Raw genomic sequence first — 127677 nt, 5'->3', positions numbered from 1 at the left:
GCAGGAGGAGATATCACTGTGGATGAGCTGTTATGGATGAAGAAATCGGACCCACACTTGAGTTTTTGTATTTGTTGTTGTCTTGATTTTTATTATTTTTTTCTAAGTCTTTTGTTTTGAGAGGCTGAACTATGATGTTGTAAACAAATTTACCTTTTTGTGTATTTGGTAGCCACTACCAAGATATTTCAAAAAAAGAAAAAGAAAATGAACAACTTATATGATACGATTATGCCCAAATCTAAAGTCTAAAAGGTGCTAACTGGTGCCAAATATAACCGTGCTGGAGCTGCCAATAGAAGTTCTTGCAGTGCAAGTAACAAGGTTTTCCAATGGTGGTGTAGCATTATGGATTTCCGTGCACCACATAGGGGCTAATGGGAGAGGGTTGTGGCAGTTTATGGAGGCTTGGGCTTCCACTTGTCGGACGGGCATTGTGCCAACGGTACCCGTGCCGGTGCATGACCGGACAATAATAAAGTATCCTGGAGGCGATGAGATTGCGAAAGACTTCATAAAGAAATTGGCTCCCGATTTGCTAGCTTAAGGTACATACAAGTCAATAGATTTTGTGGGGATGTTGAAGACATTTGGAGGAATTAGGTTATATATTGTAATAAATAAATAACCTTAAGAGTCAAAAGTTGTAACTCACAAATAAGACATGCATGCATATCATATCGAGTAGAACTAGGATATTTTTATTTAATGGAGTTAATATCAAAACTTATCAAATTGACTTTAAACGACAGATTTAAAATCAATTGATCACACTTTCATGGTTCATTCTTTGGTTAGAATTTCACTGTTATTTATAGAAACCCTTAAAATCAGTTCTGAGTTGAAATATAGTAATTAACGTGGATAAGAGAAGATTTTCCAGTACGCACCTGATTATTAGGAGTTTATAATTGTCAGGCCGAAAGGAAAAAGCACTTTTAAAATGATGTTTAAACAAATTTATACAAGGATTAGTCCAACAAAGTTGCTAGCATCTTTACTGTAGTCATTAATAATGGGATTATCCACAACAGTATCAAAATCCAAAGGAGCCAATTGAACAGAACAACACCTCAAGAAATTTATTAGATCATTACATCATACGGAACATCAAACAATGTTTAGCATGTATGCTAATTATAAGTCGAAAGAACTAATTGTGTTATATCCCTTCCACAACATACTGTAAAATGGCATGCATCAAACATGTTGACAATGTCGTAAATTAAAATATCAGAACACTACTCCATGCAGTTAAAGATTTTGAATCAGAGCACGTGATACAAGATAAATTTCATTTGTAGAGTATGTCGGTTCAAACAATACTACTAATTTTGAAATAGTAGAGATTTTTAAAATTGAACAATGTAATCTCCTAATTGCTTAAATGAAAAATAAATCCCAGTAGAGTGATTTGATGCCCGCGATCGTGAAGAGAACTGTCGAAGCTCAGACAAGGTGTACCTCTTGGGAGCGAAATAATAATGAAGAATGGGAAGAAGTGATATCTCTTCGATGGGGATGATAGTACTAGAATTCAGAAAGGGATCGAGAGAATGGTGGTGCTACTGGGTGAGGCTGCATCTCTAACAGAGAAGATTAGAGTAGAGTGGGAATGTGGGATCGATATCAGGAGAATTGGAATGCTGCGAGTTATTTGATTGATCAAAGAAAGTGCGACTAAATCATGAGCGTGGGCAACTTCTAATATGGGCCTATTAAGGCCCAAAAATTGGGGTTAGAAATCCATTGAAATTGTATGGCCCAAAAATAAAAATAAAAATACAAAAAGGAGACTAAATTATATCGTGTTGTTTAAATAGGGCTGGCAACGAGCCGGCTCGGTCCAAGCTAGATCAAGCTCATGGCTCGCTCGTTATAGCAACGAGCGAGCCGAGCTATCTCGTGTAAGCTCGTGGGCCAAAAGCCCAAATATATTAGATAATATATGATAAAGCCTACAATCATAAATTAAGTTTGCAACTTAATTCACACATACCAAAATATAATATCCCCACATTCATACAAACATAGTTCACAAAATAAATTCATGCATGCATACCAAATTCACACAAATTTATACAAATTCACATATTAATACCTCGACCGAGCTGGCTCGCCAACTCGCGAACGAGCTAGGCCCCAACTCAAACTTGTTAATTTTACACCGATCTAGTGGCGAGCTGACTTGTTAACAGCTCGGTCCACTAACTAACGAGTTGTTAACGAACAAGTCAGATGCGAGCCACCATCGATCCATGAGCGACTATTTTTTTTTCCACCCCTACGTTTAAATCCGTAAAACTAAACAAAAGAAATATTGAAAATGATGATATGACTTAAAGACATTGCTCCAAACATGGTAAGTTCAAAGTTTGAAAATATAACAAAATGGAATGAGAAATAAATAAGGGGGTACATAAGGACACATAACGTGTTAATTGTGAATGAATTGTTTTTTTTATTTTTTAAATTGCTTGCTAGTGACTGTCAAATTTATAAAATGTAAATTTGTTTATAACAGCTTCTCAAAACTAAGAACAACGTACACTAGAAGAAAAATAAAAAAAAACATAATTGTAACCGATTTTTCTCTCCTTAAAGTGCATCCACAATGATGTCTATTCCCGTATCTTCGTTGCTTGCAACCATTGAGGTATTATTTTATTCATGAAAATGTACTTGTTTTGTTGTTTCCTAATTACCCATAATACCCCCATAAATCTTGTAGTCCAAACTGTTTTCTTCTCCCGCATACCTGAACAGTTGGAGCATGATCTTTCCCACGTCATTTCTGTTGTGTCTGCTCTCTCTTGTAAAACAAACATAAACATACTATAATGATGGATACGCAAAACTCAATTTTAAAATTACGTTGATTCGAAATATAGTTTACTGTTCTTTCAAAAATTATCAGGGGGGTGTGTGTATTTAATTATATTATGCAATCGGATTTAGTGTTATCAATAGTAACAGTAGCCAAGGAAACCAAAAGTTGTTGCCATTGTAGTCTATACAAAAGATTTCCATACATTCACCACTTTTGTTAACCCGGGTCGCCCCTAGTTCACCCGCCATTCGGCTACGTCCGGATTGGATTTTAACCAAAAAAGGAAAATTCAGAATCAGAATCAGAATCAGTAGGAATCGGGTGAATCAGATCAGAAACTCGGGTTTTTCTGTCATAAGCTTGTTTTTTATTAAAAAAAAAAAGGAAAATTTAAAAAAAAAAATTTCAAATATTTTTTTGTTGACAAATGATTACATAAAATAATCTACTAATACAATATAGTATAGACATTACAATTACAAACACACTCTTGTACTGCCAGAAACTATGTCGAACTAGCTAGATCACTAGGTCACCATTCGTATTATAATACAAATGGAGTATTTTGAATTGTGTATTAACTAATGACAAATTAATAATAAACAAAATTGGTAGAAAAGGGACCAATCAGGAGACAATAAGCCAGCTGCCTCATCAATGACATCAGAGATGTCCCTACCATCCGACTCTCCTAAACCAAGAGAAGGGACCCCGTCTAAAACCATATGGGAGCTGGCTCTGTCCTGAGAGTCCATGCCCGATATCACTATCAAGGTGACAATATGCGTCAGAGGAGAAATATCAAAGGGCATAAACAATAATGATTTAAAATATGGATTATCTAAACGAGACTTTCACAGATATGAAGTCAAAGCAATAATTCAATTTTAAAATTAACCTCGTTCAAAATATAGTTTACTGTTCTTTCAAAAATTATTAGAAATATATATTAATTATATTATGCAGTTAATTGAAACATAATATTATTGCTAACAGATTGGACAAGTTCTTCTACGTAGTACTGCACCAACTTTCCTATGTGTCGTACATGTTTGACTAGTAAATGATAAACTCCCAGCAAAGCAACATATATATTTGATGTTACATACGAGACAACGAGCTGAGATTGAATTAAGATGTCTACTTCTTTGACCCCATCCCATCATCTCCCATTTATTTAGTGGCCCACGTATGCTAACTGCTCCCCTTTATTGCTTCTAGCAATGTTTCAAAAAAAGTATGCTAACTGCTAAGATAAAATCTTTAGCTCCTGACCAATTCACAGAGAACATTTCAAATATGGACTAATTAGCCAACAGCTTCACTTATTTTATTTCCAAAATGTGAGGAATATTTCATGCACACCCGCTACTATAAATAACCAGACAAGCTTTGGACATTGTAAAACCAAATAGCAATTTGCAACTTGCCTACACAAATCAGAAGCTTGAAAGAAATGGCTTACTGTACACTTTTTCTCTTCACTTTGCTTGCCTTGGCCAGCTCTCAAGCATTCGCTTCTGACCCTAGCCCACTTCAAGATTTCTGTGTTGCTGACAATAGCTCTAAAGTATTTGTGAACGGTGTAGTTTGCAAGGACTCTGCTGACGTGAAACCAGAAGACTTCTTCTTCTCAGGCCTCGACAAGGCTGGCGACACAAGTAAGAATCTCGTCGGGTCAAACGTCACCCTGGTCAATGTGCAAAGACTTGCCGGACTCAATACACTGGGAATTTCCATTGCTCGTCTCGACTATGCACCCAACGGCGGTCTCAACCCACCACACACCCACCCCAGAGCAACTGAAGTGCTCACCGTCATTGAGGGCACCCTGTATGTCGGATTTGTGACGTCATTCCCTAACTTCAAGCTCTTCTCCAAGGTGTTGAACAAGGGTGATGTGTTTGTTTTTCCTGAGGGACTCATCCACTTCCAGTTCAACATTGGAAATGTCCCTGCTGTTGCATTTGCCGGTCTGAGTAGCCAAAATCCCGGCTTGATCACTGTCGCAAATGCAGTTTTTGGGTCAACCCCACCTATTTCAGATGATGTGCTATCCAAGGCATTCCAACTTGACAAGAAAACTGTTGACTGGCTCCAGGCTCAGTTCTCCAATAACAACTAATCAGCTAAAGATTTGTCATATCGTGATATGTAATCAATTGTTTAGAATTTATTGTTTGATTTGATATTGTCAATAATAAAACCCAGCCACTTTGGGCATGTTTGCATGAGTTAATGCTTACTGGTGTTGCCACTTTATTGAAATGATCACACTTGCATGGTTCATTCTTTGGTTTGAATTTCACTGTTATTTATAGAAACCCTTAAAATCAGTTACATACGGAACATCAAACCGTGTATAGAATGCATGCTAGTTAAAAGTCGAAAGAACTAATTTCGTAATATCCCTTCCACAACATACTGTAAAAAGGTGTGCATCAAATATGTTGACATTGTCGTAAATTAAAATTTCAGAACACTACTCCGGTTAAAGATTTTGCATCACAGCACATTATATATCATGTGCTCTGATGCAAAAATGAGAAAATGTAATCTCCTATGTCGGTTCCAGCAATACTACTAATTTTTAAATAGTAGAGATGTTTAAAATTGAACAATGTAATCTCCTGATTGCTTAAATGAAAAATAAATCCCAGTAGAGTTATTTGATGCCCGCGATCGTGAAGAGAACTGTGGAAGCTCAGACAAGGTGTGCCTCTTAGGAGCGAAAGAATAATGGAAAGAAGTCATCTCTCTTTGAAGGGGATGACAGTACTAGAATTTAGAAAGGGATCGAGAGAACGGTGGTGCTACCAGGTGAGGCTTCCTCTCTAACAGGGAAGATTAGAGTAGAGTGGGAATGTGGGATCGAGATCAAGAGAAATGGGATGCAGCGAGTTATTTGATTGATCAAAGAAAGTGCGAGTAAATAATGAACGCGGGCAACTTCTAATATGGGCCTACTAAGGCCCAAAAATTAGGTTATAAATCCATCGAAATTGTGAGGCCCAAAAAAATAAAAAATAAAAAAGAAAAAAAACAGGAGACTAAATTATATCGTGTCGTATAAATTGGGCTGGCAATGAGCCAGCTCGGTCCAAGCTAGGCCAAGCTCATGGCTTGCTCGTTTTGACAACGAGCGAGCCGAGCCAGCTCGTGAAAGCTTGTGGGCATAAAGTCCAAATGTATTAGATAATGTATTGTACAGTTAACTACCATAGATTAAGTTTGTAAATAAATTCTTGCTACCAAAATATAATATCCCCACATTCATGCAAGCATAGTTCACAAAATAAATTCATGCATACCAAATTCACACAAATTCATACCTTCATCGAGCTGGCTCGCCAACTTGCGAACGAGCTAGGCCCCAGCTCAAACTCGTCAGTTCCTTTATTTCCATAGAGCCCAGGTGCCTGCCGCCCATGCTGTGCAGTCTATCTTGTTTAGTTAGCCCATTGCGTCCCTTTTGCTATATGTTAAGCAAAGAGTGGTCCCTGAGAGCGGTGGAAGGTTCAATGCCCCTTTTAGAGCCGTCCGAAAATTATTGGCATAACTACGCTACTAAAATAGATCTTGATGTGTTTCTTTCTGACTGATGTTGCGAAAACAACATCCTCCATCCACTATACATCCCCTTTTGGTCAACACTTCTTGCGTTAGGATTTTATTCCAAAAAAGGAGCCACATGAATATCCTGATTTTCATTGGAACCCTCTGCTTCCATATGGTTTAGTTGTATGCTGAGTAGTATGCACCTCCGTTATGGATGAATTTGTATGCTGAGGAGCACAAGTAGGTTCCATTTGCCGTCCAATTCCAAGTTACCGTGTTATTGGTCGGGTCTTTGCAACGAGAGGTTTTGAATATCAAAGTTAATTACGACATACCTTTTACAAAGAAAGAAGCCTACAGGATATTGTCAATTTCATTAATTGGTCTATAAGTTTCTACTTTTTATTAATAACATCAATAGCATGTCTACTTGTGTACAAAAGAAAAAAAGTTATCCGCTAATTAATGAGAGAACATAATCAAAGTTAGAGGCCTGAAAAGGCCCAAAGCCTATTATTAGGGGAGGTACATATTAATCAAATATATGTTAATACGGATAAACAATGGCTATTTTTTTTTAATCCAAAAGCAACCATTTTCATTACGTAATGAGAGAGAGTATGCCTAAAAAAATAGAGAAAAGGTTTCTGTCCACTGGGTTTTGTCCACCATTTGTCCACAACCTTATCCACTCCCGTCTAACTATCTTTTAACGGAAATTCAAATTATAAAATCACGACAGATCGCCTCTCATCTCTCCTCTCTCTGTCCTCTCGCCTCTCATCTCTCCTCTCTCTCACCTCTCTACCGACGGCCGCAACGGCAACGAGAGTGGATAAGAAAGAGATGATCAGATCTCACCTCTCGCCTCTCATCTCTCCTCTCTCTCACCTCTCTACCGACGGCCGCAATGGCAACGAGAGTGGATAAGAAAGAGATGATCAGATCGGATCGGAAGAATAATCTGGATCGGCCGCGACGGCAACGAAATCGTAATTGTTGTTTTTTTGTATTTACCTTCTCTGATTCATTTTTCCTTTGCAATGTCGATTTTAATTGAGATTACTGACTCGATCTCATTTTTATACATGATCGCAATGGAACCTTCAATCGTGGAGCGCGATCGAATAGAAGTTGTTTTTGTTGAAGAGCACGGTAAAATTCAAATCTAGTAAGTTATTTCTGTTGAATTTGTTGTTTTCGTTGTATGCAGTAACAAATCTAGCATTTCAAATGAAATCTGGAGGAAAGAGATGATAGAGAGGCGATATGGAGTATTGATCTGCTAATTTTACTGTATTGCCCCGTTAATTTTACAGTATTCATCTTTTCATTTTACAGTATTCATCTTGTGGAAATCTGGAGGAAATAGATGATAGAGAAGCAATATGGAGTATTAATATGTTAATTTTACAGTATTGCCTTGTTAATTTTACAGTATTCATGTTGTCATTTTACAGTATTCATCTTGTGGAAATATGAAAGAAATAGATGATTTGTTAATTTTACAGTATTTATCTTATAATTTTACAGTATTCATCTTGTAATTTTACAGATTCATCTTCTGAAAATCTAGAGGAAAGAGATGGTAGAGATGCTTCTTACTCATCCGAACAATGAACACAAGAGGTTTTTAATGTAAAAGTTATTTGTCCATAGTTTTTTTGTTGCTATTATGCTATTCTGAATGTTGCGGTGAATATTTTTATCTTGTGTTGAACAGATGTTGTTTGTGGTGAACATATGTTGTTTTGTGGTGAACAGATTTTTTGTGTGATGATGGATGTATGTATAGATTTAGCAATTTTAGAGTATACATGGTATTATTTTTTGGTTTATATTTTGCAATTTTACAGTATACATGATTCTTTGTAAGTTGTAGTTTAAACTGAAATGTAGCATTTGTTACATTTTATCTTACAGTATAGATGGTATTATTTTATGGTTTAGTTTTAGAAATTTTACAGTATACAAGATTCAATTGAAAATTTACAGTATTATGTGAAAATTTTACAGTATACAAGATTCAATTGAAAATTTACAGTATTATTTGAAAATTTTACAGTATACAAGATTCAATTTTACAGTATATATTTTACAGTATGCAAGATTCAATTGAAAATTCTACTGTATACAAGATTTAATTTTTACAATATACAAGATTCAATTGAAAATTCTACTGTATACAAGATTTAATTTTACAGTTTTGCTGATTCAATTTTACAGTATACAAGATTCAATTGTAAATTTTACTGTGTAGAAGATTCAATTTTACAATATTCAAGATTCAATTGAAAATTTTACTGTATACAAGATTCAATTTTACAGTATACAAGATTCAACCCAGTGCGGACGCTAATAATTAAATCTAACTGCCAATAACCGTTAATAACCGCTAATAACTAACTCTAACTGTCAATAACTTCCTATAACTGTAATTTCCGAAAGTACAGTTTGAAACTACATTTATTTTGTCCTGTTGTGCAAGTTGCAATCTTTTTCTAACTATCATGGGACCACTTCAAATAGTTGCTGGATTGTTTTGTGATTAACTGATATATTTTATGTGATATATTGTATAATTATACAGCATGTAGAAGTAATTTTACAGTATTCATGCAAGTCTAAGCTGTGGACAAATGGTGGACAAAAGACTGTGGACAATTAGACGCTTCCAAAAAAATAACAAAATAAATTGCAAATAGGGGTGTAAATGGGTTGCATTAATTGAATCCTCATTTTTCTATGTTTTTGATTCAATCCGTAATAGTCGGGTTATATATACTTTCAATCAATAATTAATAACCGTACTTCAAATTCATAGAATCCTCATTTTCAGGTGCTCAGATCTTCCTATTTTAATAGGTTTCATTGACAAAAATATTTATAAGTACAGCTAATTAATTACATCTAATAACAAAAATATTAATAACAACGTACATAAAATTATTAATTAGAATATTAAAGTAATAATATTCATGCAATAATTAATATTCTATACAATCCAACACAATATATATTATTACTAGAAATAAGAAAATTGTTCATTCAATAATACTATAATAAAATAATAAATAAACAACTCATTTTAAGTAGAGTAAACATAAACATATTTCAATGATCGATAAGCATAATTCAATTTTAAAATTAAGCTCATTCAAAATATAATTTCAAAAATTTTGTGGTATATACACATTTAATTTTGATTATATTATGCAGTTAATTGGATCGGATTTTAACTGATGTGCTTAATGGGGAACTAATCAAAAGATAGAATTGTTGCTAACAGATTGACAAGTTCTTCTACGTAGTACTGCACCAACTCTTCTACGTCGCACATTTTTGACTAGTAAATGGTAAACTCCTAGCAAAGCAACATATAATTAATATATGTGATGTTTACATACGAAAGAGCGGGATCATTAATTGAAAACACTTTGTTAATTAGATTACATAGCTGAGATTGAATTAAGCTGTCTACATCTTTGACCTCATCCCATCATCTCCCAATAATTTAATTAATGGCCCAAGTATGCTAACGGCTAAGATAAAAAAATCTTTAGCTCCTGACCAATTCACAGAGAACATTTCAAATATGGACTAATTAGCCAACAGCTTCACTTATTTTATTTCCAAATTGTGAGGAACATTTCATACGCACCCGCTACTATAAATAACCACACAAGCTTTGGACATTGTATAACCAAATAGCAATTTGCAACTTGCCTACACAAACCACAACCTTGAAAGAAATGGCTTACTGTACACTTTTTCTCTTCACTTTGCTTGCCTTGGCCAGCTCTCAAGCATTCGCTTCTGACCCTAGCCCACTTCAAGATTTCTGTGTTGCTGACAATAGATCTAAAGTATTTGTGAACGGTTTAGTTTGCAAGGACTCTGCTGACGTGAAACCAGAAGACTTCTTCTTCTCAGGCCTCGACAAGGCTGGCGACACAAGTAAGAATCTCGTCGGGTCAAACGTCACCCTGGTCAATGTGCAAAGACTTGCCGGACTCAATACACTGGGAATTTCCATTGCTCGTCTCGACTATGCACCCAACGGCGGTCTCAACCCACCACACACCCACCCCAGAGCAACTGAAGTGCTCACCGTCATTGAGGGCACCCTGTATGTCGGATTTGTGACGTCATTCCCTAACTTCAAGCTCTTCTCCAAGGTGCTGAACAAGGGTGATGTGTTTGTTTTTCCTGAGGGACTCATCCACTTCCAGTTCAACATTGGAAATGTCCCTGCTGTTGCATTTGCCGGTCTGAGTAGCCAAAATCCCGGCTTGATCACTGTCGCAAATGCAGTTTTTGGGTCAAACCCACCTATTTCAGATGATGTGCTATCCAAGGCATTCCAACTTGACAAGAAAACTGTTGACTGGCTCCAGGCTCAGTTCTCCAATAGCAACTAATCAAACGTGTCTCCAACATGATATGTAACAATTTGTTTACAATTCAAATTTAGTGTGTAATCTTTTATTGTCAATAATAAAACCCTGCCTTCTAGGCATGCTTGCACTAGTCAATACAAGTTTCGATAAATCATATATATCTTATAATTAATATTTATCGTCTTTGCCTCAAGAGTGAGGCGACTTGCTCGAGAGGTAAACCTTCAAAATAAAGGAAGTCTTCCAAGCTCCAGCACGTCTGATCACCTTCTTTGTGAAGGTGGAGTGAGAAGTCTACAATTACCATTGTGAATACTAGGTCTAGCGAGACGTAGAAAATTGGTACACTATCATCAGTGTCAATCAGTACCAATAAGGTAAAAATCTTTATGTTGTCATTCTTTGGTTAGAATTTCATGGTTATTCACTCAAGCTCTAGAAATGCAGTTTTCATTTAATATAATAGTAATGAAAGTGGATAGGAGAATTTGTCCAGTTACATACCAGAAAGTTGGGAATTCATTATTGCCATGCTCAATGATGCATTTTCCTGTGCCAATTTATACAACAAGCATCAGGCATGAGCGAGAAGAAAAGGGTTTGGACCACAAAATTTATGAGGGTAGTATGGGCAATTTGGAAGCAACGAAACGAGTACATTTTCTGGAATAAGAGAATGCCCCTTCGGTTGCTAGCGAGGAAAATGCAGGAGGAGATATCACTGTGGATGAGCTGTTATGGATGAAGAAATCGGACCCACACTTGAGTTTTTGTATTTGTTGTTGTCTTGATTTTTATTATTTTTTTCTAAGTCTTTTGTTTTGAGAGGCTCAACTATGATGTTGTAAACAAATTTACCTTTTTGTATATTTGGTAGCCACTACCAAGAAATTTCAAAAAAAGAAAAAGAAAATGAACAACATATATGATACGATTATGCCCAAATCTAAAGTCCAAAAGGTGCTAACTGGTGCCAAATATAACCGTGCTGGAGCTGCCAAGAGAAGTTCTTGCAGTGCAAGTAACAAGGCTTTCCAATAGTGGTGTAGCATTAGGGATTTCCGTGCACCACATAGGGGCTAATGGGAGAGGGTTCTGGCAGTTTATGGAGGCTTGGGCTTCCACTTGTCAGACGGGCATTGTGCCAACGGTACCTGTGCCGGTGCATGACCGGACAATAATAAAGTATCCTGGAGGCGATGAGATTGCGAAAGACTTCATAAAGAAATTGGCTCCTGATTTGCTTAAGGTACATACAAGTCAATAGATTTTGTGGGGATGTTGAAGACATTTGGAGGAATTAGGTTATATATTGTAATAAATAAATAACCTTAAGAGTCAAAATTTGTAACTCACAAATAAGACATGCATGCATATCATATCGAGTAGAACTAGGATATTTTTATTTAATGGAGTTAATATCAAAACTTATCAAATTGACTTTAAACGACAGATTTAAAATCAATTGATCACACTTGCATGGTTCATTCTCTAGTTAGAATTTCACTGTTATTTATAGAAACCCTTAAAATCATAGTTCAAAAAATCAGAATCGGAATCGGAATCGGATTTTTGACCGCCGAGTTAGAATCGGATGAATCGGCCGGAATCGGAAGAATCAGATCGGTAACTCGGGTTTTTTTGGCAGAAGCCTTGTTTTGTAGCCACATGCATAATATAAAGAGATTCACATGCAAGAAAAAACAAAAGAAACACTAGTCATGCCGCTGAGGGTATGTCACTAAATTAATACATGTATGAGGGTCTTTCACTAAAAAAAATATATATATACATATTAAGTTCTAAATAATAAAAACATGAAGGGCCAGATTTCAAAAATGCCACAAATCAGACCCTTCGGACTTCCTTCTCCTCCTGCGCGATTTTGCTTCTCCTCAGTCCTCACACGATTTTCTCTCCTCTGGCGCCTTTCAAGCTCAAATGGCCTGCACGATTTTCTCTCCTCTGGCACGATTTTCTCCTCCGCCTTGAATTGGCATAGGTTAGTGAAATTGAAAATATTTTTGCTTTCAATCGGCTTGAATCGGTGTAAATCGGACGGAAAATTGGAAAATCGGCCGATTCCGTCACTGTTCATCCGATTTTTTGGAATAAATCGCACGAACTTGAGAATCGGTCAAAAATCAGCCCGGTCCCGTCCGATTCCGAGTTGAATCGGCTGATTTGACTCGGAATCCGCCGATTTTTCGAACTATTCTTAAAATCAGTTCTCAGTTGAAATATAGTAATTAAAGTGGATAAGAGAAGATTTTCCAGTACGCACCTGATTATTCGGAGTTTATAATTGTCAGGCCGATAGGAAAAAGCACTTTTAAAATGATGTTCAAACAAATTTATACAAGGATTAGTCCAACAAAGTTGCTAGCATCTTTACTCTAGTCATTAATAATGGGACTATCCACAACAGTATCAAAATCCAAAGGAGCCAATTGAACAGAACAACACCTCAAGAAATTTATTAGATCATTACATCATACGGAACATCAAACAATGTTTAGCATGCATGCTAATTATAAGTCGAAAGAACTAATTGTGTTATATCCCTTCCACAACATACTGTAAAATGGCATGCATCAAACATGTTGACATTGTCGTAAATTAAAATATCAGTACACTACTCCATGCAGTTAAAGATTTTGAATCAGAGCACGTGATACAAGATAAATTTCATTTGTAGAGTATGTCGGTTCAAACAATACTACTAATTTTGAAATAGTAGAAATTTTTAAAATTGAACAATGTAATCTCCTAATTGCTTAAATGAAAAATAAATCCCAGTAGAGTGATTTGATACCCGCTATCGTGAAGAGAACTGTCGAAGCCCAGACAAGGTGTGCCTCTTGGGAGCGAAATAATAAAGAAGAACGGGAACAAGTGATATCACTTCGATGGGGATGAGAGTACTAGAATTCAGAAAGGGATCGAGAGAACGGTGGTGCTACCGGGTGAGGCTGCATCTCTAACAGAGAAGATTAGAGTGGGAATGTGGGATCGATATCAGGAGAAATGGAATGCTGCGAGTTATTTGATTGATCAAAGAAAGTGCGAGTAAATCATGAGCGTGGGCAACTTCTAATATGGGCCTATTAAGGCCCAAAAATTGGGGTTACAAATCCATTGAAATTGTATGGCCCAAAAATAAAAATAAAAATACAAAAAGGAGACTAAATTATATCGTGTTGTTTAAATAGGACTGGCAACGAGCCGGCTCGGTCCAAGCTAGATCAAGGTCATGGCTCGCTCGTTATAGCAACGAGCGAGCCGAGCTATCTCGTGATAGCTCGTGGGCCAAAAGTCCAAATGTATTAGATAATATATCATAAAACCTATAATCATAAATTAAGTTTGCAACTTAATTCACACATACCAAAATATAATATCCCCACATTCATACAAACATAGTTCACAAAATAAATTCATGCATGCATACCAAATTCACATATTCATAGCTCGACCGAGCTGGCTCGCCAACTCGCGAACGAGCTAGGCCCCAACTCAAACTTGTTAATTTTACACCGATCTAGTGGTGAGCTGACTTGTTAACAGTTCTGTCCACTAACTAACGAGTTGTTAACGAACAAGTCAGATGCGAGCCACCATTGATCCATGAGCGACTATTTTTTTTTGGGGAGTGCTATACTGAGGGCTTTGTTTCTGATTTTGAGAGCTAATTGACTTTTTTTTTCCTAAATACCGATTTTACCCTTTCAATTTCTCTCACTCATTTAATGAAAAACCGAATAAGAAAATAACTTTAAAGGAAAATTGCTTTTCTCCTATGAGAAACAAATCTGTATCCTCCCAGTATCTGAGAAGTTTACTTTTTTCTGTTTTTCATTTTTTTGACAAATCCATATAGCCTTTCATTTTTCATTTTTCTGTTTTTCTTTTTATTCTCTCATTTTTGTGTTTTTTTCTCTTCCTCTATCTCACAAGATGTATACTGTCAAATTGTATTTTGTTTTCAAATTAACGTGTTTTTTTTGTAATCTAATAATATGTTAATTTTATTTATGTTGGCTTAAACTCTTGTAATTTTATACTTATGATGATAAATTAATGAAATTTAAACAAAATCTCAACCATCGTTCTCCCTGATGACCTGTTAGTACATATATACAAATCAAATTAACATTTAAGCAAAAAAAATAGTTTTGTATACCCTGATGACCTGTTAGTACATATATACAAATCAAATTAACATTTAAAAAAAAAAATTAGTTTTGTATATAAACGAAGATTCCAACTAAGTATATACTAAGATGAAGTTATTATTTGGTGAGGCAGGTACGGATCCAAAAATTTTCAATACATATATATTCTAAGATAAAGTTTGGATATTCAATTACTTCAATACGTTCACTGCTAGTTTCTCAGCAAAATATATAAGAAAACATTCTTTGGATGTCAAATATAAAAATAATCAAACCAAGATAAAAAACATTCCTAGCTATGCCAAATGGGAGAAACAGATTTGTTTCAGTAATTTTCCTTTAAAGTTATTTCCTTATTAGGTTTTTAATTAAATGAGTGAGAGAAATTGAAAAGGTAAAATTGGCATTTAAGAAAAAAAATGTCAGTTAGCTCTCAAAATCACAAACGTAGCCCTCAATATAGCACTCCCTTTTTTTTTTTCCAGCCCTACGTTTAAATCCGTAAAACTAAACATGATATGACTTAAAGACATTGCTCCAAACATGGTAAGTTCAAACTTTGAAAATATAACAAAATGGAATGAGAAATAAATAAGGGGGTACATAAGGACACATAACGTGTTAATTGTGAATGAATTTTTTTTTTTTTTTTAAATTGCTTGCTAGTGACTGTCAAATTTACAAAATGTAAATTTGTTTATAACAGCTTCTCAAAACTAAGAACAACAGTAGAAGAAAAATAAAAAAACATAATTGTAACCGATTTTTCTCTCCTTAAAGTGCATCCACAATGATGTCTATTCCCGTATCTTCGTTGCTAACAACCATTGACGTATTATTTTATTCATGAAAATGTACTTGTTTTGTTGTTTCCTAATTACCCATAATACCCCCATAAATCTTGTAGTCCAAACTGTTTTCTTCTCCCGCATACCTGAACAGTTGGAGCATGATCTTTCCCACGTCATTTCTGTTGTGTCTGCTCTCTCTTGTAAAATAAACATAAACATACTATAATGATGGATACGCAAAACTCAATTTTAAAATTACGTTGATTCAAAATATAGTTTACTGTTCTTTCAAAAATTATCAGGCGGGTGTGTGTATTTAATTATATTATGCAATCGGATTTAGTGTTATCAATAGTAACAGTAGCCAAGGAAACCAAAAGTTGTTGCCATTGTAGTCTATACAAAAGATTTCCATACATTCACCACTTTTGTTAACCCGGGTCGCCCCTAGTTCACCCGCCATTCGGCTACGTCCGGATTGGATTTTAACCAAAAAAGGAAAATTCAGAATCAGAATCAGAATCAGTAGGAATCGGGTGAATCAGATCAGAAACTCGGGTTTTTCTGTCATAAGCTTGTTTTGTATTAAAAAAAAAGGAAAATTAAAAAAAAAATTCAAATATTTTTTTGTTGACAAATGATTACATAAAATAATCTACTAATACAATATAGTATAGACATTACAATTACAAACACACTCTTGTACTGCCAGAAACTATGTCGAACTAGCTAGATCACTAGGTCACCATTCGTATTATAATACAAATGGAGTATTTTGAATTGTGTATTAACTAATGACAAATTAATAATAAACAAAATTGGTAGAAAAGGGACCAATCAGGAGACAATAAGCCAGCTGCCTCATCAATGACATCAGAGATGTCCCTACCATCCGACTCTCCTAAACCAAGAGAAGGGACCCCGTCTAAAACCATATGGGAGCTGGCTCTGTCCTGAGAGTCCATGCCCGATATCACTATCAAGGTGACAATATGCGTCAGAGGAGAAATATCAAAGGGCATAAACAATAATGATTTAAAATATGGATTATCTAAACGAGACTTTCACAGATATGAAGTCAAAGCAATAATTCAATTTTAAAATTAACCTCGTTCAAAATATAGTTTACTGTTCTTTCAAAAATTATTAGATATATATATTAATTATATTATGCAGTTAATTGAAACATAATATTATTGCTAACAGATTGGACAAGTTCTTCTACGTAGTACTGCACCAACTTTCCTATGTGTCGTACATGTTTGACTAGTAAATGGTAAACTCCCAGCAAAGCAACATATATATTTGATGTTACATACGAGACAACGAGCGGGATCATTAATTACAAACACTCTGTTAATTGGATTACATGGCTGAGATTGAATTAAGATGTCTACATCTTTGACCCCATCCCATCATCTCCCATTTATTTAGTGGGCCACGTATGCTAACTGCCCCCCTTTATTGCTTCTAGCAATGTTTCAAAAAAAGTATGCTAACTGCTAAGATAAAATCTTTAGCTCCTGACCAATTCACAGAGAACATTTCAAATATGGACTAATTAGCCAACAGCTTCACTTATTTTATTTCCAAAATGTGAGGAATATTTCATGCACACCCGCTACTATAAATAACCAGACAAGCTTTGGACATTGTAAAACCAAATAGCAATTTGCAACTTGCCTACACAAATCAGAAGCTTGAAAGAAATGGCTTACTGTACACTTTTTCTCTTCACTTTGCTTGCCTTGGCCAGCTCTCAAGCATTCGCTTCTGACCCTAGCCCACTTCAAGATTTCTGTGTTGCTGACAATAGCTCTAAAGTATTTGTGAACGGTGTAGTTTGCAAGGACTCTGCTGACGTGAAACCAGAAGACTTCTTCTTCTCAGGCCTCGACAAGGCTGGCGACACAACTAAGAATCTCGTCGGGTCAAACGTCACCCTGGTCAATGTGCAAAGACTTGCCGGACTCAATACACTGGGAATTTCCATTGCTCGTCTCGACTATGCACCCAACGGCGGTCTCAACCCACCACACACCCACCCCAGAGCAACTGAAGTGCTCACCGTCATTGAGGGCACCCTGTATGTCGGATTTGTGACGTCATTCCCTAACTTCAAGCTCTTCTCCAAGGTGTTGAACAAGGGTGATGTGTTTGTTTTTCCTGAGGGACTCATCCACTTCCAGTTCAACATTGGAAATGTCCCTGCTGTTGCATTTGCCGGTCTGAGTAGCCAAAATCCCGGCTTGATCACTGTCGCAAATGCAGTTTTTGGGTCAACCCCACCTATTTCAGATGATGTGCTATCCAAGGCATTCCAACTTGACAAGAAAACTGTTGACTGGCTCCAGGCTCAGTTCTCCAATAACAACTAATCAGCTAAAGATTCGTCATATCGTGATATGTAATAAATTGTTTAGAATTTATTGTATGATTTCATATTTTCAGTAATAAAATCCAGCCACTTTGGGCATGTTTGCATGAGTTAATACTTACTGGTGTTGCCTCTTTATTGAAGTGATCACACTTGCATGGTTCATTCTTTGGTTAGAATTTCACTGTTATTTATAGAAACCGTTAAAATCAGTTACATACGGAACATCAAACCGTGTATAGAATGCATGCTAATTAAAAGTCGAAAGAACTAATTTCGTAATATCCCTTCCACAACATACTGTAAAACGGTGTGCATCAAATATGTTGACATTGTCGTAAATTAAAATTTCAGAACACTACTCCGGTTAAAGATTTTGCATCACAGCACATGATATATCATGTGCTCTGATGCAAAATGAAAAAAATGTAATCTCCTATGTCGGTTCCAACAATACTACTAATTTTGAAATAGTAGAGATGTTTAAAATTGAACAATGTAATCTCCTAATTGCTTAAATGAAAAATAAATCCCAGTAGAGTTATTTGATGCCCGCGATCGTGAAGAGAACTGTGGAAGCTCAGACAAGGTGTGCCTCTTAGGTGCGTAAGAATAATGGAAAGAAGTCATCTCTCTTTGACGGGGATGACAGTACTAGAATTTAGAAAGGGATCGAGAGAACGGTGGTGCTAGCTACCAGGTGAGGCTTCCTCTCTAACAGGGAAGATTAGAGTAGAGTGGGAATGTGGGATCGAGATCAAGAGAAATGGGATGCAGCGAGTTATTTGATTGATCAAAGAAAGTGCGAGTAAATAATGAACGCGGGCAACTTCTAATATGGGCCTACTAAGGCCCAAAAATTAGGTTATAAATCCATCGAAATTGTGAGGCCCAAAAAAATAAAAAATAAAAAGAAAAAAAACAGGAGACTAAATTATATCGTGTCGTTTAAATTGGGCTGGCAACGAGCCAGCTCGGTCCAAGCTAGGCCAAGCTCATGGCTTGCTCGTTTTGACAACGAGCGAGCCGAGCCAGCTCGTGAAAGCTTGTGGGCCTAAAGTCCAAATGTATTAGATAATGTATTGTAAAGTTAACTACCATAGATTAAGTTTGTAAATAAATTCGTGCTACCAAAATATAATATCCCCACATTCATGCAAGCATAGTTCACAAAATAAATTCATGCATACCAAATTCACACAAATTCATACCTTCATCGAGCTGGCTCGCCAACTTGCGAACGAGCTAGGCCCCAGCTCAAACTCGTCAGTTCCTTTATTTCCATAGAGCCCAGGTGCCTGCCGCCCATGCTGTGCAGTCTATCTTGTTTAGTTAGCCCATTGCGTCCCTTTTGCTATATGTTAAGCAAAGAGTGGTCCCTGAGAGCGGTGGAAGGTTCAATGCCCCTTTTAGAGCCGTCCGAAAATTATTGGCATAACTACGCTACCAAAATAGATCTTGATGTGTTTCTTTCTGACTGATGTTGCGAAAACAACATCCTCCATCCACTATACATCCCCTTTTGGTCAACACTTCTTGCGTTAGGATTTTATTCCAAAAAAGGAGCCACATGAATATCCTGATTTTCATTGGAACCCTCTGCTTCCATATGGTTTAGTTGTATGCTGAGTAGTATGCACCTCCGTTATGGATGAATTTGTATGCTGAGGAGCACAAGTAGGTTCCATTTGCAGTCCAATTCCAAGTTACCGTGTTATTGGTCGGGTCTTTGCAACGAGAGGTTTTGAATATCAAAGTTAATTACGACATACCTTTTACAAAGAAAGAAGCCTACAGGATATTGTCAATTTCATTAATTGGTCTATAAGTTTCTACTTTTTATTAATAACATCAATAGCATGTCTACTTGTGTACAAAAGAAAAAAAGTTATCCGCTAATGAGAGAACATAATCAAAGTTAGAGGCCTGAAAAGGCCCAAAGCCTATTATTAGGGGAGGTACATATTAATCAAATATATGTTAATACGGATAAACAATGGCTATTTTTTTTTAATCCAAAAGCAACCATTTTCATTACATAATGAGAGAGAGTATGCCTAAAAAAAAATAACAAAATAAATTGCAAATAGGGGTGTAAATGGGTTGCATTAATTGAATCCTCATTTTTCTATGTTTTTGATTCAATCCGTAATAGTCGGGTTATATATACTTTCAATCAATAATTAATAACCGTACTTCAAATTCATAGAATCCTCATTTTCAGGTGCTCAGATCTTCCTATTTTAATAGGTTTCATTGACAAAAATATTTATAAGTACAGCTAATTAATTACATCTAATAACAAAAATATTAATAACAACGTACATAAAATTATTAATTAGAATATTAAAGTAATAATATTCATGCAATAATTAATATTCTATACAATCCAACACTATATATATTATTACTAGAAATAAGAAAATTGTTCATTCAATAATACTATAATAAAATAATAAATAAACAACTCATTTTAAGTAGAGTAAACATAAACATATTTCAATGATCGATAAGCATAATTCAATTTTAAAATTAAGCTCATTCAAAATATAATTTCAAAAATTTTGTGGTATATACACATTTAATTTTAATTATATTATGCAGTTAATTGGATCGGATTTTAACTGATGTGCTTAATGGGGAACTAATCAAAAGATAGAATTGTTGCTAACAGATTGACAAGTTCTTCTACGTAGTACTGCACCAACTCTTCTACGTCGCACATTTTTGACTAGTAAATGGTAAACTCCTAGCAAAGCAACATATAATTAATATATGTGATGTTTACATACGAAAGAGCGGGATCATTAATTGAAAACACTTTGTTAATTAGATTACATAGCTGAGATTGAATTAAGCTGTCTACATCTTTGACCTCATCCCATCATCTCCCAATAATTTAATTAATGGCCCAAGTATGCTAACGGCTAAGATAAAAAAATCTTTAGCTCCTGACCAATTCACAGAGAACATTTCAAATATGGACTAATTAGCCAACAGCTTCACTTATTTTATTTCCAAATTGTGAGGAACATTTCAAGCACCCGCTACTATAAATAACCACACAAGCTTTGGACATTGTATAACCAAATAGCAATTTGCAACTTGCCTACACAAACCACAACCTTGAAAGAAATGGCTTACTGTACACTTTTTCTCTTCACTTTGCTTGCCTTGGCCAGCTCTCAAGCATTCGCTTCTGACCCTAGCCCACTTCAAGATTTCTGTGTTGCTGACAATAGCTCTAAAGTATTTGTGAACGGTTTAGTTTGCAAGGACTCTGCTGACGTGAAACCAGAAGACTTCTTCTTCTCAGGCCTCGACAAGGCTGGCGACACAAGTAAGAATCTCGTCGGGTCAAACGTCACCCTGGTCAATGTGCAAAGACTTGCCGGACTCAATACACTGGGAATTTCCATTGCTCGTCTCGACTATGCACCCAACGGCGGTCTCAACCCACCACACACCCACCCCAGAGCAACTGAAGTGCTCACCGTCATTGAGGGCACCCTGTATGTCGGATTTGTGACGTCATTCCCTAACTTCGAGCTCTTCGCCAAGGTGCTGAACAAGGGTGATGTGTTTGTTTTTCCTGAGGGACTCATCCACTTCCAGTTCAACATTGGAAATGTCCCTGCTGTTGCATTTGCGGGTCTGAGTAGCCAAAATCCCGGCTTGGTCACTGTCGCAAATGCAGTTTTTGGGTCAAACCCACCTATTTCAGATGATGTGCTATCCAAGGCATTCCAACTTGACAAGAAAACTGTTGACTGGCTCCAGGCTCAGTTCTCCAATAACAACTAATCAGCTAAAGATTCGTCATATCGTGATATGTAATAAATTGTTTAGAATTTATTGTATGATTTCATATTTTCAGTAATAAAACCCAGCCACTTTGGGCATGTTTGCATGAGTTAATACTTACTGGTGTTGCCTCTTTATTGAAGTGATCACACTTGCATGGTTCATTCTTTGGTTAGAATTTCACTGTTATTTATAGAAACCCTTAAAATCAGTTCTCAGTTGAAATATAGTAATTAAAGTGGATAAGAGAAGATTTTCCAGTACGCACCTGATTATTAGGAGTTTATAATTGTCAGGCCGAAAGGAAAAAGCACTTTGAAAATGATGTTCAAACATATTTATACAAGGATTAGTCATTAATTATGGGACTATCGACAAGAGTATCAAAATCCAAAGGGGCCAATTGAACAAAACAACACCTCAAGAAATTTATTAGATCATTACATACGGAACATCAAACAATGTTTAGCATGCATGTCAGATACCCGCCTGTTAGATCAATGGTTCCAGGGAACTTAAAAAGGAATTCAAAAGGTACATTATTCTAAAAATCAATCATTACAATGGTGCTTAATAAGGTAGTCGACAATGGGCCAAAATTGGCTAATATTCTAAAAATCGATCATTACAATTTGAAAATCAAGAATTAGAACTGTGGTCGATCGCACACAACGGTACAACTCTGATTAATTAATTGGCCTGCTTTTCCCATTCTCTTTAATATCAAGGTCTAAACCATCAGTTTGTTTCAAATGTGAGCTGCCTGGTCAAGGTGATTTTGGTTTTTCAACTGTTATTGGCTTAAAGAGGAAGAAACACGAAACAGTAGGAGATTCATCAGGATCGTCAGAGAGGCCTTTATCAAGAGGCACTTTACATGGAAGCACGAATGTGAATGTGGACCCCACATTCTCTCTGCTATTTACTGTTATATTCCCCTCCATTAGCTCCACCTGTTTGATAATTTTCCATACTATTAGAATTTAGAATTCAGATTGTCATTTGGGAATAATTCAACCAGAAAAAATTGATATTACATTCTTTCCGTGTCAAATTCAACAATAACAGTAAGCTATTATTGCAAATTGTATTATCTACTTATTTTTTTTTTTTCTTTTTCTTTTTTTTTTTGTGGGGGTGGGTGTTCGATAAATTAAATTGGTTAAAAAAATTTGATTGGTTGCTTACTAATTGTTTGCAAATGGCAAGTCCCGGTCCCAGTCCCGTACCATCATATTTCCATGCATGATCGGCACTTGCTTGCATGTATGGTTTAAACAGAGTTGGGATGGCATTTTCTGTGCATACGCATAAACACAATACTCAGTCATTTTATTTTAAGAGAGGAAAAGTATATAATAAAAGGGGTAAATCCAAACCTGGAATTCCATTTCCAGTGTCATACACTTCGTATTGTAGCCACACAATTTCTTCACCTATATTCTCAATTTCTTTTCCGACTTTGGAAGAACAGGATGTGTCAGCACAACTTGACTGCATTACTGTTTCATTTGCAGTGCATGTATGAAGAGAGTTTGGTTTAGGCACCACTCGAAGATTTATACCAACTGTGCCTTTATGCGTGAACTTGACTGCATTACTGAAAGGTAAAATTCAGGAATTTAAAAATGACACATCATCTAACTCACCTAAATCAGCGATTCCCTAAATTAACAATACCCGATGAAATTGTTTCAGACTACATCTTCAACCCCTAGCGAAGTAGAGATGGCATTAGGTGCTTGAATCTATTGTTTTTTTTAACATCAGTAAAGACAATTCTCATTTGAAGTTTGTTACATGCTAGTTGTGGATATTTCTTCACAGAAGTTTTGAGAAGCTTCATGAAAACATTCGGTAGAAAACTAAGATTATTTAGATTATATTTGTGCATAAGATGATATTCTTACATAGTCTCCTCCTTTTTGTAATTTAACAACCCAAAAAAAAAAAAAAAGCAATCCTTACTGCAAACTACCTAGTACCCAGTACCCTTGAAAATTTTACAAATTGTTTAATGATTTATTTGAGGTCTGATTAGGATTATGGTGTGAATCTGAATAATGTATTTATACCAGTACTAATGGTTATTACTATGCTTTATTCTTTTCTTGTCAGAACAAGTTTGCATTCTGGTACCCAATGTGAACTCCTTGAGGTTTGAGTATCATTTGAAGAAAATATCAAAAAATTAGTTGAATTTAGTACGGTAAGATTTTCCGCATAAATATTATTTTTTTAATTTTATCTTCATCATATATATTATTTTTTGGAAAAATAAACTAATCCTTCTGACCTTATGGGTGACTATTTTGTTGAATAACTAGTTAAGTGCCCGTGCGTTGCAATGGGATTAAAATATTGTTTTGATTACTTTCTTTCTTTAGAAGTGATTAATTTTTATTTGATTTTTTCATAATGTATTAATCAATAATGAGAGCAAACAAGAGTCTTAGTGTTTAACTCTAAAAATATGCCAAAACAATTACACATTTTTAAAAGAATTATCATGATTTTTTTTTTGTAGTAGAAAGGAGATTGAAATGAATTAGACAACACAAGAAATTGCTAAAAAATGGAGGCAGCTGATTGATTCAGCAAATCGAGAAGAAATGAGCAGCCAAATAATAAAAAAGGAGACCCTAAATACATTTGTCTCGGTAATAATAGAAACTAATTCAATCTTTATTTTGTAACCACTGGGTTTTAATTTCTTCGCTTGCGTTATGAACCAATCAGAGAAAGAGCAAGTTTTATAAAAATAATTTCTTCAACTTTCCTTTTATAAAAATTATCTTCTTCTTTTTTTCTTTCCAATTTGTTAGCTATGAAACTTTTTCATTTATAAGGACACAAGATGTGTCTATATTACAACTTTTAATTATATTAAGTATAATTATGATACTTTTAGTTAAATTTATCTCTGGAATATCATTTAGATAAGTTCTTGTGATAGCAATCTTTTATCAAAACAGAATGACAGTAATTAAGTCATTTTCACACCCTCTTTTTCAAAATTATAAAAAAAGAGTACATAGTTTATATCTTAATCTGCCTTGAAGAAAACCATCTGCATGTTTTTTTCATCAGTTGACGAATTTATGAACATTAAAAATGCCTGAAATTGCAATTATTTGTAAAAAGAAAAAAATACAAGCAGCATATGTACATCATAAACCACTACAATCTGCTAGATATTGCTAGATACTTGTTACTGTGTGCTTGTGTTATTATTTTCCCGGCTGTTAATCAATTGAGGTGTCATTGACAGATTTCCCAGCACTCAGTAGATTTCCTTCTATCTCTAGTTCATCCTACATGGAAAAAAAATTAATACTCAGTAGATAACTAGATATGCATGAATAAAATGTCACACTTCGACTGGGTCAAACATTGAATCTGTACCAATGGTACTGAGACAGTGGGTCCAACTAACTCATTTCACTGAGATTGTTAAACTTGCACAATCATTTCATGCACAACAAAATGGAAACCCTAGAGGCGCCGTCGTTGTGAAATAATTTCTATGCGGCTTTTCTCTGCTCTCTCTCTCGCAGCGTATTGAAAAAGGAGATCGATGCTTCGAAAAAAGAAAAGAGGCGTATTCGCATTGGGAAGAAGCGAGTACAGAGGAAACACGTTTTTATATTTGTTTAAGTGAAATAATTTCTATGCGGCTTTTCATGTAGCGAGTATGTTTCGAACTAAATTTAGACTTCTACCCATTTGGCCGGTCACAGAAGGGTATTTCTGCTGTAGTGCTATAACACAATATATATTTACTAGAAATAAGAAAATTATTTATTCAATATTACTATTATAAAATAATAAATATACAACTCATTTTAAGTAAAGTATAACATTTTTTTTTTAAAAAGAAAGAGGAATCCCACCTGTTTATTTACGAAACAATATAGGTCATACAAAAAGTCAATTATTCTGAATTAGTGGAACAACAACCAACTAAGATCAGCAACCACAAAACAAAGTAGTATATCAGAAAATGTAATCAAACTAACATCACTAAAAACATCAAAATCCCTAATATCAATCAATAAGAGCAATAACATTAGAAGAGCTAGGTATCAACTAAAGACCAATCAGGAGACAATAAACCAGCTGCCTCATCAATGACATCAGAGATGTTCCTATCATCCGACTCTCCTAAACTAAGAGAAGGGACTTCATCTAAAACCATATGGGAGCTGGCTCTGTCCTAAGGGTCCATGCCCGATATCACTATCAAGGTATCTATCTATGTGAGAGGATAAATATCAAAGGGCATAATCAATAATGATTTAAAATATGGATTATCTAAACAAGACTTACACAGATATGAAGTCAAAGCAATAATTCAATTTTAAAATTAACCTCGTTCAAAATATTGTTTACTGTTCTTTCAAAAATTATTAGATATATATATTAATTATATTATGCAGTTAATTGAAACATAATATTATTGCTAACAGATTGGACAAGTTCTTCTACGTAGTACTGCACCAACTTTCCTATGTGTCGTACATGTTTGACTAGTAAATGGTAAACTCCCAGCAAAGCAACATATATATTTGATGTTACATACGAGACAACGAGCGGGATCATTAATTACAAACACTCTGTTAATTGGATTACATGGCTGAGATTGAATTAAGATGTCTACATCTTTGACCCCATCCCATCATCTCCCATTTATTTAGTGGCCCACGTATGCTAACTGCTCCCCTTGATTGCTTCTACCAATGTTTCAAAAAAAGTATGCTAACTGCTAAGATAAAATCTTTAGCTCCTGACCAATTCACAGAGAACATTTCAAATATGGACTAATTAGCCAACAGCTTCACTTATTTTATTTCCAAATTGTGAGGAACATTTCATACGCACCCGCTACTATAAATAACCACACAAGCTTTGGACATTGTATAACCAAATAGCAATTTGCAACTTGCCTACACAAACCACAACCTTGAAAGAAATGGCTTACTGTACACTTTTTCTCTTCACTTTGCTTGCCTTGGCCAGCTCTCAAGCATTCGCTTCTGACCCTAGCCCACTTCAAGATTTCTGTGTTGCTGACAATAGCTCTAAAGTATTTGTGAACGGTTTAGTTTGCAAGGACTCTGCTGACGTGAAACCAGAAGACTTCTTCTTCTCAGGCCTCGACAAGGCTGGCGACACAAGTAAGAATCTCGTCGGGTCAAACGTCACCCTGGTCAATGTGCAAAGACTTGCCGGACTCAATACACTGGGAATTTCCATTGCTCGTCTCGACTATGCACCCAACGGCGGTCTCAACCCACCACACACCCACCCCAGAGCAACTGAAGTGCTCACCGTCATTGAGGGCACCCTGTATGTCGGATTTGTGACGTCATTCCCTAACTTCAAGCTCTTCTCCAAGGTGCTGAACAAGGGTGATGTGTTTGTTTTTCCTGAGGGACTCATCCACTTCCAGTTCAACATTGGAAATGTCCCTGCTGTTGCATTTGCCGGTCTGAGTAGCCAAAATCCCGGCTTGATCACTGTCGCAAATGCAGTTTTTGGGTCAAACCCACCTATTTCAGATGATGTGCTATCCAAGGCATTCCAACTTGACAAGAAAACTGTTGACTGGCTCCAGGCTCAGTTCTCCAATAACAACTAATCAGCTAAAGATTCGTCATATCGTGATATGTAATAAATTGTTTAGAATTTATTGTATGATTTCATATTTTCAGTAATAAAACCCAGCCACTTTGGGCATGTTTGCATGAGTTAATACTTACTGGTGTTGCCTCTTTATTGAAGTGATCACACTTGCATGGTTCATTCTTTGGTTAGAATTTCACTGTTATTTATAGAAACCGTTAAAATCAGTTACATACGGAACATCAAACCGTGTATAGAATGCATGCTAATTAAAAGTCGAAAGAACTAATTTCGTAATATCCCTTCCACAACATACTGTAAAACGGTGTGCATCAAATATGTTGACATTGTCGTAAATTAAAATTTCAGAACACTACTCCGGTTAAAGATTTTGCATCACAGCACATGATATATCATGTGCTCTGATGCAAAATGAAAAAAATGTAATCTCCTATGTCGGTTCCAACAATACTACTAATTTTGAAATAGTAGAGATGTTTAAAATTGAACAATGTAATCTCCTAATTGCTTAAATGAAAAATAAATCCCAGTAGAGTTATTTGATGCCCGCGATCGTGAAGAGAACTGTGGAAGCTCAGACAAGGTGTGCCTCTTAGGTGCGTAAGAATAATGGAAAGAAGTCATCTCTCTTTGACGGGGATGACAGTACTAGAATTTAGAAAGGGATCGAGAGAACGGTGGTGCTAGCTACCAGGTGAGGCTTCCTCTCTAACAGGGAAGATTAGAGTAGAGTGGGAATGTGGGATCGAGATCAAGAGAAATGGGATGCAGCGAGTTATTTGATTGATCAAAGAAAGTGCGAGTAAATAATGAACGCGGGCAACTTCTAATATGGGCCTACTAAGGCCCAAAAATTAGGTTATAAATCCATCGAAATTGTGAGGCCCAAAAAAATAAAAAATAAAAAGAAAAAAAACAGGAGACTAAATTATATCGTGTCGTTTAAATTGGGCTGGCAACGAGCCAGCTCGGTCCAAGCTAGGCCAAGCTCATGGCTTGCTCGTTTTGACAACGAGCGAGCCGAGCCAGCTCGTGAAAGCTTGTGGGCCTAAAGTCCAAATGTATTAGATAATGTATTGTAAAGTTAACTACCATAGATTAAGTTTGTAAATAAATTCGTGCTACCAAAATATAATATCCCCACATTCATGCAAGCATAGTTCACAAAATAAATTCATGCATACCAAATTCACACAAATTCATACCTTCATCGAGCTGGCTCGCCAACTTGCGAACGAGCTAGGCCCCAGCTCAAACTCGTCAGTTCCTTTATTTCCATAGAGCCCAGGTGCCTGCCGCCCATGCTGTGCAGTCTATCTTGTTTAGTTAGCCCATTGCGTCCCTTTTGCTATATGTTAAGCAAAGAGTGGTCCCTGAGAGCGGTGGAAGGTTCAATGCCCCTTTTAGAGCCGTCCGAAAATTATTGGCATAACTACGCTACCAAAATAGATCTTGATGTGTTTCTTTCTGACTGATGTTGCGAAAACAACATCCTCCATCCACTATACATCCCCTTTTGGTCAACACTTCTTGCGTTAGGATTTTATTCCAAAAAAGGAGCCACATGAATATCCTGATTTTCATTGGAACCCTCTGCTTCCATATGGTTTAGTTGTATGCTGAGTAGTATGCACCTCCGTTATGGATGAATTTGTATGCTGAGGAGCACAAGTAGGTTCCATTTGCAGTCCAATTCCAAGTTACCGTGTTATTGGTCGGGTCTTTGCAACGAGAGGTTTTGAATATCAAAGTTAATTACGACATACCTTTTACAAAGAAAGAAGCCTACAGGATATTGTCAATTTCATTAATTGGTCTATAAGTTTCTACTTTTTATTAATAACATCAATAGCATGTCTACTTGTGTACAAAAGAAAAAAAGTTATCCGCTAATGAGAGAACATAATCAAAGTTAGAGGCCTGAAAAGGCCCAAAGCCTATTATTAGGGGAGGTACATATTAATCAAATATATGTTAATACGGATAAACAATGGCTATTTTTTTTTAATCCAAAAGCAACCATTTTCATTACATAATGAGAGAGAGTATGCCTAAAAAAATAGAGAAAAGGTTTCTGTCCACTGGGTTTTGTCCACCATTTGTCCACAACCTTATCCACTCCCGTCTAACTATCTTTTAACGGAAATTCAAATTATAAAATCACGACAGATCGCCTCTCATCTCTCCTCTCTCTCACCTCTCTACCGACGGCCGCAACGGCAACGAGAGTGGATAAGAAAGAGATGATCAGATCTCACCTCTCGCCTCTCATCTCTCTGTCCTCTCGCCTCTCATCTCTCCTCTCTCTCACCTCTGTACCGACGGCCGCAATGGCAACGAGAGTGGATAAGAAAGAGATGATCGGATCGGATCGGAAGAATAATCTGGATCGGCCGCGACGGCAACGAAATCGTAATTGTTGTTTTTTTGTATTTACCTTCTCTGATTCATTTTTCCTTTGCAATGTCGATTTTAATTGAGATTACTGACTCGATCTCATTTTTTATACATGATCGCAATGGAACCTTCAATCGTGGAGCGCGATCGAATAGAAGTTGTTTTTGTTGAAGAGCACGGTAAAATTCAAATCTAGTAAGTTATTTCTGTTGAATTTGTTGTTTTCGTTGTATGCAGTAACAAATCTAGCATTTCAAATGAAATCTGGAGGAAAGAGATGATAGAGAGGCGATATGGAGTATTGATCTGCTAATTTTACTGTATTGCCCCGTTAATTTTACAGTATTCATCTTTTCATTTTACAGTATTCATCTTGTGGAAATCTGGAGGAAATAGATGATAGAGAAGCAATATGGAGTATTAATATGTTAATTTTACAGTATTGCCTTATTAATTTTACAGTATTCATGTTGTCATTTTACAGTATTCATCTTGTGGAAATATGAAAGAAATAGATGATTTGTTAATTTTACAGTATTTATCTTATAATTTTACAGTATTCATCTTATAATTTTACAGATTCATCTTCTGAAAATCTAGAGGAAAGAGATGGTAGAGATGCTTCTTACTCATCCGAACAATTAACACAAGAGGTTTTTAATGTAAAAGTTATTTGTCCATAGTTTTTTTGTTGCTATTATGCTATTCTGAATGTTGCGGTGAATATTTTTATCTTGTGTTGAACAGATGTTGTTTGTGGTGAACATATGTTGTTTTGTGGTGAACAGATTTTTTGTGTGATGATGAATGTATGTATAGATTTAGCAATTTTAGAGTATACATGGTATTATTTTATGGTTTATATTTTGCAATTTTACAGTATACATGATTCTTTGTAAGTTGTAGTTTAAACTGAAATGTAGCATTTGTTACATTTTATCTTACAGTATAGATGGTATTATTTTATGGTTTAGTTTTAGAAATTTTACAGTATACAAGATTCAATTGAAAATTTACAGTATTATGTGAAAATTTTACAGTATACAAGATTCAATTCAAAATTTACAGTATTATTTGAAAATTTTACAGTAGACAAGATTCAATTTTACAGTATATATTTTACAGTATGCAAGATTCAATTGAAAATTCTACTGTATACAAGATTTAATTTTTACAATATACAAGATTCAATTGAAAATTCTACTGTATACAAGATTTAATTTTACAGTTTTGCTGATTCAATTTTACAGTATACAAGATTCAATTGTAAATTTTACTGTGTAGAAGATTCAATTTTACAATATACAAGATTCAATTGAAAATTTTACTGTATACAAGATTTAATTTTACAGTATACAAGATTCAATTTTACAGTATACAAGATTCAACCCAGTGCGGACGCTAATAATTAACTCTAACTGCCAATAACCGTTAATAACTGCTAATAACTAACTCTAACTGTCAATAACTTCCTATAACTGTAATTTCCGAAAGTACGGTTTGAAACTACATTTATTTTGTCCTGTTGTGCAAGTTGCAATCTTTTTCTAACTATCATGGGACCACTTCAAATAGTTGCTGGATTGTTTTGTGATTAACTGATATATTTTATGTGATATATTGTATAATTATACAGCATGTAGAAGTAATTTTACAGTATTCATGCAAGTCTAAGCTGTGGACAAATGGTGGACAAAAGACTGTGGACAATTAGACGCTTCCAAAAAAATAACAAAATAAATTGCAAATAGGGGTGTAAATGGGTTGCATTAATTGAATCCTCATTTTTCTATGTTTTTGATTCAATCCGTAATAGTCGGGTTATATATACTTTCAATCAATAATTAATAACCGTACTTCAAATTCATAGAATCCTCATTTTCAGGTGCTCAGATCTTCCTATTTTAATAGGTTTCATTGACAAAAATATTTATAAGTACAGCTAATTAATTACATCTAATAACAAAAATATTAATAACAACGTACATAAAATTATTAATTAGAATATTAAAGTAATAATATTCATGCAATAATTAATATTCTATACAATCCAACACAATATATATTATTACTAGAAATAAGAAAATTGTTCATTCAATAATACTATAATAAAATAATAAATAAACAACTCATTTTAAGTAGAGTAAACATAAACATATTTCAATGATCGATAAGCATAATTCAATTTTAAAATTAAGCTCATTCAAAATATAATTTCAAAAATTTTGTGGTATATACACATTTAATTTTGATTATATTATGCAGTTAATTGGATCGGATTTTAACTGATGTGCTTAATGGGGAACTAATCAAAAGATAGAATTGTTGCTAACAGATTGACAAGTTCTTCTACGTAGTACTGCACCAACTCTTCTACGTCGCACATTTTTGACTAGTAAATGGTAAACTCCTAGCAAAGCAACATATAATTAATATATGTGATGTTTACATACGAAAGAGCGGGATCATTAATTGAAAACACTTTGTTAATTAGATTACATAGCTGAGATTGAATTAAGCTGTCTACATCTTTGACCTCATCCCATCATCTCCCAATAATTTAATTAATGGCCCAAGTATGCTAACGGCTAAGATAAAAAAATCTTTAGCTCCTGACCAATTCACAGAGAACATTTCAAATATGGACTAATTAGCCAACAGCTTCACTTATTTTATTTCCAAATTGTGAGGAACATTTCAAGCACCCGCTACTATAAATAACCACACAAGCTTTGGACATTGTATAACCAAATAGCAATTTGCAACTTGCCTACACAAACCACAACCTTGAAAGAAATGGCTTACTGTACACTTTTTCTCTTCACTTTGCTTGCCTTGGCCAGCTCTCAAGCATTCGCTTCTGACCCTAGCCCACTTCAAGATTTCTGTGTTGCTGACAATAGCTCTAAAGTATTTGTGAACGGTTTAGTTTGCAAGGACTCTGCTGACGTGAAACCAGAAGACTTCTTCTTCTCAGGCCTCGACAAGGCTGGCGACACAAGTAAGAATCTCGTCGGGTCAAACGTCACCCTGGTCAATGTGCAAAGACTTGCCGGACTCAATACACTGGGAATTTCCATTGCTCGTCTCGACTATGCACCCAACGGCGGTCTCAACCCACCACACACCCACCCCAGAGCAACTGAAGTGCTCACCGTCATTGAGGGCACCCTGTATGTCGGATTTGTGACGTCATTCCCTAACTTCGAGCTCTTCGCCAAGGTGCTGAACAAGGGTGATGTGTTTGTTTTTCCTGAGGGACTCATCCACTTCCAGTTCAACATTGGAAATGTCCCTGCTGTTGCATTTGCGGGTCTGAGTAGCCAAAATCCCGGCTTGGTCACTGTCGCAAATGCAGTTTTTGGGTCAAACCCACCTATTTCAGATGATGTGCTATCCAAGGCATTCCAACTTGACAAGAAAACTGTTGACTGGCTCCAGGCTCAGTTCTCCAATAACAACTAATCAGCTAAAGATTCGTCATATCGTGATATGTAATAAATTGTTTAGAATTTATTGTATGATTTCATATTTTCAGTAATAAAACCCAGCCACTTTGGGCATGTTTGCATGAGTTAATACTTACTGGTGTTGCCTCTTTATTGAAGTGATCACACTTGCATGGTTCATTCTTTGGTTAGAATTTCACTGTTATTTATAGAAACCCTTAAAATCAGTTCTCAGTTGAAATATAGTAATTAAAGTGGATAAGAGAAGATTTTCCAGTACGCACCTGATTATTAGGAGTTTATAATTGTCAGGCCGAAAGGAAAAAGCACTTTGAAAATGATGTTCAAACATATTTATACAAGGATTAGTCATTAATTATGGGACTATCGACAAGAGTATCAAAATCCAAAGGGGCCAATTGAACAAAACAACACCTCAAGAAATTTATTAGATCATTACATACGGAACATCAAACAATGTTTAGCATGCATGTCAGATACCCGCCTGTTAGATCAATGGTTCCAGGGAACTTAAAAAGGAATTCAAAAGGTACATTATTCTAAAAATCAATCATTACAATGGTGCTTAATAAGGTAGTCGACAATGGGCCAAAATTGGCTAATATTCTAAAAATCGATCATTACAATTTGAAAATCAAGAATTAGAACTGTGGTCGATCGCACACAACAGTACAACTCTGATTAATTAATTGGCCTGCTTTTCCCATTCTCTTTAATATCAAGGTCTAAACCATCAGTTTGTTTCAAATGTGAGCTGCCTGGTCAAGGTGATTTTGGTTTTTCAACTGTTATTGGCTTAAAGAGGAAGAAACACGAAACAGTAGGAGATTCATCAGGATCGTCAGAGAGGCCTTTATCAAGAGGCACTTTACATGGAAGCACGAATGTGAATGTGGACCCCACATTCTCTCTGCTATTTACTGTTATATTCCCCTCCATTAGCTCCACCTGTTTGATAATTTTCCATACTATTAGAATTTAGAATTCAGATTGTCATTTGGGAATAATTCAACCAGAAAAAATTGATATTACATTCTTTCCGTGTCAAATTCAACAATAACAGTAAGCTATTATTGCAAATTGTATTATCTACTTTTTTTTTTTTTTTCTTTTTCTTTTTTTTTTTGTGGGGGTGGGTGTTCGATAAATTAAATTGGTTAAAAAAATTTGATTGGTTGCTTACTAATTGTTTGCAAATGGCAAGTCCCGGTCCCAGTCCCGTACCATCATATTTCCATGCATGATCGGCACTTGCTTGCATGTATGGTTTAAACAGAGTTGGGATGGCATTTTCTGTGCATACGCATAAACACAATACTCAGTCATTTTATTTTAAGAGAGGAAAAGTATATAATAAAAGGGGTAAATCCAAACCTGGAATTCCATTTCCAGTGTCATACACTTCGTATTGTAGCCACACAATTTCTTCACCTATATTCTCAATTTCTTTTCCGACTTTGGAAGAACAGGATGTGTCAGCACAACTTGACTGCATTACTGTTTCATTTGCAGTGCATGTATGAAGAGAGTTTGGTTTAGGCACCACTCGAAGATTTATACCAACTGTGCCTTTATGCGTGAACTTGACTGCATTACTGAAAGGTAAAATTCAGGAATTTAAAAATGACACATCATCTAACTCACCTAAATCAGCGATTCCCTAAATTAACAATACCCGATGAAATTGTTTCAGACTACATCTTCAACCCCTAGCGAAGTAGAGATGGCATTAGGTGCTTGAATCTATTGTTTTTTTTAACATCAGTAAAGACAATTCTCATTTGAAGTTTGTTACATGCTAGTTGTGGATATTTCTTCACAGAAGTTTTGAGAAGCTTCATGAAAACATTCGGTAGAAAACTAAGATTATTTAGATTATATTTGTGCATAAGATGATATTCTTACATAGTCTCCTCCTTTTTGTAATTTAACAACCCAAAAAAAAAAAAAAAGCAATCCTTACTGCAAACTACCTAGTACCCAGTACCCTTGAAAATTTTACAAATTGTTTAATGATTTATTTGAGGTCTGATTAGGATTATGGTGTGAATCTGAATAATGTATTTATACCAGTACTAATGGTTATTACTATGCTTTATTCTTTTCTTGTCAGAACAAGTTTGCATTCTGGTACCCAATGTGAACTCCTTGAGGTTTGAGTATCATTTGAAGAAAATATCAAAAAATTAGTTGAATTTAGTACGGTAAGATTTTCCGCATAAATATTATTTTTTTAATTTTATCTTCATCATATATATTATTTTTTGGAAAAATAAACTAATCCTTCTGACCTTATGGGTGACTATTTTGTTGAATAACTAGTTAAGTGCCCGTGCGTTGCAATGGGATTAAAATATTGTTTTGATTACTTTCTTTCTTTAGAAGTGATTAATTTTTATTTGATTTTTTCATAATGTATTAATCAATAATGAGAGCAAACAAGAGTCTTAGTGTTTAACTCTAAAAATATGCCAAAACAATTACACATTTTTAAAAGAATTATCATGATTTTTTTTTTGTAGTAGAAAGGAGATTGAAATGAATTAGACAACACAAGAAATTGCTAAAAAATGGAGGCAGCTGATTGATTCAGCAAATCGAGAAGAAATGAGCAGCCAAATAATAAAAAAGGAGACCCTAAATACATTTGTCTCGGTAATAATAGAAACTAATTCAATCTTTATTTTGTAACCACTGGGTTTTAATTTCTTCGCTTGCGTTATGAACCAATCAGAGAAAGAGCAAGTTTTATAAAAATAATTTCTTCAACTTTCCTTTTATAAAAATTATCTTCTTCTTTTTTTCTTTCCAATTTGTTAGCTATGAAACTTTTTCATTTATAAGGACACAAGATGTGTCTATATTACAACTTTTAATTATATTAAGTATAATTATGATACTTTTAGTTAAATTTATCTCTGGAATATCATTTAGATAAGTTCTTGTGATAGCAATCTTTTATCAAAACAGAATGACAGTAATTAAGTCATTTTCACACCCTCTTTTTCAAAATTATAAAAAAAGAGTACATAGTTTATATCTTAATCTGCCTTGAAGAAAACCATCTGCATGTTTTTTTCATCAGTTGACGAATTTATGAACATTAAAAATGCCTGAAATTGCAATTATTTGTAAAAAGAAAAAAATACAAGCAGCATATGTACATCATAAACCACTACAATCTGCTAGATATTGCTAGATACTTGTTACTGTGTGCTTGTGTTATTATTTTCCCGGCTGTTAATCAATTGAGGTGTCATTGACAGATTTCCCAGCACTCAGTAGATTTCCTTCTATCTCTAGTTCATCCTACATGGAAAAAAAATTAATACTCAGTAGATAACTAGATATGCATGAATAAAATGTCACACTTCGACTGGGTCAAACATTGAATCTGTACCAATGGTACTGAGACAGTGGGTCCAACTAACTCATTTCACTGAGATTGTTAAACTTGCACAATCATTTCATGCACAACAAAATGGAAACCCTAGAGGCGCCGTCGTTGTGAAATAATTTCTATGCGGCTTTTCTCTGCTCTCTCTCTCGCAGCGTATTGAAAAAGGAGATCGATGCTTCGAAAAAAGAAAAGAGGCGTATTCGCATTGGGAAGAAGCGAGTACAGAGGAAACACGTTTTTATATTTGTTTAAGTGAAATAATTTCTATGCGGCTTTTCATGTAGCGAGTATGTTTCGAACTAAATTTAGACTTCTACCCATTTGGCCGGTCACAGAAGGGTATTTCTGCTGTAGTGCTATAACACAATATATATTTACTAGAAATAAGAAAATTATTTATTCAATATTACTATTATAAAATAATAAATATACAACTCATTTTAAGTAAAGTATAACATTTTTTTTTTAAAAAGAAAGAGGAATCCCACCTGTTTATTTACGAAACAATATAGGTCATACAAAAAGTCAATTATTCTGAATTAGTGGAACAACAACCAACTAAGATCAGCAACCACAAAACAAAGTAGTATATCAGAAAATGTAATCAAACTAACATCACTAAAAACATCAAAATCCCTAATATCAATCAATAAGAGCAATAACATTAGAAGAGCTAGGTATCAACTAAAGACCAATCAGGAGACAATAAACCAGCTGCCTCATCAATGACATCAGAGATGTTCCTATCATCCGACTCTCCTAAACTAAGAGAAGGGACTTCATCTAAAACCATATGGGAGCTGGCTCTGTCCTAAGGGTCCATGCCCGATATCACTATCAAGGTATCTATCTATGTGAGAGGATAAATATCAAAGGGCATAATCAATAATGATTTAAAATATGGATTATCTAAACAAGACTTACACAGATATGAAGTCAAAGCAATAATTCAATTTTAAAATTAACCTCGTTCAAAATATTGTTTACTGTTCTTTCAAAAATTATTAGATATATATATTAATTATATTATGCAGTTAATTGAAACATAATATTATTGCTAACAGATTGGACAAGTTCTTCTACGTAGTACTGCACCAACTTTCCTATGTGTCGTACATGTTTGACTAGTAAATGGTAAACTCCCAGCAAAGCAACATATATATTTGATGTTACATACGAGACAACGAGCGGGATCATTAATTACAAACACTCTGTTAATTGGATTACATGGCTGAGATTGAATTAAGATGTCTACATCTTTGACCCCATCCCATCATCTCCCATTTATTTAGTGGCCCACGTATGCTAACTGCTCCCCTTGATTGCTTCTACCAATGTTTCAAAAAAAGTATGCTAACTGCTAAGATAAAATCTTTAGCTCCTGACCAATTCACAGAGAACATTTCAAATATGGACTAATTAGCCAACAGCTTCACTTATTTTATTTCCAAATTGTGAGGAACATTTCATACGCACCCGCTACTATAAATAACCACACAAGCTTTGGACATTGTATAACCAAATAGCAATTTGCAACTTGCCTACACAAACCACAACCTTGAAAGAAATGGCTTACTGTACACTTTTTCTCTTCACTTTGCTTGCCTTGGCCAGCTCTCAAGCATTCGCTTCTGACCCTAGCCCACTTCAAGATTTCTGTGTTGCTGACAATAGCTCTAAAGTATTTGTGAACGGTTTAGTTTGCAAGGACTCTGCTGACGTGAAACCAGAAGACTTCTTCTTCTCAGGCCTCGACAAGGCTGGCGACACAAGTAAGAATCTCGTCGGGTCAAACGTCACCCTGGTCAATGTGCAAAGACTTGCCGGACTCAATACACTGGGAATTTCCATTGCTCGTCTCGACTATGCACCCAACGGCGGTCTCAACCCACCACACACCCACCCCAGAGCAACTGAAGTGCTCACCGTCATTGAGGGCACCCTGTATGTCGGATTTGTGACGTCATTCCCTAACTTCAAGCTCTTCTCCAAGGTGCTGAACAAGGGTGATGTGTTTGTTTTTCCTGAGGGACTCATCCACTTCCAGTTCAACATTGGAAATGTCCCTGCTGTTGCATTTGCCGGTCTGAGTAGCCAAAATCCCGGCTTGATCACTGTCGCAAATGCAGTTTTTGGGTCAAACCCACCTATTTCAGATGATGTGCTATCCAAGGCATTCCAACTTGACAAGAAAACTGTTGACTGGCTCCAGGCTCAGTTCTCCAATAACAACTAATCAGCTAAAGATTCGTCATATCGTGATATGTAATAAATTGTTTAGAATTTATTGTATGATTTCATATTTTCAGTAATAAAACCCAGCCACTTTGGGCATGTTTGCATGAGTTAATACTTACTGGTGTTGCCTCTTTATTGAAGTGATCACACTTGCATGGTTCATTCTTTGGTTAGAATTTCACTGTTATTTATAGAAACCGTTAAAATCAGTTACATACGGAACATCAAACCGTGTATAGAATGCATGCTAATTAAAAGTCGAAAGAACTAATTTCGTAATATCCCTTCCACAACATACTGTAAAACGGTGTGCATCAAATATGTTGACATTGTCGTAAATTAAAATTTCAGAACACTACTCCGGTTAAAGATTTTGCATCACAGCACATGATATATCATGTGCTCTGATGCAAAATGAAAAAAATGTAATCTCCTATGTCGGTTCCAACAATACTACTAATTTTGAAATAGTAGAGATGTTTAAAATTGAACAATGTAATCTCCTAATTGCTTAAATGAAAAATAAATCCCAGTAGAGTTATTTGATGCCCGCGATCGTGAAGAGAACTGTGGAAGCTCAGACAAGGTGTGCCTCTTAGGTGCGTAAGAATAATGGAAAGAAGTCATCTCTCTTTGACGGGGATGACAGTACTAGAATTTAGAAAGGGATCGAGAGAACGGTGGTGCTAGCTACCAGGTGAGGCTTCCTCTCTAACAGGGAAGATTAGAGTAGAGTGGGAATGTGGGATCGAGATCAAGAGAAATGGGATGCAGCGAGTTATTTGATTGATCAAAGAAAGTGCGAGTAAATAATGAACGCGGGCAACTTCTAATATGGGCCTACTAAGGCCCAAAAATTAGGTTATAAATCCATCGAAATTGTGAGGCCCAAAAAAATAAAAAATAAAAAGAAAAAAAACAGGAGACTAAATTATATCGTGTCGTTTAAATTGGGCTGGCAACGAGCCAGCTCGGTCCAAGCTAGGCCAAGCTCATGGCTTGCTCGTTTTGACAACGAGCGAGCCGAGCCAGCTCGTGAAAGCTTGTGGGCCTAAAGTCCAAATGTATTAGATAATGTATTGTAAAGTTAACTACCATAGATTAAGTTTGTAAATAAATTCGTGCTACCAAAATATAATATCCCCACATTCATGCAAGCATAGTTCACAAAATAAATTCATGCATACCAAATTCACACAAATTCACACAAATTCACAAATTCGTACCTTCATCGAGCTGGCTCGCCAACTTGCGAACGAGCTAGGCCCCAGCTCAAACTCGTCAGTTCCTTTATTTCCATAGAGCCCAGGTGCCTGCCGCCCATGCTGTGCAGTCTATCTTGTTTAGTTAGCCCATTGCGTCCCTTTTGCCATATGTTAAGCAAAGAGTGGTCCCTGAGAGCGGTGGAAGGTTCAATTCCCCTTTTAGAGCCGTCCGAAAATTATTGGCATAACTACGCTACCAAAATAGATCTTGATGTGTTTCTTTCTGACTGATGTTGCGAAAACAACATCCTCCATCCACTATACATCCCCTTTTGGTCAACACTTGTTGCGTTAGGATTTTATTTCAAAAAAGGAGCCACATGAATATCCTGATTTTCATTCGAACCCTCTGCTTCCATATGGTTTAGTTGTATGCTGAGTAGTATACACCTCCGTTATGGATGAATTTAATTGTATGCTGACGAGCACAAGTAGCTAGGTTCCATTTGCCGTCCAATTCCAAGTTACCGTGTTATTGGTCGGGTCTTTGCAACGAGAGGTTTTGAATATCGAAGTTAATTACGACATACCTTTTACAAAGAAAGAAGCCTACAGGATATTGTCAATTTCATTAATTGGTCTATAATATAAGTTTCTAGTTTTTATTAATAACGTCAATAGCATGTCTACTTGTGTACAAAAGAAAAAATGTTATCCGCTAATGAGAGAACAGAATCAAAGTTAGAGGCCTGAAAAGGCCCAAAGCCTATTATTAGGGGAGGTACATATTAATTAATCAAATATATGTTAGTACGGATAAACAATGGCTATTTTTTTTTAATCCAAAAGCAACCATTTTCATTACGTAATGAGAGAGTATGTCTAAAAAAATAACAGAATAAATTGCAAATAGGGGTGTAAATGGGTTGCATTGAATCCTCATTTTTCTATGTTTTTGATTCAATCCGTAATAGTCGGGTTATATATACTTTCAATCAATAATTAATAACCGTACTTCAAATTCATAGAATCCTCATTTTCAGGTGCTCGGATCTTCCTATTTTATAAGGTTTCATTGACAAAAATATTTATAAGTACAGCTAATTAATTACATCTAATAACAAAAGTATTAATAACAACGTACATAAAATTATTAATTAGAATATTAAAGTAATAATAGTCATGCAATAATTAATATTCTATACAATCCAACACAATATATATTATTACTAGAAATAAGAAAATTGTTCATTCAATAATACTATAATAAAATTGTCATACCCCAAATCAGGAATTCTGGATTAAGATGTGATCAACCTCGCCTCGTGCTTAATTAATCATTAAGCACGCAAGGCTAACCATAAATAATAAATCAAACAGCAGCGGAAGCAAAAATAATATAAATATCAAGCATCAGTCACATAGCAAATAAATAAACATACACATACATAACATAAAATTCGATCCATCTCGGAATCCAAATAACACCATCTATAGAAGGGGATACATGATCTATCGAGCTTGTATATATAACACAGGAAATACGAGACTCATAAACCTAATCAAAAGTCTAACTCTAGCTAATCAAACGGTGTGGCCATCGGGGACAACTCCTGACAACTCCTGCTGCGGATCGCCAGATGCTGTACCTAAAACCCACGAAACAACTTGTGGGTGAGCGACGAATCGCCCAGTATGTGACCCAGAATTATCCCCTCAGGGATCCTCTATGGTCAAAGCACTTTTATTTATAATATGAATACAATTTAAAAATATGCACCTGTGTGAACCTATATTAATATCTAATAGAATTTATAATACTTTTGAACGATGCCATGATGCGATTATTCTATTATGCCAACATGCGGAATAACCCAAAATAAAATCAAGGTAAAATATCAGATATAAATCAAGTCGGCATCCAGTACTCCTTGCACTGTGTGCCCAAATACAATAATAATAATAATAATAATAATAATATGGATAAAGTAAATCACCCCGTGCTGTGCCAATAGGATCACAAGATCCAGCAATATAATCCAAGGACTGTGATCAGAGTGCAATGATACACGTTGCCTAGTGACATCGAGCATTGCTCCACAAGATAATAGCACACTAGCCGATGGTTATATCAAAATTCGGTGTGTCATCTCACCTAGACGATTCATAAGCCAAACATATCCAATAGGAGAAATCATACAATGCAAGTCGTAAAAATATCATCACCAGGGCCACAGAACTCGAGATCGGAACTGTGCCCTCACCCGCCACCCGCCACACCAACACCCGCCATGGAACTCGAGATCGGAACCATGCGGTAGCGTAAAACAGACCTACACAGAACTCGAGATCGGAACTGTGCAGTCTCAAGTAATAAAAATGCCACCACGGAACTCGAGATCGGAACCGTGGTGGGGTAACCCGTTCTAGGCATGTAGCTCCTAATGTAGGCGTGGGAAACATCCCGAATCGTCCATGCCACAGAACTCGAGATCGGACCTGCTCACGTCAAATAGCAAAATGATCGAAAAATGATATAATCAAAGTTTATACATATAATATAGTCCTAAAGCCATCCAAGGATCAAGTGACCCTCAGCTCAGTGGCTGTCGGGCCGTCCCATGCCAAGTGACACCAAGACGGAACGAAGTCACTCGGCTCTGCTCAACTCTCACCAATGCATGCGTATGCAGGTAATATAATAATAATATATTGTCTCCACGAGAAGAAGACAAACTAGTATCCTAATATTCTAATAATATAAATATAGTATTATTTAATTACTCTACTCCTACAATACAGTAAATTCAGGTTTTTCGGGGCTTATGCAATTCTACCTATAGTGCAGAAAAGGATAAACATGCTCTAAAGTTTTAATGCAACTACTTAAAAATAAAGTGCGGATGTCAGGTCAGATGGATCGACTGGTAAGAGTACGCCCACGAAAAGAATAATTCAGATATCCCACACCTGAGGGGGCTGGAGTCTCTGTCGCTAAAAATCAGCGTGCTCCGCGTATGCTCCGAACTGCGGGTCAATCGGATCGGCCCACGGGTCAGACTCGTACGTAGTTGACTGATCTGTGATCACGTAATTTAAACTAATTAAAATCTACGCAGATTTTATTCTAACCCTCATCCCAGTTAATGTGCAAGTTAAATTCTCGATTATTTTAATTTTATAAAAATTACCGATTCAGTCAGTTTGACTGAACTGGTTAATCAGATATTAATTATTTACTTTGATCTAAATTAATCTAATTTAATTCTAAAATAATTTATATTTTTAATAATTTAATTTGAAGATAAATTGCTTGTAAAAATTCTAATGTCGAAATATTCACAAAAATAATCACTTGTTAGTTAAGGTAATTTTAAACGTGTCTTACCTATTAATACATCATAATTACTTATCTATTTGATTTATTTTTGCTTAACCCCTAATCATTTTAAATCGGTCGAAATACGGTTTCAAAAGTTTAGTTATTATCAAAAGTTCCTAATGCTATTTATTTTTATAAACATGCATAAATTACGTAATTATTACTAAACCAATAAGTGTTAAAATATACTTTTAGTTATATTATAATTTAGATACGTAAATTAATCTTACAAAATTTTAGAGATAAAATGTTTATCTATTGTACATGTTTTTCTAATTATTTCTAAGTCGAGCAATTCGTTATTTTATAACTAATTTAATTTCTACGTTTAATTAGCCGTTTCGAATCTAAAGTCCATAATGAATATTTTTCGTTGCTAATTAATTGTTCTTTATTAATTAGCAACGAATTTTTTTGTACAAGTTCGAAAATGTTTAAAAGAATTATTTTAACTTTAAAAACTTTTTATAAAACTTTTATTTTAGTTTAATGTGTTGGGTGATTTAATTAGGTTTAATTAAGTGTCCGATTTTATTTGATTCTTTATCAAAACCTAAATTTTAAAGCCGCACTTTTAATCCAACAATTATGCATTTTTGGCTTTTAAACCAAATCCCGTAATTTTATTTCCCATGTCAAAACCAAAATTTCAATTCCTTTTTATTTTCACTTCTCTTGTATTTTATGATTGGTCCCACTTATTCAATCTACACATAATCAATTCAATTTCATGTTATCAAGAGTCAAATTCATCTTAAAGGCCTAATTGTTAAAATGCATACATAGAGGCCGGCCTCCAATTTCAAAAACAATTCACATTTACGTTTAGGCCCTTATAATTATATAATTCACATAAGAGCCTATAATTTTCCAAACAGCCCCTAATAATAATTTAATCGCAATATGGTCCCTGTCAGTTCAAAGGCTGGTATTCACACACAAAATCAGCACCATACCAGTAGTATACTGGGCTGGTACCACTGGTACCAGCACTTCGCAATTCACACAACAGCAACACAGCCAAGCACAAGCAAGACCAGCAAAACAGAAAACAAGGTGCAGGTCAAGGCAAACAGAACCAGAAAAGAGCAAAGAACACAGCCAAGGCACAGGTCAGAGAGCACGGCAACACAGCCATGTGCATTGGCTTGCCGAGAAAATCAACAACCCGAGCAAGCCAAATTCTAAACAACCCGAATCAAGAAAATCAAGGGTGCTAATACTAACCGAGAGAGACAAATAATCGCAGGGAAAGCTTAGTAGATACGGCCGGTCCCAAGATTCGAATTCTCGCTCTTCGGCCGCCCCAAATCAAGCACCAGAAATAAATCAGCTAGCCCCCAAATCACAGCAAGCACCCAAGATTCAACAACAACACTAGAATTCTCTCTCAAGAAACCCAAATTCAATTTAGGGTTTTGGATTCTCAACAATTCAGAGGAGAGAGCAAGGAGACAGAGAAAATCAAGCAAAGGTCTCAACACATGAGCAATAGGAAAGCAAAAACCAGCTCAAGAGAGAGAGAGAGAGAGGTATACTTATACCAGGAAGGGAGGCACATGGCAACAGGGATGGAGAGGGGTACGGCCAAGCCCCTGTCAGAGGGTAGGCACGCGCAAGGCACGAAGGTCGCACTGGGCAGGTGAAACCGCGCACAAGTCAAGCACGGGGGATGGGTTTTCTGACAACCGACGGGACTGCACAAGAGAGCGGGGAAAATCGAATCCAAGATCCTTCTCCTGGAAGGAACGAGAGAGGGGATTTCCTGGGTGGGGTCGCGGGTCAGTGAAGGAAGAGAGGGGAGCTAGGGCTAGGGAACGGGAGGGGATGGAGGAGGCGAAAAGAGAGAAAGGGGGAGCGTTGGTTGGGGCTCCACGGACAGAGAGGGAGACGAGAGAAAGAGAAGAGATTTTATTAAATGGGGCTGCTTCAAGATTCGTGCTGGATGGGATCCAATGGGTGAAAGAATTCTAGAAATGAATGGATGTACTTAATTGTTATAACTCGATTAATTAGTTAATTGGATTTCAACAAATTTGATTGGAAAATTTGTTACGAATTATTCGAATAATTATATTTCAATTTAGGATCCGAATAATTCGATATCATCTATATGTATATATATATATATATATATATCTAATTAAACCTTTATAATTTTCTAATGAACGAAATTTGTAAATTTCATAATTTATCTCGTACGAATAATTCATATACTTATGTTTCCAATTATAGAACTCAATTTATTTATTTACTAATACAAATCAATTTAAATAAATTTTGTTTCCATTAATTCAACGCGACTTGTATATACATTCTCCAATTATTAATCCCTAAACTTTCTCGGATAATTCAAATTTCTTTTATAAGTTCTAGAATTTTTATTTCTAAATCTTGAGTTAGTGTTTTTAATCTTATAATCGATTATCTCCAAAATTTTAGTTTATATATAAATATATATATATATTTTTTAAATTATTTTACTTCTAACTCCTATAATTTGAATGTACATAATTCATAGTTCGTTTATATTTTGAAATTTTAGATTTGAATAAACTTAATTAGACAATCTGATTGATCTTTAATTTAGTGAGAAAATTTTATTTAGTGTAAAGATCATTTTAGCAAATTAATCCTGTTTTAAAATTTTGGAATATAACAAAAATAATAAATAAACAACTCATTTTAAGTAAAGTAAACATAAACATATTTCAATGATGGATAAGCATAATTCAATTTTAAAATTAAGCTCATTCAAAATATAATTTCAAAAATTTTGTGGTATATATACATTTAATTTTGATTATATTTTATATGCAGTTAATTGGATCGGATTTTAACTGATCGATGTGCTTAATGGGGAACTAATCAAAAGATAGAATTGTTGCTAACAGATTGACAAGTTCTTCTACGTTGTACTGCACCAACTCTTCTACGTTGTACTGCACCAACTCTTCTACGTCGCACATGTTTGACTAGTAAATGGTAAACTCCTAGCAAAGCAACATATAATTAATATATGTGATGTTTACATACGAAAGAGCGGGATCATTAATTGAAAACACTTTGTTAATTAGATTACATAGCTGAGATTGAATTAAGCTGTCTACATCTTTGACCTCATCCCATCATCTCCCAATAATTTAATTAATGGCCCAAGTATGCTAACGGCTAAGATAAAAAAATCTTTAGCTCCTGACCAATTCACAGAGAACATTTCAAATATGGACTAATTAGCCAACAGCTTCACTTATTTTATTTCCAAATTGTGAGGAACATTTCAAGCACCCGCTACTATAAATAACCACACAAGCTTTGGACATTGTATAACCAAATAGCAATTTGCAACTTGCCTACACAAACCACAACCTTGAAAGAAATGGCTTACTGTACACTTTTTCTCTTCACTTTGCTTGCCTTGGCCAGCTCTCAAGCATTCGCTTCTGACCCTAGCCCACTTCAAGATTTCTGTGTTGCTGACAATAGCTCTAAAGTATTTGTGAACGGTTTAGTTTGCAAGGACTCTGCTGACGTGAAACCAGAAGACTTCTTCTTCTCAGGCCTCGACAAGGCTGGCGACACAAGTAAGAATCTCGTCGGGTCAAACGTCACCCTGGTCAATGTGCAAAGACTTGCCGGACTCAATACACTGGGAATTTCCATTGCTCGTCTCGACTATGCACCCAACGGCGGTCTCAACCCACCACACACCCACCCCAGAGCAACTGAAGTGCTCACCGTCATTGAGGGCACCCTGTATGTCGGATTTGTGACGTCATTCCCTAACTTCGAGCTCTTCGCCAAGGTGCTGAACAAGGGTGATGTGTTTGTTTTTCCTGAGGGACTCATCCACTTCCAGTTCAACATTGGAAATGTCCCTGCTGTTGCATTTGCGGGTCTGAGTAGCCAAAATCCCGGCTTGGTCACTGTCGCAAATGCAGTTTTTGGGTCAAACCCACCTATTTCAGATGATGTGCTATCCAAGGCATTCCAACTTGACAAGAAAACTGTTGACTGGCTCCAGGCTCAGTTCTCCAATAACAACTAATCAAACGTGTCTCCAACATGATATGTAACAATTTGTTTACAATTCAAATTTAGTGTGTAATCTTTTATTGTCAATAATAAAACCCTGCCTTCTAGGCATGCTTGCACTAGTCAATACAAGTTTCGATAAATCATATATATCTTATAATTAATATTTATCGTCTTTGCCTCTAGAGTGAGGCGACTTGCTCGAGAGGTAAACCTTCAAAATAAATGAAGTCTTCCAAGCTCCAGCACGTCTGATCACCTTCTTTGTGAAGGTGGAGTGAGAAGTCTACCATTACCATTGTGAATACTAGGTCTAGCGAGACGTAGAAAATTGGTACACTATCGTCAGTGTCAATCAGTACCAATAAGGTAAAAATCTTTATGTTGTCATTCTTTGGTTAGAATTTCATGGTTATTCACTCAAGCTCTAGAAATGCAGTTTTCATTTAATATAATAGTAATGAAAGTGGATAGGAGAATTTGTCCAGTTACATACCAGAAAGTTGGGAATTCATTATTGCCATGCTCAAAGATGCATTTTCCTGTGCCAATTTATACAACAAGCATCAGGCATGAGCGAGAAGAAAAGGGTTTGGACCACAGAATTTATGAGGGTAGTATGGGCAATTTGGAAGCAACGAAACGAGTACATTTTCTGGAATAAAAGAATGCCCCTTCGGTTGCTAGCGAGGAAAATGCAGGAGGAGATATCACTGTGGATGAGCTGTTATGGATGAAGAAATCGGACCCACACTTGAGTTTTTGTATTTGTTGTTGTCTTGATTTTTATTATTTTTTTCTAAGTCTTTTGTTTTGAGAGGCTGAACTATGATGTTGTAAACAAATTTACCTTTTTGTGTATTTGGTAGCCACTACCAAGATATTTCAAAAAAAGAAAAAGAAAATGAACAACTTATATGATACGATTATGCCCAAATCTAAAGTCTAAAAGGTGCTAACTGGTGCCAAATATAACCGTGCTGGAGCTGCCAATAGAAGTTCTTGCAGTGCAAGTAACAAGGTTTTCCAATGGTGGTGTAGCATTATGGATTTCCGTGCACCACATAGGGGCTAATGGGAGAGGGTTGTGGCAGTTTATGGAGGCTTGGGCTTCCACTTGTCGGACGGGCATTGTGCCAACGGTACCCGTGCCGGTGCATGACCGGACAATAATAAAGTATCCTGGAGGCGATGAGATTGCGAAAGACTTCATAAAGAAATTGGCTCCCGATTTGCTAGCTTAAGGTACATACAAGTCAATAGATTTTGTGGGGATGTTGAAGACATTTGGAGGAATTAGGTTATATATTGTAATAAATAAATAACCTTAAGAGTCAAAAGTTGTAACTCACAAATAAGACATGCATGCATATCATATCGAGTAGAACTAGGATATTTTTATTTAATGGAGTTAATATCAAAACTTATCAAATTGACTTTAAATGACAGATTTAAAATCAATTGATCACACTTTCATGGTTCATTCTTTGGTTAGAATTTCACTGTTATTTATAGAAACCCTTAAAATCAGTTCTGAGTTGAAATATAGTAATTAACGTGGATAAGAGAAGATTTTCCAGTACGCACCTGATTATTAGGAGTTTATAATTGTCAGGCCGAAAGGAAAAAGCACTTTTAAAATGATGTTTAAACAAATTTATACAAGGATTAGTCCAACAAAGTTGCTAGCATCTTTACTGTAGTCATTAATAATGGGATTATCCACAACAGTATCAAAATCCAAAGGAGCCAATTGAACAGAACAACACCTCAAGAAATTTATTAGATCATTACATCATACGGAACATCAAACAATGTTTAGCATGTATGCTAATTATAAGTCGAAAGAACTAATTGTGTTATATCCCTTCCACAACATACTGTAAAATGGCATGCATCAAACATGTTGACAATGTCGTAAATTAAAATATCAGAACACTACTCCATGCAGTTAAAGATTTTGAATCAGAGCACGTGATACAAGATAAATTTCATTTGTAGAGTATGTCGGTTCCAACAATACTACTAATTTTTAAATAGTAGAGATGTTTAAAATTGAACAATGTAATCTCCTAATTGCTTAAATGAAAAATAAATCCCAGTAGAGTTATTTGATGCCCGCGATCGTGAAGAGAACAGTGGAAGCTCAGACAAGGTGTGCCTCTTAGGAGCGAAAGAATAATGGAAAGAAGTGATCTCTCTTTGACGGGGATGAGAGTACTAGAATTTAGAAAGGGATCGAGAGAACGGTGGTGCTGGCTACCAGGTGAGGCTTCCTCTCTAACAGGGAAGATTAGAGTAGAGTGGGAATGTGGGATCGAGATCAATAGAAATGGGATGCAGCGAGTTATTTGATTGATCAATGAAACACTACAGCAGAAAAGACTATCAGCGACCGGTTTTCCGGTCGCTAATTGTCATGGCGCCGGTCTCTGATAGTGATCCCGGTCACAGGTATCCGATTCCGGTCGCTGATATTCCGGTCGCTGAAAGCATTGTCGCAGATACTCTTCTGATGACGTCACCGGTCGCTGATTGATGTCATCCGGTCTCTGATAAGTTTTCTGCGACTAATTTTTTTTTGTCGCTGTTGTTTTTTGCTGACGTCAGAAAAAAGTAGCAAAGACCGGTTTACCGGTCGCTGATGATTCTACCAACATTTTTTTTGTTTGTTTTATTATTTACATTTCTCCATGATATTTGATAACAAACATACAACATTACATCAATTAACATAAATAAGACAATAAATATCAAACATACAAGTACCAAAAAAACATAACAAACATACCAAAAATCAAACATAAATACCAATCATATCTCAAATAACATCTAAACAAAACATTTAAACTACATAAGTCATTGTACCATACCAAATAACATCTAAACTACACAAACCTATATCTAACTTGTCAATACCAGTACCATTCTAGTTTGGTACCACCCTGATACAATTATTTAAATACAAGATAATTAAGTACCGTTCTCTGGCTTCGATCAAGGCAGCTTCTGAACTCAAACGCTCTTCGACCCTCTTCCTAATTGCTTCTTCAATTCTTTTAGCAGTCTCCTCTTCCAATAGCTTTAGTTCAATCTCCTTTTGTTTCCTGTCAAAGAGAGCTAAGTCTGGATTATTTTAGTAAATGGAGGAAATTTTGTTGGGACAATAATTTTAACCTTAACTTTAACAATTGGGTATTTGCAAATAACCTAAAAATTAAACAAATCTAATTACAGATTTTCATTCTTTTATTTTATCCTCCAGTGCACTGGTATTAAAACATGAGCCTGATATCCAAAGAAATCGTCAATTCAATTTTCCTATCCAGTTCTGAACTAAGAAGATGGTCAAAATCAAGCTCTTTTTTAAACTAAAGATTTAAATCATACTTCAACAATGCAAAATCAAGCTCTAGTAATTATTAGCTAGATTAATATCAAATTAACAAAAAAAAAAATTAATCTAGAATCTCACTAAGCAAAATCGAACAAGGGAAAAGAGAGAAGATACCAGTGTCGTCGGTTCCGGGCGAGACGCTGGTGGTGCTGGTCGCGAGTCTAGAAGACGAAGTTAATTACGACATACCTTTTACAAAGAAAGAAGCCTACAGGATATTGTCAATTTCATTAATTGGTCTATAATATAAGTTTCTACTTTTTATTAATAACGTCAATAGCATGTCTACTTGTGTACAAAAGAAAAAATGTTATCCGCTAATGAGAGAACAGAATCAAAGTTAGAGGCCTGAAAAGGCCCAAAGCCTATTATTAGGGGAGGTACATATTAATTAATCAAATATATGTTAATACGGATAAACAATGGCTATTTTTTTTTAATCCAAAAGCAACCATTTTCATTACATAATGAGAGAGAGTATGCCTAAAAAAAAATAACAAAATAAATTGCAAATAGGGGTGTAAATGGGTTGCATTAATTGAATCCTCATTTTTCTATGTTTTTGATTCAATCCGTAATAGTCGGGTTATATATACTTTCAATCAATAATTAATAACCGTACTTCAAATTCATAGAATCCTCATTTTCAGGTGCTCAGATCTTCCTATTTTAATAGGTTTCATTGACAAAAATATTTATAAGTACAGCTAATTAATTACATCTAATAACAAAAATATTAATAACAACGTACATAAAATTATTAATTAGAATATTAAAGTAATAATATTCATGCAATAATTAATATTCTATACAATCCAACACTATATATATTATTACTAGAAATAAGAAAATTGTTCATTCAATAATACTATAATAAAATAATAAATAAACAACTCATTTTAAGTAGAGTAAACATAAACATATTTCAATGATCGATAAGCATAATTCAATTTTAAAATTAAGCTCATTCAAAATATAATTTCAAAAATTTTGTGGTATATACACATTTAATTTTGATTATATTATGCAGTTAATTGGATCGGATTTTAACTGATGTGCTTAATGGGGAACTAATCAAAAGATAGAATTGTTGCTAACAGATTGACAAGTTCTTCTACGTAGTACTGCACCAACTCTTCTACGTCGCACATTTTTGACTAGTAAATGGTAAACTCCTAGCAAAGCAACATATAATTAATATATGTGATGTTTACATACGAAAGAGCGGGATCATTAATTGAAAACACTTTGTTAATTAGATTACATAGCTGAGATTGAATTAAGCTGTCTACATCTTTGACCTCATCCCATCATCTCCCAATAATTTAATTAATGGCCCAAGTATGCTAACGGCTAAGATAAAAAAATCTTTAGCTCCTGACCAATTCACAGAGAACATTTCAAATATGGACTAATTAGCCAACAGCTTCACTTATTTTATTTCCAAATTGTGAGGAACATTTCAAGCACCCGCTACTATAAATAACCACACAAGCTTTGGACATTGTATAACCAAATAGCAATTTGCAACTTGCCTACACAAACCACAACCTTGAAAGAAATGGCTTACTGTACACTTTTTCTCTTCACTTTGCTTGCCTTGGCCAGCTCTCAAGCATTCGCTTCTGACCCTAGCCCACTTCAAGATTTCTGTGTTGCTGACAATAGCTCTAAAGTATTTGTGAACGGTTTAGTTTGCAAGGACTCTGCTGACGTGAAACCAGAAGACTTCTTCTTCTCAGGCCTCGACAAGGCTGGCGACACAAGTAAGAATCTCGTCGGGTCAAACGTCACCCTGGTCAATGTGCAAAGACTTGCCGGACTCAATACACTGGGAATTTCCATTGCTCGTCTCGACTATGCACCCAACGGCGGTCTCAACCCACCACACACCCACCCCAGAGCAACTGAAGTGCTCACCGTCATTGAGGGCACCCTGTATGTCGGATTTGTGACGTCATTCCCTAACTTCGAGCTCTTCGCCAAGGTGCTGAACAAGGGTGATGTGTTTGTTTTTCCTGAGGGACTCATCCACTTCCAGTTCAACATTGGAAATGTCCCTGCTGTTGCATTTGCGGGTCTGAGTAGCCAAAATCCCGGCTTGGTCACTGTCGCAAATGCAGTTTTTGGGTCAAACCCACCTATTTCAGATGATGTGCTATCCAAGGCATTCCAACTTGACAAGAAAACTGTTGACTGGCTCCAGGCTCAGTTCTCCAATAACAACTAATCAAACGTGTCTCCAACATGATATGTAACAATTTGTTTACAATTCAAATTTAGTGTGTAATCTTTTATTGTCAATAATAAAACCCTGCCTTCTAGGCATGCTTGCACTAGTCAATACAAGTTTCGATAAATCATATATATCTTATAATTAATATTTATCGTCTTTGCCTCTAGAGTGAGGCGACTTGCTCGAGAGGTAAACCTTCAAAATAAATGAAGTCTTCCAAGCTCCAGCACGTCTGATCACCTTCTTTGTGAAGGTGGAGTGAGAAGTCTACCATTACCATTGTGAATACTAGGTCTAGCGAGACGTAGAAAATTGGTACACTATCGTCAGTGTCAATCAGTACCAATAAGGTAAAAATCTTTATGTTGTCATTCTTTGGTTAGAATTTCATGGTTATTCACTCAAGCTCTAGAAATGCAGTTTTCATTTAATATAATAGTAATGAAAGTGGATAGGAGAATTTGTCCAGTTACATACCAGAAAGTTGGGAATTCATTATTGCCATGCTCAAAGATGCATTTTCCTGTGCCAATTTATACAACAAGCATCAGGCATGAGCGAGAAGAAAAGGGTTTGGACCACAGAATTTATGAGGGTAGTATGGGCAATTTGGAAGCAACGAAACGAGTACATTTTCTGGAATAAAAGAATGCCCCTTCGGTTGCTAGCGAGGAAAATGCAGGAGGAGATATCACTGTGGATGAGCTGTTATGGATGAAGAAATCGGACCCACACTTGAGTTTTTGTATTTGTTGTTGTCTTGATTTTTATTATTTTTTTCTAAGTCTTTTGTTTTGAGAGGCTGAACTATGATGTTGTAAACAAATTTACCTTTTTGTGTATTTGGTAGCCACTACCAAGATATTTCAAAAAAAGAAAAAGAAAATGAACAACTTATATGATACGATTATGCCCAAATCTAAAGTCTAAAAGGTGCTAACTGGTGCCAAATATAACCGTGCTGGAGCTGCCAATAGAAGTTCTTGCAGTGCAAGTAACAAGGTTTTCCAATGGTGGTGTAGCATTATGGATTTCCGTGCACCACATAGGGGCTAATGGGAGAGGGTTGTGGCAGTTTATGGAGGCTTGGGCTTCCACTTGTCGGACGGGCATTGTGCCAACGGTACCCGTGCCGGTGCATGACCGGACAATAATAAAGTATCCTGGAGGCGATGAGATTGCGAAAGACTTCATAAAGAAATTGGCTCCCGATTTGCTAGCTTAAGGTACATACAAGTCAATAGATTTTGTGGGGATGTTGAAGACATTTGGAGGAATTAGGTTATATATTGTAATAAATAAATAACCTTAAGAGTCAAAAGTTGTAACTCACAAATAAGACATGCATGCATATCATATCGAGTAGAACTAGGATATTTTTATTTAATGGAGTTAATATCAAAACTTATCAAATTGACTTTAAATGACAGATTTAAAATCAATTGATCACACTTTCATGGTTCATTCTTTGGTTAGAATTTCACTGTTATTTATAGAAACCCTTAAAATCAGTTCTGAGTTGAAATATAGTAATTAACGTGGATAAGAGAAGATTTTCCAGTACGCACCTGATTATTAGGAGTTTATAATTGTCAGGCCGAAAGGAAAAAGCACTTTTAAAATGATGTTTAAACAAATTTATACAAGGATTAGTCCAACAAAGTTGCTAGCATCTTTACTGTAGTCATTAATAATGGGATTATCCACAACAGTATCAAAATCCAAAGGAGCCAATTGAACAGAACAACACCTCAAGAAATTTATTAGATCATTACATCATACGGAACATCAAACAATGTTTAGCATGTATGCTAATTATAAGTCGAAAGAACTAATTGTGTTATATCCCTTCCACAACATACTGTAAAATGGCATGCATCAAACATGTTGACAATGTCGTAAATTAAAATATCAGAACACTACTCCATGCAGTTAAAGATTTTGAATCAGAGCACGTGATACAAGATAAATTTCATTTGTAGAGTATGTCGGTTCAAACAATACTACTAATTTTGAAATAGTAGAGATTTTTAAAATTGAACAATGTAATCTCCTAATTGCTTAAATGAAAAATAAATCCCAGTAGAGTGATTTGATACCCGCGATCGTGAAGAGAACTGTCGAAGCTATCATCGTGAAGAGAACTACAAAAGGGACCAACCAGGAGACAATAAGCCAGCAGCCTCATCAATGACATCAGAGATGTCCCTATCATCCGACTCTCCTAAACCAAGAGAAGGGACCCCGTCTAAAACCATATGGGAGCTGGCTCTGTCCTGAGAGTCCATGCCCAATATCACTATCAGGGTGCTTATCTGCATCAAAGGAGAAATGTCAAAGGGTATGTTTTCAATAATAATTTATAATATGGATTATCTAAACGAGACTTACACAAATGTGAAGTGAAAGCAATAATTCAATTTTAAAATTAAGCTCGTTCAAAATATAGTTTACTGTTCTTTCAAAAATTATTAGATATATGAGGAGGGTTCCACTGCCTCAATTGTGCCTCCAAATCTTAACCGTTCATCAATAATTTGATCAACGGATCTGATCAGAAAACGCTTCAGCGAAAAAAATTGTTCAAATCGTCTCCATTTCAATTCGAATTAGCCTCTCTCTCTCTCTCTTTCCTTCCGTCACTCTTTCCCTTCCCCCACCACATCACGACCAGCACCCCTCCGTCCACCCCCCTCGACGCTCCTCGGCGCCCCCATCCAGCGAAACCGGCTCCCGACCCTCCTCCCACAACGAAATTCGTTTGAGCAGCCCGTTGCGTGCTTCCTCTCGCAACCTCTACCTTTTTCTCTCTTTCCCGGCGTGCCCCTCCTCCTTGACCTCTTCGCCGACTGTCCTCCGCGTTATAGGAATCCAAAAAAAATAATGTAAGTCTCTCTCTTTCTTTCCCTGCATAATTCCATGTGACTGTTTTTTGCTATTTTTATTTTCTTAGGGGTCGTTTTGTAATTTTGTACTGGAACACATGTACCAGTAATGGTACTGAAACATTTGTACCTGTGAGAACAAGTCCATTAATACTTTCAAATTGTCTTTAGAAACCATACTACTTATATCAGTACCATACCAGGAAAAGAAACCATACCCCTAGTTTCTATGATTACATATTCATGAAAAAATGGGACTGAATTGGTATCATGAGACAATGAAAAAATGGGACTGAATTGATTTTGTAATTTTGTCTAATTTGCTTTCTCTTATCTTATAGGTGGTCTAATTTGCTTTGCTTTGTCTTACTCATAAGTTTTGTCTTCGCAATATATATTCTGGTTATATTTCAGGCATGCTCTGGAGCAGTTCAGTATCAAATGATGGATATGATTCATCCTAGCGTTGCTATCAGTGAAAGCAATTTTTTTTTCTTTTTGGCCTTGTAAAAACATTCTTATCTGAAAGTAGTAAACTTATTTATTTGAACATGTCAATATGTTTATTTTTTTATTGTATGAATCTATATGCATTTGTAACAAGAACTATTGAACGATTGATTTTTATGTATGTATGCTACAGCTCTGAATTGATTATGTAATTTTATCTAGTTTACATCTTTGAGATATTAAAATAAACTAATTAAAATTTATAAAGTCACTTAAACAATCGCATAATTAATGTTACAACATCAAAGCTGCTTAATTTTCAACAATCTATTTATAATGCACCCTGATTGACACACAGATATACATCCTTACAAGAAAATAAGAAATCAACAAAATCAATCACTCTACCATAAAATCATCAAAAACTGTAATAGATACACAGATTCAACACTACTATCAGATAAGTTCAACCTTTTTTAGAAAAAAGAAATAGAAAATGTGAATAAATGCTGATTCTTTCAGCTAATTTGAAGCAAACTCACAAAATTAAACTAAGTTTGAAGAACATCAAGCATAACAGTCAAAATCTCATATCGGTACAGTATGGTTTACCAGTCAAATTAAACTAATTTGAAGCAAATCTCATCTTCAACATCGAGTTGTACATATCATACCAGTATAAGCCTTCTTCGATCTATATGGGTATTAGATATTTTTTTTTCAAGCTGCTTGAATTGGTAACTGCCGAGATTGGGTTAGCTGCGGTTCGAGTGAAGTTCAGCTAACAAAATTTTTGTGTGTGTTGACCGTAAAATAAATTAATCATTCATTTCTTAAATTATAGTTATTCAAGAGTCAGAATGATGCTTAGGTATAATGAATTGATCAAATGACACCAAAAGGCCTGAAACACCTTCAGTCCTTCATCTACTGGTAATAAACCAGGATGATACATCTACATCTAATTAGTCTAACTAATTCAACAAATTCACCAAGGTCTGAATCTGAAGCCTTGGATTCCATTATAAATAGAAGGTTGATAATTACATGAAGATGAAGCTCACCATCTAGGAGAAAAGAGAAAACAAATTAGAAAAAATTACATAATTTGTTCAGAACCATTTTGCACTATCTCGTGGCCAAATTTATAAAAAAAAATGAAGCAAGAAAGCAAGTTACCAAATGCCTGAAAGTAAGAAAAATAAATAAAAACTTCGCAACTTAATCATGCAAGGAAATATTCAGCAAATAATGAAAACAAAAATGAAAAATTTCTTTATCAGACCTGATGATGAGCCTCTCGGAATCTAGGGTTTCATCAGGTGGTGAGCAAGAGGGGTCAAGGAGAGGCTGTGTGTGAGAGAGAGGGGGTGGCGAAGAGGGGGTTAGGTGGCGTAGAGGGGAGCGAATAGTGGTGGCGGAGGAGTGCGAAGTGTGGTGGCGAAGATGTTCAGGAGTAGAGAGGAACGAAGAAAGAGAAAAAAACTGGAGGCGATGGAGAAAACTAGAAGCGAACTGGAGGGATTTTTTTCGTTGAGGAGTTTTTAATCCAGTCCGTTGATGAATATGGTTGATCTACGGTTTAAAATTGGAGGTTAAGTGGAGGCATGAAAAATTGAGGCAGTGGAACCCTCCTCTAGATATATATATTAATTATATTATGCAATTAATCGAAACATAATATTATTGCTAACAGATTGGACAAGTTCTTCTACGTAGTACTGCACCAACTTTCCTACATGTCGTACAAGTTTGACTATTAAATGGTAAACTCCCAGCAAAGCAACATATGTTTATGATGTTACATACGAGACAACGAGCGGGATCATTAATTACAAACACTTTGTTAATTGGATTACATGGCTGAGATTGAATTAAGAGGTCTACATCTTTGACCCCATCCCATCATCGTCTCCCATTTATTTAATGGCCCACGTATGCTAACTGCTCCCCTTGATAGCTTCTACCAAGGTTTCAAAAAAAGTATGCTAACGGCTAAGATAAAAATTTAGAAATTTTAGAAATTGTTTAATGATTTATTTGAGGTCTGATTAGGATTATGGTGTGAATCTGAATAATATATTTATACCAGTACTAATGGTTATTACTATGCTTTATTCTTTTCTTGTCAGAACAAGTTTGCATTCTGGTACCCAATGTGAACTCCTTGAGGTTTGAGTATCATTTGAAGAAAATATCAAAAAATTAGTTGAATTTAGTACAGTAAGATTTTCCGCATATATATTATTTTTTTAATTTTATCTTCATCATATATATTATTTTTTGGAAAAATAAACTAATCCTTCTGATCTTATGGGTGACTATTTTGTTGAATAACTAGTTAAGTGCCCGTACGTTGCAACGAGATTAAAATATTGTTTTGATTACTTTCTTTCTTTAGAAGTGATTAATTTTTATTTGATTTTTTCATAATGTATTAATCAGTAATGAGAGCAAACAAGAATCTTAGTGTTTATGTTAAGATTACACTCGGTTCCAGCATAACTTGGGAATCAAGCCGAATCCTCTATTAAGTATAATTACGATACTTTTAGTTAAATTTATCTCTGGAATATCGTTTAGATAAGTTCTTGTGATAGCAATCTTTTATCAAAACAGAATGATAGTAATTAAGTCATTTGCACACCCTCTTTTTCAAAATTATAAAAAAGAGTACATAGTTTATATCTTAATTTGCCTTGAAGAAAACCATCTGCATGTTTTTTCATCAGTTGACGAATTTATAAACATTAAAAATACCTGAAATTGCAATTATTTGTAAAAAGAAAAAATACAAGCAGCATATGTGCATCATAAACCACTACAATCTGCTAGATATTGCTAGATACTTGGTACTGTGTGCTTGTGTTATTATTTTCCCGGTTGTTAATCAATTGAGGTGTCATTGACAGATTTTCCAGCACTCAGTAGATTTCCTTCTATCTCTAGTTCATCCTACAAGGAAAAAAAATTAATACTGTACTGGAAATTTTAAAATTAATACTCAGTAGATAACTAGATATGCATGAATAAAAGGTCACACTTCGACTGGGTCAAACATTGAATCTGTACCAATGGTACTGAGACAGTGGGTCCGACTGACTCATTTCACTGAGATTGTTAAATTTGCACAATCATTTCATGCACAACAAAATGCAAACCCTAGAGGCGCCATCGTTGTCCTCCTCTCTGCTCTCTCTCTCTCTCAGCGTATTGAAAAAGGAGATCAATGCTTCGAAAAAAGAAAAGAGGCGTATTCGCATTGGGAAGAAGCGAATACAGAGGAAACGCATTTTTATATTTGTTTAAGTGAAATAATTTTTATGCGGCTTTTCATGTAGCGAGTATGTTTCGAACTAAATTTAGACTTCTACACATTTCACAACATGAAATAGATGTATAAAATAAAAAACTAATGATTAATGGCTGAGATTGAAAAATGATTTTGATCAGTAGCTAAGATCTTTTGAATGAATGGCTCAGATCCTCTCTGGACAAATAGAGGTTTGGATGCCAAAAAATCCAACGTGATATTAGTAGTACTGATAATAAGTTAATTTTGTTCCAAAATCCGAATTATATCCGTATTCGTATCTGTTTAATATCCGATCCGTAATCTGTATTCGTATTCGTATCCATTAATATCCGATCCATATCCGTATCCATTTAATATCCGATCCATAATCCGTATCCGATTAATATCCGATCCATAATCCGTATCCGATTAATATCCGATCCAAATCCATAATCGAATAATAAAAGCGGATACGAATAAGGTTTTACCACAATCCGATCCGTATTCGATCTGTTTGCATCCCTAACTCAAAGTCACCTTGAGGCAACAGTGGGTTTAAAATTTGATATTCAGTTGCATAATAGAGACTTTGTTGGGGCCCAATTGAGGAATTGGTCAAGGAACCCAACCAATTGTAACCAGTTAATTTCCTATTAAGCTAATACAGATTTTAGTTAAAACTAAATTACCTCCAATTAGTGCTAGTTGATCCCACACAATTTACATCCATTTGTAACATTTCTAGAATTTAATTTGACTAAAATTATGGCCAACTTGAGTTCATTGGAATGAAGCAGATAGAGTCTAACAGAGACAAAGTCTGGTACCATACCTGCTTAAAAAGGTAAAGCAAGGTTATAACTTCTAGCAATGAAAAAATTGTACCTGATTCAACCTTGAAAAGATCAAGTATATCATTGATTCGTTGCAGAACTAGGTCGCCTGATGAAATCATAACATCAAGCAATTGATGCTGCTCCATATCGACATTTGTATTTGCAACTATTTTAGCCATGCCCACAACTCCTGTAAGTGGAGATCTTATTTCATGCAACATCTGCTTAGCTCGCATTATTTCCTCTATATTATTTTAGAATTGTAAAGACATGAAGTTAGTAACTCAGTATAGCTCAGTATATTAGTAAATCCATCAATTCATCAATTGTATCCTAATTAACCCTTTATTGTGGACTCAACCCTGATTTTACTCAAATTTACGCAATTAACCCTCAACTCTCCAATAAAAAATCCAATTTAGTCTCATATTTTCCCAAATCAAGAGGTCCTGGCACAAACATCTACTAGCGAGCATCTTTTACTCAACAATTTTTGCAATATTAGCTGTGCAATTAACAATAGTGAAATTAAGCTAAATTCAGACCCCTAAATAGTGTCTCAGTTTGAAACCAAAATCATGAAAAAAAAGTCCTAAAAATTTGTCAAACCTGTAGTGTCACCATACCAGATGATTACAATAGAATGTTTACTAACAAATACAACGAAGAATATTTCAAAAGCTGCATGGTGTATGTCCAGCAAGTCTTCCAATGAATATTCATGTATGCATAATTAAAAATTAAAGTTTCATACCAGTAACATGAAACAATTCAGTTTCTTTAGCTTTTTGTACAGCCATCTCTTCACGGAATTTGGCCAATTTCTCTCTTTTCACCACCTGTATGCAAATCAAATCAAACAGAATTTTAAACTTTTAAGAGGCATGGATGAAACTTTCTAGATGAAATGTTGAGTCACTAGGTACCTGATCTGTCACATCAAACCCCATATAATTGATGCCGATAATTTCTTGTTTTTTGTTGAACACTGGCTCGACATAGGTCAAGAATGTCTTTTTGCCAAATAAAGGGGTTGGATATGTAATTTCACGCTTGGCAGGTTTACCATTTTCTAAAACTTCTCTCTTAAAATCTTGAAATTCCTTCACGCCTTCTGATCCCAACAAAATTTCTTCGTCAGTTTTTCCTATTATATCCTGTAAAAAGTAAGAGTAATTAGCTCATAAGTAGTCATGCACAAAGTATACCATCATAAAATTGCATGTATGTCATTTGTCATCGAAAATTGAGAAATAAATTTCTTCAATTATTGATCTATACCCACCTGTAACCTCATTTATGTAGTGAGAAATATAGAGGCAGGATAGTTTCAGATCATTTTGATAAAAAGAGGGAATCGAGGTATATAGGGGTCATTGATGTTTTGTCGTGCATGACTAATGTATCTCATTTTGAAAGGATAGATAAACTTCCAAGATTTAGTAGAGCTAAAACTGGATTTAAGAAAGTAAAAGGTTTGCATTTGAAAAGTCATACATACCTCCTCTCCAAGTGAAGGGAAGTGATTATATATAAAACGATATCTCAAGTCCTTGTCCTGAAAGGAAAAGAAAAGCATATTCATGTAAATGTTTTTATATCTTCAGAAGCAGAAACAGCTTTGCAAACTCCAAAATAAAGACTAAAATAACAGATATTGAATTCCATTTTTTTATTTTTATTGCCAAGCTCTAGGCTCTAAAATTAGCATATCAAGCTGGACAGGCTTGGTACATGTACCGGAATATTATGGTTTCAATTCATGTTTTGCTAGGAGCAGTGTTTTAAAATGCGGTTTTGTTTATGCATGCGGAAGGCCACTGCATACCGCATATGCGGTATGCGGACGCATATGCGGATTTTCATGCGGATTTATATATGCGGATTTTAAAATAAAAATTAACGTATATATATATTCATATTCATATATTTGAATTTATTTTCACATAATAACATAACCAACAATATTTTTTTGAATTTTTTAATATAAATTTTAATTAAAATACAATCAAATTATCAAAACCGCATGGAAAAACTGCATGGCCGCATATTCAGACCGCATGGCCGCATTTTTAATCCGCATGACCGCATATTCGGACCGCATATGCGGCCGCATGGTCAAAACCGCATGGGCATTCTGAGCACGGCTGCCGACCGCATACGCATATGCGGCCCATGCGGCCGCATTTTAAAACACGGCTAAGAGTGTTTAGATGGGTGTATTACAAATTAAGGCAGTAAATATTAAGTTGTACAACCACTAAATTTAAAAAACAAAACTGGCCAGTTGAAGTCGGGCTGGTACTGTATATTATTGTACCTGATGTGCTATAACTATAGGTGCACTTTGCAGAATAAAATGCAAGAAATTATCGTCCCATTTTAATATCCTAGACAGCTCCTCAACAGGTAACTTGTGTTCTTCCATTTTTGCACATTCTTGCAATTTCTGTACCAGAATGTTCTCTCTTTTCATGCTTCCAACAACCTCTCCAGTCGCACTGCCCTTTCTTTCCAATAACCCACTGTGCCGAACGGGGCCACTGTGTCTGTACTATCCTCTCCAATCACATTCATACCCACATCAAATCTGTGCTCCTGTAATAAGTTAAAGCTCATAGGTTAGGTTTTTACGGGTTTCAACTGAAAGGATTTTATTTCAGTCAATATGGCTCTTTTTTTCATTTGGCTCCTATTGAATTATGGAAATAATTAGTTAGTTAACTTTAGTTCCAGCCTTCTGGTTTTGATAATTTATATTCAAAAATCAAAACCAATAAAGTAACCAAATATTAGGAGTATGTTATTTTTGTAATAGCACACATAGTAATTTTTATTTACAGATCAAGATTTAGAACCCCTTCAGCGAAAAATAATGAACATTTTTTACCTGCTTGTTCAGTCCTACTCCAGTTAATTCCTAGGACCTTTAAAATAAAAAATGTTTTTTAACTTTTGTAAACCTAGTTTGCTTTTGCTGAACTCTGGTTCAGCTTGAAGCAAACTAAATAGAACTCCTTGACATTATACAGTGCAAAGTATGCATAATATTTTGGCTTAGATATCTAAGCATTCCCTGGTTTGATCGATTCCTTAATTTCTTTGCATATATGTGGTTGTTCATAAATTTGTAAGCCAAAAGGGTCTGGTTGTTCCTAATTTTAATACAGTTTGAACCGAACTGAACTGAGTGAGAAAAAAAAACCTGTAATATCTCCAATTTTCTTTGCTCGATCTCCTGGCGCTGTTTAGACAGCGAATCCAATTCTTCATGCGATAATCTGACAGCATTGGCCCGCCGGAACTTATACTGTTTGACAAGGCTGATCAGCTGATGGGATCCAGTGTCACTGTAGTCGGTCAATTCGGCTAATTTCATAAAGTCGAGCTTGTGCTTCTCTTCTTGGGATGGGAATTCTTTGAGAAGGTTTTCCTCAGTGTTGCCCGGTTTCTCCATGTTGGATTGATTTTTGTGTTGAAAGTGTAGACAACACCTGGAAAAAGAGAAGAATTTAATTAAGATGTTTGCACTTGAAAGAAAGGAACGATGCCCACAACCTGTTTGCAGAAATGCCTCAAATACCAAAAACACAAGAGCAGCAAAAATCACATATGCCCACCGTAATGCCCGAAAAAAACTTGAATAAACCAACTTAATACCTACCTGCTTCCTCTTCCAATCGGTGTTTTCCCTTTTTCCTTTTTCTGGGTTTTGTTCCCTTTTCTGAGAAGGGAAAGCGTTGATCTAAGCTGGGGAGGAGAAAGGAGACGACCATGTGAGGAAAATAATATAAAACGGAGCGGTAAAAGAGAAATTCGCGAAATTTTTAAATATACTATCGCTCCAGGAAAGACAAACCAGTAACCATGTGAATTCAAAATTTGTCACGTTCTCCATTTTAAAATTTCGGTTGTATTTGTAATTGGTGTTTGCTGTTTGATATCGAGCTGTTTTCCATGTGCATTCGTGCACCAGGTATGTCATAAACCTGGTCCATCCTGGACATTCAAAAGGAAAAGTGGTAGGATAGAGAAGAAATTCAAAAAATTCGACATATAAAAAAAATGTGATTGTTTGTAACGTTCAAAGGATGTTGTAGATAAAATTATCCAAATTAGCAAAATTACATTAACCACTAATTAAAGAAACTGCAAACTGGACATTTTAGTCTACCACATTCAGACATTTTGAAAAAAAAAATATTATATGAACATTGATCGTCCAGACATTTTAAAAAGAAAATAATTATCTGAACATTATCTGAACATTGGTCTGTACAACATCCTGATTTCTTAACAAGTGTTCAAAAATATTTGTTATGAGTCCGAGATTGAGAATAAAACCAACTTCTAATTTGTCACCCACGCTTTAATATAAGGGACGTGATATGAGTTCCCGCACTCTCATTCTCCCATTATCTCTCAATTTTATTTGTTCAATCTCATTCACATTTCTCATGATCTATAAGGAATTTTGCGAATCTAAAACCACGAACGTCTTTTACGTAATTTTATCTTTCAAATGAGATACATGATGACATACTTTCGAGCTCGTCATCACACAAGTATTTATACCTCATCATTTAAGTATTTATACCTAATATTTTTCACATATGACACTGCTGACATTTAAAAGTATTAATATCAAGTATTACAAGTATTTATACCTATGCACGGAAGTATTTATACCTATGTGGTCAACTATTTTTGTTAGAGAAAGGTTGACGCAGGGACGATTAGGGAAATGTGATGCGGAGATGCGGGGTCCACGATTAGGGATAAAATACTTACAAGTATAGGTATAAATACTTGCACAATGAGATATAAATACTTGCACAATGAGGTATAAATACTTGTGTGATGATGAATCCGAAAGTACGTCATTATGGATCTCATTTGAAAGATAAAATTGCGTAAAATACGTTCATGGTTTTAGATTCGCAAAATTTCTCACAGAACATGAGAAATGTGGAAGATATTGAAAAAAAATCTACCTCTAAAAACGTGTATGATTCTTCTCCCATGTAGTTTGAGTTATTCCTCTATATAGTTATATCAAGTTAGACATGCAAGTATTAATTTATTATCTTCAAAGTATTTATACCCATGAATTTAATTAAACTTGGAAGATAACAGTGTTGTGAATAAATTTAATTAAACTAGTTAGTTAAGTTAGTTTATGGAAAGTTAAAATCTGTTTAAAAGATGGAGGTACAATGCAGTTATTGGAGTGTGGGGATTGAAATAATTATTCTTAAAATAATTGAGAGCTTCAACTACCAAGAGTTGCTGTCTGTCGGCCAATTCAGTATTTCAATTCTTCACTTGACCTCGCTGGCTCACTCTTTTTGGATTTTTTTTTTTTTTTTTTTTTAGAAAACTCTTTATGAATCCGTATCAATCAGGTACCTGACAAACTTAATCTCTATATTTTCAATAGATATCGAATTGAGTTTAGTCTGATTGAGATTAATTTAGATTGTCTGCTTTTTTAGATTTCAGCTTAGGTACTCAGAGAGACACATATATCACTCTTGAGCAGTGTTTTAAAATGTAGTTTTGTCCATGCATGCGGAAGACCACTGCATACTGCATATGCGGTTTTAATATGCTTTGTTAAAGAAATATAAATAAAATAAAACTAATTTATATCTAAAGACTTGTTTAATCTAGTGGTTTGTGCTATTTATCATATTATAAATGTTATAAATTCTAATCTCCTCCACCACAAAATAATTTTTAGACTTTTTTCAAGTCCTAATGGATTGTATATGTGTTCATATATTCAAAACCGCATGAACTTGACTACATGAGATTCTGTATGCAAAAGACCACTGCATAAGCATATGCGGACCATGCGGCCGTATTTTAAAGCACTGCTCTTGAGAGACACAAACATCACTCTTTCTACCTTCTCCCTTTTTCCTCACGTGTCTAAATATTTTATGTAGATGTCTTGATCCGCCAACTACTTTGATTAAAAGATGAAATTTCGGATTATATATCAACCCTCCGATCGAATATTTTGACTCCATGCATTTTTTTTTTTTTTTTTTACGTGTAGGAGTCTAAATTTATTTATACACGTACTCACCACATGTAAATTGTATCATATTTCTGATTGATTCAGATTTCTTTCCATCTTTTAAATGTCATTTAAGGAAATTTTGAATTTATTGGTAATTAATCGACCATGTTTTCCTTTCTTTCTATTTTTTAATAGAGGAGGGATCGAGTTACAACAAAGTTACCACAATTATTTTCTATATTTTCAAATTCCAAATCGCTGATCCAAATCATTCAACATGATCTCCACAATAAAATGTGCTTGCAGATCAACTTTTACATTTTTTGGAATTTTTTTTATTATTTATTACGTATTTTAAAAAAACTAGTCAATTTCAGACTATTGAATTTTGTACCCATCTTAATAAATAGTAAAAAAAATTCAAAAAATATAAAATTTGATCTGGAACCACATTTTATTGTGGAGATCATGTTGAATGGTTTGGATCGATTATTTGAACTTTGAAAATGTAGAAAATGATTGTGGTAATTTTGTTGTAACTCGATCCCTTCTCTTTTTAATATCATTTAAGAAATTTTATTTGTCATTTAATATGTCATTTTATTTGAAATATTTTATAAAAGTATGTAAAAAATATATATATGTGTCACTTAATACATCACTTAAGGAATATTATTTATGTGTAGATATCATTTAAGAAATATTATTTGTCATTTAGTCTAATTTTTTTTTATAAAATATATTATTTTGTATAAGATTATTTTTGTTCTCTTATAGTATGTTTCAGTTGCAATGCACGCACGATACTAGTATATATGATATACATTTCTTTATTTACTATACATCAAGTGACATAAAATTTTGATTATATAAAAATTTAAAAATAATTTTTAGACTATCAATATGTCCAACAATATTATACATAAAAATCTATTGTTTAGTTTTAAATCTAAAAGTTCAAAAGATTATTGTTGGAATTGTTAAGATAATCGCGGACAAGTGATCCTATATACGAATGTTAATTGTGATTGCTAAATTGTTATTTGAATATCAATATATTTTACATGTGCATTCGTGCACCAGGTACGTCGTAAACCTGGTTCATGTAGACCGTTCAAAGGAGAGAGTCAGGGGGTCCCCCATTGGACAGAGTGAGAGACCCCACATTTATCAGGTAACATAGTAAAATCTGATTAATTACATCCATTAATCTGCCTCCAATCCATAATAGCACGAATCTTGACAAAATGTAAACGGTTACAAATTATGAGATCATGATAAGTTACTGGAGAGGATATAGAATTCCAAATTTCACGCCTTGTCCATTTAATTAGCCGTTGTCTCTCTCCTTTTTTAAACTAAACCACTAAAATTTAAAATTGCATGCCAATGAAATTACATATGAACTTTTTGAGTTCTGATCCAAATTAAAAAAAAGTTTGCTACTTAATAATTTTATGTTGTTAGCGATTAGTAGATAACTCAAATATGCTTTGTTACATAAATATTAAAATATTAGATAAAATAAAACTAATTTATATCTAAAGATTTGTTTAGTCTAATAGTTTGTGTTCTTTATTATATTATAAATGTTATAGATTCTAATCTCTTCTAATGCAAAATAATTTTTAAGTTTTTTTCAAGTCCGCATGGACCGTATATGTGCATGTATATTCAAAACTGCATGAGATTTTATATGCAGATGACTGCTGCATAAACATATGCGACTCATACGACCGCATTTTACAGCACTGTCCAAAATCCACACTCTTCATCCTTATAAAGAGAATAATGATAAAAATAACACTATTTCAAATGGGTAGCGCTATATTGAGGGCAATTTTTGTTATTTTGAGAGCCAAGACAATTATTTTTTCTAAATACCTATATTACCCTTTCACTCTTTTGTATCTAATTAATGAAAGAAGATAATAAAGGAATGTATTTAATTAATGAAAGAAACTAATAAAGGAAAGTAATTCCTTCCTACAGGCAAAATCCCACGCCTTGAATTCTTCTTGTATCTAATTACAAATGTATTTCCAATATTCCTCTTATTTGCATTTGATTATAATACACAAATAACATCTCAATTGCTAGATTATACATACGGTATACAATTTGTTAACTCAAATGCAAGAGTCGTTTTTATTTTTTGTTCTTTCAACCACATTTATTAACTGTTGGAAATATTTACATGATCGAGTTATTTTAACTGAATTTACCATGCCACATTTATTTTAGAAAAAAAAGTTCATCACTAGCCTATGAATTTCTACTAAAATGAAAAAAGAATCTTCATCACTGCATGAAAATTGAAAAGTCTAATTATGAGTATACTCAGAGATAAGGTCAGAAAAATAAAATAATAAAGTGCAAAAGAAAAAACTTTATGCTAATGACAGCTTGTTAAAATCCAGCTCCTAAATCTATTCCTATGTGTAGAAGCCAACATTTCATTAATTCGCAAAGTTTAAATGAGTACAACCTATAGAAGGTCGAAACTATTGAAAGATGTTCCCCAAACTGTTAGATGTTTAATCTATATTAAAATGTGTTTGGAGACCAAATTTTACATTTTTTGAAATTTTTTTACTATTTATTAAGATGGTTTGAAAATCGCTGTTTTTTAATGGTACAGAATTTTAATAAAAACAACGATTTTCAAACCATCTTAATAAATAGTAAAAAAATGCCAAAAAATGTAAAATTTGGTCTCCAAGCACATTTTAATATAGATTAAATATCTAACGGTTTGGATCAGCTATTTGAACTTCGAAACTAGATATATGAGTGCGAATTAAAACATTATGTTTAATTCGCGAAGTAGCGTAGCCTTACTCTCTCTCTATATATATATATGAGGAGGGTTCAAATGCACCCAAATTTTTGTGCACCCTATCATTTTTCTTCGTTTTCAAAGTCCGAATAGTCAATCCGAACCGTTAGATGCGATCTATATATTAAGATGTGCTTGGAGACCAAATTTTACATTTTTGAAATTTTTTTACTATTTATTAAGCCACTTTGAAAATCGCTAATCCAATGGTCCAGAAAATGTAAAATCAGCGATATTCAAAGTGGCTTAATAAATAGTAAAAAAATTCCAAAAAATGTAAAATTTGGTCTCCAAGCACATCTTAATATATAGATCGCATCTAATAGTTCGAATTGACTATTCGGACTTTAAAAACGGAGAAAAAGGATTTGAAAGATAGGGTGCATTTGAACCCTCCTCTATATATATATACATATACCCGAAAGAAATTTAAATAAAAATCAGAAGAAGCTTGGCGGAACGTTATAACGAAGAGAACTTCAAATGTAATGAGGTCCAAAAAAAACAATCAATTATGTAAATTAGAGCAAAAGAGTTCTCAGGAATGTAGCTAGAGTGAGGAAAGGAGATATGAGATAAAAAACATTTTTTTTTATTATTTTTTCTTTAAATAACATTCTCATTTAATAAGATAGATATTAGAGAGAGAAAGACTTGAAAGGTAAAACAAGTACTTAGAGAGGAAATTTTCTCTTAGTTCTCAATATTATAATAGTTGACCTCAAAATAGCACTCCCTTTCAAATTGGAACGAAATCCTGAGAAATTTCTTTCTTCCATCGATCTTTGCAAATTTTGTTCTCCATTTAATCGAAGTCCATATTCAAATGAGTACTTACGCGAATAAAAAAAGGTAATAACATGAAGATATGAAATTACTTTTAAGAAATTATGAGAATCTTTAAATTAAATTTTATATCTGAAATTTGATTTTGTGGACATATCATAAGGCCATTTTTATTAAAAACCCTAAAATAAAGTTTTTTACAAAATTGCCCTCTATTTCAGGTTTTTTTTTTTTTAAATGCCCCGACCGCCGGGCCTACGAGCGGTCCACTAGGGACCTGACCGCCCCTCTGCTGGGCGGTCCTTGTCAGTTGGATATCACAAGTCTAAAGATAACACTAATTAAGGACTTGACATTGATTCTTAATAATTTATTTTATTCAAATATACACAAGGAAATATTGTTAGATTGTCTCAATGATGTCAACTTTTTCTTTTTTTTAGAGAATAATTGGAGAGCGAGAGAGAGAATAATTGAATTATTTGATTATTGTCAACATATACCATTTGCTTGGAGATAGGCAAACGAACACAATAAATAGTAAATATATTTTAAAATAATTATATGGATAATTTTTGAATAATCTCTTAGGCTTTTGACTAAACAAAATACCAACCGTTGTACGTCTACCATTGAACAAAAACTTAAACTGAATTTTTGAGGCACTAAATGATATTTTTTTGAAATCATGATGCTTTGGATGCCTGGAGATTTCCCCTATAATGATATTTGAATCCGTCTCATCCTCCACTTTTAGAAAAGTGGTCATACGCGCAAATTCGACTTTCCTAGCCAAAGTTATGGTTGTTTAAAGTTTTTTCAAAAGCTGAACTTTGAAAATTCGTAACTAACTGTAGAAAAATCCAAATAAATTGAAATTTGTGTCAATTCTGTGTATTTTGAATGATCTACATGCTGGTATAATCACTTTTGCAGTTTGATCCATGTATCAGTCCAAACTTGTTGATTTATCAGCAAAGGTCAAATTTGATATTTTTAGTGCATTGCACTATACTAGTGGCATTTCCTTAGTGCTTGGCTGCTGAGTTTGGATTTGGTATCATACCAGAGGTCAGTCTAGGGTGCTTTGTGCGTAAACATAGATCTAATTTGAGGTTTGAATATATTTTAGTAGCTTTAAACTACTGTTTTAGTACTAGAAATAAAGAAAAGAATATCAAAGCTCCAAGAAATCATTTAATCAAATTTTTTTAAATATCAACAAACTGCCATAACTTGGAAATTTTTGAATCAAGGCCAAGTCCTTAATTAGTGTTATTTTTAGACTTGTGATATCCAACTAACAAATCAAATCAAAGTTATAAAGAGTTGCAACATCTCACTCGTAAATATATCAAATGTCTTATTTTTTTTTTGCATACACCCTAAACCCTAATGGACCTCCTCTGTCCCGGGCAGTCTGCTAAGAGGGTGGACTGACCTAGGCCAGGCGGTCAGGACATTTTAAAAAAAAATCTAAAACAGGGGGCAATTTTGTAAGAATTTTTTTTTTTAGGGTTTTAATAAAAATGACCGCATATCATATACGTAATACATACTATTTTTTTTTATTAATTCTACACCAGAGATCTAAATTTTTGTTGATAAAAGATTAACGATTTATGATGCATCACAGATGATATTTCAGCTGTATAGAATAAAATTACTTTTTAATTATCTATATGTTCAAAAATATTATACATTAAATTAATGATTAATCATGCACCGAGTTGTTTTCCTGTGTAGTCGTGCACCAGGTACGTTGTAAACCTGGTTCATCCAGATAAATAAAAGGGAAGTCAGAGGGTCCCCTTCTGACAGACCGAGTGGCAGACCCCACATTGTCTCGAATTCACATCCTCTTCAATACCTAATAAGGGAATCTTTTACAATTACTAGATCTGAACTGTTATTTTTAACTTGACACAAATCTCAAAGCTCTCTCGAATTCACATCCTCTCCAATACCTGATAAGGGAATCTTTTACAATTACTAGATTTGGACCGCTATTTTTAACTTGGCACGAATCTCAAAGCCCAAAAATCCAGCCCCTATGGTGACCTAAATCCCAAACCGGTTGAGATTTAATCTCAAACCATAAAATGAGGTGATCCTCTGAAATACCTGAAAGGATACGGATTCCGTCCTCTCAGATAACATTGCACGAACGGATTAATCACATCCATTCATCTAGCCCACGATCCTTAAAAGCACGAATCTCAACTAAAATTAAACGGTTACAAATTATGAGATCGTGGTCAGTTACTGTAGCGGATATAGAATTCCAAATTTCTCGCCTAAGTAAGCCAATTGAGCAAGTAAACCATTAAAATTGCACGCCGTTGCAATGATAAAATTACAGTGTTAACTTTTGTTCGAAATAAAAAAAAGTTGTAACTTCATTTTATTAGATTGACTGGACTGAATGAAGTTATATATTTCTACATTATTGTATGTTGTTAGAAATTAGTAGATAATTCAAACGTGCTGAATGAAATTTTTTTTTGCTATCTAATTTTTTAGGAGCCTGATAATTGTACTTCAAATAAAATTTTCAAGCAGGTCTTCCAAATAGTTTAACAGAAAAAACTTTCAATTCCAGCACTAATATTCAAACATTTAAGACTCTGTTTATAATATTTTCAATGCTACTCGCAAGCATTTAAACCTCTATCTGCAAGCATTAAAATTTTAAATCTGTATAGTTTTAACTTCTAATTACTTTTGGTTTCAAGCTAAAAACAGAAATATTCATTTCACCCACTTTTTTTTTATTTTTTCTCTGATCACTCTCGTTCATTTTCGTGACGATCCGTGATGACTTTTACGAATCTAAAAATACGAATATTTTTTACCTAATTTTCTCTTTCAAATGAGATCCATGAATAATAACTTTCGAGTTATATTTGTGTTGTAATTTTTTTTACCACTCTAAATCTCTGTCTTTTAGTTTTTTTATTTTGCTTCAAAATAATTTTACATGCCTTCAAATCTTTCATATAAGTCTCATGTAGAAGCATATAAACCTCATTAATAACACTTTAAATCTCTAGAATAAAGCGTATAAACCTCAACAATAACACTTCAAAACGTACAAACCTCAACATAACACTTCAAAGCGTACAAACCTCAACAATAACATTGCATTTACAAAGCTCATGTACAAAACATATAAACCTCATGTACAAATGATTAAAAATTTTAATGGTTGTAAACTGAAATTTAGAAACTTTAAAATTTAAAGTGCTCATGAGTTTTACTTTAAAAAAATAAAATAAATAACTTCAAAATTACTCAAAAGTATTTATTCATGGATTTTATTTGAAAGATAAAATCAAATAAAAAAGGTTCATGTTTTTAGATTTGTAAAATTTATTACGGATCGTCGGGAAAATAAATTAGAATGATCACAGAAAAAATAAAAAAGAGTAGGTGAAAAGAATATTTCCTTTTTTTGCTTGAAAACAAAAGTAGTTGAGAGTTAAAACTATCTATAAATGTTTTCAGATAGAAGTTTAAATGTTTGTGAGTAACATTTTCAAATGTTATAAACATAATTTTAAATGTTTTGATATATATTAGCGCTGAAAATGGAAGTTAGACAATATTGAAAGTTTTTTCTGTTAAACTACTTGGGGGACGCGCTCGGATATGATGGCTGAGGGGACCAGAACACTTAATTTTTTAAGATAATCTTTTGAAAAAAAAAATAGTTATTTGATAACAAAATAACAGTATGACATGAATGGTAAGAAACACAAAATATTTTATACTTGACAAATGATTAATATCAAGTACTAAATCAAATAATTTTCTCTTTTTTTTCCTATATTTTATTATTTATTATATATTATTTTGTTTAATGGATTGACTGTCAATGAGTCGGCAATTAGTACTTATTCTTAGTTATTTTTCACATCATTTATGGGTTCTTTATTTTCAATACTTGAAAGCAAATTTATTAAATTTTTGTATAATTTTCAAATTCTCTGCCAACATTTCAAATCCTCTTCTATGTCAAACTAAGGGCATGTTCGGCCTCCAATTGGGAATGGACATGGGCACATGAATTGAACCGAAAAAGTATTGTTTCTGTGGGAAAAAAATTTACTGAATTTTTTTTTCTCACAGAAACAGTAATGCAGTCAAATAGAACTAGTGATTTGCTCTCGGGTAGGGTACGGGTACCTCGGGTAAGCCCGGGACGGGTAACAGGTAGGGCGGGTAACGGGTAGGTGGGTACTCGGGTAGAACGGGTACGAGTAGGCGGGTTTTTTTTTCCAAAAACTCTACCCTACCCATTTCATACCTGTGCCCGTCTCGGGTAGGGGTAACGGGTAATGGGTAACGGGTACCTTGGGTAGGGTCCGGGTATTTTATTTTTTTTATTTTTTTTCTGTTTTTGAAAAAAATTTGAATTTCAAAATTAAATGGGTAAAGGGTGCGGGTACAACGGGTAAAGGGATGCGGGTTCAGGTTCGGGGTAGACGGGTGCGAGTACGAGTACAACGGGTCCGGGTGGGCGGGTTTCGGGCACGGGTAAGACGGGTACAGGTTGGGTGGGTTTTTTTTCAAATAATGGTGTCCGGTCCATCTCAGACCCGTACCCGTGTACCCGTTTACCTGCCTATACCCAGGCACGGGTACAAATACCTCAGATAACAGGTACGGGCGGACCGAGTTCAGGTAACCCGTCTAGGGTTTTAGCAAACCACTAAACAGAACCTAATATTCTAATAATGAACTCCTTCCACTTCCAGCAATTAATATTTTATGATCTGGTCCCATAACCTTTCTTTGTTTTGTTTTTTTTTGAGGGGAAAGGCCTGTAGGCATGGTCCCATAACCTTTCTAATTTTAAGAATGCACCACTTTATTATTATCCTTTCTCTCTCATCATCTAAAATTCACATGTTCGTACACAGTCTGTATCCTAATAAAAATGGGATGAGATTGGCATGTTATGTTTTAATATGGCAATAATTTATAATTTAAATGAGGAATACCTCATCATATCTTATATTATACGTATATCTCTGTTTTTAAACCGCTCAACATGATATTCATACTAAAATATGCTTTGGGATAAAATTGTATAATCTTTGCAATTTTTTTACTATTTTTTAAGATATGTACAAAATTACTGTATCTGGACTGTTCAAAAATAGTGATTTTTTGCCTATCTAAAAAAATAATAAAAAAGTTCAAAAATTATAATATTTCATCACCAAACATATTTTAGTATGGATTAATTGGATATCATACTAAGCGGTTCGAATCAACACGTTAGACTTTGAAAATAAAAATACAAAATATTAAGTATGATGAGATATAAAAGACGTGAGGTTGCAAACCCTCAATTCAAATAGGCATCGGAATTATTTTGATCAGTTATGAGTTATTCCATCCCCTGCAGTACCGTAGTGGAATCTTAAGAGATATCTTTCTTTCAAGTTCATGTTAAATAACCAGGTACACAAATTAAAAAAACAAATATGTATTCTGTACAAGCTAATAAGATGAAGATATGAATTCAGTTAACAATCATTTCTCGACAATTTTGAGAATCTTTAAATTAAATTTTATAATGCAGACATATCATACATATTATTTTTTTATTTTGTCTCGATATGACTTAAACTTTTGTTGATTTAAAATTAATAATTAATGATGCATCAAAAATGATATTTCATTGTATAAATTTAATTTTAGACTATCTAATATTAGAGGAGGGATCCACTTACAATATTTAAAAGTTACAACATCTTATTATAACTTAGTTTTTTAATTTTTAAAGTCCAAATAGTCGATCCAAACCACTCGACATGTAATTTGTACTAACATGTGTTTGAATATCAAATTTTACATTTATTTGAATGTTTTTACTATTTATTGAGTATTTTATAAAACTGTTGTTTTTCAGTGGTCCAGAATTATCTAAAAGTAGCAGTTTTATAAAATACTCAATAAATAGTAAAAAAAAATTAAAAAAAATATAAAATTTGATATTCAAACACATGTTAGTACAAATTACATGTCGAGTGGTTTGGATCGACTATTTGGACTTTAAAAATTACAAAACTAAGTTATAATAAGATGTTGTAACTTTCAAATGTGGTAAGTGGATCCCTCCTAATAATATACATATGAATTTTTTCTTTAAATTTAAATCTGAATTAATTTAAAAAAAAATCGTAGAATTATTAATTTAATTGTTGACATTGACAATTGATCCCATATTTAGGGATGACAATGGGCCGAGCTCACAGGTATTTTACTAAGTTCATGTCCGGCTTATTCGTTAAAAACTGATTGTCCACTTGCCTGGTCTAATCTGATGGGCTTGAAAATCTATGCCCGGCCCGCCCATGGGCCTTTTTCCCAAGCCCATACCTGCCCGTCCTTACATGTCCCAACCCATGAGTCTACCTGGCCCACCCATACCCGCTGGCCCATCCATATTCAACCATATCAAATGAACCGTACAAGAAAGAAAACAATTCATAATGTGATTTTTCTAATGGAAAAAAATAATTCATAGTTTAATAACAAATAACAATGTGATTTTGCTATTGGAGCAACAAAATAATTTATAATTTAACAACAAATAAAGGCGGCTAGCCTGATTTTTTTTTTTTTTTAACATAAAGGCTCATGGGCTGCCTGTGGACTTTGGCATAAGTCCAAGTCCGACCTGTCCCATCACAGTGTCGGACATACTGAGTAAAGAGCGAGCCGGACGGATAAGACCGGGCCGTCGGACCAATTGGACTTTTTTGCCATTCCTACCCATATTCCCATCCGATGATACGAATGTTATTCGTGTACCAGGTCTTCATAAACCTGGTTCATCCAGACAATTAAAAGTGGGGCAGTAGTGGAAGGGGCTACCCTATAGACATGCGGCCACATCCTGTCAGGTATCATAGTCCGAATAGATTAATCTCAGTCATTCATCTGACTCCAGATCCAACCAAGCACGAATCTCAATTAAATTAAACGGTTACAAATTCTGAGATGGTGGTCGGTTACTGGAGTGGATATAGAATTCAAAATTTCACGCATAGTCCGCCAATTCCGCTCTGAATTCGCATCCTCTGAGATATCTCATATTTTGCGTGATTTTTTGGAAAATCTTAACCGTGGAAATACGTTCTGTGCGAATCTCAAAGCTCAAATAATACTGGCCCCCACGTCACCCCCGAATAGGCACCGGACACGTCAGTAACGCAAAATATGAGATATCTCAGAGGATACGCACTCTTCAGCTCTTCACTTGACCTTACTCTTTTACACTCCGCCTCTGAATTCGTATCCTCTGAGATACCCCATATTCTGCATGACTTTACGAAACATCACAACCGTTCAATACGTTATGCACAACTCTCAAAGCTCAAATTACACTGGCCCCTGCGCTATAACCGAATAGAAACCGGACACGTCGGTCACTCAAAATATGAGATACCTGAGAGGATTCGCACTCGGAGCTCTTGCCTTTTCAAGTTAGCCATTGAAATTCTGTCGTCCCTCTTTCTCCCTCAGCCCGCCTTTTAGTTTTCCCCCATTTTGTTCTCTCCTAAAACCACCCGCCGTGCTCTCTCGTCGTCGATCATCCCTTCAAGGTAACCTCGGCTACCAAATCTCGCGATTTTTCTTCCTTTCTCGTTTAGATTGCGCTGTTTTCCTTAGTTGTTGTTAGTTTTTTTTCCTCTTTTGTTAACAATTTCGGGATTTTCTTTCGAACAGGTTTCCACTAGTGCTTCTCGTCGTCGAACGTTGCTTCAAGGTAATAATCTAGTATATTTTCTTCATTTGTTGTTTACATTGCGCTATTGTATTGTAGTTAGTTCTTGTGAACTTTCTTGTGAACTTTTTTATACTTGTAAACTATTTTCTTTTCAATGTGATGGTAGATTTTTCGTTTTTCCTCTTTTTTTGAACTAATAAATGATTTATCCTCAGTTATTAGATTCAAATACTTTGAAAAATCTATTTTGGGCGTTTTTTTCTCAGTACACCCCTTCTAAAAGAACAAATTCGTTTTTTATGTTTTTTTTTCTTCAATTTTTTGAACTGTCAGACTGTCAGTTGCTTGCTATTTCTCTTAAAAAGGTACTTTTGCAATAAGGTTATAATAAGTAAATTTTAATTTCGTTGGTGTTATTTGCATAAGAGTTAACAGAGTGAGCTGGATTGACTATATTTGACTGCTTTAGGAGCAAATCTCTTGTTCTGTTGTTTGCCTGATGAGGAAATTCTGGTATTAAAAGAAAATGTCAAAAGTTTTCTAGAGTTAATTTAGGATGAAAGGGATAATAGAGAGTGTCAAATATTTTATTTTATTTTTTTAATTTTGGTGAATTTTTGAAATACGACATCTCTGCTATAAATTTTCATTGTTTGGACGGAGAGTGAATAGAAGGGGACAAAGGGAATGAAAGAAAATTTCTCAATTAATTTTTTATTAGTTGGTTAGCTAATTGGAGGGTAAAGTTAATTAATATCTTTTAACCCCCTAAAAGTTATGTTTATTACCACCCCTGCTACTTTTTTACCTCTTCTTCTCTTACTTTTCATCTCAATTACACTTAGGGCTGTATAAAAAGCTCGCCACTCGTGATCTACTCGAACTTAGCTCGGTAACGAACTCACTAACAACTCGTTCATTTAAAATTCGAGTTACTCTGACTCGAGTTGAGTTCGAGATGGACTAAATTTGCTCGGTACAACTCGTGACTCGTTTGATTAATGATTTCCTCCGTAACTTTTGGCCCATTTCATTTTCCCGACTAGATTTGACTGACCCATGTTGACCTAACTCATTTCATTTGATCATTTCATTGTATTCAATATTTACCAAACTCGTTTGTTAATTCAATATTTACTTCTCATATTATTACATAACAACAATCATTAGTTTAAGTCTTCAACATTTCAACACCTTAAACAAGTTGACTCATGAGTCACGAGGCAACTCGAGTTACTCGCGAGTTGAATTCGAGTCAGTGAGCCAGCTCGGCTCAATATTCTCAACTCGAGTCAACTTGACTCACTATCTTCCGAGTTGAATTCGAGTTATCCATAAGTCGAGCTAACTCGGCTCGTTAGCAGCCCTAATTATACTGTTATTATTTGCAGATGGCGACCCTTGAGGTTTCACCTCTGCTCAACAGTGAGCTGCGTAGGAGTTCGCGGCTCACTAGCAGAGAGAAGCCGTCATACAGTGATATAATACCAATAACTGAACAAATTACTTCTCTGAAAAAACGGGGCCGTCCTAAGAAAGAGAAACCTTCTCTGAAGATAATTCCCAAGAAGAGTCCTAAAAAGAAGGGACGGCCAGTCAATGAAAAAAAGGTGAAGAAAAGTGCTCCAACAAGGAAAATTGGGCCTCCAAAAAAGAAACCAAGATTGGTTAGGAACCCCATTCTAGAAGGGATGATTACGGAAGAGCTGGCAGAGGTGGCAGAGGGTAATGGTAACCTCGACCCGTTACCGGTAGCTGTGAAGAGCTCGAAAACTAGGGTTAAGGAGACTCTTCGTGCATTCACCAGTCATTATCTTTATTTCGTACAGGTTATTATTTGTCTTTTATTTTGATTTATGTACAGTATTTTCTATTTTATTGTATTTTCAAGTACCACCAAGTTTTTTATCGTACTTTATAAAGTATCCTGAAATATCTATTTTCTTATAAATGTTATTATTGTTTGTTGGTTTTTAGGCGGAGCAAAGAAGAGCTCAAGAAATTGAGGCTGACATAGAAAAAAAGAGAAAAATTAAGGTAAAAAGCTTATATTTATGTTCAATTTTAACATAAAGAAAGTGGAGGTGATATAATAGTATCTTCAAATTGCTCTTTTCTTATGCATGTTATCATTGTTTGTTGGTTTTTAGGAGGAGCAAAGAAAAAAAGAAATTGATGATGCCAAAGAAAAAAAGAAAAAATCCACGGTAAAAACTTGTATTTATGTTCAATTTTAACATAAAGAAAATGCAGGTAATGTGATGTATAACAGTGTATATATGCTGTCTTTACCTTTTTTAAATAATTGGCCTTTGTTGTTTTCTTTTCTCTAAAAGGCTAAGAAGAAAGAAGAGGATGAAAAGGCTAAGGAGGAAGAAAAGGATGAGAAGGCTAAGGAGGAAGAAGGGGATGATAAGGTTGAGGAAGAAGAGGAGGATGTAAAGAGACCATCGAAGCGACCTGATTTGAAAGCTATTACTAAGGTGACACCAGAATAAATTTACAAAAGAAGATTTCTAACTTAATTTTTTCTGTTCACAGTACACTTTGCTTCTAGCTTAGTTTTTTGTCAAACCATTGGATGTGAATTCTTTATTGCAATGTGCTGTGAAAAGTGATTGTAGTTCTTTTGTCAATAGATGCAGGAGGAAATGACGGTTCTAAACCCTGTAAAAAGATTGGGCCATATACCAGGTACGTTTTTGCTCTTTATTGACTAGAATCATTATTGAATCTAACTCCAGGTCTGATCAAAATCTAGTCTAGTAAACCAAGCAAAATTTCTATTTTGTATTGCATTAATTGAATTCTGGTCAGATAAGGGTGTGCCTTTTGCAGTGTTTTAAAATGCGGCCGCATGGGCCGCATATACGTATGCGGTCGGCAGCCTCAGAATGCCCATGCGGTTTTTTCATGCGGCCGCATATGCGGTCCGAATATGTGATCATGCGGATTAAAAATGCGGCCATGCGGTCCGAATATGCGGCCATGCGGATTGAAATATGTGGCCATGCAGTCTTCCCATGCGGTTTTGATAATTTGATTGTATTTTAATTAAAATTTATATTAAAAAAATCAAAAAATTATTGTTAGTTATGTTATTATGTAAAAATAAATTCAAATATATGAATATGAATATATATATATATATATATATATATATATACGTGAATTTTTATTTTAAAATTCGCATATATAAATCCGCATGAAAATCCGCATATGTGGTATGCAGTGGCCTTCCGCATGCATGAACAAAACCGCATTTTAAAACACTGGCCTTTTGTGCCAGTGAGGGGCCTTAAAATGATTTATATGAGCTTTAGAATCTTTACATGCTTTGTGCTAGAAATGAGAATGGTCAAGCACATATCATTCAAGTCAATTTTGGGTTTGCCAGTAAATAAAACTAAATAGATTTAATTGAATCAAAACTTGATTCTTGTTGACGAAAACAACTCGGATTTTTTTTAGAAACCATAAATAAAAAAAATAATTTTACCAAACTAACTTGATTGGTTTGTTTTTTACGAAAACCGTAAGTACCAAGATGACATCTCGGCACCAAAGGTTTTTTTTTTTTTTTGCTTTGCCGAACACACCACCATATTTCACAGTTCTGTGCCGAATAGGCTGTTCGGCTCCAAATTAGTAAAGATAATATATAAACTAAGCTACAGATTCAGTTTTGCCATGTCCTTCTGTTTTGGATTTGACAAATTAAATATTACCACCAGGTAGAGAACTAAAGATAATATATACAATTGGAAAATTGACTGATTCAGAGTAGTGATGATGCGAAGTCTGTGCTGAATCAGAGTTAAAAATGAAACTGAGACGAATTGCCTATTTGACACAGAGGCATTACACCAAAGTCACACCGCCTTGATTGAAAATATGTGAAATATGGTGGTGCCGAATTGGCTGTTCGGCACAACAACAAAAAAAAAACCTTTGGTGCCGGGACACCATCTCAGTACTTAAGTTTTTTCTAAAAACCAAATCAATGAAATTGGTTTGGTAAATTTTTTTATTTTTTATTTATGGTTTCTAAAAAAAATGCAAACAACTCACACTGCATAAATTACATTATGTCTTTTCAGTTTGTAACAATTGTATTTGTATTATATGCTTTAGGTATTGAAGTGGGGGACCAATTTTTCTCCAGAGCTGAGATGGTAGTGGTGGGCCTCCACAGCCACTGGCTTAACGGGATTGACTATATGGGCAAAGAGTACAAGCATGTGGTAACTATTCTTTTTGAATTTGTGAATTTAGTAGTTTTCTCTTTGCAGTTCTGAATTATTTAACCTAGCAATTGGGCCATTTTGTGTTTGCAAATGAATTTTCTGTCAATTGTCTTCAACTTTGCTTCAATTTAAAAAAACCTCTATTCTTTTGATTTAGAAATTATTTATTAGAGAGCCTATTATAAAAGTTATTAACAACACATTTTCATTAGTACTTGTTCATATAAAGATATGAATAATCTCAACCTATCAAGTTTTTAAATATCACGATATAGTGTGCCATTCTGTAGTATATCACATTTTGGAACCTTGCTGCTAAACAATTATATATTACTCAACACACTTGCATTTCTACTGTTTGATTATATATTGTTTACATTACTTTAACAAATTATGTAATATAGTGTAATAGAATTAATATTTTTCAATTCTAATGCTGAGACATTAGTAATAATGTGGGCTTTAGAGGAAAAAAATATGATTTTACAAAACATCCCGATATCATGTTTTTATTGTCCACTATATTATATTATATTAAAATGCTAACTTTTAAATGACCCCTCTGCCACTAGATGGTACTGTACCCTATTTAGAACCAAATATCATACTTCAATAAGATCTACATAGTTGTTTTTAAGGGATATTTAAGTAACCAAAACAATACACACTATTTGAACCATCCATTCTTCTTTTTCACCTATGCAAAACGTATTTGAGATTTTTTTTTTTTAATTGTGAGCAGTATGGGGAATATACCTTCCCGTTGGCCAGTTGTATAGTTTTGTCAGGGCAGTACGAAGATGACCTTGATAACGCTGATACAATCACCTATACTGGGCAAGGTGGTCATGATTTACTTGGAAACAAGAAGCAAATCAGTGACCAGAAGTTAGAGCGTGGCAACTTGGCGCTCAAGGTTTGTATTTACTTAAATTTTTAAGTTCTTCATATAATTCATTTAATTCTTCACAGAATTTTTTTAGTTGTTCATATAACTTTATTTTATTTTTTAATTCTTTTAACTTGGTGCTGATTGTAAATTGAATTTGCAGAATAGCATTGACAATAAAGTGCCAGTGCGGGTTATACGGGGACACAAAGCACTTAATAGCTACACTGGGAAGATCTATACCTATGATGGACTCTACATGGTTTGAATTTAGAATGTCTCTCTTTCTCTGTCTGTGTTTTTGCCAACAATATGTTGTAGCTTGACATCTTTCATTCTCTATTGTGTAGGTTACTGATTATTGGCCTGAGAAAGGGCTTCAGAAGTTCATTGTCTACAAATACAAACTTAAGCGGCTTGAAGGACAGAAGCAACTGACCACCTCTCAGGTTCTTGTACCTGTTATTTCTCAAGTTTTTATTTTTTTTGTTTTGAGATGCATATCTGATCCTAACTAATCCAAAAATGCTCTAAGTTTCACAAAAGGCATATTGATAATTGGTTCTCTGTTTGATATATACTTGGTTTTTTTTACACTAGGTTCGATTTATACGTGAAGATGTTCCCCAGTCCACGGCTGATCTGCGAGGGTATAGTTTCATTTTTCATAACTTTAGATATTGATTTAGTCAATTAATTGTCCACTAAATCAAAGACGGGCAAAGAAAATAGAAAATGTGTAGATGCAGCTCTAACATAAACTAGTTCTTGCACATCATTTATTTTACATTTAACAGTCCCTTTTTTGCCCCTTTTGTCCTGTTCAGTCAGTATGGTCAAAGAAAATAGAAAACATGTAGATGCAGCATTAACATAAACTAGTACTTGCACATAATTTATTTTACATTAACATTTCCCTTTTTGCCCCTTGTCGTGTTCAATCAGTTTGGTTATTAAAGACATCAGTAATGGTCAGGAGACAATTCCTATTCCTGCAACAAATACCGTTGATGATCCACCATGTGCACCATCAGGCAAGTAATCTATAATTTTTTTTAATTTGTTCAGATTTCGTGCATTAATGAGGTTAAGATGGATGGAAAGATGAAATTATTTCTGTTATACCAATGTGCAGGTTTCGAGTATATAAAGAAACTCCGCATCCCGTCAGAAATTAAAATTCCAAAAAATGAAGCGGGTTGCAAATGCCATGGAGATTGCGCAAGTTCACTCGACTGCCCTTGTGCTAAATTGAATGGAACTGACTTCGCCTATGTTAGGATGGATGGTGGAAGGTAATAAGTTCATTTTCTTTTGAAATGTTTAGGAGATGTATGATTTGTCAAATTATATTAGATTATACTGTAGCCAGATCACATACACAAGGTATTTGAAAAATAGTTGGTCAAGTTGTAGTCCATTTGGCATTTTAGTTAGCTTGTCAAAGAAAAATAGTATACTGTTTGGTAGGTACTGTTCCAGATCAGTCTACGTGTACTTCTTTTCTTTGGTACCAGTCTTGAATTAGCACTTTGGACCTTACATATATTGTACTTTGTTTTATTGTTTTTATTTATTGCATAAATTGCTGGAAAAGTCTACATATAAATAAAATACTAAATTGATTTCTTCTCAAGTAAGCAATGATTTTTAGAATTGAATTTTGAGGCTATCTTATTTTTTAATTTCTTTTATCACACATAGGCTGGTGGAGGCGAAATCAATTGTGTACGAGTGTGGAGCCGGATGCCAATGTGGACCTGACTGTATAAACCGTACATCCCAGAAAGATATGAGATATCGTCTTGAGGTTTGTAATCTTGACTTGATTTGGGTATTAAAAGCAAACCACAGCTTCAGTCTTTTTCATAAAATAAAAAGAGTGAGGCTATTGTAATATGCATATTATAGGTTGACCTGTGCTATGGATCCATATCTTTATTTTTAAGTTTAATTAGTCAATCCGAACTGTTAAGCATATTCTTCATATCAGAATGTAATTCTAGACCAAATTTTTATATTTTTTTTAAAAGAATTTTACTATTTTTTTAGATAGGTAGAAAATTGCTGTTTTGGATGGTCCATAATTCTCAAATCAAGTGATTTTTTACCTATCTAAAAAAAATAGTAAAAAAATCTAAAACACTTGAGATTTTGGAATAGGTGTTGAACAGTTTGGATCAAACTTTTTAACTTTGAAAACAGAGGTATGAGTCCATAGCACAGGCTGTTGTGTAATATGCATATTACCATAGCCTCACTCAAATATATGAAATAAAACTCACCAAAATATGAAATTCTTTTGCGATAGGTGTTCAAAACTCCGACAAAGGGATGGGCTGTTAGGTCATGGGACACGATTCCAGCTGGTGCACCGGTGTGTGAATACACCGGCATTCTAAAGCGTTCTGACGAACTTGACTGCAATCATTTTGAAAACAAGTACATTTTTGACATCGATTGTCTACAGACCATGAAGGGGCTAGATGGGAGAGAGGTACATCTTATTTTCTTTCTTTCTTTTTATCGCCTTGACTGGAAAAAATAGAAGTTTACCACACTGTTCATGAAAAAAAAAACAGTACTGTCAATATCTTGTGAGCTCGGTGGCTAGTTTGCAAATTTCTAATTCTGGTTACTGCATGTAAACTTGGAAGGTAATGCCTATTCGGTGCCTATTTGGATTATAGTGGAACCTGTTTTCAGATCAAGTGTGGTACTTCCTGTGTAAAATGAGATCTGCATAGTTCTTTTTTAATCTATCACGGATCTTAAAGCAGATAGGTGCTGAAATTTTTTGTGCTTGGTTGGGAGCTCATTGTACCGTGCGGTACCCCAAAGAATATGCTTCTAAAAAATAGTATGCCTATTGTGAACTGCATTTAGGCTGATAAGCGATAAAAACATAATCAAGTATTTGTCAATCAACTGTAGAAAAATCTGGTACCTAAAGCAGTAGCCTTCAATAGCATTGGGTGATGTTTTTATTAGCTTATTTTCTTTTCTTTTGTTGGTAAATAAACATTAGTGAGACTATGATAATATGCATAGCGCATATTGGTTTGTAACATGAAACAATATCTCCGTTTTCAAAGTCTAAACAATCGATTTGAACCATTCAACATAAAATGTACTTGTAGATCAAATTTTACATTTAAAAAAAAATTACTATTTTTTTAGAATTAGTGATTTGTCAACCATTAAAAAATAGTGATTTTCTACGTATTTAAAAAAATGTAAAATTTAGTCTCCAAATAGATATTTATATGAAAATCATGTTGAACGGTTCAGATTGACTATTTGAACTATTAAAACAAATATATTGATCCGTAGTACGCATCAATCTGCGCTATGCATAGTACCATAGCCTCCCTCAATAAGCATTGTAGCCACTATTATTCTGTGTCTACGGACAAGCAATTGAGTTTTGGTTGATACATGTCATGTCATTAACTATTACTGTTTCATTCATTGGTGGTTTCAAAAATAAACAGCAAAGAGCAGGGGAGGTTCCCTCAGTGGACCAAAACAGCGAGTCAGAATCGCCAGTAGAGTACTGCATTGATGCAGAGAGGGAGGGAAATGTGGCCCGCTTCATAAACCACAGCTGTGCACCAAATCTCTTTGTGCAGTGCGTCTTGAGTTCTCACCATGACATCAAGCTTGCCAAGGTCATGCTCTTCGCTGCCGACACCATTCCGCCCCTTCAGGTCTCATTATTTCTCTTTCTCTCTCTTCTTTTACAATCTTTTAGGCCCAAAAATGCAATGCTAACCAACTGCTACTGTTGGTATACCATTTTTTAGCCCTGTATTGCATTTTTATGTCATAGAAATAAAATTTTATTCCTTTCTGCTACATATAAAAAGTTTATTTTGATATATCTTTTCTTGACTTCAAAATCAAATTTATATTCTATTTAATAGTAGGAAAAAATTGGATTTTTTTTGTTATTTTGGTTTGGCTCGTTAAAAGGTATATTCTGACATTTGAGTCATAGGACAGCTTGGGATTTCAATATTCTAAATAATCATGAAATCGATAGAGTTTATGGATTTACCTAGAATTTGTGGCTTAATAGAAAAAATTAGTATCTTTGAAACCCCTTGTAAATAAGGGCCTCTCCAAAATTTTGTTGGCTTTTCTTTTTTTGACTTTGTATGAACAGATGTGTGAGGCTATTATACTATGCATAGCGCAGATTGGTCTGTATTATGGATCAATATTTTTGTTTTCAAAGTTCAAATAGTCAATGTGAACTTTTCAACATGATCTCCATATGAATATGTACTTTCAGATTGAATTTTATATATATTTTTTAGAATTTTTGTACTATTTTTTTAGATAGGTAGAAAATCACTACTTTTTTTTATCTTGATCCATAGTACGGACCATTATGCGCTATGCATAGCACCATAGCCTCACTCCAGATATAATCTGCACCTTTGTGTTCATTTCTAGATCTCTATTGTTTGGACTTTGAACTGATTGTGTTTCTAGATACAGTCTATGCATTTGTTGCATGCTTATTGTTAAGTTTTGGTTGATAAGTGGGGGTGAGCAAGTAAGCTGTAACAGTGGTTGCTGTTTGTTTATGTTTATTTGAACATGGATTTTTGTATAGTTTGAGTCAGTATCCTCTGTAATAATTCAAATTTTGAGTTTAAACCCAAATCATCCGATCAGAATCCATGCCAATCTGACCCGAGGTGATATGAATTTATATAGGTTGGTCCTGATATTAGCTTGGTCCATGTGAATTGTTAAGGATACTGGTACGGATAACAGTGGTGGCTGTTTGTTTATGTTTATTTGGGCATGGATTTTTGTATAGTTTGAGTCAGTATCCTCTGTAATAACTCAAATTTTGAGTTTAAACCCAAATTGTCCGATCAGAATCCATGCCAATCTGACCTGAGGTGATATGAATTTTTATAGGTTGGTCCTGATATTAGCTTGGTCCATGTGAATTGTTAAGGATACTGATACGGATAACAGTGGTGGCTGTTTGTTTATGTTTATTTGGTTGGGCATGGATGTTTGTTTAGTTTTGAGTCAGTATCCTCTAAAGTAACTCAAATTTTTTGTTTAAACCCAAATCGTCCAATCAGAATCCAGGCCAATCTGACCCGAGGTGATTGAATTTTTATAGGTTGGTCCTGATATTAGCTTGGTCCATGTGAATAGTTAAGGATACTGGTATGATACTTAATGAGTTGAGATGCAGCAAGGATGCTCTTCTTGTTAGCTGAGACATTACAAAAACCCTTGTACTAAGCTGAATCAGGTTTTAGGGCAGTTTTTAAGAAATTGTGATGGTTGTCTCCAGTTTTTTTTTTAAAAGAAATAATAATTTACTGATCTCCTGAGTCCTAATTAGTTCATATTTTATTGTATGCAGGAGTTGACATATGATTACGGTTATGCAATGGATAGTGTAGTGATGCCTGATGGCGAGGTCATAAAGTTGGCCTGTCACTGTGGTGCAGCTGAGTGCCGAAGGAGGCTCCACTAATTTCTCAAAGCACCATATATAGATATTAGTTTCTTATTGCTAGTTACTAGAGGTCATATTTTTGTTGCTATTGTTGCATTTAGGCCTATAGATTATATCTTTAACATGAACCTCTAATGTTAGTGCCTTGCTCTTTTTTGTGATTAGACTTAGTCTAGTAAAGCTAATGAAAATGCTCCATTGGTAATTTTTGTAGTTGATGAATTGAAGATTAAGGTGCATTTTAACTTGTTTCTGAAAAATTGTAAGTACTACTTAATATGTAGTGAAAAGCGTATTGACATTGCTTTTGTTTGGCCATAATGTGCCTAGCTTTAAGTAAAGTTTAGTAGTATGATTAAATTTCATGTTGGTATAATGATGAACTGCGAAACAAACATCAGTATTATACAAAATATTTAACCTTTATCACAATAAATTTGGTGTTTACAAATTAAGCACTATAAATCTACATCGCAAACAAAAATAAACATAAAATAAAATGAACTACAAAATTTAGGAAATTATTTAATGACATGCTTCTCTATAACTGGTTTATTAACAACTGGACAAATTGAACTGAAATAATCCACACAAAATATACTAGATTAACTACGCATATTTTAGGGGTCTAGGTTTTTAGATACCACATTAATCTAGAAACATGTTTCAGATTCGTAGACCCAATATCCCATTAATTATACTTGTAATTTAACATCAAAATACAATTTTTATAATGAATCAAATTAAAACAAAAATACGGATTATAGAGAAATCCGGTTACCTGATAGCGAGACATTTTGAGAATTCAATTTGGATTGTAATCGACTGTTCAGAATCACTCTCAAATATAGAACCAAAACTCTAATTAAACAGATCCAAAATATACTTTTATTTTTCTATTTTAGTTTTCTCTCTATTTTTCTTTTTCATTTACCGGATTGATCAATGATGGGGCGGAGTATTTATAGGTTTCAAGGGAAAAATAAACAGCGGAGTTGTTGGAGTTTAGTTACCATGCACAACGCCAAGTGGCAAGGGGGCCACGTCTTTTTCCTTCTTTAAACTTCTTACAATTTAAACCTTAAATTTTGATATTGAAAATAAAATTTAAAAATACAGAGCTAAAACTGAATTAACGCAAGATACAGAGCGAGATCTGATGCAGCAAGTACGCTATATAAAACATTAAACATGCATTGATGTAATGTAATATTACTCGATTAGTTTTGATTCAGACATTTCATCAAACACTTTGAGAGCATTGTAATTGTTCAATCCAATAAATAATAGACTCTGTGTTGTTCTTTTGGCCCTCTAATCTCTCATTTTCAGTACTCAAAATCTAATAAGCAGAGCATATGTAGAGTCACCCACTTGTTCCGTGTAAAAAAAAACCAGGTATATTTGTTGCACGGTCCACGGTTTTCATGGGAAACCGGTCGATTAAATCGGTTCTCACCGGTTCAGTAACATAAGCTGTCTATCTAATTCTAAAGAGTCAAACTGAAAAGGTAATCGGGTCCGTTTTTTTTTTTTTACCGCCAGTCTAATCCGGTTTTAACAACACTGGTTTAAACTGAATTAAATTTCAATTTGTATGGCTGAACCGAACAATTTCAAAAAGTGCTAACATAAACTAATAAAAACGGCATAGCATTCAACGACAAACTCATTGGTACCTATAAAATCAGAAAGAAAACATTATGATAATACAAAATCTGAAATCTAATTGATAAATACAAGAGTAAGGCTAGGGTGCTATGGGTTGCATAGAGGGCTACAGTGCTATGACTTAATATTCGAGTTTTCAAAATCTTAACGGTCGATCCAAACTGTTCATCTTGTTCTCTATTTTAATGTGTTTGGAGACCAAATTTTATATTTTTTAGATAGGTAGAAAATCACTTGATCTAAAAATTTTTGCACCATTCAGATATTTGATTTTCTACATATCTAAAAAAATAGTAACAAATTTTTAAAAAATATAAAATTTGGTTTCCAAACACATATTAATACGGAGAACAAGATGAATGGTTCAGATCGACCGTTAGGATTTAAAAAACTCGAATATTGAGCCATAATACCGTAGCTCTCTATGCAACCCATAGCACCGTAACCTTACACTAAATACAAATCTGAAATAATAATACATGTGATAAATAAAATGTCAGGAGTCTCATTGTAATTTTGACATATAAGACTTCGACTTATCTAATCTTTAGAACCTCCTATTCCAGTGGGTCATGACATATGTCTATGATTTTTCTTAGGATTTTTACATGTTTATTTAATTATTTCATTTGACTGTTTTGGAACGCATGTTGTACCAATATCTGTCATAAGCTTAATAGCAACAACATATATGAAATGAAATACCTAATCAAATGTGAACTTGTTTGGGGCTTGGCGCACTCTATCTGGGTATCTGCGCACTGGTTGTTTGTCCACTCTCTTACGTCTGACATAAAATTTATTGTACGGTGGAGTGCCAAAAAAGTTTTCTACTGCTTGTGTACGTGGTGTAACAATCTGATTAGGTTCTGTGTTGTCTTGTGTACCAGTAACAACTAGCAAGGACAACTTCATATGATCATCTGATTCCTACAACAATCATTTTAATATTTAATAAACATAATCAACAATTATTTAAATAAAACTTGCAATTTTGAAATTATTATCTGATATTCATTCGATCCCTATAATAAATATTTTAGTATTGTAATAAACATAATAAATGATTATTTGAAATTTCTTACAATTTTGAAAGAATTACCTGATAGATTTGACTAGGTCCTTTGTTGTGTTGTGTACATGTAACAACTGACGCAGGCCACGTGATAGGAATCTCTGATTCCTGCAATAATTATTTTAGTATTTAATAAACTACATAGATTATTTAAATAACACTTACATTTTTGAAATAATTACAACATATTCTTGACTAGATCCTGTGTGATCCATATGCAGCAAGGAGTCTTGGGCGGGGGCTTGATGGTACACCGAGTTGTCCAACAAGTCTGACATGAACCATCCAACTGGGTCCTCCGCTCCGTACATTTTTTTTAGTATTGTAATAAACAAATTTGACGATTATTTCAAATTTCTTGCAGTATTAAATAATTACCTGATAGACCTGACTAGATCTTGTGTTGCCCTGTGTGGCTGTGCCATGATCCTCCGCTCTCTGTAATAAATATTTCACTATCTTAATAAACATAATCGATGACAAATTAAAGTATTTTAAATTTTTTTACTTACCATATCAATCTGATTAGGTCTGGTCGGGAATATTTCGAGATAATTATTTAACCCGTCATTTGTTTCTATCCATCTCTCATGATAGTTGGGATCTTCGTCTTGGGGAAAGTCGGGGATGGATTCTTGATCATCTATGTCGTCACCATCTGAGATGTCATCAATATTGTCTGGAAGATCGGCCGCCCTAAACATGCTTTGTAATTTAGCATCCATACCATTGTCTCTGAGAAGGCCACAGCTTGCTTTGAGAAAAAACTTCCCTAATTTTTTGTATGTCTTCGTTTTGGTCAATCGTATAGCCGCCGATGTTATCTTTATCTCTCGTAATGCCTATAAATTAAGTAAAAAAGGTGGTAACCTATATGGAAAAATAATATCATCACATAAATATTTTTAATCTAATAAAACTTACATCACGTGTGGATTTCGGAGCACCGGGGATGTACCCTATTTCACCAACCTCATCTCTGTATATTGGAATGGGATCATCAAGACCCTCTATGCATCGTTTTCCCAAAAATATATTGAACATGCAATAATCCTGAAACCAACGTCTATATGGCAATATCTCGTGATGGCTCCAATACCCGGTTGAAACAACCAAGTGGTTTGCTGGATTAGATGCCTCATTTACGTAAGTCTGGTGCACAACATACCAATTTGTTTGTCCTACGTTGGCACCGTGAACAAATTTATGTAACCGACATACATCAACCTTAGAGAGTGACAGTGGTGGTGGGATGAGTTGTGAATATCTGAGTTGACGCATCACACGATCTGGATAATGATGCTCAATGATCCAAAAGTGCACAAGTGGCACACGAGCTAGCCATACACCACTTTCTTCATGAACTCGTGACGGCAGCTGAGATGGTATTTGATCTAACATCTCCTTGTAAGGCTCCCATTTTATCATATAATCTTCGAGCTTCTGTAGTTCGTTGCGGAAGTAACTAACTCCACTTCGATGGTGATCTACACAATAATCATGGAGACAACACCACTTCTTTCCGAATGCAGGACACTTTTGTGGATCTGGGACGCCCCAATTTGGAGTCCAAATATGCAAGCGATGAGGACAGCCGGTCGAAAAACGGGACCAACACCAATGTTGTAAAAGCACAGTTGGCCCCGACATAATCTTTGTTTTACGTTTAACCGCAATACAAAGGCTCCTATAGAGATACGCTAGAACAGCCCCACCCCAGTTGTATTGATTTGGTGAATCAAGATTATGTAGAAATTATAAATACATTGCCGAAACTGAATCTCCCGACGAATCAGGAAAAAGCATAGACCCGAACAAGTCGAGTACATACGCCCTTGTGTACTGGCGTACTTGCTCCTTTGTAGGCTCACCCGACTGCGTGTTTGGCATGGCAGCAAATCGATTACGCAATTCCTTTAAATTTATAGCATACCCAAAAGTCATGCAAACCTCATCATCGTCGTTCGGCCCCGATCTCTTCTTCCTTTTAAGCACCGCACTTGCGGCCCCATCTCCGAGAAGCTGATCCACTAAGATAGACCAAGTACCGTCGGAAGGGCCCGTCACCGGTAACCCCATGATCGGCAATGCCCAGAGACAAGAAACATCCTGCAGAGTAATTGTCATCTCTCCTACGGGAAGATGGAAACTGTGGGTCTCTGGTCTCCATCGCTCCACGAGACCAGCGAGCAGTGATTGGTCAATATTTATGTTATCCATTTGAGAAACCTGGTACAAACCGAGTCTAAGCAAGAATGGTTCGCAAAGGTTATGGTATGCAATCCTAGTCTGGAAGTGTCGAGAATCCACTCCTATATCTCTGTAATCTTGTCAATGTTATACAAATTGATTAAATAAAACATTATAATTCAAACATTTATATCATTTTATAAAAAAATATATATTATATATTTCATTGAGTAACTTACATCATCATAGATCCGTGAGATCTTATGTTGGTCATGCGGCATCCATAATAAATCGCTAAAATTATTTGCTGACAATGTCGGATCCAAAACAACTTCATCATATGCAGCTGCAGCATCTGTAGGGTCACACGAACCACGACTACTTGACATTCTGCATGCATAATATTTTAAAAGAATTAGATATAATCCTAGAATTAATAAAAGTCTAAATTTACTGAACACTCACATGATTAAATAAATTACTAAATTAAACAATTATCTATAGACTCTAAAACTCACATGAATAAATAAAGTAAGAAATAAATAAAGTAAGAGATGAATAAATTTTCTAATTTATTAATTCTTGCAAACTAATAAATGAAACCTAATCAATTCAATTCAATTTCTTAATAGATTCTAAATTAATAAATTACTTACATCATCAAAAATCCAAAATGAATAAACTATCTATTTTATTTTTTTTAGAACTTTAGGCTCAAATATAGTCAAAATAATGGTATGAATTATTCATATCATAGATGATTGAGAATTCAGATAAATTATTCTAATAATTGAGAGTAGATGGTTGATCTCAAGAATAATCAAATAATGCTATGAATATTCTCAATTCTATGTTATGCTATGGACTAATCAAAATAAATTAATTAAACTAAATTGAAAATATCATATCAAATGAGCCTAAAAATAGATAATCGATTTTTCTAAACCCTAAACTCTAATTTATCAATTCTTCTAAAATACAATTAACAAATTAATAAAATTAAATATAATCAATTACTTGATAACAAATCAAATAAAAAATATTGTTAATTCGACAAATTGGAGAGGAGTGGAGCGGAGGAGGGCGAGATTCACGGAGCCGGACATGATCATAAACCAACCCGTCCGGGTAGGCGTGCGTCGTGGGGTCGGTCAAGGCGTGCCTGTCGGTGAGGCACAAACCGAAACTCTATGGAGACAGAATAGAGAGAAAGGATTACATAGGTTGGTTTTTTCGTTGGGTCTGACACGGAACAAACTAACCTGTCCGTAAAAATCTTCTTATTTTCTTGGCTGTCAGAGGAAACGAATTTACCGTCCCTTGTTTTTTTCATGTTTAGTTAATTTGATTAGCGGACGATGGAGTTGGATCAGTGGGACGGATTAAAATGTCATGTTCCGTTGGACAGAATAAATCAATCCGGTTTACTTTGAAATCGAATTTCCGCCAAATCGATTCCTTATTTATTTATTTTTTATTAATAAAAAGTCGGCAAATGATATATTTTTTTTGCACATGGCAGTTGGGTGGACCGTGGACACCTCACACCAGACCTGAAATACTAGTACGTTTTTAAGCAGTTGAATCAAAGGCAACTTGACAATTTCCTTTAACACTTCGTGAATTTAGTATGTTGATCCATCAATAGATGTGCCAAAATTGAAATTACTATATATATATATATATATATATATATAGGAATATGCTAGCATGCTATGCATAGCATAGAACCCCTCCATGCAACGGCTTGGATTTTGAGTTTTCAAAATCTTAATGGTCGATCCGAACCGTTCATCTTGTTCTCCATATTAATATGTGTTTGGACACCAAATTTTACATTTTTTGGAATTTGTTTACTATTTCTTTAGATTTATTGAAAATTACTGTTTTTTTATGGTCCAGATTTGCTAAAAACAGCGATTTTCAATAAATCTAAAGAAATAGTAACAAAATTCCAAAAAATGTAAAATTTGGTGTCCAAACACATATTAATATGGAGAACAAGATGAACGGTTCGGATCGACCATTAAGATTTTGAAAACTCAAAATCCAAGCCGTTGCATTGAGAAGTTCTATGCTATGCATAGCATGCTAGCATATTCCTATATATATATATATATATTAATGTTAACAATGGGAGTCAACGGTACGGTACGGATCAGGTATAAATATTTTTGCACCCATATATTAATAGCTAAATGACTTAAGCTCTAACTTTTACTAAAAAATATATATCAAAAGGGTAGAAATTACCTTGAATCCGTTTGAGGAACACCATGCTCATGTTGTAAATCTCTTGCAAGAAATATCTGGCCTCCGTTCAATCTAGTAAAACTCTGGTCCCCTCAAAATGATCACAAGTAGAAAAAGCAAATATAAATATAAAATAATTGAATTGATAATTATTGAGTAAAGACTGGTGTTGGTACCTTGAATTTTTTTTATAAACCATGCATAATTAGAAAAAAGATTTTTATGAAACCAACACGATTATTTTATTTTTTACAAAAATCATAAGAACCGAAATACTATTTCGGTCCCAATTTTTTTTTTTGAACCGAAATGGTAATTCGGTCTCAAGTGTTTTTACAATTTTTCAGCGTTTTTTTTCTTCTCGAAATCTGTGAAACAGCTGGGACTGAAATGTCATTTCGGTCTCCAAAAAAAAACGTGTCCGAAATAACATTTCTGTTATTATTATTTTTGTAAAAAAAAAAAAAATAATCATGTTGGTTTCATAAAAATCTTTTTCTAGTTATGATTTATAAAAAAAGTTCTGGTACCTTACCTTACCGGTTTGGGCAACTTGGGGGCACAACAATGTTTTTTTTTTTTATTTGTTGTTCTTTATTTTTGTGTTTGTGCTCATTTCATCATGAGAATTAAGCTACTATTTTGAAAGAAAATTTGTACCAGCAAACGATTGATGAGGGCAGCAATGCGGGGCATTATAATACGTGAAGATACATCAGCAACAAATGCAGAAATGATGGAATCAGCCACATAACGGAATAGAATCCGCATGGCACTGTAAATAAGAGCGGCGGCGTAACTGAATCGGATCTGCATAACTAATTAATAGGAATTTTGTATGTGCTTACAGAAGAAGAGGAGGAGATGTCAATAGAAAGGAATTAAGAAGCAGTTGAAGAGAGGTAGGAGAGAGGTAATTACGAGAGCAATTAAAAACCAGGATTCAGGTCAACCGGTTGGTGGGATATTATGTCAAACAAATAAATCTTATCCACCGTCTCCTTATGATTCGGTAGATATGATAATATAAAATAAGGAAGCAGCTAATATCTCCAACTCCAGTCCCTCAAAAATTTCCCGGATATTTTTAAAGATTATGTAAACTAATGGAGCAAATTCGGTAAATTTTAATACTAAATCATGTAAACTAATTCAACGAATCTTGTCAACATAAAAACTTCTCATTTCTGTGTGGTCCCCAATAACCACTTTAACTACTTTAACTTTCACTTTAACCACTTTAACCTCCACTTCAAAATCAATTTGTTTTTTGAAAAAAAAAAAATTTGAAATTTTTTTCGAATTTTTTTTTCAAAATTTTTTTCCAAAAATTTTTTCCAAAATTTTTTCCCGAAATTTTTTTCGAAATTTTTTTCCGAAATTTTTTCAAATATCCTCCTAGATGCTATTTTCAATTATTTTAAATTATGTAAACCTTATTACATAACTCTATAGATAGTTTCATTAAATCATGTAAACCAAACGTTTAAATAGCGTTTATCGCGTCATAGCGGACTAATTAAAAAAACAACGCTATGTCCAAATAGCACAGCTATAGCGTGGAATAGCGCGCTATAGCGCTGATAGCGCGGAATAGCACGCTATAGCACTGATAGCGCCATAGCTTTTATGGTCCGAAAACGCTATAGCACGCTATTTAGAACCTTGTTGTAAACTGATTAAAAAAAATTCAAATTTTAATTTTTTTTCAAAATTTTATTTTTTTTTCAATTTTTTTTTTAAAATTTACATCTAAATGATACTTTGAATTGTTTTGAATTATGTAAACATAATCACATAACTCTGTAGACAATTTCATTAAATACTGTAAACTAGTAAAAAAATTTCAATTTTTTTTAATTTTTTTTGTTTAAATTTGCATCTAGACGCTACATTCAATTATTTTGAATTCTATAAACCTTATCACATAACTCTGTAGACAGTTTCATTGAATACTGTAAACCGATAAAAAAATTTCAATTATAATTTTTTTTTAATTCTATAAACCTTATCAAATGACTCTGTAGATAGTTTCATTGAATACTGTAAACCACTAGAAAAAATTTAATTTTTTTTACAATTTTTTTATTCTACATCTAGATACTACTTTCAATTATTTTAAATTTTATAAACCTTATTACATAACACTGTAAACTGTTTATTTGAACACTGTAAATCTAATACATGAATTCAAGTACAAGCATGTAATGTATACAAACTATAAATCATTCACTCAGCCTATACATCGGCTCTTGCATCAACCATAATTAAGCATCTCCATATAATTCAAAATTGAGTTTAACCTCTGAATCTTGAGTTGCTTCTTGAACCGATTGATGAAATCATTTGCTCTAGACTACATATAAAATAAAATAAATCAAATATTTACTAAACTACGAATTATCTAAAAAAATTATATAATAATATGATGATATGTACATTTCCATCCAAAAAACAAGTGATATTCAAACCTTTTAAATGGATAAATCAAATTAATACAAAATTCTACTCTAGAAACAAAAAATTAATCTCAAACAAGACCCTACAAGTATATGTAATAAAACTAAATTCTAACATAAATAGAGAAAGTTTCCGATACAACAGACATTTCATGCATTTTATGATTATAAAATTACAGAATCCACTTTCCCAAATAAAATATTGTAAAATGCTCATGTCATTAGTTCAAATGCTAATAGCATTTACCTGATCTAGTGTATAAAACGTAACAATTGTATAAAATATATGACATAATGGAAAACCATACCATCAAAGACATAAGATTGAACCTGCTCTTTGGTGTTTGTGAGCTTGTAGAAGGCATCAAAAGCCTTGTCAGCCAGAGCTCCCAAATCAACAAATTATGATTCTTTAATTGATGAACTCAGAAGAATTTGAATGTTACCAGTATTGACACCAAAATCTGAGCTGCTCGATGTGGTCGGGTCGTTGCTCAACAATCAGAAAGCACTCGAAAGCCAGGAATGCATATCCAAACAACAACCTGAAAAATTCAATTCAGAATCAAATTCACCAACGAGAACGAAATTGCTTATGTAATTTTGTTTTCAGTTTAATAAATTCAAATTATAAACTTACGTGAGTAGCTTTGCTAAAAAATCACAGAACATCTTGGTTGACCAAAGCAAAAGGAAGAAATTAAGCGCATATATCAAGTAAGGTTGGCAAATTCAGTATCATGTCCCTTTCTTCTCCATTTTCTTCGCTTCAATAGAGAGCGGCTGTGATCGGAACCAGCAAACAAGAGCCGGTTTTCCATTCGACTTTCCATTTGAGTTGAGTTGAGACGATAATTTTGTAATCGACTGGTGTAAAGTGGCAATCATTCAACGCGTCAAACATGCACAATGCTTTCACTGGAAAGCATAGGGCGTACCTTCGCAAATTGAGGCAACTGGAAATGCGATCACATGAAAACCTAGCTTCGATTTGAGAGAGAATAGACGTGGGGTGAATATGAATATGAGTACCAGTACAGTAGAATGAACCCATCTCCAACTCATGCCTTGTGCCTCAAGCTTTGGCTTCAACCTAAAACAATTCTCAATCTATATCAGATCCAATTTTAGAATTACGTTGATATAATACTCTCCATGAATCCTATAAACCTAATTAAAGAATCCTGTACACTGATAGTTTCGATCCTGTAAAATATATATCTCATTTCATAGTGCATGCGGTACTGAAACATAAATCTCACTGTGTAAGTATTTTGTAAAGGCCTTTTTCTATGCAAAATACTTACACAGTGACAAAATATAAAACAACTCAGAAGACGTATCACTCTATGCACTTCAATTGTTTGTCGGTAATACAATGATGCACTGCCAAAATTTCCCAAAAAATCCAATGACAACACCAAAACTGTAAAAATAAAAAGATGTTCTCTCATAACTTACCAGTCTGGTAAACAGACTTGTACTGACCATGCCCAAGAAATATCTAGTTGATCGGACGAGACTTGGCGAAGCAAGTTATTTTTTGAGCTGAAACCCATTTTTAGAAGGTGAACTTCAGAAACTCACTAAAAATCACAGAAATTTTCAAATCAAGAAAAAGAAATTCCAGTGTTTTCATCTAGGTGTCTACTATGTACCCACGCAACAGTTTAGTCAAATTCAAACCAGAACTTGGTGTGTGGCCTGATTTCCATTAAGGGATCATTATGGGGATGCACAGTACCTATCTGTTTCACATTGCAAGACTCCTATAAACCTTTCAACAAAATAAATGTCTGCACCTTTGAACAGCATACTAAATGTGATAAATCAGTATCAGGTATCATTGAGTTCTATGGAAATATTTAATCAAATTATTTGCTACCATGGGTCAGTAAACTATTTTTACAGAAGCCGAACCAGACCTGACAGTTCAGTATAACAATAAGAACAGTAGGTACCTGATGTGGTGCTGTCAGTTCAGAAATCTGGCATGGTGAATGGACTTTGCCATACCTCTCTTGAAAACAATGGTTTGAAGCCTTCTCGACGGTAAATTCTCAACAGTTAGTGCAAGGACATAATCAAGCTTGTTTTGCCTCTCATCCAATAGATCATACCTTAGACATGCAAATTGGAATGAAATAAAACCAAATGCCTATGTTGGAACAAAAAATTACAAACTAACCTTCTCTACTAGCTAGGTGAGGTATCTGTGTTGTGATTCACAATTAAGTGAAATACGAGACTCATTTTCTTCTATAATTGCTTCATCAATTAACTCCACCCATGCCTATGTTGTAACAATGCCCTTTAGTTCTTCCGACATGATCAATTTACCAACTTGAATTTTGCAAATTTAACCATCTCAACATTGAAGTGTATCAGAACCGAGTATAGGCACTGATACTAAATGATACAAGTGTCAAGAGATGGAAATCAACAAGCAGCCACTTTCAATCTTTGTTTGCAATACAAATTAGTACCATAAGGTATTCAATTATTGCTAGCCTCTTAACAAAAATAAAAATCTATTCTAACGGGACATATCTAGTTAGATCACATTGACTTGCAACAAAAAAGATTACTCTGACATGGATTCACGGGATTTTCTGGACCTTACTTTCAGGATCAACCCGATAACCAATCCAGGCCTGATAGCTCGAGGAGAGATGCTTGTTTGTTGATGAGGATTTAAGAAGTCTAATGATAGTTAAATCTTCCTGTAAAATGTAAAATTGAGAATCAAAGAAAAACAAACATTGTAAAATCAGTGAAAAACAGAAATCACTCCACTGATCAAGAACAAATTGACGAGGTTAGACCCAATCCGATATAATAACAGTTCTGAAACAAAGGGGGTAAATCATTATTGTACCGATTAGAAGCGGAGCTGTAAACACCGCTGAAATGGGAAGATCGCGCTTACCTGAACTACTAAATGGCAACAAGCAAGGCGTGGCTGGGCGGAGAGAGCAAGGCGTGATCGGAAGCGGCAACGGAGGGGTGAAAGGCAGTGGCAGCGGCAACATCCTCTCGTTTCACTGGCGATGAAATCGTCTTTAGCCGTTCGATCTCCGATGAAATTGTAAGGCTTCACTAGTGAGACGAGATCGACGGTCGTCGGAGGTTCAGAGACTTGTCGGAGGCCGTGGGAGGGGAGGTCGGGTCGAATCTCTGTGATCAGAAATTTCGAAGAGAGAGCAAAGAGAACGGAAAATAGATCAGAGAGATCGGATTTAAGATAAAAGTAATCTGGAGTTTGGAGTTGGACCGTTAAAAATCAGTTAAAATCTTATTCAAAACAGGTCCGGAGATTACTGGGGATTTAATCGGGGGACATTAACTTTTCTCGTAAAAATAAAATAAGCATTCCAATTTTCGAACCCCTTAATTTAATCAATCGTATTTGCTAGGTAATTTCCTGCTTATATAATATGGACCCACCTCTTATTGTTTTATAACTTTCTAAGAGTATTTCCAATGGAGCAATTAACTTTAATTGCTAAAAAGTCATGTCATTACCTTTAGCAATTAAATGTATTCATAATTACTAAACACTCCATTCCTAAATTGCAATTAATGCCACATCAGCGAAAAATTAAAAAAATAGCTCCTTCCTTCCTCCGTTGGTCAATCTGAGAGACCCTTTTCTCCTTCCTCCGTTGATCAATCTGAGAGACCCTTTTCTCCTTCCTTCCTCCGTTGGTCAATCTGAGAGACCCTCTTCTCTCGCTCCTGCTCTCTCCTCTTCGCTCCTGCTCATGCTCCTGCTCTCTCCTCTTCTCTCGCTCTGCTCTCTCTTTCCTTCCTCCGTATTTCAATCTAGAGAGACCCTTCATGAAACGATAACTACATGAAAATAGCTACGGCTCACAATACTTCATTGGATTAATTTGTTTCAATGATCATTATATAGGTTGATAGTTCTGGCCAGACAATTCTTCATTGTCTAATTAATTAACTAATTTGTGTAGTAAGATCATGTGCAAGCACACACAGATATTTCAATCAGAAGTTGATGGGGAGAGAGAAATAGTGTCAATCAGATGGAGCCATGGAGGTAAGCAAATAAAATCATGGAGCTTTTCCCACGATTAATTAATTTTGCAGTAAATGGAACACTGGAATGGAAAAATACTGGCAATTGACAATAGTGAGCATAATCAATCACCTCATCTGTAGTCAATTGCTTAACTACATATTTTGCCCATTCATTACCAGTCATTCGTACAAGCGGTACCATGGTGCCTTCAAGTTTGCAAGTTGCAACAATTATGTGTATTTTTTCTGGCTTGGAAAAAATAATCTCCTCTTATGTCAGAATTTCATTGAGGAACTTACATCATCATGGATCCATGAGATCTTATGTTGGTCATGCGGCATCCATAATAAATCGCTAAATTATTTAATGACAATGTCGAATCCAAAACAACCTCATCATATGCAGTTGCAGCATCTGTAGGGTCACACGAACCATGACTACTTGACATTCTGCATGCATAACATTTTAAAAAAATTAGATATAATCCTAGAATTAATAAAAGTCTAAATTTACTGAACACTCACATGATTAAATAAATTACTAAATTAAATAATTATCTATAAACTCTAAAACTCACATGAATAAATAAATAAAGTAAGAGATGAATAAATTTTATAATTTAAAAATTCTTGCAAACTAATAAATGAAACCTAATCAATTCAATTCAATTTCATAATAGATTCTAAATTAATAAATTACTTAACTGCATTATAATACGTGAAGATACATCAGCAACAAATGCAGAAATGATGGAATCAGCCACATAACGGAATAGAATCCGCATGGCACTGTAAATAAGGGCGGCGGCGTAACTGAAACGGATCTGCATAACTATTAAGTATGTGAATGTGCTTACAGAGAGAAGAGAAGGAGATGTGAATAGAGAGGAATTAAGCAGCAGTTGAAGAGAGATAGGACACAGGTAATTAAACACTCTGTTTGGATAGAGAGTAGAGAAAGGAAGTGAAGGTCAAAAATATATTTAACATCTTTGTGTTTGAATGATTAATGAGAAAAAATAAATTTAATTTTTCTTTCTATCTTATTTCTTATTTAGTTGATTAATATTTGGAACAAAATTTATTTCCATCTGTTACACTCTAAATTGAAAAAGAAACCGATTCTATTAATTACAATGATATAAGGTTAAAATTTTCACCTCCTATACCATTTACCTCCGAAATAATGATTAATGAGAAAAAATAAATTTAATTTTTATTTCTGTCTTATTCTTATTTAGTTGATTAATATTTAGAAAGTTAATGAAAAATTCTGTGATTGTTGTAGGATTGTGACAAAAAACTTGTATGAGAATTATATTCGTAGAATATAGACTTAGACATTTGTGTTATTTTTTCTAAATATATTTGCAACAAAATTTATTTCCATCCGTTACACTCTAAATTGAAAAAAAAAACGATTCTATTAATTACAATGATATAAGGTTAAATTTTTCACCTCCTGTACTCTTCACCTCCGACATAATTTTATTAACCAAACACGATTCAGCAGAATTTTTCTTTTTCTTTTCATTCCCCTCCCTTCCTCTACTCTCCATCCAAACAAGGTGTAAGAGAGCAAAAACCAAGATTCAGGTCTACCGGTTAGTGGGATATGTCAAGCAAATAAATCCACCGTCTTCTTATGATATTTTTGTGATTCGGTAGATATGGTAATATAAAATAAGCTCGAACCCCTTAATTTAATCAATCGTATTTGCTAGGTAATTTCCTGCTTATATAATATGCCTTATTTGACTAAAACAAGTGCATTCACAGTTTCACACTCACTAGCTCGAGAATTTTTTATTCATAGAAATTATTAAAAAATAAGAAAGAAAAATGAAAAGAGTACCTCACTCGTCACATTTATAGAAAAATCATAGACATGACTAAATCGGATAACGATAAAAAAAAAAAAAAATTATATTTTACTTCTTCATTTTAATATATGCCGCCGTATTATTTGTAGGCCTGCTAATGAGCGGGCCTTAATTAGCTCAACTCAAATTTGTATCCTCTGCATTAACTCAAAAGAGAATCTTTTGAGTTAATGAATATTGGTCATCATATCTACTTTAAGATTCATGCAGACTAAATCTGCACTAATATTAAAGGACTCCCTATATCATAAGTAGAGGACGGATTGACTCCGTTTAAAATCAGACGGTTGAGATTTATTAACTCAAAATATTCATTTTTGAGTTAATGCAGAGGATATGCATTCGCTCAACTCAGATCAATTTATTTTAAAGAACAACAAAAGCTCAACTCAGACTCAGTTTTGAATGAAAAAATTCAGATTGGCTCGGCTCGGATCGGTTCAGCTTGAAACTCAGCCCGGCTTGAAAAATTCCAATTTGATCTTTGTGCTGATCGTTTGGGTAATTGGACTATTGGTCCATGTTTGACATCAAGGGGAAGAAATAAAATAGAAGTATAAATTACTAAAAAGGAGAGCAACTTGGCAGCTTTCTCTGCCAAGGTTAGAGAGAGAGAGAAACAACTTGTAGTATTAGGCTCTTATGAAGTATGAAATTAGGGGATATCGATATGGATATTAAACATTGTAGATACAGATTGGATATCGGACGGATACAAATATTAGATCTAAAATTTTCCTAATAAGTTTGTTGATTACAAAACTTATATCATATTATTAAAACATTAGTCATTATTTGTAAATATTTTTAATTTTAATCATCAATGGAATTGACAGTGTTCGAACTGTCATTCAAAAAATATTAGTCATTAATCATATCATAGTGATGTATTATTTATCAAAATATATATGTATATGCAGTTTAATAAATTATTGATATGAATATATAATTTAATAAATTAATTTTAGAATATATAGTATATTTGTAGTGGTGATATAATATATACTTTGAAGACAAAATGAAAATTTGTCTGTACACCAAAAGTACAGACCCCACCACGTGGATGAGGTTTTCAATTTTTTAACGACTACCGAAATTTTTAAATATACCATACTTCTAAAGAAGATAAATCAAACAACCACGATTTTTAAAAAATTCGAATTTTGATACAGCCGCATCTTCTAGGTGCGGCCACTTTTTTTCGGACTGCATCCCCTAGATGCGGCCACCTCTTTTTTTCGTTCAGATTGAACTGCCGCACAAGAAGGATAAAAAAAAGGTAGCCGCATCCTTTAGATGCGGCCCGTAGAAAAGTGGCCGTATTTTGAGGATGCGGCCGTGTCAAAATTCAAAATTTTAAGGAAAAAAAAAAGGTAGCCGCATCCCCTAGATGCGGCCCGTAGAAAAGTGACCGTATTTTGAGGATGCGACCGTGTCAAAATTCAAGATTTTCAAAAAACGTAATGGTTTGGTTATGGCATATTTAAAATTTTTGGAAACGACTATACTCGCTGCACTATTTCGTGCGAAAAAAAAAATAGATTTGAGCCGTTGAATCAAAAGTTACGTGTCCCTCTTAATAAAAATCAATCTGTACATGAAACATTTGATGGGGTCAGGATAACAATATGTATTTAACTCTTGATTATTTTAAATTTTGGTCAATGATCACGGTAATCATCAAATCCAAAAATGATTAAAGTTCTTCTAATGTAAATGTGATGTATTGAAAAAATTAAAAATAATCCTCAATTAATCTCGAATTATATCCGAATACCTCTATTTTCAAAGAGCAGGATTTAAATACCTCCATTTTTTAAAATTTTAATAACTCAAAATTTAAAACTTAAAAGTCAAAATAAAACCGTTAGATGTGATCTATGTTATTTTCTCTATGTGCTCATAGTATCACATATTTTGTTTTTTGTGAATCAATAAGTTGAAAAATTAACGTTTAGAAATTATCCACATTAGTATGTTTTTTACAAGCCTTTGATGACAACTAAAATAAAATTGAAACGTCATAATTCTTTACACATGCATAGAAAAAATGATGCAGATCATATCCAAATGTTTTATTTTAACTTTTAAGTTTTGAATTTTGAATTATTGAGGTTTTTAAAAATGGAGACACAAAAAATAGAGGCATTTGAACCCTGCTCATTTCCAAATTATTAAGTTGTTATGTAAGATGATGGAGGAGAGATGAATTCCACAGAGGAAGAGGACATTAAAAAATAGACATTATAAATACATTAATTTTGGATGGGGTGTACTATAGAATGAACAGTGCCACCCCGCTTTTGTGTCGTTTGATTAACAATTAAGGGCTCTGGATGTGCTCTGCCGATATATGCTAATACCATCCCAAATTACCCAGCTTTAACCTTTCCAATTACTCCTGAAAAAGAAAATACGCTGACACCACTTCCCTCAATTGGTTCCAAAAATCTTCCTCTCGGATCCCTCCGTTGTTGTCTGCTCTCATTCCCCCCCTTTTCTTCCTCTTGCCTCAGCCAATTTTCCCGCAAGCCACTCTCTATCCATCCGCAGCTTCCCCTGTCTTCTGGTCCTCCGCTCATCTCCATCCTCCCTAGGTACCTTTAGCGTAAGACCACTCTCTAGCTACAGTGACGATACATATTGTTTACCAACTACCTCATTGATGATTATATTAGAGTGCTAAATTACATTGATGTATGTCACAATTGCAATGCTTAATTAACTAAAATGCTGTAAAACCATAAATTAAAAATAAAATTTGAAATTGTTATGCTAAATCTAATTAGTTAATCTTGTTTGACATTGCATAAATGATAGGGTTATTAAGATTAGTTTATTAATTTTCTCTGATATTTTATTGTAAAAGTTTCGAAACTAATACAAAATTTTGAATATAAAGATGAAAACTATGTTTTATCATCTTTTGTAAATAAATATAAGCTTATATATTGATCACTTTAGAGTCTTTTTCTATATACAATAAATCATAATCAGTAGTATATATATATATAATTCAAAAGGTATTCAAAACAAGAAATAAGATATGTATGATAGATCATCCAAAATACTTCTTCCCTCTTCTTGTCCTCTATACACACAACAAACATGTTGCAAAGTAAATTTTTAATAAAGACTAAAAGTTATTGAATTTAATATTAATAATTTAAAAACGCTAAAAATACCCAACTGAAGAATCATGAAAGTGAGAAAATGGATCTTTCTTCATGCTTTTTGTAAAAGAGGGAATGCATAATGAAGACAACCTCCACGTGTGCAACGGCATGCACCAAGGAGAGCAAGTGGCATTTTCAATTTCATGATGCCGTGAGAAACACTGTTAACTTACATTAACTGTGGTAACTACAAGTAACTTTTCGATATATATATTTATATATATTCATCAGATTGGTTAATATCAAAATATTTGTTTAGATTGGTTAATATCAAAATATTTGTTTATAGACAATACATTCAACAAAAGTTTTGATTTTTATATTTTAAAGTCTAAATAGTCGGTCCAAATCATTCAACATTCAATCTATATTAAAATGTGATTGGAAACTAAATTTTACGTTTTTTTTTTGAATGTTTTTACTATTTATTAAGCCAGTTTTAAAATTGTTGTTTTCAATCATTCAAAAAAATTTCACTGTTATGTAAATCAATGATTTTAAAACTGATTTAATAAATAGTAAAAATAAATTCAAAAAATATAAAATTTGGTCTCCAAGTCCATGTTAATATAAAGATCACATCTAACTGTTTGGACTTTAAAAATCAAAAAATCAATCAGTTACACTATAGTTCCAAAACAAATATTTTTTATATTAGCCAATTTCTATAATCATTCTTGATTTCAGGGAGAATTTTGTTAATTTCCAATAAATAGGATTTGGGTAAAAAGTTTTCCGATGTCAAATTAATAAAACTATACATAGTAGAATGCACCACAACATGACTTTAGTTTGAGATTATAAATAAAATAATAATTCGTCTTAGTAAAAATAAAGAACGAAAATCTATTTAAAAATGTTTTTTTGATATATAGAAATTATAATATATATATATATGAGATGAGCTACGCTACTCCATGGAGTAAAACGCATTGGTGCTCCATGGCACTATATTTTTATTTTGAAAATCCAAACGAATCCGAACCGCTCAACATGATCTCCATATATATTGAAATGTGCTTGGAGACCAAATTTTATATTTTTTGGAATTTTTGTACTATTTATTAAGCAATTTTGAAAATTGCTGATCTGATGGTTCAGAAATTTGTACTGTTCACAACAAAACATCAATTTTTAAAATTGCTTAATAAATAGTAAAAAAATTTCATAAAATGTAAAATTTGGTCTTCAACCACATTTCAATATGGAGATCACATCTAACGGTTTGGATCAGTCGTTTGGACTTTCAAAATGAAAATACGGTATGGAGTACAAATGTGTTTTATTCCGTGGAGTAGCGTAGCTCATCTCATCTCATATATATATATAGAGGAGGGTTCAAATGCACCCAAATTTTTGTGCACCCAAATGCACCCTATTCTTTTTATCCGTTTTCAAAGTCCGAATAGTCAATCCGAACCGTTAGATGCAATATATATATTAAGATGTGCTTGGAGACCAAATTTTACATTTTTTGAAATTTTTTTACTATTTATTAAGCCACTTTGAAAAATTGCTGATCCAATGGTCCAGAAAATGTAAAATCAGCGATTTTCAAAGTGGCTTAATAAATAGTAAAAACATTCCAAAAAATGTAAAATTTGGTCTCCAAGTACATCTTAATATATAGATCGCATCTAACGGTTTGGATTGACTATTCGGACTTTGAAAACGGAGAAAAAGGATTTGAAAGATAGGGTGCATTTGGGTGCACAAATATTTGGGTGCATTTGAACCCTCCTCATATATATATATATATATATATATATATATATATATATATATATATATATATATATATATATATATATAGGAATATGCTAATATGTTATGCGTAGCATAGAGGGCCTCCGTGCAACGGCTCAATATTTGACTTTTCAAAATCCTAACGGTCGATCTGAACCGTTCATCTTGTTCTCCATATTAATATGTGTTTGGAGACCAAATTTTACATTTTTTGGAATTTTTTTACTATTTTTTTAGATTTATTGAAAACCGTTGTTTTCAACAAATCTAGACCATAAAAAAACAGCGATTTTCAATAAATCTAAAGAAATAGTAAAAAAATTCAAAAAAATGTAAAATTTGGTCTCCAAACACATATTAATATGGAGAACAAGATGAACGGTTTGGATCGACCGTTAGGATTTTGAAATGTCGAAATCCGAGACGTTGCACGGAGGGGCTCTATGCTACGCGTAGCATGCTAGCATATTCCTATATATATATATATATATAGGATTTGGCTAATATGCTATGGGTTGCATAGAGGCCTCCCGTGCTACGGCTCAATATTCGAGTTTTCAAAATCCTAACAGTCGATCCGAACCGTTCATCTTGTTCTCCATATTAATATGTGTTAGGAGACCAAATTTTATATTTTTTGGAAATTGTTTACTATTTTTTTAGATTTATTGAATATCGTTGTTTTTTATGGTCCAGATTTGTCTGAAAAACAGCGATATTCAATAAATCTAAAAAAATAGTAAAAAATTTCCAAAAAATATAAAATTTGGTCTCCAAACACATTAATATGGAGAACAAGATGAACGGTTCGGATCGACCGTTAGGATTTTGAAAACTCGAATATTGAGCCGTAGCACAGGAGGCCTCTATGCAACCCATAGCACCGTAGCCAAGTCCTATATATATATATATGGGTAAGGCTAAGGTGCTATGGGTTGCATAGAGGCCTACGGTGCTACGGCTCAATATTCGAGTTTTCAAAATCCAAACGGTCGATCCGAACCGTTTATCTTGTTCTCCATATTAATATGTGTTTGGAGACCAAATTTTACATTTTTTGGAAATTTTTTACTATTTTTTTAGATAGGTAGAAAATCAAATATCTGAATGGTGCAGAATTTTTTAGATCAAGTGATTTTCTACCTATCTAAAAAAATAGTAAAAAATTTTCAAAAAATATAAAATTTGGTCTCCAAACACATATTAATATGAAGAACAAGACGAACGGTTCGGATCGACCGTTTGAATTTTTAAAACTCGAATATTGAGCCGTAGCACCGTAGGTCTCTATGCAACACATAGCACCTTAGCCTTACCCTATATATATATATATATATATATATGAGTAAAACTAGGGTGCTCTTAAGCTCACCAAAATTTTGGTGAGCTTAACTCTAAAACTCATCAAATCGATTTCAAATGACAAATCCGAACCGTTGAAACCCGCCTACCTTACGTGTGATGCATCTACATGTGAAATTTTTAAAAATTCGAATTAATTTAGTATAAAGTCAAGTGGTCAAAAACGTTCAAAAAATGAATGCACTAAAATTAATTTATTAACCTTCTAATTTTGACCGCTTGACTTTATACTAAATTAATTCGAATATTTAAAAATTTCACATGTAGATGCATCACACGTAAGGTAGGCGGGTTTCAACGGTTCGGATTCGTCATTTGAAATCGATTTGATAAGTTTTAGAGTTAAGCTCACCAAAACTTTGGTGAGCTTAAGAGCACCCTAGTTCTACTCTCTCTCTCTCTCTCTCTCTATATATATATATATATATATATATATATATATAGGCTAATGTGCTTTCGGTAGCATATGGGTCGAAATACACACGGTCCAAATTTGAAGTTTCAAAATTCAAAAAGTCGATCTGAACCGTTCATCTTGTTCTCCATATTAATATGTGCTTGGAGACCAAATTTTACATTTTTCTTAATTTTTTTACTATTTATGAAGCCACTTGAAAAATTGCTGATCCAACGGTGGCTTAACAAAACAATAAAACCGTTGGATTAGCGATTTTCAAAGTGGCTTAATAAATAGTAAAAAAATTCAGAAAAATGTAAAATTTGGTCTCCAAGCACATATTAATATGGAGAACAAGATGAACGGTTCAGATCGACTTTTTAAATTTTGAAATTTCAAATTTGGACCGTGTGTATTTCGGCCCATATGCATATATATATATAGAGGTTGGCTAAGATCAAAGTGGTAGTTTTTGAGCTTTGGTGCTACCAATTCGTTTTTTAATTTTCAAAGTTCAAAACGTCGATCCGAACCGTTCAAGTTGTTCTCCATATTAAATTGTGCTTGGAGACCAAATTTTACATTTTTCTGAATTTTTTTACTATTTATTAAGCCACTTTGAAAATCGCTGATCCAACGGTGGCTTAACAAAACAGTAAAATCAGAAGCCACCGTTGGATCAGCTGTTTTCAAAATGGGTTAATAAATAGTAAAACAATTCAGAAAAATATAAATCAAATACACAGATGATTTTAACTCTAAATTTATGATGCTTTAACTTTGACTTGCAATTTCTGATCTATAGTACTCGATCAAAAAAACAACACTTTGACTTGCAATTTCTGATACTTTAACTTAAATTCTAATATCAATCATAATTCAAAAAAATTATTTTGATTTTAACACTAAATTTAACCCGAATTACAAATCAAACATACAGAGGTGACAAAAATAAAATTTCAAAAGAGGACAAAGTCGATCAGTACCGATAGATTACTCATAAAACTTAAAATTCATGAGAGGAGCGGCTACCCCCTTGTTACATGCTGGGTCCGCCCCTGTATGTAGGTCATTATTAAACTCAAAGTTTACAGTACAAGAGCTGTTATACTGGTTGCAGCATGCATACACATCTATATATACTAGAATACTTATCAGCTCTTACCAGTACAGATATACTACGAGTAAACTCCCTGAGTCATAAATAAACAAGGAAATTAAAACATAAAACAAAGAACTGAGAGTCTGAGACGTGCTTGTATTGAACCGTCAGTTCTTTATGCTAAGATATGGAGATGTAGTGAGGCATTAGTCATCCTGATTCTTAGCATCAATGACAGAGATATCCAGAAAAAAACAACTTATTTTCCTGATTTATTACCAAAATAAAAAAACAAGAAAAGAAAAGAATCATTGCGAGTGTTGGGGAGATTTTTCTTGTGTTCGCCACGTGCTTGAGTTGGTTCAGGACAGTAGGAATTTTTTTTATAAACCATAATTAAAAAAAATGAATTTTATGAAACCAAAATGATTTTTTTTTTTTACAAAAATCATAAGAACTGAAATACAATTTTACTCCGAACTTTTTTTTTCGGGACTGAATGGCAATTCAGTCTGAAATATTTTCACACATTTTACAACATTTTTTTAAAATCTGTGAAAATGGCTTGGACCGAAATGGCAATTCGGTTCCAAAAAAAATAATACTTCGGACCGAAATGACATCTCGGTTCTTATGATTTTTGTAAAAACCAAAGCAATCAAGTTGATTTGATAAAATCTATTTTTTTATTTATGATTTCTAAAAAAGATTCACTCAGGAGTGTCACTCTTTTTCAATTACTTGCAAAAAAAAAAAAAAAAATTCTTACCCTTGTAAGATACTCTGTCTGTTGATATTTGGTGTAATCTTTTGTGTTAAAGTTCATACAATGAAATTATCATGACCGCTTCACGGAATGTTATATACTTACACTGCATAATTCATTTTTAACTCAACGAGCACCTGTATTTTATTCCACAAGAGAAGAAAAACGAGCAGTAGATTTTGTTCTTAAACGTCCATCATAAAAAAGGAAAATAATATATAAAAAATGGAGGTCTAATATTTTAAATTTTAATGTATGTGAATGAAAAATGAGAAATGTCGTAAGAAATGAAAAATGTTGTAAAAAGATTAATCACTCTCTTAATAATAATAAATAATTAGCAAAATAAGGAGAACCTTTATTTATATAAAATATTATAAAATAAGAGAAAGAGAAAAAGAAAAAGAGTATTTTAGTTTTTTAATATATTAATGAATTGGTGGAATTTTTTCCGATTCAAACTTTAGACTGATAAAAATTACATCCTGATTCTAGTTCCTAACTTTCATTCATTATCTGATTAATTTGGGAACTCCTGATTTAATTTGATGCTACATCTCAATTAATCAGAAATTGTTAAACATCTTCTATGTCTTGGATTGTAGATTTTCACATTTTTCCTTATAGGGAATAAAAACCAAAATCTCAAATGAACATGTACATCAAATAATTCAAAACAAAAACCAATTAACAATCAAAACCAAATTAATGAGAAGTCATGATAAATGCATGCACAATTTGGCGTAGTTGTCGCCAGTGACGAAGAAGAGTGTTGTTGTAGTTGTCGCCAGTGAAGCCTTTGTGGACAAAGAAAAATGAGCAGTAAAATAAGGAGAACGAATGATGGAATTAAATTCTGATGTTTACATGTTTTCAGGCAACAAAATTAAAATTAAATTCTGATGTTTCTCTTTGTTGGTACTAGTTGTACCAGCACACCCCTCATGTACTGGTACATGTTATTATCTTTTCTGGTAAACTGAGGACCTATCTGTGAATTCGAAAAAATTGTTGTCCTTTTAGTTAAATTGTGAAAACTTGAAGAAATTGAATGGAACTAAATTACAAAATTAAAAACTTGTACAAATTGTCAATTCAGTCACTATTCCAGCAAAATAAAGTGATACATATTCCTCCAATCCAAACATCATATACACACACTGATACCAGATCAGACCTTGCACTAAAAGAAAAATTAAAGATCTTCCTAATTGCCCCCAAATCAAACCCTAAAAAACCTACGCACTAGTAAACTTAGTAACAGCCTTAGTCCCCTCTGAAACAGCATGCGTCGCCAATTCACCAGGAAGAACAAAGGTCTGGATCTCCCAAGAATTAATAGTAGATGTACCCTGGGACGGAACCAAAGAGTGAAAGATCAAGAACTCGAGTGTTATGGTTCACGGCATAACGGATCCAGTCTCTTTCATGCACTTCATAGTTCATACCTCGAGCCGAGTTTATGACAGGACAAGCAGGGGTGGAATATAGTGGTAGGGAAAGGGTGCTAAGCACCCCCTATAGTTTAAAAATTTGTAGTTTGATACATTAAATTTTGTAATTTTTATATGCATTAATATCTTTTAGCCTCCTTTACAAAATGAAATTACACTATATTTGATTTTTCAGCTCCCAATTTCTATTTTCTAGTTCCGACCCTGAGAAGCAAAACGCATCCAAATCCAAGGGCTTACGCCTTATCACCACTGCATTCACAAATTTGAGAAACCACCCTGCCCTGTCATTGTCAAGTTTGAAGTTGAGGGACGGTATAGACATCCAAAGGTGTTCCCACCTCTTTGACAACACACGTCATCAAAATCCCAAGATACAGTGAAGTATTGAGTCGGGTAAATGACTTATGAAATCACGGTTTCTTTTACTTGGGGCAATAGTAGTTGCCATGGTTAGCACCTCTCAGTGGCATTAACTCGAGCAGTTGCTGCACCGACTGCCTTTTTATAACAAAGAAACACACAATTTGGGTAGCATTAACTAGACGGATATAGAAACATTAAAAATTATCAATACTAATGCGAAAATTAAACACAAAAACAAATAAAAATAAAATAAAGTTATTGATAGATACATCAAGCAGTGTGTAAATCGATGAACAAACTAGATAAAATAAATCCTATCTGCAATGTGAAGAAGATTGAAATGCCAGTATTGAAGGAGAAACATGCCTCTATGTGTGTATGTATAGGTTTCGGTTTAGTTGTTTCAGAAATAGAAAATTTTACAAGTTTAACACACAGTTGTGGTTAAATTTTGTGCCTCTACATAACATAAGTGAGCCTGTGTTGGCAGATTTGTATCAGAGGCATTCACTCGAACACCTTTCACTCGCTAAAAAAACAAAGGCAAAATAAGAACTTCAACTAAGTCAAGATTCCACAAGAAGGTAGTTACTGGAACAAGAGAAATGAACAAAAACTAAACCATGGCAACTAAAATCAAAAGAAATAAGTGAGATTTAACAGTGCCGTTCAATTTTCGCGATTAGAAACTAAATTTGGGTTTAGAAGTTTAAGTTTGATGCCTCCTCTACTTAAATCCTGGTTCTGGCCCAAAAAAGAAACAGAAATTTTGTGACTCTGGTCGCGCTGAAGAGAAATATGCCTCTACATAACATAGACCAAAAAGATATGTAGGTCCCATGGACTCGTCTCAACCGTTCAAATACGCACTGCACGAATCTCAAAGCACAAATAATGCTGGCCCTGCACTATCCCCGAATAGGCACTGTATACGTCGGTCACGCAAAAGTTGAGATATCCAAGAGATACACACTCGATGGACTCCGCATCCAATCCATTCAATTCACTTCAACATTCGTGTAGATTAAGCATGCACGGATTGTGAAACGGATCGGATGGACGAGGAGCCCATCAAACTCAAAAGTTACAGATGTGGATAAATATATACATACATATTTTCATAATATATAATAAACTATATGATATATATTTAGTGTTTTGATACGGATAATTGAAATTTAAAACTATATTTGTATAGATATTCCGTATCTAATTTTTAAATATGAATCCATATTGAATTAGATAATATCCAATCCGTTTTCACCCCAATCAGAAGTAAATTTGATGAGCATCAAACATACTTCGCTCTATACATAACACTGGTAAGCCTGTGTTAGCAGAAACACAAGAGGCACAAGCTGTCTCACATTCTATACTACCATAACACTGGTAATTAATAAATTGTTTTAAACTCATTGAGTGTTGGAGAGAATCATTGCTGCAAATTAAGGGTTTTATTGAAATCAGTTAATTTGACTCAGCTTGAAAACAACTACAATCTAGAAAGATAGTCTTCAGTCTATTTACATCTAGCTACATCAGCCTAACGTAATAAGCACACAACATGAATAAGATTATACATGGTTCAGTCATAAAAATTATATTTACATCTTCATATAGAGTAGAAAAAGTAATGCAAGAGCCAATGGATACGGACTATTAAATTTCAAATCAAATGGATAAAAATATCAATGAAATGGCATTGCTAAAAAATTTGAATGCTTAATACCCTCTTTATGAAGTATCAAGTACAAATCAAGTTCTAGTGTTTCTCCATGCTGGTACCAGTTGTACCAGCACACCCCTCAAGTACTGGTACAGGTTGCTATCTTTTCTGGTAAACTGAGGACCTATCTGTGTCAAGATTTGAATAGTATGGTACCAAAAAGTGCAATTATTGTTTATGAATGTAATTTGTCTGATAAACAAAGATCTCAATACAATACCTTTCTACCAGAAATTAATACTGACATATGCCTATTAATTTCTAAAATAAATTAGATCCTATATCTGATTTTACCTCACTTATGCCAATTGAAATTTTGTACAGTAGCTAACAGAGTTGTTATACCAGCATTTCATTTTTCATTCCAAATCCAATGAACAAATTTATCCTGTTTCAATAACAATTGTTTTCCCAAGAATTATAAAAGAAACGGGTAGTAATTCCCACATTAAGCACAGAAATTAAAGTAAAATTGAATAGAAATTAAATAGCAAATCAAGAACTTGAACAAATTGTCAATTCATTCACTATTCCATTAAAACAAAAGAGATACATATTCCTCCAATCCAACCATCATATACACACTCCAATACACAGTTACCAGATCAGCTTACATATTCAAATCCCCTAATTGCCCTTTACCAGAACCTCTAATCAAACCCTAACCCTAAAAACCCTAAGCACTGGTAAACTTAGTAACAGCTTTAGTCCCCTCTGAAACAGCATGCTTGGCCAATTCACCAGGAAGAACAAGTCTAACAGAGGTCTGGATCTCACGAGAAGTAATGGTAGGTTTCTTGTTATACCTTGCCAATTTCGCAGCCTCCGTGGCAAGTTTCTCAAAGATGTCGTTGATGAAGGAGTTCATAATCGACATGGCTTTGCTAGAGATACCAATGTCGGGATGCACTTGCTTGAGCACCTTGAAAATGTAGATCTTGTAGGTTTCAGTGTTCTTTGCCTTCCTCTTCTTCTTCTTCTCACCTCCAGCACCGTCTTTGGAAGGGATGCGCTTCTCCGCCTTGGGTTTCTTCTCTGCGGGTTTCTTCTCCGCCTTCTCCTCTGCGGGTTTCTTCTCCGCTGGCTTCTTCTCTGCCTTAGGCGCCATTTCTGATTTTTCTAATTCGAGAGAGAGAGAGATCGAGATTGGATTGATTGGAGAAATGGGATGGGGTTTGTTGTTTTATAAGGGAACGGGTTGGGTTTTGATTGGTTGGATGGAAAGGGCGCGGATCGATGACGTGGGAAACATCTAGCCGTTGGTAAGAGGATAGATCAAAGGGTCTGAAATTAGGGAGGTGACCGGATTGCGGATTTGTGAGGTCAAATGCGCAGAGTCAGGAGTTCAGATCCCTAAAGTAATACAATGTTTGAATTTAAATCCGGACTGTCAGATTCTAATCGAACGGTCGGATTAAAGGGTCCGTGCGCTCCAGCACAGGCCGGATCGGCCCAGATTCTAATCGAACGGTTTTTATCTTAAACTCAAAAAATTGGGTTACTTTTAGGGGATCCGTACTCCAGAATCAGAGGGGTAGAGTTTTTAACAGAATAGATTTTGCTTCACTCAGCGCACTAACCATATTATAGCGCTGCTTTGGTTCTATAGTATGTGCGCTGCATCGAGTTAAAACTCCTCTGTTATACTCTTTAACCAGTCAGAGCTGTGAATATACTATTATTTTATAAAGCCACTGTTTCACATCAACACGTATCCTCTGCATTAACTCAAAAGAAAATATCTTTTGAGTTAATGTATTTTGGCCTTTTGATTTTATACGGAATCAATTCGACCGTTTGATTTTAATATAGGATCCCTTTAATATTAGTATGAATCTAGTTTGCACGAATTTTAAAACGATTGGATGGTCTGGATTCATTAACTCAAAACATTCTCTTTTGAGTTAATGCAGAGGATACGAATTCGTTTCACATTAGGTCTACAATTATTCTGATCAGTGTTCTAAATAGTGCACTATAGTAGCGCTATAGCGTTTTTGAACCCTAAACGCTAAACTATGGCATCAAAATGCACTATTTGAGCTACAGACGCTATAGCGTGTAGCGCAAATAGCGCGCGCTATGCAACATAAGCTGTTTTTTTTTTCTTTTCAATTTATATGGACTTTAAATAAAGGCTCAAATTAGATTTTAACCGTGATTTTTTTTTTTGCAATTGACGTACTAAGCTTTATATTAAAATATTAATTATTAAATGAGAGATCTATCAAACAAAATCAAATAAGGAAGCTACAACAAGCTAGAAATAAGAAAGTTTTCAAGGAACAACCATCCTAATGAACAACTTAGGTAATTTTAAGTTTTAACATTTAGTGCAATTTATGTAACTGTTTTTTTTTTTATTTCTTGAAGTAACAAAATGATACTTGCTATAAGGTAGTTGGAATATTTTGAATAGATTAAGATAGTTAATTATGCAATGATGTCTATAATACAGTACAAATATATAATATAATTTTTATAAAAATAAAAAAATGCTATGTAGCATAGCTTTCGCTATAACGACGCTATCCGCTATAGTTTTTTTTGTAGACTTCCCGCTATGACGTGATAAATGGTATTTAGAACCTTGATTCTGATAATTAATAAATTTCCAATTCCAATACTTTTTCTTATATTTAAGGTCTACAATTTCTCCCATATTTTGCCAGACAAAACTATTTTTTTTTTCGATTTCATAACATTTTTTTTTCAAAGAGAAATAATTAAAGGAATTCTAAGTAATTAAAACATCCCATGAGTTAATTGAGAAAAAAAATAGTATCTTGGCATAGCATTTGGAATTCCATAACAAAAACTCAAGTTAGTAAATTTTCCAAAATTATTGACAATATACATTATCTCATTTTTTGTAAACATTTTGTAAATTAATATGCTGAACACTTATTTTGTATCAGTGTTCTAAATAGCGCGCTATAGCGCCACTATAGTGTTTTTGGACCCTAAACGCTAAGCTATGGCATCAAAACGCGCTATTTGAGCTACGGACGCTATAGCGCAAATAGCGCACGCTATGCAACATGAGCTGTTTTTTTTTTCTTTTCAATTTATATGAGCTTTAAATAAAGGCTCATATTGCATTTTAACAGTGATTTTTTTTTACAATTGACGTACTAAGCTTTATATTAAACTATTAATTATTAAATGAGAGATCCATTAAACGAAATCAAATAAGGAAGCTACAGCGCTATCCAACATGAGTTATTTTTTTTTCTTTTCAATTTATATGGGCTTTAAATAAAGGCTCAGATTGAATATATTAAGATATTTCTTGAAGTAACAAAATGATACTTACTATATGGTAGTTTGAATATTTTGAATAGATTAAGATAGTTAATTATGCCATGATGTCTAGGTTATTTTGAAATTTAAATAAAAAAAAGATATATTATGTTATGATGCTGAATATATTTTGAATAGAAAAAGATCAATAATTTATGATATTAGTATTACTATGGATATTTTGAGTGACAATTTGGACTTTGTATTGGTTCAATATGAATATTATAATTTTTTAATTAATTTGTTGTTATTTATTGTTCTATGAGACTTAGATAATGTTGATATTTAGTACAAATATATGATATTTTTTTATAAAAATAAAAAAGCACTATATAGCATAGCTTTCGCTATAGCTTTTTTTTGTAGGTTTTTCGCTATAACGCGATAAACGCTATTTAGAACCTTGATATTAATTGAACTTAATAAATCTACACAAGAACTTATCAAAAACTGTTATATTCAAATAACCTCCTATAAAACATTTATAATGCAGACCAGGTCCATCACTTTTTTATTGAAGGGGTTTTGTGAGCATAAGCTCAATACTAATATAATATTTTTATTTATCAAAAATAATATCTTTAAATAGATCTAGTTCTTTATTGTTACTAAAATGAATTCCTTTTTTCATTTATAATATCACCCATATTTATTGTTATTTATTGTGTCATCTCATTTTCATTTTCATATTTTCTGTGGCATTGGAATTGTAGGAAATTTCAGCTTAATGCTGATGAGTAATTTCATGAAAACTTATTTTTAGTATCACTTCTGACATCACTTACAACAGGTGGTGTCATAGCCAGTTGTTAATAAATATCTCCACCATGCTCTGAAATCATGAATAAATATATATTTTGAAAGCTTATTTTTGTTAACCGTCTTAGAATTTTGCATTGCACTTGAAGTTATGCAGTAAATTAAGGACATAAACAAAGGTAACATACTTTCAATTTCATAATTCTTTGGTTCCGTGTTTTTAGCGTTTTTAAATTACAAATAAAAAAATCGTAAAATTTTAGATTTTATTAGAAACTGACTTTGCAACAAGTTTCTTGTGTGGACAGAGCAAACACAAGAGAATTAGGAGAAAAGAGAAGTGTTTCACATGATATATCATACATTTCTTATTTTAAATATTTCTTGAATTGTATAAATAATGATAATCGATCATTATTTTTGTAGAGAAAAAACAGTAAAAGTTTCTCAACAAATAAGCATGTCGTTATTTATTTTACTGAAAATGTTGATAAGGCATAACTTTAGTAATTATATTCAAAAATTTATCGTTAATTTCGCAATAATATATCAGAGAAAATCAATAAACCAATCTTGATAAACAGTTACAATTTCTCTCGCCAGCTCTCAATAATGAAAATTCTTATTACAAAACATAAAAACAAGTAAATAACAACTGATTAGAAGAGACGATTTAGGCATAGAGGAGTTTTATAAGATAAAGCAAATGTGACTTGAACAGAAGAGTCTGCTTCCCCCCGGGTACCTAAGGTACAATCCAAAAAAACAAACGTTCTAGATTAATCTCAGCTGATTCAAATTAATTAGATATGGTGCCTATTGAAGCTATAGGGGGTCTGCTTTGAGATTTGTGTCAGGTAAAAAGAACAATTCAGATTTGACACTTGTATCTCAGGTACTTGGGGTGATACGGATTCTGAACAAAACAGAGGAGGCTGGTAGCAATAGAGTTGGTAATATCCTGAAAAATCAAATTATTATTGTTCATTATACGACTATTTTGTAATAATATAAAAATATAAGTAAAATTAAAAAAAATTGTAATAATAGAAACAAAATGGGGTTTGGTGTAATAAAAAATATATTGTTGATTAATCTCTCGTCAATGCGATGATGGCAGTTCACTTTAGAAAATAAAACTGACAATGTTTACTTTAAAATTAAAATCGCAAATCTAGATGCTCTAACCCGCTTACTGATATTTTTAAATAGATTTTCCTTCATTATTGTTACTAATATAAATCTTTTTAGCATTTATAATCTTAAACATGTTCAAACTTAATTGATTTTGAGGTGCATTAAATAATGTATAAATTTTGAATTCGATATCAATAATTTTTAGTGTATATAGAAAAAGAGTAAAGCCTTCTCAAAAAATTATCCTCCAAAAATAAATTCTCAATAAATAAGCACGTCTTTATATTTTACTAAGAAAATCAATAAAACGTAACTTTAGTAATTATATAAAACAAAATTACATAATTTTGTAAATTTTTAAAATATAATATCATATAAAATCAATAAGTATATATATCTTCTCTTTAGAAATTAACCTACATAGTTTCTTTCCTGTTCTCTGTGACGCCTCGACCATTTTTTTTTGTCGACAGCTCACTAATGGTGAAAAATAAAAGATAGAAACTATTAGCAACTAGCAACAAGTGTTTAATTATTTTTTTGTTATTTGTAATTATTAGAATCTTAATTATCTACAAACAGGAGATCAAATCATATTACAGTAAGAAAAAAAATCAATAAAGATTTATGTTGTTCAATGATTTATTTTTTTAAATATAATCAAATTTTATATTTTTAACAAAACAAGCACCATTGATTGAAATTTTACAAAAAACAGCTCCACCGATCGCAAGCACAAACATGTTTCGGTGGAGCCATTTTATGAGTTATTTATAAAATCTAACCGTAGAAATCAAATCTAACCACAAGAATTAATAATAAATAGCTACACCAATCCTACGGATCGGTGAAGCTGATTTTTATAAAAACCAAATGAACGTATTATTTGATTTAAAAACCAAATCTAACCACAGGAATTCTCTGTATCCTACGGATTGGTGAAGCTGATTGTGTTAAAATATTTAAAATTAGTTCTATTTAAAAAAAAAAATCTTGTTCAATCTATTTGATTTAAAAAAGCAAATATGGTATCTATTACAAAACAAAAACAATAATGAGTGACAATCAATCGAGAGATACAGAGAAGTAGACGACGAGAAAGGACGAGTCAGCGGATCACATTTTAAACAACGCTCAGAAATGGAATTCAGATCCAATGAGACATCACACCGTCCATTTTAACTTGACACGAATCTTAATGATCTCCGTGAATCTAAAGTTGGTAAAAAAATGGAATGGAAAGATTTGATTTAATTTTGATTGGAGGGATGGGATGGGATGTGATGTGATGGGAGCGGATCGATGATTTGAGAGAGATCCAGCCGTTGGTAGGAAGATAGATCAAAGGGTCTAAAATTAGTGAGGTGATCGGATTGCAGGATTTGTGGATTTCAGATTCTCTGAAGTAGCTCAAATTTTGAGGTTATATCTGGATGGTCCAATCCTATGTTGCATGGATACGACACGGGTACGGCGACACGGTAATTTTAAAAAATCTAGGACACGACACGTTTATTATATATATTATTTTTTATTAATTTATATATATTGTATTTAGATAATTATAACTTAAATTAAATTTGTTTAGAAAATAAAGACTTCATATAAGTATATTAAATATTATACTTGCTAAAACATAACATATATGAATGTTTGGTGTAGTGGATAAAGCTTTTGACTCTCAAATGAGAGGTCCAAGGTTCGAATCCCGCCAGCAGGTTAATTTCTTCGGTCCACAGTCGCGGTCCACAGGGGCGGATGGGTGTCCACGAGCTCGGTCCACGGGCGCGGGCGTGGCTCACAGTACACAGGTGCGTGTCCAGTCCGTATCAAATGTGTCAGGCCGTATCGGCAGGGGTCAACCAAGTGTCGGAGACCGTATCAGGCAGGTAGGGACACGCCAGCTCACCTGACACGCCATCTGGCGTGTCAGACACGTATCGTACGCGTGTCGGAGGCGTATCGGTGTCGGATACGTGTCGGACACGGATACGATGGTTTCCTAGGAGTGTCAGGGTAACATAGGTCCAATTAGAATCCAGTTCCTCAGAATCAGGGTCTCTTTTATTTCGTGCCAAAACAGATTTGACGGTCGTGATCTAAACACAAAATTTGAGTTACTTTATATGAATTCAGAGTAGTGAAAGAGAAGAGAGCGGGGTAAAAAGAAGAAAGAAGACGTAGAAGGCAGCGAGGCAAAAGAGGTAGTGGTTCCGAATGAATTTGTTTTCACTGGCACTGCAACGTGTGATGCACTACGGCCACTGCAATGTGCTCAGGCAAGCGTGAGCGCTTGGAGATGTGCCCGTGGTTGGTGTCTGCGATCACTCTCAACAAGGGCCCATCTGTCACTCCGCTTCATGATAGGTGAGTATTTTATTTGAGCATTAGATGCATTTGTTTATAATAATTTGGTTTGATTGGATGGAGGAACGGTCAATCTAGGTGGTACCAATGGTTTTTTATGGTACTAGAAATGACCCTGATTTGGAAATAGGGTTCGAAGCTCTGACGTGTCTTGAAGATCCATCCCAGCATGCAGATTCCATCCGGGTACATAATATGTACCGAAAAAATAAGGTCATCTTTTTACTAACTTGTATATTTGCAATTCATTGTTGAGTTGAAATTACTGTATCACTACTTGCCCCTGAATTGTGATTTGATATTGTTTCATTGTGAAATTTTGGTTTCAATTCTATGCTTTAGTGATTCAGAAAATTTATCATGTAATTTCATGACTAATAAATTTAGAAATTCTTTGTGAACAATTCTGAAAGAATTCCTTTATTGATTAGGTAAAACCTTGATAATTTTTTATTAAGTATTTTGCTGAGAGACACATTGAATCAAGTCGAGGAAGCTAACGGACTTGAGGCGGTTGTATGATCCTGGTCGGTTGCATAATTAGAGCAAAATATGGGATGGAAGAGATGTGTAACGTTGACATTGACACTAATTTATTTGTTCATTTTATAAATGTTGGACTATATCGAAAAGGATCAATAACACTTCAAGAATTTTTTTGTGTTTTATTTGATTCTTTTATTTATTTATTGTTGTTTCTTTTACTTTTATTTATTATTTGTCTTATCTTTCGTTTTTTTTTCTTAATTCTGTATGATTATCAATAACAAAATCTTTTCATATTTTATTCAATTTTATAATATGTTCTCAATACTGTCACCACTTTGTTCTATGCCTTGGATGCATCTCTTATATTTGGGATTAATTAACTTCAAACCCTCTCTTAATTATACAAATTTATGCATCAAACATGACTATATAGAAGGATAAATAAAATTACAGTTCCCGTTGCAACGCACGGGCACGATACTAGTTATAACATATGTACATATCAAAATAAATTATTTTTAAATAGATAGTTCTTAATTCGTTCTTTATTGTAACTAAAATGATTTTTTTTTTCCATTTATCATCTCAAACGTATTAAAATTTTATTTTGTGGTGCATTCTATCATGTATAAATTTTGAATTTGACATCAAGAAACCTTTTGCCCAAATCTTATTTATTTGTAATTATCAAAATTAACATTTCAAAGACAATTAATTAATACTTGTCCCGTTGTGCCATTTCATTTTCATCTTCCGTGTGACATATATATATTGGAATTGTTGTCAATAAATGTCTCCACCATGCTCTGAAATCATGAATGAATATATATATTTCACTAATATATATATATAGGGTCTGTCTAAATTGCTGATGGCAACATTTCAACAGAGGTGCTGCCGGGGCTATATTTAGCCGTGTGATGTCCAAACAACAAATCCAAACCGTTAGATGTTTAATCTATATTATAATCTACTTGGAGACCAAATTTTACATTTTTTAGAATTTTTTTACTATATATTAAGCTGGTTTGAAAACTGCTGATTTTAGTAAATTTCTGCAGCATTGAAATCAGCGGTTTTCAAACCAGCTTAATATATAGTAAAAAAATTCCAAAAAATATAAAATTTGGTCTCCAAGTAGATTATAATATAGATTAAACATCTAACGGTTTGGATTTGTTGTTTGGACATCACAAAACAGAAAAATGGGCGGCAGCACCGCCGGCAGAAATGCTGCCGGCAGCAAATTAGCCATAGCCTATATATATATATATATATATATATATAGAGAGAGAGAGAGAGAGAGAGGTTGGCTAAGATCAAAGTGGTAGTTCCTGAGCTTTGGTGCTACCAATTCGTTTTTCAATTTTCAAAGTTTAAAACGTCGATCCGAACCGTTCAAGTTGTTCTCCATATTAAATTGTGCTTGGAGACCAAATTTTATATTTTTCTGAATTTTTTTACTATTTATTAAGCCACTTTGAAAATCGTTGATCCAACGGTGGCTTAACAAAATAGTAAAATCAGAAGCCACCGTTGGATCAGCTGTTTTCAAAGTGGCTTAATAAATAGTAAAAAAATTCAGAAAAATGTAAAATTTGGTCTCCAAGCACAATTTAATATGGAGAACAACTTGAACAGTTCGGATCGACGTTTTAAACTTTGAAAATTAAAAAACGAATTGGTAGCACCAAGGCTCAGGAACTACCACTTTGATCTTAGCTAACATCTCTCTCTCTTTATATATATATATAGAGTGTGACTAATATGCATTCGGTAGCACTTCGGCCAAAGTGCTACCGATTCATTTTCTGATTTTTAAAGTCCAAATGATCGATCCAAACCTTAGATGTCATCTCCATATTAAAATGTGCTTGGAGACCAAATTTTACATTTTTTGAATGTTTTTTTACTATTTATTAAGCCACTTTGAAAATTGCTGATCCAACGGTAGCTTCTGATTTTTACTGTTTAGTAAGCCACCGTTGGATCAACGATTTTCAAAGTGCCTTAATAAATAGTAAAAAAATTTCAAAAAATGTAAAATTTGGTCTCCAAGTACATTTTAATATGGAGATGACATCTAACGGTTTGGATCGATCATTTGGACTTTAAAAATTGGAAAATGAATCGGTAGCACTTCGGCCGAAGTGCTACCGAATGCATATTAGTCACACTATATATATATATATGTATATATATATATATATGAGGAGGGATCAAGTTACAACACTTGAAAGTTACAACAAAGTTACAACATCATTTTTTTTCATTTTCAAAGTCCAAATCGTCGATCCAAACCGTTAGATATTCAATCTATATTAAAATGTGCTTGCAGACCAAATTTTACATTTTTTGAATTTTTTTTGCTATTTATTAAGATGGGTACAAAATCGCTGGTTTTATTAAAATTCTGCACCATTAAAAACAGCAATTTTGTACCCATCTTAATAAATAGCAAAAAAATTTCAAAAAATGTAAAATTTGGTCTGTAAGCACATTTTAATATAGATTGAATATCTAACAGTTTGGATCGACGATTTGGACTTTGAAAATGAAAAACAATGATGTTGTAACTTTCAAGTGTTGTAACTTGATCCCTCCTCTATATATATATATATATATATATAAGGGTTAAAATGCACCATTGGTTTTGCGTCACAACTATACCCCACGTCTCTATTTTTATTTACAAAGTTCAAATAGTCGATCTGAACCATTCATCTTGTTCTACATATTAAAATGTGCTTAGAGACCAAATTTTATATTTTTTGAAATTTTTTTACTATTTTTTAGATAGGTACAAAATCACTATATTTGGACCATCCAAAAACAATAATTTTGTACCTATCTAAAAAAATTCTAAAAAATATAAAATTTGGTCTCTAAGCACATTTTAATATGTAGAACAACATGAACGGTTTGGATCGACTGTTTGAACTTTGCAAACGAAGATAGAGACGTGGAGTATGGTTGGGGCACGAAACCAATGGTGCATTTTAACCCTACTCATATATATATATATATATATATATATATATATATATAGGATTTGGCTACGGTACTATGGGCTGCATAGAGGGCTACGGTGCTACAGCTCAATATTCGAGTT

The 127677-nt window shown here is 34.0% G+C and overlaps 7 protein-coding genes, 1 long non-coding RNA gene and 9 pseudogenes across 10 annotated transcripts; 10 read left to right on the top strand and 7 right to left on the bottom strand.

The window, feature by feature from the left end:
- The first annotated feature begins 4280 nt into the window (after nucleotides 1-4280).
- On the top strand, nucleotides 4281-4955 carry LOC144546307 (putative germin-like protein 2-1 pseudogene; annotated as a pseudogene).
- A 5182-nt stretch (nucleotides 4956-10137) lies between these two features.
- Nucleotides 10138-10992, top strand: LOC144546301 (putative germin-like protein 2-1 pseudogene; annotated as a pseudogene).
- Nucleotides 10993-17457: 6465 nt separating this feature from the next.
- On the top strand, nucleotides 17458-18132 carry LOC144546312 (putative germin-like protein 2-1 pseudogene; annotated as a pseudogene).
- A 3130-nt stretch (nucleotides 18133-21262) lies between these two features.
- Nucleotides 21263-22049, top strand: LOC144546368 (putative germin-like protein 2-1 pseudogene; annotated as a pseudogene).
- Nucleotides 22050-22615: 566 nt separating this feature from the next.
- On the bottom strand, nucleotides 22616-23545 carry LOC144546532 (putative histidine kinase 1). Its single transcript, XM_078295080.1, has 3 exons — nucleotides 23315-23545; nucleotides 23124-23233; nucleotides 22616-22888 (listed from the first exon to the last, which is right to left on the bottom strand). The coding sequence occupies exons 1-3, from the start codon at nucleotides 23433-23435 to the stop codon at nucleotides 22703-22705; spliced, it is 417 nt and encodes a 138-aa protein (XP_078151206.1). The 5' UTR covers nucleotides 23436-23545; the 3' UTR covers nucleotides 22616-22702.
- A 3358-nt stretch (nucleotides 23546-26903) lies between these two features.
- On the top strand, nucleotides 26904-27690 carry LOC144546296 (putative germin-like protein 2-1 pseudogene; annotated as a pseudogene).
- A 5080-nt stretch (nucleotides 27691-32770) lies between these two features.
- Nucleotides 32771-33557, top strand: LOC144546363 (putative germin-like protein 2-1 pseudogene; annotated as a pseudogene).
- Nucleotides 33558-34006: 449 nt separating this feature from the next.
- Nucleotides 34007-35053, bottom strand: LOC144546358 (putative histidine kinase 1). Its single transcript, XM_078294900.1, has 3 exons — nucleotides 34823-35053; nucleotides 34632-34741; nucleotides 34007-34396 (listed from the first exon to the last, which is right to left on the bottom strand). Exons 1-3 carry the CDS (start codon nucleotides 34941-34943, stop codon nucleotides 34211-34213), a joined length of 417 nt encoding a protein of 138 aa, XP_078151026.1. The 5' UTR covers nucleotides 34944-35053; the 3' UTR covers nucleotides 34007-34210.
- Nucleotides 35054-38411: 3358 nt separating this feature from the next.
- Nucleotides 38412-39198, top strand: LOC144546356 (putative germin-like protein 2-1 pseudogene; annotated as a pseudogene).
- Nucleotides 39199-41678: 2480 nt separating this feature from the next.
- Nucleotides 41679-45540, bottom strand: LOC144546359 (uncharacterized). The gene is made up of 3 exons (XR_013508750.1): nucleotides 44901-45540; nucleotides 43262-43371; nucleotides 41679-41940 (listed from the first exon to the last, which is right to left on the bottom strand). It is a non-coding gene; the product is annotated as an uncharacterized LOC144546359 (long non-coding RNA).
- A 1508-nt stretch (nucleotides 45541-47048) lies between these two features.
- LOC144546357 (putative germin-like protein 2-1 pseudogene) lies at nucleotides 47049-47900 on the top strand (annotated as a pseudogene).
- A 4762-nt stretch (nucleotides 47901-52662) lies between these two features.
- On the top strand, nucleotides 52663-53523 carry LOC144546355 (putative germin-like protein 2-1 pseudogene; annotated as a pseudogene).
- A 7171-nt stretch (nucleotides 53524-60694) lies between these two features.
- On the bottom strand, nucleotides 60695-64583 carry LOC144546105 (histidine kinase 5-like). Its single transcript, XM_078294636.1, has 8 exons — nucleotides 64472-64583; nucleotides 64366-64381; nucleotides 64013-64301; nucleotides 63128-63361; nucleotides 62309-62365; nucleotides 61734-61964; nucleotides 61562-61646; nucleotides 60695-61051 (listed from the first exon to the last, which is right to left on the bottom strand). The coding sequence occupies exons 1-8, from the start codon at nucleotides 64581-64583 to the stop codon at nucleotides 60735-60737; spliced, it is 1341 nt and encodes a 446-aa protein (XP_078150762.1). The 3' UTR covers nucleotides 60695-60734.
- Nucleotides 64584-77978: 13395 nt separating this feature from the next.
- SUVH4 (histone-lysine N-methyltransferase, H3 lysine-9 specific SUVH4-like protein) lies at nucleotides 77979-89043 on the top strand. The gene is made up of 18 exons (XM_078295059.1): nucleotides 77979-78082; nucleotides 78207-78246; nucleotides 79599-80036; nucleotides 80185-80244; nucleotides 80358-80414; nucleotides 80544-80690; nucleotides 80847-80901; nucleotides 82342-82451; nucleotides 83197-83370; nucleotides 83507-83605; nucleotides 83694-83792; nucleotides 83944-83993; nucleotides 84289-84377; nucleotides 84479-84638; nucleotides 85048-85153; nucleotides 85655-85840; nucleotides 86838-87053; nucleotides 88745-89043. The coding sequence occupies exons 3-18, from the start codon at nucleotides 79599-79601 to the stop codon at nucleotides 88856-88858; spliced, it is 2160 nt and encodes a 719-aa protein (XP_078151185.1). The 5' UTR covers nucleotides 77979-78082; nucleotides 78207-78246; the 3' UTR covers nucleotides 88859-89043.
- Nucleotides 89044-90466: 1423 nt separating this feature from the next.
- LOC144546377 (uncharacterized) lies at nucleotides 90467-96825 on the bottom strand. 3 transcript variants are annotated; one of them, XR_013508756.1, is made up of 7 exons: nucleotides 96690-96823; nucleotides 96030-96112; nucleotides 92511-94166; nucleotides 92099-92428; nucleotides 91965-92024; nucleotides 90958-91441; nucleotides 90467-90565 (listed from the first exon to the last, which is right to left on the bottom strand). XR_013508756.1 is itself a non-coding variant. In XM_078294919.1 (7 exons), exons 3-6 carry the CDS (start codon nucleotides 93234-93236, stop codon nucleotides 91217-91219), a joined length of 1341 nt encoding a protein of 446 aa, XP_078151045.1. In that variant the 5' UTR covers nucleotides 93237-94166; nucleotides 96030-96120; nucleotides 96690-96825; the 3' UTR covers nucleotides 90467-90519. The 3 variants fall into 3 exon arrangements, 2 of the variants coding, with proteins under 2 accessions (XP_078151045.1, XP_078151044.1); XM_078294919.1 differs by having other exon boundaries at nucleotides 90467-90519; nucleotides 91217-91441; nucleotides 96030-96120; nucleotides 96690-96825; XM_078294918.1 differs by having other exon boundaries at nucleotides 90467-90519; nucleotides 91217-91441.
- A 1604-nt stretch (nucleotides 96826-98429) lies between these two features.
- LOC144546076 (uncharacterized) lies at nucleotides 98430-102330 on the bottom strand. The gene is made up of 5 exons (XM_078294612.1): nucleotides 102136-102330; nucleotides 101936-101993; nucleotides 101418-101743; nucleotides 101112-101211; nucleotides 98430-100608 (listed from the first exon to the last, which is right to left on the bottom strand). The coding sequence occupies exons 1-5, from the start codon at nucleotides 102328-102330 to the stop codon at nucleotides 100556-100558; spliced, it is 732 nt and encodes a 243-aa protein (XP_078150738.1). The 3' UTR covers nucleotides 98430-100555.
- A 14683-nt stretch (nucleotides 102331-117013) lies between these two features.
- On the bottom strand, nucleotides 117014-117674 carry LOC144546401 (histone H2B.4-like). Its single transcript, XM_078294936.1, has one exon. The coding sequence runs from the start codon at nucleotides 117616-117618 to the stop codon at nucleotides 117187-117189; it is 432 nt and encodes a 143-aa protein (XP_078151062.1). The 5' UTR covers nucleotides 117619-117674; the 3' UTR covers nucleotides 117014-117186.
- Between the last annotated feature and the right edge of the window lie 10003 nt (nucleotides 117675-127677).

This window comes from Carex rostrata, chromosome 29 (genome assembly GCF_964058835.1).
Source record: "Carex rostrata chromosome 29, lpCarRost1.2, whole genome shotgun sequence".
Classification (NCBI taxonomy): domain Eukaryota; kingdom Viridiplantae; phylum Streptophyta; class Magnoliopsida; order Poales; family Cyperaceae; genus Carex; species Carex rostrata.
This window is presented reverse-complemented; position numbering and strand designations above follow the sequence as displayed.

Coding starts and splice junctions, on each gene's coding strand:
- LOC144546358 (XM_078294900.1), bottom strand. CDS start 34,943: ATGCAGTCAAGTTGTGCTGACACATCCTGTTCTTCCAAAGTCGGAAAA. Junction 34,742..34,822: donor CACTGGAAATGGAATTCCAG/GTTTGGATTTAC, acceptor GCGTATGCACAG/AAAATGCCATCCCAACTCTG. Junction 34,397..34,631: donor TTGCCATTTGCAAACAATTA/GTAAGCAACCAA, acceptor ATTATCAAACAG/GTGGAGCTAATGGAGGGGAA.
- LOC144546401 (XM_078294936.1), bottom strand. CDS start 117,618: ATGGCGCCTAAGGCAGAGAAGAAGCCAGCGGAGAAGAAACCCGCAGAG.
- LOC144546532 (XM_078295080.1), bottom strand. CDS start 23,435: ATGCAGTCAAGTTGTGCTGACACATCCTGTTCTTCCAAAGTCGGAAAA. Junction 23,234..23,314: donor CACTGGAAATGGAATTCCAG/GTTTGGATTTAC, acceptor GCGTATGCACAG/AAAATGCCATCCCAACTCTG. Junction 22,889..23,123: donor TTGCCATTTGCAAACAATTA/GTAAGCAACCAA, acceptor ATTATCAAACAG/GTGGAGCTAATGGAGGGGAA.
- LOC144546377 (XM_078294919.1), bottom strand. CDS start 93,236: ATGTCGGGGCCAACTGTGCTTTTACAACATTGGTGTTGGTCCCGTTTT. Junction 92,429..92,510: donor CTCCGAAATCCACACGTGAT/GTAAGTTTTATT, acceptor CTTAATTTATAG/GCATTACGAGAGATAAAGAT. Junction 92,025..92,098: donor GACCTAATCAGATTGATATG/GTAAGTAAAAAA, acceptor TATTTATTACAG/AGAGCGGAGGATCATGGCAC.
- SUVH4 (XM_078295059.1), top strand. CDS start 79,599: ATGGCGACCCTTGAGGTTTCACCTCTGCTCAACAGTGAGCTGCGTAGG. Junction 80,245..80,357: donor AAAAAAAGAGAAAAATTAAG/GTAAAAAGCTTA, acceptor GTTGGTTTTTAG/GAGGAGCAAAGAAAAAAAGA. Junction 85,154..85,654: donor ATATGAGATATCGTCTTGAG/GTTTGTAATCTT, acceptor CTTTTGCGATAG/GTGTTCAAAACTCCGACAAA.
- LOC144546076 (XM_078294612.1), bottom strand. CDS start 102,330: ATGAAGGGTCTCTCTAGATTGAAATACGGAGGAAGGAAAGAGAGAGCA. Junction 101,994..102,135: donor AACGGAGGAAGGAGAAAAGG/GTCTCTCAGATT, acceptor ATGACTTTTTAG/CAATTAAAGTTAATTGCTCC. Junction 100,609..101,111: donor TTATCGGGTTGATCCTGAAA/GTAAGGTCCAGA, acceptor TGCATGTCTAAG/GTATGATCTATTGGATGAGA.
- LOC144546105 (XM_078294636.1), bottom strand. CDS start 64,583: ATGGTCGTCTCCTTTCTCCTCCCCAGCTTAGATCAACGCTTTCCCTTC. Junction 61,965..62,308: donor TCCCTTCACTTGGAGAGGAG/GTATGTATGACT, acceptor TACTTTTTACAG/GATATAATAGGAAAAACTGA. Junction 61,052..61,561: donor TGAATTGTTTCATGTTACTG/GTATGAAACTTT, acceptor AAAATAATATAG/AGGAAATAATGCGAGCTAAG.